The following is a 141961-nucleotide window of genomic DNA, read 5'->3' on the forward strand; positions in this document are numbered from 1 at the left end:
TAGCTGTCTTCTCTTCCTGGTTTCAGACACTATCTTGTGAGGATGTGATTCTTGGAGCTGCAGCAGCCACTTTGTCACCATGAGGGGAGTCGTAGCCTACACACCACGGAAGGCAGGCCAAAAAGATAGTATTAACAAATACTTATGCCTTTGGTGACATCAAACCATTCTAGAACTACCTTCCAGAACTACTTTCCACCAGGTGTTTTGGTAAATAAATGTCTTTAAGATTTAAGATACTGTTAGTGTTTGTTTGTTTGTTTGTTTTTTCCTGCCACTAGCCATAGGACTCTTGGTTGCAAATAACAGAAACCCTTTCAATCTAGTTGATTTGGAAAAGGGAGGTTGGTCATAAGGATACTTAGAGAACCCAAGGGTAAGATGTGACTGAGCTGTAGGATCATCTCTGAAATGCTCTCTCAGTTGGCATCGTTCTACTCCCTCGCTGCAGACACTCTCCTCAGCCCCCAAGGCCGCACCATGGTGCAATGCCACCCATTCCAGATTCTCACTGCTCCATTTCAGACATCAGCAGGACCGAGGCTGGAAGCGCTTGGTCACCATTCCAAGTCTCTAATAATAGGACTGATGGACTCAGAGTGGGTGGGGTGCTCATGCTGAACTTAATCAACTGTAACCAGGAGTGGGTCGTGGTGCCCAAGCATGGCCTCTAGGAGCGTGCCAGGGAGGCATGGATGGGGAGATGGCCAGTTCCTAACATGGGGAAGCATTGCTCAGTAGACAAAATGTATCCACTGCAAATTCTGGAAGGATTATACATCAAAATTTAACAGTGTTCACTATGTATGGTTGGCCTAGAGTACTTTTTCTTTATGCTCATCTGTGTTCTCTGGCTTCCCTGCAATAAGCATGTCAAAGGAATCAGCAAGACCCGGCCATGCCACTTGCTAGCCATGTGACTTCACCTTTCCAAACCTGTGTTTCCTCATCTCTAAAAATGATCAACCTCCTCTCTATTTCATCAAGTCACGGGAAGGACTCAAGAGGATAAAACAGGTCCACAGCTTGACACCCGGTACTGACAGGTTCTCAAGGGATGAATGTGCTTTTCTTATCTCCCCTGTTCAGCTGTTAGCCTGCAGTGGGTGGGCACCCATCTGTGTGCCCCCATAACACCTGATTGGGTTGAACGGTGTCCCCTTCACCAACATGCATGTCCACCCAGAACCTGTGACTATGACCTTATTTGGAAATAGGGTCTTTGCAAGTGTCACCATGGTAAGATGAGGTCGCACTGGATTAGAGTAAGGCTTAAACCGGTGACGGGTGTCCTCGTAAGGACAGGGGGATTAGAGACACAGACGCACAGGGAAAATGGCCATGTGTATCTGGCGGAGACAGAAATCAGTTTTGCTGCGACAAGACAAGGAATGCCCCCGGGGTCCACCAGAAGCCAGGACGAGTCCCAAAGTGGGACTCGTCCTTGAGGGGTGTGTCTGTCAACACCTTGAGTTTGTTCCTCCAGCCTCCAGAACTGTGAGAAAATAAATCTCTGTTGTTTTAAGCCATGTAGTTTGTGGCAATTTGTTCGGACAACCCTAGGAAACTACTGCAGTGCTTAACACAGTACCTTGTACATGGTCCCTTCTCAATAACTGTTTGGTGGGTGAGTGAGTGAGTGGATGTATGAATAAAATTGGAAATAGAGTCTGACCGGGCTTAGCTAAATAGTTGTGCCAACCCCTCTTGGTTGGCACAATGTTCAATCATCTCTCCTAATTATTCGTTACCGTAATTCACTAATTCATTCATTCATCATTTCTCGTTTATATTTATTGAGCTCCTGCTTTGGGCCAGATCCTAAACGCTGGGTGGTAATCCCATTTTAACTACAGCGAGAACGTGGGGACTGATCTCTTTTGCCTGTCCCCACCGCCCCACGCACCTGTGTTTTGATCGATGGCTCCCCGGAAGCCACCCGACCGTGCTCACACAATAAAAGGAGAGGAGAAAATGTAATAAGATTCCAAATTGCCTTCCCTTGCATTCAAATTGCTTCATATATTATGTTCACGATAACTACAGTAGTTCCTATTTTTTCTCAAGCCCACCGCTCCCTTCCTTTCTAATACAAGTTCTTGCGTTAATGAATTCTAGATTTTCATTTAATAAACGTTGCGTGGGAGGCTTCATTATTTGCGACTTCATCCATCTAAAGCAGACACACGAAGGCCCCTTTCCTAAGTACCTAGGATCAATAGAGCATGATTCGCACGTACGGGGGCCCCACACGCCGCCACTAAGAATTCAGTAATTGAAAAGACCTTATAAATCAATACAGCCAAATTGAAAACTCCAAGAGAACTCCACATCATTCACTGAGGTGCTTGTTAAGATTTCTCTTTACTTTTAGAGGGGGGAAAAAAAATAACACCGGGAGAAAGGTTGAAGAGGGGAAGAAAGGAAACAGATATTTCTATTTAATCCTAATCACTCAGCAGAGACGGCGGAACGCCTACTTAGCATGTGGATTCAATTTAGCTTTGATTACTTGGCCTGATTAAATTTTTTTGTTTGTTTTTGCCTCTGTTCAAACATAAGATTGCTCCACCCCAGACCACCCAGCAACGGTGTCTGAGTCTTTTTCCAGGAAGACATCGCAAGAAAGACAGAATTCCAGTGTTCGCCATGAAGCCTGCCATAGAGCAGGTGCGCAATAAATGTTGTGGATTCCAACTGAGTTGCATTGAACTGAGTGATCACTATTCTAGAATCTTTGGAGAATGAGAATACAGGACAGAACCCCTTCTTCCCTGTTCCCCTCTGCTCATTTTCCTTGCCTGACAATTCTCTACCGTGGCTACAAAAGTTGAATGTAATTTTTGTTGGGTTTCCAGAATGTAGTCTGAGTTGGTTCCGCTACCACCATCCTCTCATTTGCTTCCTGGTTGCAGTGATCAAATCAGCCTTAGAAACAGCCCACCCGACGGGGAGAAGAATAATCTATCAGTTGACGGCAGCATATAGATGCCTGGATGTTTCAAACATGCCTCAAACTCAACCAGTGCAAAACTCGACGGAGCATCTGCACCCCACTGCCAACCTCGTGCAATGTGCTTCCCTTCCTGCGTGCTTCGCTTGGCAGACGGCACCTCCGTCCCTCCATCAGGCTGAACGACACCTCTGCCGCCTCCTCCCTCTGCCCCTTCACGCACATCCAAGCCCTGTCTCCACTCTTCTTAAATATCTCTGGATTCCACCCACCTCTCTCCATGTCCATCGCCACGGTTCTACTCTGTGCCATCTCTTGTGTCACCACAGTTACCTCCTAATTGATCTCCCCACCTTGCTCTTGCCTCCCCCACCCCAAGGGACCTTCCTAAGCTGCTTATCTGACTGCGTTCCATGCCTGTTCTAAAATCCTTCAATGGGCTTTCCATTGATTTTGGATTAAAGACAAATTCTTTATCCTTTATAAAGTAGAAAGAGGTCTGGCCCCTGCCCATCTTTCCTTCCTCATGTTGTAGCCTACGGACAGCTCCTTCCTCCCTCTGAGCCTTTGCATGGGCTGTTCCCCCTGCCTGGAATGCTCTTCCTCCTGCCCTTCTACTTACTAGGTCCAGAGACCATCCTTTGGGTCTCTGCCTCATTGTCTTCTCCTTGGAGAGCCCTTCACTGACTCCACAGAGCTAAGTTCAGTGAGTTTATTACGTATTCTCAAAGATCCATGTGTTATGGTTGTTTTTTTTTTTTTTTTTTTTTTGGCTTTGTAGCACTTATCACAAGTATAATTAAGGAATTTTGGTGTAATTGTTTGTTTAAATAGTTTTTGTCTAACTAGACTGTAAGCACAATGAGGCAGGGTCCTGACAGCCCTAATCCTGATTTACACGTCTTTCTTTGGGTTTTAATTGCAAAAGCACTGTCAATTCAGGATGCCCTCGGGGTCTCAGGAAGCCCTTCCTGGCCCTCAGGACTCTTGCCCCAGTCTCTCTCCCAAGCCCATAGGCAGCCAATCCCCAGGGAAATCTCAAAAGTGAAAGGCCCAGAACACCACCACCTCCTAAAAGTGATCAAAGGTATCTACCTAATTTCCTTAAATACAGAGCTGAAAGCAACACAGCTACTGGCTTAAAGCCATGGATTAGGTTATGCTAATTACACCCTTGGAGAGCCCAGCCTGAGGCCTCATAGCACGAAAGGAATTCAGGCAGCCGAAAGGAATTCAGGCAGCTGGGGGCTCCCAGGGAGAAGAAACGAAGTGTGGTAGCTCAGAGTGGGAGGAAGTGAGATGGTGGGTGGATTCGAGAAAAAGGAAGTTGTTTGGGAGTTGAAAAAATAAAGGAAATTCAAATTAAAACAACAAAAGGGTATCTTTTTGCCAATCAGATTAGCAAAACCAAACCGCTGGGAAATGCCCTCCTCCCAAGACAAGGCCAATGACAAGGCACACCAGGCCGCCTGTTCCAAGGGCAAGGCTCCCTCTAACGTCAAAGCTCGCATGAACTTCTACCCTCCTGATGGCACTTCTAGGATCCATCTTCTCTACAGAAATACATGTGCACATGGCCTGGTTAGTACTTGGATGGGAGAAATATATGTGCACGAATATATACATGGAAATGAGTGTGCATGAAACAAACACACAAAAAACACAGAAACAATTAAATGTCCACCAACAGCAGAATGGATAATATTCTGTTGGAATATTAAATCTCTTTTTAAAAATGAAGTTCTCCTTGTGTGCTCAAGATCTATTTATAATATAAGTATTATTAAAAGGAAAAGAAATGCAAACTGACACATCGGCACATGTAAGTCTATGTGTGCAAATGCATAGGAAAAAACTGCAAAAGTGCACTGTTAAAAGCAGACACCTCTAGAGAGAGGAGAAGTAGGACTTGTACTTTGTATTCTGTACAAAAAAAAAAACCTAAGAAAAAAATGAATTCATAAGCAATATGGTTCATCAATTTAAAAACCTCCCTTTCCAATACTATCTTCCACCCCTGCCATACTTTTTGTTGTTGTCTCTATTTTAGCCTACAGCACCTCCTATTCCCAGGCAGTCTCCCATCCAAGTACTAACCTGCTTAGCTTGCAAGGATCAAATGAGATCAGGTACATTTAGGGTGGTATGGTCATAGATCCTGCCATTCTTAATAAGAAAGCAGATGTTGATCCTAATTTTAACTATTCAGAAGGCTTTCAGACATGTGCCTTGCTTGGTCTTCTCTGACTATTCCCCAAGCCTACATCAGCCGAGCATCCAATCCATGGCTGTGCTCCCTGCCACAGGCTGCCCTAAACACAGAGGAGCTGTAGGCAAAATTTGCACATGTTGTAGTTATAGTCTTGCATGATCTTTCACTTTTGTCTTTTTCTAAATCTTGATTTAAATATTGTTTCTTTCACTGTTGTCTTTTTGTAAATCTTGATTGAAGTTTTGTTTCCCTTGGCACATTTTCTCCTCTTCCAGATAATTTTGCCATGGATATTGTACTCTCTAAGACTTTCTTGGTTGCAAGTGAGAGAAACCAAATTAGCAAAAGGTGGAATTCATTATAAGCATTCAATAAATTTTGCTGTTACTGCTGTCCCTGTAGTTGCTATTAAAGGCAGGACTTGGCTAGGTTTCAGGACCAGCTGGATCCAGGCATTTATACATCATCAGAAATTTCTTAATCTCCCACTGTTGTTCATCTCTGCTTTTGTTTCAGTGGAGTTTCTTTGTAAGTTTCACTTGCAAGTGAAACCCAAGTCAAACCAGTTTTAGCAAAAAAAGTAGGGCGGGGGATGTTTACTGGCTCACATAACCGAAAACTCCAGGGCTGACTTCAGGAACTCCTTCATACAGGTGCTAAAACTATGTAAACTACATACTCACCCTGGCAGCTAGGGTATGGAGTCAGTTCTATTCAACTGACATAAATTCAGAGTGGGAAAAGGGTCATTGCTGCAAAGATAAATCAGGGTGTTATCACCAAAAAAAGGTAGAAGAGTAGGTAGTAACAACACCAGAGACCCTCCCTCTCCTTCTCTCTCTCTTTCTCTGAAAAAATGGCTTCTTCAGGCTCTCTGATCTTTATGGTGGGAAATAAGGCTGCCAACAAATTCCAAATCCTCTTAGCCTTCCTCTCTCAATTCCAAGCCCAAAACTCTCAGTGAGGGTCTTGTGCTGGTTATCTACTGCTGCGTAACAAATTATCCCAAAACTGAATGGCTTAAAACAACAACATGTATTATCTCACATAGTGTCTGTGGCTCAGGAATGCAGGGGCAGCTCAGCTGGGTGGTGACAGCTCAGGGCCTCTCATGCCAGAAATCATTTGCAGGCTTGACTGGGGCTGCAGAATCCATTTCCAAAATAAGTCACTTAGGCGGCTGGCAAGTTAGTGCCGGTGACCACAGAGCCTCACCATGGGGGTCTCTCCATAGGCTACCAGGGTGTCCTCACAACATGGCAGCTGGCTTCTTCTAAAGTGAGTGATCCAAGATAGAGCGCATCTGGCAGAAACTATCCTTTTTGTGAGCAGCCTCAGAAATCACATACTATCATTCTATTCATTGAAAGCAAGTCCCTAAATCCATCCCACATTCAACGGGAGGGAGAGCTTTACTTTTTGAAGGAGGGAGTATCAAAGAACTTGTGGATATATTTTTAAACCACAACAAAACTGATTAGTCTTTCTTGGGTCAAGTTTTCATGCTTAAACCAATCGACTGTGAGCAAAGGCAGAGTTACATTGTAACATGGCTGCTCCCACTACAATCTTGTGGATATGCGTAGAAAGAAATTTCCAGAAAGGGGGATGCACAACCAGAGAAGAAATAACTCTTTTCTTCCAGCTCTAGAAAGATAAATCCCAGGGAAGAATTCTGATTGGCTCAGTTTGTATCACATGCCCCTCTCAGGAGCCATCAATCACTGTGGTCAGGGGCAGGATTTGCTGCTGAAATATAGAAGTGGAGGAAGGGTCTCAGATGATCACACAAGATAGTCCCTACTGTGTGACTTTAGACACAACACTTAATCTCTTTATGTCTTAGTTTCAACATCTGCTAAATAGAGATGAGAGGCATAGAGTTTTCATAACTATTAAATTAGATAATATCTATAATATACAATGTTTAGCTACATAAACATCTATGAAGATCCTGGCTGGGCATAGTGGTTCATGCCTGTAATCCTAGCACTTTGGGAGGCCAAGGAGAGAAGATCGCTTGAGGCCAGGAGTTTGAGACCAGCCTGAGCAAGAGCAAGACCTCATCTCTACAAAAATAGAGAAATTAGCTGGGCATGGCGGTGTGGGCCTATAGTCCCAGCTATTCAGGAGGCTGAGGCAGGAGGATCACTCAAGCCCAGGAGTCTGAGGTTGCAGCAAGCTATGATGATGCCACTGCACTGTGTAGTCCAGGTGACAGAATAACACCCTGTCTCAAAAAAAAAAAAAAAAAGAAGAAGAAGAAAAAAGAAAAAAAGAAAAGATCCTTACTGTTACAACTACATAGAACCCATGTCAAACTGGCATTTTAAAAAAGTAATTTACAAATGGAAAGTCTCACAGCTCAGTCTTCATTTCTAATTCTCTTAATCCTTACTTCCTCATTGCTGTTGACTTCATCCACAAGCAGGCTTTCCTCATGAGAGCAAAATGGCTGCAGCAGTTCCAGCCTCATGTCTGAAACCCACATGATCTACAAACAAGAATGTCCTCTTCTCAGCTTCAAAAGGAAGAGTCCTGACATTCACTCGGATTGGCTAACTTAGGTCACATGCCCAGCCCTGAATCAATCATTGTGTCCAAGGAAAAGGAATACACTGGATTAGCTTGAGCCAATGAAAATTGGCTAGGGATGGAGTCAGTCTCCCAGGAGCACAAGGGAAATATGGAAGGGACAGAAAGAAAATCAGATACTGTAAGGAAAGAGGGTAAGAGAGAATGGGCACTATAGGCCAGGGTCGGCAGCAGACGTTTTATTGGAACACAATCACACTCATTGGTCTATATATTGTCTATGGCTGCTCTTGTGCCATGACAGCAGGGTTGAACAGTAACAAAAGAGACCCTATAGCTTGCAAAGCCGAAAATATTTACTACTGGGACCTTTATAGAAAACGTTTGCAGACCACTGTGTGTAGGCAAACGGAGAATTTCCACTGTACTCAGAAAATATTTTTCCCTCTGCCCTAGTCCTTCTCTGTGGAGCGACATCGTGACAAGCCAGCAGAGCAGGCATCTGCTCCCAGGCTCCATCAACTCCTGCCCCATCGCCAGCGAGTAAACACGAAGGCTGAATTCACATCAGGCAGAGGACTGGTTTGAAGGGAGCTTTCACGGCTGCTGGAGCGTGCGGGCTCTGACTCCATTACCCATCACGGAACTTCACCATTCAAAGTTCAATGACGTGCAGCCTAGATGATGCTGGCAAGCCCGGGACCGTGGATCCCGGCGTTTTCCTCCATGATAAATGGGGAGCAATCTCCAGGAGCTCTAGCCTGGAAGACAGCCCTAGTTAAATTACTTTATCGCCCAGCGGAGAGACGGCCGGCATGGAGGAGATGTACTCAGGCAGCATGCTAACTAGACTGGGCACGGGCACACAGGCCCGTCCTCAGAGCAAAACACGCTCCCTCTCTCTTCCCACCAAAGAGCGGGAGAATTGCACCCTGGCCTTGGCCTCTGGAAGCTTCCCTCCCTGCCACTCCCATGGCAAAGATCACTGGTCAGGTGCACATGTCCAGTGAGATCACTGTTTTCAAGCTTGTCCAGTGGCAGAGAACTTGCACATCATGGTGTCCTTGCAGTCACTCGAAATGCTCACATATCAAACTTAAAAGTGCAGTGGCTAAGTAGACAGGCATTGGAGGTAAGCAGAACGGGTTTGAATCCCAGCTCTGCAACTTACCCCTTACCATGGGCAAGTGTCTTAGTTCAGGACCCCTCAGAAACTCACCCTGAGATGAGGTTCAAGTGTACGTAGTTGATTTAGAAGGTGACCTCAGGAAGCAGCAGCAGGGGAGCTGGGAAGGAAAGGAGCCCCTATGCATCAAGGCGGCTATCGCTGTGGGCAGCTGAGCTGAATTCTGCAGGTCACTCACCCAAGCAGCAAGGAAACTGGGGTGTTAGTGTCCCAGCTCCCCAATGTCATTATTTGAGTGCAGCTGCCAGGGGCACTGGCTCCCTAGCACCTCTGGCCTGCTGTGCATGGGGGCTCTGGTGGCCAGAGAGAGCCCTTGACGCTGGAAGGTTGAAGTCCAGCCCGTGGGTTCTGAAATGGTAAAACCGAAGCAGGTAAGGGTGGCTGCTTGGAGGGCCACCAACAGCATGTGCTACGGCAAGCAACCTAGTCTCTCTGGGTCTCAGTCTCCTCATCTATAAAAATGGAATAATATCCAATATCATGGGGTTGCTTTGAGAGATAAAGTCAACACTGTAAATTGAAATATTCAGCACAGTGCCTAACACTAGTAAATGTTTAATAAATAAATAGCTATATTTAAAGATGCAGTCTGCAAAATGGAATATGTAATACATATCATGCTCATTTTTAATCAACTCTGAGCCCTCACCCTATGGAGTTAGCAAGACATTCAATCTCCCTATTTTGGGGTGGTCCTTTGGCCTCCCTAAGTTCACATTAGAATCCAAGAGGCTTAACACAGAGCTAGGAAACAGAAGATGGGCTCTGGGCTTCGGTGCCCCATGACCTCACTGGTGGGCTCATGGTCCAACTCTGCAGGGCCCTTTAAGCATGGCTACAGGACTATCTTTGTGGAGGCTGGGAGCCCCCAAATCCAGGCTCCAACTTCTTTCAGTGCACCCCAGCCATTCGGCATCTCCCCATCCCTGATCATCAGCGGGAGTCCAGCCATCTCCCCAGGATCCCGTGATGGAATGGATCGAGACAACCACAGAGCTCCCAGCCCCCTGGTGCCGAGGAATCTTTCTCACTGTTTCTGCCTCTTCCCAGTTCCTCAAAATCACTCACTTCCCATCTTCTCTTTTGAGCCATAAGCCAGGGGTTGCAAACTCAAGGGAAAGCAGAATGGTCCAAGCTCCCTGAGACAGCAGAATGTCTTCTCAGAATGGGGCTCTGCAGACCCTGGCCTGCCAGCATCATCTAGGCTGCATGTCACGGATCTTTGAATGGTGACATTCTGTGACGGGCAGTGGAGTCAGAGCCTCAGAGCTCCTGCAGCAGCCCTGAGCGCTCTCCTCAACCCAGTCCTCTGCCTGATGTGAATCCACAGGCTTTGTGCTGAAGTCATTGGCTATGGAACCGGTTTTGATGGACCCTGGGAGAATTCTTCTGCCTGCCGACAACAGCTCTTCTAGTTTATCACAATATCCTAACATGACAGAAAAGGAAAGAGTAAAGGAAACCAAACATTTATTGAGCACCAATTGTAGCAGACATTGCATGTCCGCCTACCCAGCCTCCCTTCTCTTTCCCTGTGCTAGCAGCGTGCAGTACAGAGGATTTGCAAATAACTCCCATCTATTCTGATTCTCTTCCTGTAGCAAAACAAAACACAAATTAATTGTGTTGCAATGAATTATTCTGTCACATAAAATTTTGTGCTAAATCAACTATCATCTCATACCAAATTCTAATATAAGCTAGTAGCAAGAGCCAACGATCTAATGGGAAAAGCATGGAAGAAAAAGCCAAAACTGTAAGTTCTATTCATTCAGGGTTTAGCTGAGTTTTTTCTATGAATTAGAAGCAAGTTAGTGTCTGTGGAGAACAGTGTTTGCTATACAGTAAGTGCTCAATATACGCACAGCCCAGCAGAGCAGATATTTTATTCTAAAGACACATCCATGCTTTGAGAAACAGAGTTTGTGTTATTAAGTATGAAATGTCTGATTTCCTTAAGTACTAAGTTTGACAGTTGATATCTCTGACATTTCACTTTGACACTTCTTGTTTTATTTTTATTGTGAAGATACATCTTGGGTCTTTCAAATGCCTGTTTTGGCTTGTGATTATCTTTCAATTTTTTTTTTGGAGCAATTTTTGTGAAATCATGCATAAGTCAAAAATTCATGCTATTTTTTAATATGAGTTCCATCGTGGAAGCAATGCAACGTAGACAGCTCAAAATATCAACAGAGTGTTTGGGAAGGATATGGCTAATGAACACACAGTACGTTAATGGTTTGAGAAGTTCTGGTGATTTTAATCTTGAAAATGAGCCACGTGGGTGACCTGGAACCAAGGTGGATAATGGTGAGCTGAAAGCTGTCACAGAAGTGAATCCATCTCAACCTATGTATGTATTAGCAGCAAAGTTTGATATTATTTTCCAATAATATTGGACCATTTGAAACAGATCAGCAGGGTAAAGAAGCTGGATAAATAGGTTCTGCGTGAATTAGACAAGCGTCAGAAGAGAAATCATCTAGAAGCTTGCCTTTCTTTGCTGTCAGCATATAAAGGTGAAGCATTTCTACACCATATTGTTATATAGGATGAAAAATGAATTCTTTTTGACAATTGCAAGTGTTCAGCACAATGGTTGGATAAAGCTAATGGTGTCCGTTTGGTGGTCCAGTGCTGGGATTATCCACTACAGCTTCATGAAACCTGGTCAATCTATTACAGCAGATGTCTACTGCAACCAATTGGACAAAATGATGAGGATGGTTGCAATTAAGCAGCCAACACTGATCAATAGAGACCAGGCCGATCCTCTTGCAAGACAATGCTCGACCCCATGTCACACCAACAACGCTGCTTGAACTACAGAGGCTGGACTTGGAAACTCTGTCATCTACCGTATTCACCAGACCTTGCACCAACTGACGACCACTTCTTCCAGGCTTTGGACCACTTCTTGCAAGGAAAAAGTTCAATTCTCAACAAGCTGTGGAAAACGCCTTTCACACTGCTGGCATAAATGAGCTACCGCTAAGATGGGAAAACTGTGTTGATAGTTTAGGCTCATACCCTGATTAATTGTACTGCTTCTTGTTTGAGATATAATAAACTACACTTTTGATTCAAAATCGGACATTTCATATTTAATGACCTAATGTTTCCCTGGGAGTGAACAGATGTCTGGTTTTTTGTTTGTTTTGTTTGTTTGTTTGTTTGTTTGGTTTTTGTTGTTGTTGTTGTTTTGTTTTTGGTTTTTTTTTTTTTTTTTTTTTTGCAGAGAGCTATTATTTAAGTAGAAAGATGTGTCCGGCTTCTTAACACAAATAAAATAATTTATTTTCCCAAGGGGATAGGAGAGTAATCTAGGAAAATATAACCTTGCCTTGTCCCCATCAAACATATCAAATGCATAAAAATTTGGCACAGATCATTTGCAGCTATTTGGGGCTTTCCCGTCTCAAAGTGATTTTACCCCAGTTGTGATATACTATGCAGGACTTTGCCAGTGCCAGAAGCCCAACTCAAACTGACTTCAGTGCCTACAAGGGAATTTACTGGCCGGGATAACTTGAAAGTTCAGGTGTGGCTTGATCCAGGTGCTCACAAGACAGAACGTCACCATTCAAATATTTTTCTGTGAGGGGTAATGGAGTCAGAGCCTGTGCATCAAGATGAGTCCTGCCTCCCACTGTATCCCCAATATTCACACCCACCTGGTACAGTCCCCTCTCACCTTGACCAGGCTGACCTGTGTAACCAATTCAATGGATATTGCACAAGTGACAGTGACTTCCGAGGCTGGGTCACAACAGATATCGCAGCTTCCATCTCACTCTCTCTCGGATCACTCATTCTGGGGGAGGTTGGCCTTCACGTCGTAAGGACACTCAAGCAACCTCATGGAGCACTCCTTATGCCCAGGAATGAATTCTGCCTCAACCAGCACAGACCTGTCGGGCGTGTGAGAAAGTCCCCTTGGAAAGGGATCCACCAGCCCCAGTCATATCTGACCCACATCTTAACTACAGCCTCGTAAGACACCCCAAGCCAAAACCAACCAGCTTAGGACACCCCCTAATTCCTGACTCTCAAAAGCTATGTGAGGCAGTGGACAAGCACTGCTGCTTTAAGCTGCTAGGTTTTGGGGTCATTTATTCTCGGGCAGTAACAGGATCTACATATTTGGAAGCTCCCTGGGAAAGTTAGATACACACTCAAGTCTGAAAACCACTCCAGCCAAGGCTGTGCCTGCAGCTTCCTTTAGACAGTGACATTGATGCCCCCTAGGGGATTCGATTGCAAATTATAGTCCACGCACAGGGTGGCCCACAATGCAGAGAGCAGACAGCCAGGAGCCGCCTTATCTTTTCCCAAAGACAGCCAAGCATTTCATGACATATTGAATGCAATATCAGTTAGCAGATGCAATGCATAGGATAATCCTATTTTTGTTTTATAAATAGCATTATTATATAATGTAATGCCCCAGGCCTTAGCCTAGGCTTTGTGTGAATATATTCTTTACTCTTTTTTTTGAGACAGAGTCTCACTCTGTTGCCCGGGCTAGAGTGGCATGGCGTCAGCCTGGTTAACAGCAACCTCAAACTCCTGGGCTCAAGCCATCCTCCTGCCTCAGCCTCCCAAGTAGCTGGGATTACAGGCCTGTGCCACCATGCCCGGCTAATTTTTTCTATATATTTTTTTAGTTGGCCAGCTAACTTTCTTTCCATTTTTAGTAGAGATGGGGGGTCTCACTCTTGCTCAGGCTGGTCTCAAACTCCTGACCTCGAGCAATCCTCTCACCTTGGCCTCCCAGAGTGCTAGGATTACAGGCATGAGCCACCGCACCCGGCCTATTCTTTCCTCTTTAAATAAGTTCTTTTCACTCCCAAACTGTTAAGGTACAATTGCTTGGAATTAGCCCCAGCTGTTTCTTAGGGATCCCCAGGAATCCATTCACCTGAGCTCAGGAACGAGCCCACAGGCCTTTTGGCCACAGCAGCTGCCGTCCCACCACCGCAGTCTGCAGGGACGGCTCCCAAACCCTGCCCAAATCCACCCCACACAGGGACACAGGCCCTCGCAAACAATGCCAGGGCCACCATGCCCATTGCATTCCTTGGATATAGCACCCCCTGGAGTTGTGCCTGTTTCTTTTCTCATCTGTAAAATGCGGGTTATAATCATAACTCACAGGGTGATTGCTAGGATTGAGCAAGTGAATTCAAGTACAGCCCTTCCACAGTGCCCAGCCCAGAATGAGGATTCAACAAGTGTCACCTATTATTTTAATTACCATCGTCATTCGTCCCATAAACTCCACACACATAATCTCACTCACGGCCTTCCTTAGAAGTGGGCACAATTACAGAGGTTTTCAGTGCATTGGCATACGGATAGAAACATGTTTTTGCACTGATTTTTTTTCTTGCATGAATAAGATCATTCTCTGTGCATTGCTTCCACGTCAGTATGTATAGCTCTGCCTCACGCTAGCGCAGATGTGCCAAGGTTTCTCTAACAGTCCCCACTTGTTGGACACCAAGCTTATTTTCAGTTTTACGCTGTTACAAACAATGCTGCAGAGGACATCGCTACATCCCTCTTTCGGCATCACACTGGTGTTTCTTTAGATGAGATCCCTAGAAGTGGTATTTCTGAGCCAAAGGGTACTTGCATTTTTTTTTTTTAAATTTGGAAAAGAGAGCTTTGTTTCTCATAAAGGTTTGCAGCCTGTGGGTGGCTATTCTGACAAGCTGGGAAGCAGAGCCTCCAGTCAGAAGCTGAAAACACACACTTACTGCATTTGCATTTAAAATGTTGACAGGTCCTAAGCCCATGAGGTGCTACTACAGATAACGGGATAAGATGAGAGATGTTTAATACCATGGAGATTAATGTATTAATAAATTGGTTGCTAAGACCCAACATCCAAGCTCTTTACTCAGAACCTCCTAAGTACCCCTGTTATGACACTGCTTCCTGCGTAAACACCCACTCTGCACTGAGGATGCTTGGGGGGCGGGGGGGGGTGTCTCCACTTCTCCAAGACCCCCCGTGGCCCCTCTGGACCAAGAGAGACAGGGAATAAGACCCCCTGGAGAACCCTGGAAACATCCACCCTCCAGGGGACAGCTCATCACCACCCACAACGAGCCCCGTGGCCCAAACAAGACCTTTCCGAGCCTGCTGATTGGGTCTAGCCCACCGGGAGGCAGGCAGTGCTGGAGACCAGCGTACTCCTTGCCGAACGTGCCACTCCTCCTCCAGCCTCAGGTCAAGGTCAAGCCTGCATATCCCTCCTCCACCAGCTGGTCCTCAGTCCGCAACTCCAGTGAGCAAACTCGGGGATGAGAACACACACCCCATCACCAAGAGCAAACAGGCACAGTTAGGCCTGCGGCCTCCTAACTGCAAGTGTGGAAACGGATTTTTCTCCAACCCTGCAGGGGCACGTTCTGCTAACACACGCGGTTTGCTTTAGGTTCTCTTTAAAACACTCAACAGCTCCAGCTGTAGCTTCAACGTTTGAGCGTTCAGGGCCGCCCCAAGAACCGTGGGGAGATACCCTGCTTATTTCCGGCTCACCAAGTGCTCGCACCCAGAGTCGAGGCATGGTCCTGCTCAAAGGGAAAGCCCCGTCTCCTTGGAAAGCAGCAAACACATGCAATGTATTAAATGAGTTTTCCAAAGCTGTGGGGGAAAAAAACTGGAAAGTGGACTCTACTCTAAGAATCCCATTAAATATGCATTTATATTTTTTCATTCATTCAGTATTTACTGAGCACCTGCTAGATGCCAGATATTCTAGGTGCTGAGGTCACAGGGGTGGAAGAGCAAGCCGGGATGCTACAGACGGTCCCGACTTATGATGGCTCGACTCACAATTGCTCGACTTTACAGTGGTGAGAAAGCCATAGGCATTCGCTATGCTCCTCGACATACGATGGGGTCGCATCCAGATGGGCCCGTCACCCTACAATATTTTCGACTTACAACGGATTTGTCGTGACCTCATCGTAAATCAAGGAGCATCTGCATAGACAGTACATTTTAGAATGCATATGCGTAGAAGAAAAGCCTAGAGAATATTTTTTAAAGTGACAGTGGTTACCCCTGAGGATTGGGATAATAGAGACTTTTATTGTTTTTTATGTTTTGTGTTGTTTGAAATTTTTCCACTTGGAAAAAGATCATTGCATACATGAATCCTTATAGTTATGGGAGTACGTTTACAATATATTTGTACATGAAAAGAATGGGCTACAGAAGAATATGCAAAGCATACTATTTTTTGTAAATATATATTTACACTGTGTGTGTGTGTGTTGCTAGTGGTAATTTTGACTAGAGTGATAGCAGAATTTGTTATTCCATTTTCTTTGTGCCTGTCTGTGTTTTCCAAGTGTGAGCACACGCCGCTTTTATAAAAAGAGGAAAAAACTGTTTTAACAACAGGAACTGCAATCTAGCTCTAAATTACTGCATCCTTTGGTCTATTGGAATACCTGAAAATTCTCCATTAGAGTCACGCGTTTGGTTAAACGTTGAGCGTTCATGGAGGCTCCTGCTATAACATGGAAGAGGAATAACTCGCTGGTCTCTTGTCACCTGTGAAATAGAAATGCAAACAAGGGAATCTGAAAATGAACTGTCACTGGGAGAGCGGGGAGTCTGCCTGGCTCAGCAAGACACAGACAGGGAAGAGGACTGGGGAAGTCGAGAGCAACGTGGAGTCCAGGGAGGACTCTCCGCTCTGCAGGTGGGAAGGAGGAATCGAGAGAGAGTTGGCAAGAGGAGGGAGGAGGGAAGACCCCATCCAGGCCCCCCCTACATCTTCCCAACACCCAGCACCCACTCTGGAGGTGAGGGCAGACCTGCCGAAGACTAAGGAACAACCTGTTTACTAACAAGAGAGCAAAAGCTATGGCTAAGAGATTTTATCCATAGTGAACTGCTCTGCCCAAGTCCTCAAGAAGCTCCATCAAGGGTGACATCACTCTCCCCTGTCACAGCCGTCAAAACTGAACATCATGGCAACACCCAAAGGACTCGCGCACCAATCCCTCCCTCGTTGCCGCTGTGGAACTGTCGGCCAAGCGCACAGAGGATGGCCATGTGAGGAAACGCGACGATCACTCATCTCCAAGCCGTCATCAAGGACATGCGCCCCACCTAGACCGGCTGGGACACGGGCCGTGTTTAGTGAGGGGCATGGCTGGGTGGTGGGAGTGTTTTATCTTCAATCCAGACCTCCGATGATGAGCTATTCATTAATGGCCAGCTGCCTCAAGGCTCCTGCTTTAGTAAGGTTTTACAAACCACCCAAGAAACGAGACATTGAGCTAAACATTTCACCCTTCCTCTTTCAATCATTCATCCAACATTTTAAAAAATAGTAACTAAGGGCCAGGGACTGGGGTTAGACACAAGATTCTTTTGGGCCCGAACATATCTGAGGCATTGAATTTTCTTTTTCTTTTTTTTTTTTTTGAGACAGAGTCTCACTCTGTTGCCCAGGCTAGAGTGAGTGCCATGGCGTCAGCCTAGCTCACAGCAACCTCAAACTCCTGGGCTCAAGCGATCCTCCTGTCTCAGCCTCCCGAGTAGCTGGGACTACAGGCATGCACCACCATGCCTGGCTAATTTTTTTTTTCCTATATATATTTTTAGCTGTCCATATAATTTCTTTCTATTTTTTTTTTAGTAGAGATGGGGTCTCGCTCTTGCTCAGGCTGGTCTCGAACTCCTGAGCTCAAACAATCCGCCCACCTCGGCCTCCCAGAGAGCTAGGATTACAGGCGTAAGCCACCGCGCCAGGCCCTTGAATTTTCTTAATTACCAAAGTAACACATGCATTATAATATACCAAACAAAAAATTATAAAGAAAAAGTCAATAATCTCCCCACTCCATTCTTTAACTCCACCCCCCCCCCCCAACTTACTAGTGTTAAGAGATTATCGTAGAATTCCCTTCTCTGTGTCTTTCTGTCCTTAAAAAGCTGGGGGGGGAGGGGCAGGGATTGTCCTACGCATATGATTCTACAGCTCATCTTTTTCACTCCATCATGTATTAAAGATCTCTCATCAGGGTGACACGGAGATTGAGTTTGTTTTTCTTCGTAGCTGCGTGACATCCCATGGTGTGGATGTGCTATAATTTAGTCAACAAGCCCCAGACTGATGGGCAGTTAGGATGTCTCCAACTGTGAGACAGACTCGTTAAACATCCTTGGACACAGTTGTACTTTCATGGATTATCTAAAGAAAAGACTCCCCAGGTGGGACCACTGGGTCCCAAGCTGTAGACTTCTAACAGTGACAGAGGGTCCAAGCCCCCTGTCCCCTCTTCATGGAATTGGAGAGTTGCCGGGGTGGTTGGGTGGTGGGTTATTCACAAATGACAGGTCAGAAGGTAAGTGCCCTCCTGGGCAGCTCTACTCAGAATGCACCTGTGTGTTCAGCCACGGCTCTGATTTGGTACCACGGGATGGAGGAGAAAAGGATGCTGAAAACCACAATGAGGGAACTGAGGGGAGGGAAGGGGAGGGAAATGCCTCCAGAGAGATGCACACTTTCTGCTACAACCCTGGCACGCACACCCTCGGTTCCTACTTCCCACACTCTGAACATTTATGATGCCTTAACTCTGGCGACACTCAGAGCCTCCCTCTGCCAGGACGCTATGATCATGCACATTTCACAGGGAAGACGCTGGGGCCCGGTGCGGGGGATGTGACCTAGCTGATATCACTTAATAAGTGGGTAGCAGGGAAAGGGCCCAGGTCTCCGACATCGCTTCGTCGCGGTCGGGGAAGGCGTGAGTCTCCGTTGCAGCTCATTCCACCCGCCCTCCCAGGAACCTGGGGAACAATCACATTAATCATCGAAGGAAGGTTAATATTAAAATAGACTTGGACCTAAATTGAGACAGACAAGTTCAAATCTGTCGCCCTCACCCGAATCCAATCCAATCTGTCAGCTAGTCCTGTTGGCTCTTCCTGCAGGATACACTGGGAATCCAGCTCTCCTCGCCACGTTGGCCACCCCCTCCGCCAAGGTGCCAGGACTCCTGCAGCCACCTCCTCTCTGCTTTCCCAGCTCCCACCTCTGCCCCCCCATGGGCCTTTGCACATAGCAGCTGGAGTCCTCTTTGTAAAATGTAAAATGCACCGTGTATCTCGCCCCAGCTTAGACCCTGCAGCGAATGACTTTTGACCACACCTGACATAAAACCTCCCTTTCTTACCCTGTCCCTGTAAAACTTAAAACTCCCAGTCCTGCCTGCCTTCCGCCCTGCCCTGAGGCCTTCGCACTTGCTCTCCCCTCTCCCTGGAATTCTCAGCCTCCAGTCTCAACTCAGATGTCACCTCCTTAGAGAGGCCTTCCCTGAACTCGGCTAAAATACAACCCATCACACCCTGTCACTCCCATCTCATCAGCCTGCATTACTTTGAGAGAACTGAACGTCATCGGAAATTACCTTGTTCACCTGTTTGTTGATTGACTGTCTTCCTAGACTGAGCCCCTAGAAGTAAACTTGTCCTGAGCGAACGGCCCTTTAATTCACTGTTGCCCTCTAGCGAAGACTGGCTTCTCAGGGGTGCCATTGTTACTAGGGGCGGGAGGTAAGGGGACAGAGGACGGGTTGGTTTTGATGAGGAGGTAGGAGCCATTGCTTAGCACTGCTGGAGAAGTCCCAGTCAGGCAGTGAGAAGCCCCAGGCACTCTGGGATGAAAGTAAGGGATGAATCACTTCTCCACTTAAGGGCTCAGTTTCTTCCTATGCAAAATTCGCAGGTTATATCGAGGGTCTGACACAGCTGCCTCAAATTTTTAAGTGTGGCAGCCCGGTGAGGTGCTGTCCTCATTATTTCCATCATCATTATTATGTGCCCTTTTCCCCCGTGAAAAGCCTTTATAGAACCTCCCCCATCACCCCCACACCTTCCCTTCCTGGAGCCTCATGCTACGTGGATGGATAAATCAAAAACCAATGCTCTCCAACTCCAGAACCCTCCTGCAATCATTATTTGTTCTCCAAGAGGGTGGCTTTTAATTCTGCCGTAGATGAGAGCCTGGCCTTTATTCTCCCTCCGCTGTCATGGAAACCAGCGTGCTGGCAACTTGGCGTGGAAACAAGAACACGGTTTTCTTATTCCACCAAGCAGAGGAAAGGCTGGAAGAACTTTGGGGCAGGAGGAGGAGCCTTCACAGTCTATTTGATCTCCCTTTGAAGGAGTAGCCAACCACCTGGAAGACGCCAGTAAGGAAACTTTTGCAGAACCCGAGAACTCACTTCAGGACCACGGAAAGCTCCCTTAAAAGTTAAAGGTTGAGCCAAGAGGGGAAGGAAACATCCAGTTAGTGGCTACACCATATTCTCGACATCTATAGAAGGCAGAATATAAAAGTAGAGACGAGGCTGTGTTTAAGAATCTCAGCAGCAAAAAGTAGAAGTTTTCATTGTCATTTAGTTTACAGTTCCTCAAAGTACGTTCCAAGAGCCAGCATCAGAATCGCCCAGAGAATCATTCCTCCTGACACCTACCTAAGCACTCCCTGCAAGGCAGAGAGTCCTGGGCTGTGCATTTTAACGCATCCCCCCACATCGTTCTGATGCACGTTAAGGCTTGAGGCCAACTGATCTAGTGCCACACTCACATTTTTCAGGTGGAAAAATAGGCCAATAGAAGGGAACTATATTCCCCAAGTTCAAACAATGCCTCCCAGCTCCAAGACTTCTCTGGGTCCTACCTCAAAACCCTATCCTGAGGACCTGTACTGGTGGCCATGGAGAGCCCATGAGATCATCTTTCTGAGAGTTATTTTCTAAAAGCCAAATTCTCCAGGGAACGGAAAATTGTCTTACCACCCAATTCACACACGGCGAACAAAAGTTCGCTGGAGACTCAAGCCATTTTGTTGTGACTGTGAAACCTAAAACACACAAATACTCAATACACATTGGCTGAATTAACAAATCAATTCATGAGCAAATGAATGAATGAACCAACGGCTGCTCAGCAACAGAGGGTGATCTCTCTTAATGGGGCTATTAATACAATAAAAACTTAGATTCATTGAGCAAGTACCATATGCCTGATTACAGGGCTAAGAAATTGATGTTCATTGGCTTATCGAGTTTGCACAGCAACACGAAGTGATATTAATAGAAACTATTATTATCCTCGATGCAAAGAAGAAGAAATGCAGTAGGGAGAGGTTTGGTAATTTACCTAAAGGGCACACAGCTAGTGTGGCACAGCTGAGATTCAAACTCAGGGGTATTGAATCCAAAAACTGAGTTCTAAGCCACATTCTCCAGACACACCCAGGAAAGGAAAGGCCTGTGTCCAGGTGAATGGCCTCTGGGAACCAAGAAGGGGGTTAAACAAAAGGGCACTTAGGCTCTTGTGAGAGCCCCAGAGCCTCTCCTTGGGGCTTACCGAAGAAAGGTTAAATTCATTCATTCATTCACACATTCTACAAATTTTCGTTGGCCACCTAGTGTGTGCTTGGCCCTGTTCTAGATACTGGGTACAGTAGTGAACGAGACCGAGGTACTTGCTCTAGTTGAAGGAGGCAATCGATCAGAAAACAATAAACTAATAAACACATATAATATTAGGTAGCGATGAATGCTTTGAAGAAGAACACAACAGCGTAAGGACGGAGAGTGAGAGGGGCGTGTCAGAAAGCAGCAGAGAGGGCCACTGCCACACAGCAGCGGTGTCTGCAGGAGCCCCAAACATGTCAGGCAACCCACAGTTTGGCATCAAAACTTCCAAAACTTCTGAGAGATTTTTCTCCATTGGACTGATCTTTTATATTGTCTTGCTTTGTCTTTTTTTAACAGACTTTTTTGTGGACAGGTAGGAGTAGGACCTGGGGGGCTGGAGGCTGTGACTGATGCTTCCTTCCACGGCCCAGTCTGGGCCTTTCTCCTGGGAAGACAGTGCTTCTGCCAACAGAGAGGACGGAAAGGAATCCCCTCTCGGGTCCCAGGAGTAAAAACAGAGGCCTGTCCTTGGACAGCTGTGCTGCTTGGGACTCTCTGGATGCAGGTAACAGAAACCTTGCAAAATGAACATTAGAAATAAAAACGTACTTTATTGTAAGGAAAGAGGTGTTTCCAGGAACCCAGGGTGGGTTTCATGCCAAGGCTCGGGAGAGACCTGAAGAAGCAGACAGAAGGCCCTCAGGACCCCTGCTTCCTCTGTACGTCTGTCCCCTCAGCCGGTTTCTCTCTGCACACGGGCTGCCCAGGTGATGTGACAGAGGATAACATAGCTACCCACAGCTCCCAAGTCTTACATGTTTGTTTAAAAGCATCCCTCTGGCATTGGTCCTTCTTAATCCCAGTCCCAAATTCCTGGGGAAGAAGCTCAAATTGGGGAGGCATTTCCTGCTTAGCCAATTCGCTGTAGATGAGAAAGCAGAACTTCACCGAACAAATGTGGCCAGTGAGTCCACATCCCAAGGACCCTGTGGATCAGAGGGCTGGGGGAGCCGTCTTCAGGAAACAGGGGATTGATGTGAGCCATGCAGAATCCCATAAACCCTCCATGACAATGATATATCCTGGGCCCCAAAGATAGAAAGAAAAAGCGCATACTCCAAGTGCTGAGAAATTTGGTCAGGGAAGGACTTGGGGTCCCTCCTCCATGGAAGCCAGTGATGGGAGTGGGAGAGTGAAGCCAAACCCATGAACTTTAAAAGGCGTCCAGGGCCACTCAGGAGTCACTGAAATGGCCTCCATAAAGCTCTGAGGCAAAATTATAGATCATCATTTTAATTGAGTGAAATTGGCTATACATTAATATTCATGATTATTAGAGCAGCTAATTTTCCTCTTTATAGAAAGCGAGTGGGGGATCGTTTCAGCTGCTACTTGCTCCTCCTCCCATCAGTTTCTGTGGGGGAGGTGACACAGAATAAAAGACATGGCACTTGGAATCAGCCACCAAGTTCTGAATGTTGGTAATTATCAAGGATTTTTTAATTGCTTTGACCCCTTAGAGGGTCTGGCGAGAAGTATCCTATGAATATTAAAAAACACATGCACCCACGAGCCTTTAGGACTGGGTCCTTTGGTGAGATAAGGGCAGGTGACCTAAATGAGAGAAGGCCCCCCACCCACCCCACTGCCCCACCCTCCACCAAGCATGATAATGACAATGACAATGACACAGTGGCCAGCAGAGCCCAGGCTGGAGGAGCAGGGCATCCACGTGATGGGATGTGAGTGCACACGAGCAGGGTGGCCAGGGTGGCCATGGAAGGCAGGAATGGCAGCTGGAGCAGGAGAATTGTTACATTGACAAAACAATTAAATGCATTGAGTATAAATGGGTTTCTCATCATCAGAGAAAGGAATCACAAGTACTGAAATGGAAAAAACCAGAATGAACTCTACGATGATGAACTGGAATCAGAGCTGTGAATATGACTTTATGGTTTTCAATACAGATTAAAACTCTAGACATAAATATAGACATAAACATGTATATGAGTGTAAACACACACACACACACCTTCCCTAGATGTGTCCCCAGAGGGAGCCGAAAAGCAGTAATAACCCAATAGCAATAAACATACCTAACACCGAGATCTTCGTTTCTAGATATTCTCCACTAAATTAAGTCAGAGCACTGTTGAGAAATGGTAGATTCCAGGGCTGACGAGGGTAAAATAGAAGATGAGCCTGGAATATCTTGTGCCTGAAAGCAAGGAAACGCTCAAAGTTAGGTTTATATCAAGGGACACAGAAGCCAGCTTGAAGGGGTTCTCATTGGGCAAAAATGAGGCAATGCGAGCATTCAAATAAATGACAATAGTAGATTATTACCCACTCACTAAATAGCAAAGCATAAATTGATATAAATAAATTGATATAAATAAATGAATGAATAAAGTGAATGTTTGATGATGAATGGGATATTTACATAGTTTCAAATAAACTGCCCACAAAAATACTAACTACAAAGATGAAAAGAGTAACTTCACAGTGGAGAGAAGCCCCCTGTAGGCAGGCTCTCCCCACAATCAAGTGACCAAAGTGAGTATTTCCAGCAATGGGACAAATAAAAATCACATGCCACCTGCCAGGATTCAACGAGAAGGACACAGCATCATTCGTGTGCTATTCCTGCCAAGGATGCATGACCCGAATCTAGCCATGGGGAGATATCAGACACACCCACACGGAGGAACATTCTACAAAATGATGGCCTGTCCCCTTCAAAAGTGTCCAGGTCATGAGAGTCAAAGAAAGATTGAGGAATATTCCAGACTCAAGGAGATGCAAGAGACAGGACAAATGAACACAACAGTAGATCCTGAACTGAATCCTTTTACTACAAAGGACACTATTGGAACAAATGGTGAACCTTGAATGGGGCATGATGATTAGACAGGAGTGATGTTTCAGAGTTAACGTTCTGACCCTAAATAATTTTTATTGTGATTGCCAAGAGTATGTCCTTGTTTTAAAGAAATAGACTCTGCTCTACTCCGGGGTGATGGGGCATCAGTTTGGCAACTTACTTTCAAAAAGCTCAGGAAAAAAGAAACCTGTGTTGAACTTGTAGCTCTTCAATAACAATGACAATAGTAACAGCTGCCAATTTGAGTGTCTACTATGGGCTATGCACTTTCCCTAACTCCATTTCTACAATAACCTTACAAAATCATCCTAATTTATTCCCATTTTATAGATGAGAAAACTGAGGTTCCAAGAGGTTAGGCAGTATGTACAAGGTCATTACTTCTTCTTTTATTCTGCAAGTATTTATTGCATGTCTGAGGACTGTGCCAGGCACTGGGTATATACATAGCAAGGAATAAAAAAAATAAGCATGTCCTTTCTTCATGAAGTTCATGGTCCAGGAGGGCCGACAGGCAAAAACTAGGAAAACAAACAAGGAAGTAGATCGTTCCAGGCAGTGGTGAGGGCCAGGAAGCTACAAACAAGAGGGTGTTCAGGAAGGTAATGAGGGTGAGCAGGTCACATGAACCCTTATAGGCCTTAGTAGAATTTGCATTTTATTCTAATTCAACAGGAAGTCATGGGCATGATATATATGCAGGGGAGTGCATAATCTCATTTATATTTTAAAGGAACTCCCTAACTACAGACAGGGGCTGGAGGGGCAAGCAGAGAAAACATGGGGTCCGCCAAGCTAGTAAGTGGCAGAGTGAGTGTCCCCCACCCCTGGGTCTGTCTGGCCTCACTCTCTTGCCACTTGCAGCAGGTTCCCTGGGCGCCCTCCCCATACCCCCACACTTACCCCGGCTGCTCAGCCAGGGCCGGTCAGCAGTGCCTGGGGTCAATGCTGCCTGTGCCACTGGGAGGGCGTCCCTCAGTTCATGACTTGAAAGAGTTACTGGATAAATAGCACAGCTTCTCATTCAGGAAATGTTTAGCAAAACGAGGCCTTTCACAGTAGCCTCAGGGATTCCATGTTGCAGAGAGATTAAGGGAGGTGAGGGGTGGCTCTGAGATTACATGAGATTTAGATTCTAAGCTCAGTGCTGCTGCTTAGTAGAAGACAGAAGTGAGAAGTATACAGGCACTTTAAACTAGCGCCAATAAGGATTCCCCCCCTTTTCTCATTTGAATATCTTCTCTTTTAAGTCACCCCAATAGTCTACACCAGCCTGTCCAACAGAACTCACTGTGATGATGGAGGTATTCCATGTCTGTGCTGTCCAATATGGTAGCCACTAGCCACGTAGCCACATGGGGCTGTCGAGGACTTAAGATGTGGCTGGTGCAACTGAGAGAGTGCATGTTTCATTTAATTTTAATTTAATTTTATTTATTTATTTTTTTTTTTTTTTGAGACAGGGTCTCACTCTGTTGCCCAGGCTGGAGTGCAGTGGCGTGATTATAGCTCACTACAGCCTCAAATTCATTGCTCAAGCAATCCTCCCGCCTCAGGCTCCCAAAGTGCTGGGATTTCAGGCATGAGCTACAGTGCCTGGCCTTAATTTTAGTTAATTTGAATGTGAATAGCTCCACGTAGCTAGTGGCTACCACACTGGACAGTGTCAGTCTACAAAATGGGAAGAAAATGCTAGAACACCAGAATGGACCCCTTCATCCAACTTCTGAGCTCGCCAGAGAAAGGCAGCTGGGAGAGCAGCAAACCACACACCCCAAGCTGACCCGACCTTTGCCATACAAGCTTTGTCACCTGGTCCCCAGGATCATTCTCAGGGCTTGTCTCCCCTTGGTCCTGTCTAAACAGTGCTGTTCCCTTGCAAAGAAGCCCGATGATGTTAATGAGAACATACACTGCTAAAGTGCATTTCTCTCTTTCTTCCCTCCTGACACAATTCTCTCTCTCTCTCCCCTAAGATTTTTCCCGGCTAACCCATTTTCTCAGCAGCTGTTCTAAAAAGCCATCTTCTGATGGAGCCATGACTTACGCAAGGCAGGGGAGAGAGCTCGAAGCACAAAACCCGAGGGATTTAGGTCTACTTTCTCGCCGCCACGGGGAGGGCCAGGTAATATAATCAAGCCAAAGTCTATTTCCCTAACACCCGCTGTGAGGCTGGCAGACCAGCATTTGCCACCTTGGGTTATGACAGATGATGTTGCCAGTAGAAAGCGCCTTGGCAATGGCAGAGGCAGGCCTGGGCCCCTCACTTCTCTTGTAGGAACTTTCTTTGGCCTTCAAAAGTGAAAGCAGAGGCCCATTTCTTGAGCAAAGACCGGGGGAACTGATACTTTAATATCAGACTGTGCGAGAAACTTTCAGCCCACTTTGTGGTCTGAAAGTTCTTTAAGTGGCGAGCGACAGGTACCTTTAGCAGGGGTTTTTCTTACACTTTTCCCTGTGCCCATTACCATTTTGGCCTCTTAAGCTCCAAAATGTAACCGAATCCATTCCGTTCTTGCCACCCCCACCCCCACTACCCTGGCCCAAGCACCCTCCTCTCTCACCTGGAGTCATGCCATAGCCTTCTGGAAGGTCTCCTGGCTCCCATTCTTGCCCGCAGCACCTCCCCCTCACGCACCACCCAGAGGAAGGAACCGCATCGGGCCCGACAGGCCACATTGCAGTAACAATCCCAGAAAGGTGGTGACTTAGGACAGCCAGGCTCTATTTCTTGCTCGGGCTGCATTCAGCTGGGACATCTGCTCCACGCCCTCACTTGCGGGATTCAGCCACCACCTCCACCACTGGCGGTTGCCGTGGCCCGGCGGCAGCAGCAAAGAGTTCTGCAGATTCCTGCATCGGCGTCGCAACTGCAGCCCGCAAGTGGAGGCCGCCATTTCTACTCGCAGTTCATTGGACAGAACCAGTCACGTGACCCCGCCCGGCACCAGGAAGGCCGGAAGTGAAGCCCTCTGGGGTGCCCTGAATACAGAGAGAATGTTGCCCTGGAAGGAATCTTAGACATAATCAAGTTCGACCTGCTTGTTCCATAAGCAGGGAAATTGAGGCCCAGAGAGGAGAGGTGATTTATCCACAGTCACACAGCGGGTAAAGCAAACACAGAGCTTCTGCTCCAAACCCAGGGCTTCTTTCATCCATCCATCCAGTATTTATAAAGAACCTACTATGTGCCGAGCATGGCTGAGAAAACAGAAATGAGCAAGATCCACCTTGTCCCTGCTCACCAAGCTCACAGCCTGGCCAGGGAGGCAGATAACTAAACAGGAGATTCCAGCGCTCTGTGATAAACGCCGGGTGTACATGGCGCCATGACACTGCGCAGAACCTTCTCTGAGTGGTTCTCCAGTGAATTTGGTTTACAATAATCATGTCATCATTTTTGTCAATAAGGTGCCACATGGCCAACTCATGGACATTCCCCAAAAGACACACAGCTCAAGGCAACGAGAAACTCCACAGTCCAAAAGGCTTATTTTGAGGACACTCGTGAGCTCTCTGGTCTCTTAATAACCTAGAGAAGGAGATGGCCCCTAGAAACACCTCACCAGCCAGGCATGGCAGGGCTGAGCCAGGTTTCCCTTGATTTATAAAAATGAAGAAATGAGATGTCTTGTACACCCTAGTGTCATGGGGCAGATTCCAAGTCATTTCCCAGGTTTGGGTGAGTCCCTCTTTCTTCGGAGGCAGAGTTGGGATGGAGAGGCAGTCACAGTGCATCCATCAGCATCCTTTGGCTGCTGGAATGGATTGGCAGGGAACATAGTAGGTGCTCATTAAGTACATATTGAATGAATAAGAACAGAACTAAAGGAAAAGCTGAAACTCATCTTGCTCTGATGTGCCAGGACTCTAAGAATGAAAGTCATCAATACCTTTTGAGCTACTTTGCAAGATCCCAGCCTGGCCCTGGAGGTAGACACCCTGTGCTTTCAGGTCAACCTCGAGGAAAGCAGAAATGAGAGACAAAGAGACTGAGCCACAATGCTATCTGATGGACACCTGGATTCAGCCATGCCTGAAGCCAGTGTCCTGGATTTTTCAGTTCCTTGAGCCACAAAATTACCTTACTGCAGCCAGTTTGAACTGAATTTCTAGGGTTTTCAATCAAAAGAATTCTGATTCACACATTCTGGACTCTATCCCCAAAATAATGATGGGAATTGGAGAAAAATCCCCTGTTGTTCTCACACATATAGACAAGAACATCAGTGGCTTCAATAAATTCTGGAATGTCAAAGCTGAAAGAGCCACCTCATTGTACAGAGAAAGAAACTGAGGCCAAGAGAGTAACTGTCCCATGACTACACAACACAGTGGCCAAACCAGGACTTATAACCCACGACATAGATTCTTCCCTTACACGCAGGCAACAAAAACATCCATGTGTGTAACCTCACTTGAGGAACATCCAGCCGCAGTCCCCAAACACATGCCAGACCAAAATGACCACACCACTCCCCATCACACCGCCTGGAATGCCACCATTAGAGACCCATTCCTTGCTGTCTTCTGTCTTCAAGATGTATTTAACAAATGCATAACCCCAGGAAAAGAATTTACAGTCTAAGCTTATTTGTAGAATGATATCGTGAGAGTGGATATGAATTATCATTGGGCAACTTTACAGATGGGGAAACTGAGGCTAGAAAAGAGAACATTACTGGTCTTTCCACTTTCACAGGGAGATTTGTCTCCAGTGGCCTCAAAGCAAAGCTCACATGCTGCTGTGGTCTGCATGGTCATGTCCCACCAAATTCATCCATTGAAATCCTCACCCTTAAGGCGATGGCATTAAGAGGTAGATGTTTGGTGGTGATTAGGTCATGGAGGAGGAGCCCTTAGGAATGTGATGAGTGCCCTTATATAAGAGGACTGAGAAAGGCCCATTGACCCTTCCACCATGTGAGGACACCCCTAGAAGGAAAGGAGCCAGGAATCAGACCCTCACCAAACACCAAAGCTGCCAGCACCTTGATCTTGGACTTCCCAAACTCGAGAACTGTGAGAAATAACTTTCTGTTGTTTATAAGCCACCCAGTTTATGGTATTTTGTTATAGCAGCCTGCCTAAGACATGTGCCTTTGGGAAGAGGGAAGTAGGAAGAGGGAGGTGGGAAGAGCCCAGCATCAAATGATGTTCACTTCACTAATTCACCTGAACTCCAGTGGGGCAGCTGGGAGCACAAGAACCACAAATCTGACCAGAACAAAAGCGCTAGACCAAGCTCAGCTTCCTGTAAGAGTCAGAGGCTGGGTCCAGTGGTTCACGCCTGTTATCTCAGCACTTTGGGAGGCCAAGGAGGGAGGATTGCTTGAGGCCAGGAGTTCAAGACCGGCCTGGGCAACAGAGTGAGACCCCCATCTTTAAAAAAATGAAAAAAAAAAATTTAGCCAGATGTAGTGGTCTGGGCCTGTAGTCCCAGCTACTCAGGAGGGTGAAGCAGGAGGATTGCTCGAGCCCAAGAGTTTGAAGCCTGCTGTGAGCTATGATCACACCACTGCACTCCAGCCTGAGCGACAGAGGGAGACCCTGCCTGAAAGAAAGAAAGAGAAAAAAAAAAGAAAGAAAAAAGAGTATAGGAAACCCAGAGAGCTCTGTCCACTCCTTCCCTGTGGTGAGCAGGGAAGAGAACCTCATATTTTGCCCTTAAGATATGGGTGTTGACATCTCTTTACATTATTAAAGAAAATGCCCAGCCGAGAAATAAACCACCAGTTTTATTTACTGTGTATTTCCCAGAACTCAGAGAAACATTGTGCTTTCTTGCGTAGGCCTGAGACCAAAGCGTAATTTATAACAATATATCAAACTTTACAGTACATAAAACTCTCTCTACCTTATAAAAACATACAAAGAATTGCTCACTCTTTACATAAATTACTTAAGAACATCCTGAGTTTATACATCATTTTGAAAGATTTCCATTGTTGGGAAGAGCTGTTTCTACCAGTGGCAATCTTTGCAGTGGCTTAGGGGACATTTAAAATGGGAAACAGGAAAATTGCAACCAAGCAGTCTGTGGGAAAGAAACCCAGCCCAGATCTGCCTAGAGCGGAGGGTGCTGTTCTAACCATGAACTTAGTCATGTCTTTATTGAACTTCGGTCTTTCAAGGTATGTGATGGAACTAAGAGCAATATTGTGAACAGCCTAAGGGCAAGAATCATATCTAGTTTTACTCGACATTGTATCCTTGGCAAATTGAATGTTTTGCAGGTATTCAGCAAATACAGGTTGAAGAGAGAGGGAGAGAGGGAGGAGAGGAGAGGGAGGGAGTTTGTACAGAGTATGAATGTATCAGTTAGCTACAGCCATAATGATGCTGTGTAACAAACTACCCCCCAACTCACCTCCAGCTACTCTTTTTATTACCACTCACAAGGCTACAGGCTGCCTGGCATCCTTCCCACCCCAGCTGAGCTCACCCCTACGTATGGTGGCCAGCTGGCTGCGGGCTGTTGGCCCCCACTGGGTCATCTGGGATCTTCCCAACCTACCTCTTTCACATGTGTGTGTCTTTCCTACTGCCCCAGCAGGCTGATCTGGACAGGTTTTCTGGCATGTTCTCACACTGATTACAGAGATCCAAGAGAACAAGTGGAAATACACAAACACTTTCTCCAGCCTCTGCTTGCATTATGTCTGCTAAATGCCATTGGCCAGAGCAAGTCACGTGGTCAAACCCAAAGCTACAATTGGTGGGGAGCAGGGGGGTGGGAACTAAGTTATAAGATAAAGGGTATAGATACAGGGAGTAATTAACTGGGGCTATTTATGCAACGAGCCACTGTAATAATGCCCAAGTCCCACCAGCCCCATCACCCCAAACCCCATTCCACACTCAATTATCTAAAGCCCATGGAAAAAGACTAGAAAACAAGAGTCTATGACCCTGCTCTCCATTTGGGAAAAGCGAGAGCCCAAAGTCAGACTCTTCAATTAGAATCATGTTTATTTAAACCGACAACTGCAAATCTTAATCCCTACAGGGGATAGGCAGGTAATATTAATAAAGTACTGAATCAGAGCAGGTGAGGAATGAAGGGCACCGGGAAACACTCCCTCCTCCCGCTCCCCGTCACTCAGGGGTGGCAGCTGTGCGGCTCGGGGCAACAGGCGGCTCCCAGGCATGCAGGCCCGGGGCTGCCGGCTCATCTAATTATTTCCAGAGATGCTGGAAATAGGCATTTTTAAGTGAAATCCTATTTGAAAGTTAGCCACTAAATATTAAAGGAAATAATAATTAAGCACAGTCGTAGTCTAAAAAAACCGCATCCACGAGGCAGACCCAGTTTTTAGGGCTGAGTATACCAGCTCTGATTTTGCCCACTGCACTTGGGGATCCTGGGCCCTATCCTGAGTTTATTGATTTTGCTTCACTATGGGCGAGAGGAAATAAAGGCAGGAACTGTGAGTCTGTCTTGTCTACTACTCTGTTCTCAGCCCAGAACAGTGCCTGGCATATAATATTGGCTGGAAGGAAAGAAAAGAAGAGAGGGGTGAGGGGAAGGAGAGAAACTAACATTTATGGAGCATTTATTTATGCATTGCACAGGCATATTATGTACACGTTCTGGACGAAGTTGTGTCCCCCACAAAATTTGTATGTTGAAATCATCCAGAAGAAAATTCCAAAAAATATTTTTTAAATCATGGGGTGAGAAGTTTTAAGCATAACATGAAGTCCAGAATTACAAAGGACAAATTTAAACTTCCATGTAACAAATTTAAATTACAAATTTAAACTTCCATGTAACAAAAATAAATAAATAAATGAAACATAATGCAAAATTAAAAGCCAAGAAGAAAATCTTCAACATACATGACAGAGATTACTTTTTTTAAGGGAACCCTTCTAATCCATAAAGAAAATTGCAGAAACCTAACAGAAAAAAAACATTGAGGAAAAAACATAAACAGGCAATATCAGAAGTATAAAAATGGCCTCTAATAATCAAAGATCTATAAATTAAAAGTGTGAAGAGCTGTTTTTCCCCCATTCACTTGTCAAAAATTTTTTTTAAAGGTTAATAACATTCAACGTCAGGGAAGCCACGGAATGCAAATTCCTGCAGCCGCTTTGGAGAACAATTTGGCAACAGCTATCAAACCAGTAAACGGGCAAACCCTTCAATCCAGCAATGACACTTCAGGGAATTTATTCCCCAGAATTATTTGCACAACCTAAAAAGTTTTAGGTACAAAAATGTCCATTGCAGCACTGTTCATGACAGTGAAAATCAGTCCTTTATTTAATAGCTCAGCTGGTAGAGCAGAGAACTGTAGCATAATAGAGAAAATTGGAAACTCTTTGACTGAAAACAGTGTCTTTCCTTCCCTGTGTGTCATGGATTTAGGAACGTGTCTCAGGGAGCAGGAATGAGGGAATGAAGGGAGAGGAAGGAAGAGTCAATATCCAGTTGGCTACTGTCACCTGTAAGGGACTGTTCGATCTATGGGATCGTTAAAGGAGCTTGTGAAATGCATCTCAGAACCGGCCATCTGGAGGGAGAAGGGGAGATGTATGATCCCTCAGGTCCTGTCTCCCACTGGTCAAGACCACCCAAGAGGCATTGGCTGCCTCGAACTTCAAGGTCGCGAGTGCAGAGGTTTGGAGCAGGTTCCTAGTGGAGTCCCCCATTGCAGCATCAGTGACGCCCCACACAGGGGGGACCTGCGTAGGGTTGACTGAAGCCTGCTGAGAACCGACGAGCACCACCGTGGCTGGAATAAGAACGATGACCCAGTCACAGGCCGGAGCGACCTGGCCTTCCATGCAGATTGACTCTGAGGCAGGGACTGGCTGTGCAATTCGTGGTTGGCCTTACCTCTCTCTGACGGTTTGTCAGTGAAGAAGCCACCTCCGATGGGCAAGGCCACGGTCATGGAGGGCTTGGATCATGCCCGCTGGTGGCTTCTTTCTGTAGAAGGGTAGGACCTCTCTCTCCTGTGCTGAGGTCCAGGGTGCCCCGCTGCCGTGAGTGACTAGCAGTACAGCTGTGCAGCTGTGTCACTCCTCCTTTTCTTCTCTCCTGAATGGGCTTCCTGAATACCGTCACCTCTTCCACCCAGTTTTCTCTCATTTCCTGGGAGTACTGCAGAAGGAGATGTAGTCTTAGGTTTTTCCCCTTCAGCTCCCCCTAAAACAAGCATGAAAGCCTCCTGAGCTCTCTTAAGGCCTGTGTGCTTGTTAATGCCCCTGCAGGGTGGGGGGACTGCAGTGGACACAGTGGCCTTGGTCTTCCCAGTAGGCTCGCTCTTTGGGAACTACCCTCCTCTATTCTATGGGCTTCCAGTGGAGCTGTCAATCACAGCTTCCATAGCAACAGTCATGGTCTGTTAGAAAACCCCGCCCCCAGGCCAGGCTGGTTTAGGGATAGTCATGTGACTCGAGTAGGCCCAATCAGAATCCTTCCCTGGTAATCTTCTGCTGGAGCCATGGTGGGGACTGTATTTGACTCTGGGGCCACACTGCTGGAACCTGAGTCTGCCAGCCACGTTTCTGCCACTCAAGAGAAACCTGGAAGAATAAAATCAACACATAAAGAGAAGGAGAGCCAAGAAGTGGAGAAAGAGTCCCAAGTACATTGCTTGATCTGTGGCTTCGGTTGTACCTGTCAGCGCCTTCATTCCAATCCTCAGATACACAAACCAGTGAAACATTTCAGGAGCTTTAGCTAGTCTGTCAAAAATCTGCAACCAAAAGAGTTAAACAGAAATAATAGATTAGGGATGTAGGCAATGGAAAGGAGAGAAACAAGATTTCAGGACCTCTTCAGAGACCCAGACAATATCTTTCTCCGATCTTCACGGACACACACATGCAGCTGGGTCTGAAATCCTGCTTCCTTCAGCTCAGCCCTTTGATTCAGTCTTGAGGAGAAACTCCCTCTGTGAAAATGAAATTTATGGTCTCACTTTTTGTACTCCCTTACAAGAGGGAGAAACAAATATGAATACAATATCACAGTGGATTCCCTAAGTATGCAGGTGAAATGACATCTCGGATGAAACTCCTTTTCTTCTGGCTTCATACTCTAATGCCATCTTAGGGGGTTCCCTGGCGTGTATCTGTTGATTTTATGAGTATCGTACTAGCTTGAAGGATGGCTTTGATCAGATTTCAACAAAAATGGTAATTATGATAGCAACTAATATTTACTGAGTGTTTACTATGTATCAAGAACTATGCTGAGCATCATGATATTTGTCACAGCCACACTTGTGGCAAGTACCATTATTATCCCAGCCGTGGCATTCTATGGGATTGTCTGCCCAGTGCCCCCTTCTTCTAGGAATTACCTCTCCCCCCAATCCTCGTGTCTACAACAGGAGCAGACATGTTGCAGTGTGAGCCTGCCCCTTGGCCATAGCTGATTGGTTCAGGGATGATCACCTGATCTCAAGCAAGCCAATGATACCCTTCCCTGAGAATTTTGAATGTGGCACCAAGTCAAACCAGACTGTCTCTGGATGGCTGATGGTACTTTCATATAAAAACCTAGAGCCACACAGCTGTGTTTTCTATCATATGCACTAGAGAGCAGAGAAAGCTTAGACTGCAGAGAAAAGGAAGCACGAAATCAATGCCCAGAAGGAAGCAGTGGTGAGCAGTGAAGAGATGTTCGACAGGGCTCCTGTCTAGTCTCTGGTCAGTGGGATCTGGCTGTTTTCTTGCCCTTCCCCTAGCTTGACTTTTCAATTCTTCTTTGGAGTCATAAGCTGTCTAATACATTACCTCTGGTGATTTACTCTCAGAAACTTGAGTTTCTGTCATTTAGAATAAAAAGAAAAAAAAAATCCTAACAAATACAATTCCATTTTCCAAAAGAAGAAACTGAAGCTCATAGAAATTGTATAAATTTCCCAAGGCTACACAGCCGGAATTGGATTTAAACCTGGATTTGTTTGACTCTGGGGCACCTGCCCATCACAATTTACTATTAGGAAAGTGGAGAAGTGACTTGAATTACATGTGTTCATTCAGAATCGATGCTGTGAATCCCAGAATCTGCTCTGAGCATTATAAACTTAAGAATTCTTCATCCTGAAGAGCTGATCATGACCCTAGAGGATGTTGAGAGTGGGAACCATGTCAACAAGGATTTAGCCTCTACGGTGAGGCACTCATCAAAGAAGAGGCTCTGAGGCCCTTAAGTATTTCACTGGATGGGTTACGGAGCAGGGCAGCTTCTGAGAGAACCCTTGTGGGCGGACCCTCAAGCCCTACATGTTGATTTCACCTGAAAACCACCCCATCTAATACTTGCTCAAGGGAAAAACACTCCAGAATTACCTGTTATGCCTCCCTCTCCTTTACCACCACTCCCAAGCCCTGTTGGTTCTAGCTCCAACATGGACCTCACTCTCTCAACATTTCTCCATCTTTACCGTTGTGACTCGGGCCACCGTCATCTCTCACCCACATTCTTCCAGAAGCTTTCATGGGCCCCTGTGCTGGCCATTTGCTTGTTGGTGCTCAGATCCGCCTCCTACCCATCCCAGTCTTGCTCCACATCACAGATGACTGCATTTCCCAGGCTCCTTTGCCCTCTGACTTCTGAATAAATTCAACCAGTGGGAGGCACCAGTGGGGGACTAGAGGGAGAGATGAAGGGAGAAACCAGGGTATTTCTGACCTGCTTGAGGTGGAATCCCTGGGCAGCATCCACGCCTCCCTGATGGTTCCACCTCCACGATCCCAGCTCCAGCAGGGCAGCCCCAACCACAGTTCTCCCTCCTGCCAGAAGGCTCTAGCTCCTGGGTTCCACTAATACCCCCTCCTCCCTTTGTCCATCTGGCCATAAGTAAAATGAAGTCTCTTGTTAATAATCATTTCTGGGTCACCTCATTGTCCCCTGTCTCAGCAGTCCACAACCTTTTTGCTAAACATTGTACAATCTCTTGCCTGGTCCCCCATACAATAAAAAATTTGTCCCACCTCAAATGTCAAAAGCACCTCCATAGATGAATACATATCTGCTTCCTTTGTTTGACAGATGAGGAAATTGAAGCCCAGAGAGGGAAAGTGATTTGCCTGAGGCAACACAGCAGGAAACTCACAAAGCTGGAGCTAGAAGCTGGTCTCTTCACAGCAGCCCTTGAGTCTTAATTCCTCTTGAAAGCTAAAACAGAGAATTCTAAGCCCCAAGGGCAAAGTCCCTTCTGGAACTCTAGAGGCGGCAGCCAAGCCCCGCTCTTCCCTGGGTGAAGCGGGGAGAAATCAAACTTTGAAACATTAGCGGCTCGTGCCAAAAGCAGATGTGCAAACAAAGATAAGGGAGACAGAGTTTTCACCAGACAAATTTGCGCCCTGCTCAGTTTAGACATTAAAATGAACTAACTTAATTTCGTGCCATATGCAAATCCTTACCAGCTGTCGGCTCTGTAATCACAGGAGACTTAATGTAATAACTAAACAAGAACGAAAACGCAGCCAATACGGGCTCTGGGCAAGTCCGTTGACGGCGGGTTTTATGTTCCTGGGAGCTCAGCAAGTGTGCGGCGTTTATGGCGGACATCTGGAAGAAGCTATGTGCCCAAACGCCTGCCATCTCCTTCGCAGGAATGCCTGCAGTGACAATAAATAATGGCTAAGGACTGATCCGGCCGTTGCGTGGCCTGATCCTTCACGTACCGTGAACATCTCCCTCTAGGCCCTGTGGCTTTTCTGCGGTTGTCGGGAGTCAAACCCGTCCAGCCATCTGGAGTGAGAGCTCAGAAGTGGCCAAAAGATGTCCCAGGTTCTCTGGGTTCAGGTCCCCCTACCTGGCACCAAAGGGGCGGGAGATGGCCGCTGCCTGGGCGGTTGGGGGCTTCTTCCCTCCAGAAGACCCCACATTCCTCTGATCACCCGAGCTAATAATTATAATAGCAAACATTTATCAAACGCTTACCACGGGCCAGAAGCCAAGCGCACCGCTTTCTGTACATCACGTCAATGTTTCCCAAATTAAGGTCCTTCGTTCGTTCATTCCTCTAACAAGCATTTATTAATCACCTAGTACGTGCCAGGTACTGTTCCAGGCATACAACAGCAAACAAAAATCTCTGGCCTCGCAAAGCTTCATTTCCAGTGGGACAAAAGATTTTTATGGATGTTAGGTAAAAAAAAAAACAAAAAACAAAAAACACTTTGCACCTAGGTTGTCACAAATATTAGCGCCTTAGGATAATGTTTAAAAGTTGAGTTAAAGAAAAATGTGAAGTAAATGATAACACAGGTGATTCACAGGTGGGCTACAAGGATGATGGGGTTTCTTTGCCCACACAACCCTGACATAGGTATAGTTAGTCCCATTTTACAGCTAGGAAAACTGAGGCTCAGAGAGGTGAAGTCAGTTTCCCGAAGTCACACAGTTTGGACATGGTAGAGTCCAGATTTGAACCCAGAGTTGTTCAGAGCCAGTGTTTAACCATTAGGCTGAGCCTGACAACACACCAGGTGGCCCATTCCACCCTAACACTTTACTCTCTGCCACCAGCTACCCACAGTCACCCTGCACGTGGCATGCCAGGAATGGCCTTCGGGTCACAGAGCCCCTGGATCATGGCGAGCCCAAGTGGTCTCCAGGCCAAGGTCCCAGTGAGGCTTATATCTTCTCTGCAGAAATTGCGCCAAGAGGCTCTGCAGTTTCCCCTCGCTCGTGTTTCAGGGTTGAGGAGGATTTAGAGCAGCCTATTTTACATCCTCCCTTAAATTTGGGGGCCAAGACCCACCATCCAGGGGACTTTTTGGCACAACTGACTCGGAGACCTGTGGAAATGACCAAGTTCCCGCTGCAGGAAACACTCCATGATAAAGCTCCTGCTGCTCCTCCAGCCCGAGCGAGGCCCATCTCCAGTGCGACGTCTGTGACCAGCATGCCAGCCTGCCAGGCCCCCGGCCAGGAGTGCGAGTCAGAACATTTTCATTCCCAACCCCAGGCCCGCCAGCTGCCCGGAACAGCAGTGACGTCTTCCGCGTACTGCACACCAGAAGCTCCCTCGCTGTTCCCGTAACCCACGTGGTGACCACCACGGTCGTTCCCACGGCTGCGGAAACTGAGGCAAGGAGCACTAAGTAACTTGCCAAAGGTCACACAACTGCTCAGCGGCAGAGCTGGGATTCCAGTCCCAGGTAATCTGGCTCCAGAGCCCAAGCTCTAAAGCAGGGGTTGGCAAACTTGCTCTGTAGACGGCCTGATAATAAATATTTTATGCTTTGCACAACCAGTCAATTCTGCCATTGCAAGCAAAAGCAGCTATAGACAATACGTAAACAAATGAGCGTGACTGGGTGCCAATAAAACTTTATTTATAAAAAAAAAAACAGCTGGGTTTGGCTGGTTTTACCAACCCCTTCTTTAAACTTTATAATTTCAAAAGCACATGCCTTCTACAGTCTTCCTGAGTCACACCTGGGGCCTGCACCCTAGGAAAAAAAATGAACAATGAATATGAATACATTGGACTTGAAGTCAGGAGGCAAAGCTTACAGAACCCTAAAGACACCGTGAGACTTTTCATTCTCAGTTTCCCCTGCTGTAAAATGGGAGCAGTACCTGCGTGGTTCTCACAGACAGGAAACGCAGCGTGTGCCCACGGACCGTGCAGGGTTATGATGCGAATCCAGCGACAGAATGCAAGCAAAAGGGATTTACAAAATAATCCCCGTGCAAATGCAGTTATTGCTGTTATTACTGTGATTAGGGCTTCCAGCTACTCCTCCGGGAGCCACGTAAAACACTAGGTATTACGTGGTATTTTACGTTAAGAGGCTCTCTCTGCAATTTCTGAGGCTGCCTCTGTTCCCTTCGCATCGCACCTGCAAACTGCCATGTACCCTCCCTCCAGGTTCCAACCGAGCCCTTAGCTCCCTTCCCGGTGAAAGTCACAAGGGCCAACACTCAAGATTTAACACTCTCTCCCTGCATAACCAAATCCTGCCACATAAAGGGAAATTCTGAGCAACGAACTTTTCTGCAGTACCTCGAGGTGCCACAGGAGCGAAGACATGATTCCATGTGTAGGAAACATCCCAAATAGAGAAATCTGTACATACAGAAAGTCGATTGCCAGGGACTGAGGGGGTGGTTGAGGAGAAGCAGGAAATGACCACTGAAGGGTTTTGGGTTCTAAAATTGTGGTGATGGTTACAAAACCCTATGAACATACTTAAAACCCCTGAATTGTATGCTTTAGGTGGGTGAATTGTATGGCATCTGAATTATATCTCAATAAAGCTGTCATTAAAAACAAAAGTTGCTTTAGTTCTAAACATGTTTTTCCAGGTCCTCTAAGAATTCCAAAGCGCCACCATCTCTCTGATTAGGGCTGCTCTCATTTCACAGTCATTTTTAAAAGAGCATTTTCTCAACACCTGAAATAGACCCTTTGATGTCTGTCCAAAGCCCTCCTAGGAATTCTTATCTATTTAAAAGAGGGAACGAGCATTAAAAGCTTGGCTTTCTTGGCATGCGAAGCACCCACATGTTAATTTCCACATCTCCACGTTACTATGGCAACAGAGAGCTTCCACCAAGAGCTTTTGGGGGTGCATGAAAATGGACTGCAATCTGGACCCCAGGAGGTCCACAGCTCCTCTCCGCCCAGCAGCCCCCAGGCCCCAGCTGCCTCGAGTCAGTCTAGTGAAGCAGAGAAATCCGAGAAGGGGCAAGATGTGGGATCCTCTGGGTCCCCACCCCATCCTGGCCCAGTGGGCAACCCCAGTCGCTGTCCTCATGCAGGAGGAGGAGAGGGTTAGTCACATCTTTCAGAAGCTGTGATCTAAAACAGGGTATTGAGCACCTGAATCGGTCTCCATGTCAACAGGACCATATTTTTAGGCAGGAGTGGGCGGCTTCCCGGGTTTATTAGAGTAGCAGGGCTAGAAAGCAGTCAGCAAACAGCTGGGGGAAAGGCTGGCGGCAGCTGGGAGTCCACCGTCCTCCCAGATGAGTCTCACACCTGCAGAAGCTCCTTGCCTGGAGGCCCCGGAAGAGTCAAGCACAGGGGACCCAGGAGGCCTGAGGTCCACGCTGCTGAGCTGTCAGGTAGAATTCTTGGGACTGAGGAGGGAATGGGCAGTGGGTGTGGGACAGGCAGCCTCTAAGGTGGTCAACGACGATCCTCATCTCCCGATGAGCCTTATGTAGCCCTTCGCACACTGCACCAAGGTCGATCTGTGGCATGGCCCACAGAATGTGGCAAAGGTGGTGACAGTGTGCCTTGTGAAGCTAGACTGTAAAAGACATCACACTCTTGGATCATTCACACTGGGAGACACCAGCTACCGTGTGGTACGGACACCCAAGCAGCTCTGGGGAGCGACCCACACGGAGAGGAACTGAAGCCCCTGGCCATCAGCCATGGGAGTGTGTCACCTCGGAAACGCATCCATCAGCCCCAGTCGAGCCTTCAGATGAATGCAGCCCCACACAACACCTTGACTCCGGGCTGCAATCTCAAGAGAGACCACCAGCTAGAACCATCCAGATAAGCTGCTCCCGGATTCCTGACCCACGCAAAATATGCAAAGTAAAAAACGTTTATTGTCATTTTAAGCTGCTGAGTGTTGGGCTCATTTGTTACACGGCAATGGATAGCAGACACAGGGTACATATAGATGTTCCTGGAACAGCCAGAAATTCTTGAGAAGAAAAGATGACTTTATTAAGATTTTTCTCTCCTTGCTCCTTCTCTTCCCCGCAAAGAATTTTTACATAAAAAGGGATGTGTTAGACTTAGATTTATATCCTGGCTCTTCCTTACCTTCTATCAATCTTAGTTTCCCCTCTAAAATTGAGGAGTTAAAATGCAATCTGCTACCTTTGAAATCCCAGGGTCTCATAGAGGTTAAAACCATAAGTTTTGAGTCAGGGGGCTAATTGTGAACCCTAGCTCTGCCACTTGCTTGTTGTGCGACCTCAGGCTAATTACCTAATTTCTCTGAGCCTCAGTTTCACCTTCCATAAAGTGGGTTTAATAATATCTACTTCACATTGTTACAAAAATTCACTAAAATAATACCTATAAATCACGGAGCACACAGTAAGTGCTCAATAAATGCTAGTTAACACTACCAATAATGAGATAGCATGGCGGGTATGATTATTTTAACTTATGACTAAGATACAGGCCGATCAGAAAGGTTGGAGGACTTCACTGGTCTAGAGCAAGGTCCAGGCACGGGGGATTTTGTAAAAGCTCCCCAAGCAATTCTAAAAGAAACTCTGTTCTAGAGAAACTTCCCCACATGTGCCCAAAAATCATACAAGAATTTCGAAGCAGTGCTGTTTGTAATGGGGAAAGACTGGAAATAATCCAAATGCCCATCAACAGGTGAGAGATAAACTGTAAATGGAATACTACACAGCAATGTAAAATTAATGAACCAGAACTATGGGTACTAACATGAACATAAATCTCTAAAATCTAATTCTGAACCAGAGAAAATGTAGAAGGATACATAGAGTATATACTATGTGTAAAAACATGCAGAACATCATTCTATGTTATTTAGGGATATATCCACAAGGATAAAAGCAAAAAACATGCATGGGGACCAGAGCATCAAATTCAAGATGGTGGTGACCTCTAGGGAGGGAAGGACATGTGACAGGGGGAAGTGGTCCATGGGCATCATTCGGTGCTTTGGTAATAGGTATTTCTTAAAGTGGGTGGCAGGCACACAGGTGCCCATTGTATTAATATTATCTATGCTTTTTGGATGTCTGCAATATTGCATCATTTGAAAATAAATGTGTATAGAAAAATATCTAGTAGAATTGTGGATGGGTATTTTTTCTTCTTTATGTGTGTGTGTGTGTGCATCTTCTATTAGATCCGTAATGATCTAATCTTGCTTTTAAAAAATAAAGTAGTTGGTTATTTAACAAGAAAAAGGCAGTTATACTTAATTTCTTGAAAATAAGAAGTATCACTTCCTCAAATGATTTGCTCTGAAAACAACACTTATTTGCATGTCTGAGTTCTCAAATACATGTGAAAATCAATTTGACAGCCCTATGACATAAGAAATATCCTGAGGCTAGAGCACGAGCCTTCAGCCCAGGGACACTCACATGGGGTCCCCAAAACCCTGTCTCTTGAGGCTGCCTTGGAAACTGGGCCTGCCCCTACTGGGGTAGATGAATCCTTTAATAAGCAGGATTAATCAGTAGTCGGGGTGGTGGGATGCTCTGTGCTTCCTGGTGCAGCAGCATGAAGTTAGAAGGAGAAAAAAAATCCAGGCAGGTGGGTGGTGGGGGAGGAGGGGCTAAAGGAAGCTGGGAGTGAGGGAAGCAAGAACGGGTATGGTGTATTTTCTTTATAATGAAGTCAAGTCATTCTGTAGACAACCCCGATGCAATATAGCCTCAAGTTGGGGAGTTTTGTTTTTCCTAAGCAATAGAATCCGACTCTGCCAGCAAGAAGCGCTTGACTGCTGTTCCTTAAAGATGCAAAAGGTTTGTTTTGTTTTGTTTTGTTTTGTTTTGCATAATGGACACATTTCCCATGCAACACTTCCCAAGTTCTTTGTCTTGTGTCAAGGTAAGCTTTTAGAAAACTCCTCCGTGGGCCACGGGGAGGCAATTTCCACCTAATACAGAATGCTTACGATGGAGAAAGCCAGCTTTTCAAAATCGCTTCAGGGACCATATTTTGTGCATTCAACACAGCTGAATGCAGACAAAGTCAAGAAAGAAAATTGACTGTAATCTCCTGACAAGGAGATCGAATGAGGGAAGCCATGCCAGGTGAGTTACTGCCCCCTGGTGGCCACAAACAGTGGTGGGCGCATTTGCTGAGAGTCATTTGCATTGTTTCTTCCTGTGTTCCTTGTCACCTTTCCCTGCCCATCTAAAAAGCCTAAAACGGGGATTACAATCTGGCAGCCCTCTATAGCCAGCAGACAGTCATGCCAACTGTTTAAAAATCTGGAGATACTGTTTAAAAATCTAGGCCTCACATTTCTTTTGAAAAACTGGAAAATCTGTCAGTTTCAGGACTGCATCTCAGTACAATAAATGTGGGTTACAGCTGAGAAGCTGCTGCCCACTTTGGACAAGGCATGTGCTTTTAAATTCACCACACTCCTCACCACTCCCTATTGTCTCATGCCTAGGCAGTTTTACTCATTATTCCTGCTTCTGGATTTGCTACCCATGGCCTAAGCCCATTAAAGTTATACTTGTGTCCCAGAAGGAAGTGGAGCGAGGAAGATGCCTTTAAAAAGCAGGTGATTACATCACTTTATGCCTGGGTGTGGACAGAGGTCCATGAGCCCCGTGGCATCCAGCTCTGTGGGAATAATTGACTTGCTCAAGGTCGCTCAGCTAGTAAGTGGGGGGCTTTGTATTTCAATGCACATCTGTTAGACCCCAAAGCCTTACTGTTTCCTACCACACCAGCTGTCTCCCATAAGCATTCTCTCCTCTGGAGGAGGTTTTTATAATAACATTACTACTTGGACCATCAGAAGCGCAATGCAGAGGACTCCAAGAGAACAATGTTCAAGACCTTTGTTTAAAAGATTAAAAACAAGAAGCCACCAAAAGAGCCACCACACTGATTGTGTTTCTTAAAAATTCTATGGTTCGTCTGGGTTCAGGTGTTTCATATTCAATTCAATATATTCTTTTTTTCCTTTAAAGACAGAGTCTCCCTCTGTCGCCCAGAGTGGAGTGCAGTGGTGCAATCCTTGTTCACTGCAGCCTCCAACTCCTGGGCTCAAGTGATCCTCTTGCTGCAGTCCCCCAAGTAGCTGGGACTACTGGCATGTGCCACCACGCCTGGCTAAATTTTAATTTTTTTGTAGAGATGGGGTTTTGCTATGTTGCCCAGGCTGGTCTTGAATTCTGGCCTCAAAGGATCCTCCTGCCTCAGCCTCCCAAACTGCTGGGATGACAGGCATGAGCCACCACACCCAACCCAACAAAATTTCTTGAGCATCTATTCAGTGCCACACTCCATGCTGAGTGCTGGGAGCTCTACATGGGGGGCCAGTTACAAGATATAAACAGGGAGCCCAGCAGACAAAGGCCAAAGCTGCTTGGTCCCCCACCTTGCAATGTCCCCCACGGGGTCCTTCATGACAGAATGCCTCTGGACATCAGTCCCAACTCTGGCCCGGGCCTGGACAATTCGTTTTGTGCAATAGGTCAGAGGCTTCCCTAAATTGCAATCAAAATGAGACCTACACAAGGTGCAAGGGGATTTCTCCCCAGTGGTTGGAACAGCCTGCAGCTCTGACACGTTCTTGTATGGATAACAAATAAAGCAGCAATGACTTGGTGTCTTCTAGAAATAATTGCAACAGCTGATATTTACCAAGCATTTGCTCTGTGCCAGACACGAAGGATCTCACTTCACCCTCATACAAAACCCTAGGAAGAGGCACCGTCATCACATTATCCCCAGTTTACAGAAAAGCAAATAGGGGATCAGTGACATCAGTTCCTTTGCTGAATGTAATTCAGTTTGCAAGCAGCAGAGCTGGGATTTGAACCCAGGGCTGCGTGGCTCCAACGGTGACACCCACAACCACTGCCTAGTACTGCCTCTGAGGGGAGTAGGTGTCACGGAGAAGGTCAGATCTTGAAGCATCAAGCCTTCTGAAAATTCCCAACTTGAGGGCAAAAGCAAGGTAGGCTGTTTATCCCCATTTCACAGATGGGCAAACTGAGGCTCAGAGGAACTTGCCCAACGTCACCCAGAGAGTAAATGGCAAAGCCTGGCTTGGAGCCTGGGGTCTCTCGGAGTCCAGAATCCGAGCTGCTAACACCCTCCTGCTTAGGCTTTCTGGGGGTGGATTAAGATGGAGGTTTCAGAGCCCTGCTTCAAGGAAAACAACTGTATCTCTCTGGGAAGCCAAAGGAGCCAGCCAGGCCCTTCTCCGGAGGATGCAATTTAGAAAGTCAGGGAGGAAAGGAGGCAGAGAGGGAGAGTAGGGGAGAAGGCGGCAAGCTCCGTGGCACGGGGCGGAGGCTAAGACGCGGCAGTGAAGACGAGGAGACCAGCAGGGTGGAAGCCATCAACATCCTCATTTCACACCGGAGGAAACTGAGGCACACGAGAGCAGCTCCGAGATGAGGGCACCAGGGGAAGGACAGCGCTCCTGGGCGGCCAGAACTGCGAGCTTCCGGACCGGCGCCCAGCGCGCCCCAAGTCCGCACCCGCTCCTCCCGCCGGCGGCCCAGGCCCCGCCCCCCTCGTTGCTCATTGGTTGCTGCCGGGGAGAGCAACACAAGAGACGACCAATGGGAGTGGCCCACGGCGTGTCTTTCCCGGGGAAGCAGACGCAGACGCGGGAACCCGGAAATGCGAGAGGCGGACAAGTGACGAAAGCCAATCCGCCGCGACGAGGGAGGCGGGACGTCCAATGGCGAGTCGCCGGGGGCGGGGCCAGAAGGCCGGCGGTCGTGGAGGTCCCGGGAGCCGGCGGCCTTGGAGTCCTGAGAGCGCGGGGAAGGCGGCGGGAGGGCCTGGCGGCCTCGCGCGGTGAGGAGGGCGCAAGCCGGAGGGGCTCGGAAGGAGCGAGCCGGGGAGGTGCTGCGGAGCAGCGATCTCTGGGCGGGGCTCGGAAGGGGGCGGCTCCGCGGAGTGACCTGAGACCAGTCCCTTCGCCTCTTGGGCCTCAGTTTCCCTCTTTAGAGAACCGAAAGGTGAGAGATTTGAGCCTCCCGGAACGCACTCCTTCCCCGCCCACACCCCTAGCACCGACGAACTCCTCCTTACCGTAACAGCCCTGTCGAGGAGCCCGTCCCCCGGGAAGCCCGCCCAGAACACCTGGATCCGCACAGCACGCCAGGTGCAGCCCCATTCGAGCGCACGCCAAGCCGTTTCGGATGTGCTGCGGAAACGGGCCGGGCTCCCCCATAAGACTCTGAACCCTGTGATCAGTCACTTCTGGGTCAGGAGCAGCTAGAGCAGGTGCACAGGCCCTGCTCAGTGGGACGCCGGGCTCAAATGCACTGGGGTTTCATTCTTAACGGCCTCTGTTTAGCCTCCTGTGGGCCTTCTGGAATTTAACTTACCCTCTCTTTGCCTCGGTTTCCCCTCTGTAAAAATGGAGCTAGGGGTAGCTCTTCCTTCATAGGGTGGCATGAGAGTTAAATGAGATAATGTGTGGCTGGCGCTCAGCTCAGCTCCCAGCACACCATAGTTGCCCAATAAATGCTTACTGTCAGCATAATGGTGCTTGCATACCTGGCTCCTCCACTCCCACCGCCACCCCAAGCACATGCCTGTTGTCACTAAGGCTGAGTGGTCACCACCAGTCTGGCCCACAGCCTGAGTTCCTTTCAGCATGCTTGGACTGTCCAACCTCTTGGGGTCCCTTCTGGACATGCCAGGAAAGGAAGGCCAGAGAGGGTAATAGCATCATGGGCGTGTGGCTGAATATAAGGGGGAGGGTAAGAAGAAGTGGCCACCCACGTGCCAATAAGGCCACCCAACAGATGTGCTTATCTAAAAATGGGCATCAGAACTGGCTGATCTGAGTGTGTGTGTGTTAGTCATTTGTGCCCCAAACACCCAGTGTTTGGGGTCAGAGGCCACAGAGATGCATGGTGAAGCAGGGACACTCTAGAGCTGTGGGGTTCCTGAGTTCAAGTCCTAAGGCCGTCACTTGCTCACTGGGTCACTTTGGGCAAAGGACTTCACCTTTCTGAGCCTCAGTTTCCTCATCTGGAGAGTGAGGTGATGATAATCAGCTCCTCAAGTTGCCGTTGGAGACTGCAGGAGGTAGTATGTGTGAGGTGCTTAGTGCTTCGCACAGGACCTGGCACGTAGTAAGTGCTCAATTAATATTAGGCAGCGATTGCATGACTTTTCAGTCACACTGCGCTGCAGGTGGCACCAATCCTTCCAGGCTGGCCCCACCTCCAGTTAGATCCACTTCTTGCCTTGCCCCCACCTCATGCCACTCCCACCCCAGTCTCTCTATTGAATCAAAGGTGTGGCTCACTAGCGCCACCTACCCGGCTGAAGTCCCACTGTGTCCTGAACGTGTTCATTTCGCTGCCTCATCTCTGTGCACTCGGTTCCTCGCAGATCCTGCTCTCAGCACACTGGGGACATGCGCAAGGGGCTCACCCCTGAGTCCAGATGACGCTCATGCCGATGGCTTCAGTGATGGCGGTGACTGAACCGAAATGGGTCTCGGTGGGGGGCCGCTTCCTGTGGGTGACGCTGCTGAGCATGGCGCTGGGGTCCCTGCTGGCCCTGCTGCTGCCCCTGGGCGCCGTGGAGGAGCAGTGTTTGGCCGTGCTCAAGGGCTTCTACCTGCTCCGGAGCAAACTGGACAGGGCGCAGCACGCCGTCACCAAGTGCACCAGCCCGTCCACGGAGGTCAGTGTCACCTCCAGGGATGCGGCGCTGCTGCTGGTCAAGACCAAGGCCTCTCCAGGTGAGACACGCTCTCTCCTCAACACTCGTTTGACAGGTATTTGTAGAGTGGCTGCCTCCCTGACGGTGCCTCTCTGGCTCTCTTCCAGCAGGTAAGTTGGAAGCCAGAGCAGCTCTGAACCAAGCCCTGGAGATGAAGCGCCAGGGGAAGCGGGGGAAAGCCCAGAAGCTCTTCCTGCACGCCCTCAAGATGGACCCGGACTTCGTCGACGCGCTCAACGAGTTCGGCATCTTCTCGGAAGAGGACAAGGACATCATCCAGGCGGATTACTTGTACACCAGAGCGCTGACCATCTCGCCCTACCACGAGAAAGCGCTGGTCAACCGGGATCGGACGCTGCCGCTGGTGGAGGAGATCGACCAGAGGTATTTCAGCATCATCGACAGCAAAGTGAAGAAGGTCATGTCCATCCCCAAGGGGAACTCGGCGCTGCGCAGGGTCATGGAGGAGACCTACTACCATCACATCTACCACACGGTCGCCATCGAGGGCAACACCCTCACCCTCTCGGAAATCAGGCACATCCTGGAGACCCGCTACGCCGTGCCCGGGAAGAGCCTGGAGGAGCAGAACGAGGTCATCGGCATGCACGCGGCGATGAAGTACATCAACACCACCCTGGTGTCCCGCATCGGGTCCGTCACCATCAGCGACGTGCTGGAGATCCACAGGCGGGTGCTGGGCTACGTGGACCCGGTGGAAGCCGGCAGGTTCCGGACGACCCAGGTCCTGGTCGGGCACCACATCCCTCCCCACCCTCAGGACGTGGAAAAGCAGATGCAGGAGTTCGTGCAGTGGCTCAACTCCGAGGACGCCATGAACCTGCACCCGGTGGAGTTTGCGGCCTTAGCCCATTACAAACTGGTCTACATCCACCCTTTCATCGACGGCAACGGGAGGACGTCCCGCCTGCTGATGAACCTGATCTTGATGCAGGCCGGCTACCCGCCCATCACCATCCGCAAGGAGCAGAGATCCGAGTACTACCACGTGCTGGAAGTTGCCAACGAAGGCGATGTGAGGCCTTTCATTCGCTTCATTGCCAAGTGTACCGAGACCACCCTGGACACCCTGCTTTTTGCCACAACTGAGTACCCGGTAGCGCTGCCAGAAGCCAAACCAAACCACTCTGGGTTCAAGGAGACGCTTCCTGTGAAGCCCTGACCCTATACATGCTCCCTTGGTGACAAGGGCTGTCCTGGGGGGAGGGGTGGGAGGAGAGTCAAAGAAACTTAGCATTTCTAGAAACGTTTCCCAAAGCAAAAGGAAACCTTAAACATTCTTTACCTCCCAATGTTTTTTTGTTGTATTTAAAAGAGAAAAAAACTAAATTATTAAGCCTTATCTCAGATAATTTATAACTCAGCCAAGTTATTTATTCTCTTCTTTTGGGCAGGCTAGGAAATGTCGTGCGGCACTCGCTGCATCTGCCGGTGGCCACTGTTCAGGTGGTGGTCCCAGCACGCTTGGGGGCCGGCAGCGCTCCCGTGTGACTAGGACACAGGCTTCAGAGCAGAATTTGCACAAAGGTGGGGCAGAGAGGCCAGGCACTGTGGGACAGGGCCCAGAGCCATAGGCATGACTCCTCCAAGTCTTTCTCTGAGTGGTTCTGTCACTTTAACTGGGAAGTCAGCACTCCTGCGGAGAACCCCATCCCGGCCTTGAGAAAGGATCCAAAGCTTGCATTCTCAGGTTTTTGCTCCTGTACAAAGAGATTAGTGTGGTGACTGACTTATGCGGAGAGAGCAAACTTCTGAGATGGGATAAGTGAATGTTGACATTTCTAGTTGGATACCTTGCTTACTTCCAGAAGACTCTTTGAGCCATAGTTAGTTTGCAAACTGTAGTGCCAGAGGCTATTTTTCCATATCGAGGCTATTTTTCTAATTAACAGTACAGGGTGACCAGCTTGGTTTTCTTTGTGTATTCACGTATCTCTTGCACTTTATTTGCAGCAACTCAGACACGTTTCAGTCTAAAGGTCCTCTGGGTTTGTCACCCAGCAACTGCATCGTGCTGCAAGCGGGGTACCAGGCAGATGGGCAAGCCTGCCCGCACCCCCACCGAGTTTTCTGTAGGTAAATGTTAACAGAACACATTTGGGACAACAAATGCCGTGTCAGCACCAAATAAACATTTTTTTTTTTTTTTTTCCAAATAAACATTTTTGATGATGAATCAGAGTAAAAACATCTGATCCCAACCAGGATGCGTCCCTTTTGTCGTGCAGTCTCATCCACTTACTGCCCGGACCCCCACCTCCCACAGCCATTGTACTGTCCAGCGTCCCCTTGGGGAGGCAGATTGCCTCAGAGTGGCCTTACTTTTCTAGCAACCTGGAAAATGATACACTATGTAATATGGCCAAGCTGTCATCTTAACCAAAGTAGAATCTTCCCTTTCAATCATAAGTGGCACGTGTGCCAATACGACTGCTGCTATTTAGTCAGAATGGCCCACGGTCACTGGGTCCCCTACCCAGTGACAGAGCCCGTGATGTCTAACACTGTACTGTACTTTGTCACCGTTTGAATGATGGTGACTACACACAGTGTTGTCGCTGAGGATTCAGTTCCTGAGTCACAAGGTCACTACTCTGATGTAGTTAAGTATTTATACAGTTATTCAGTGTGTAAATAGCACAGAGTGTTTTCTGAAAGGTTAGGAAAAATAAGTGAAATGATGTGTAAAATGGCTCCAAGTGTAATTCAAACCTTTGTAAAAAAAAAAAAAAAAAAATTTTTTTTTTCATACTTTCATGCTACCAGAAGGTATTTCTTACACCTTAACTCCTCTCATCCTGGTTTTATAAGCACACCCAGGAAGTCTGACAGAAGTACTGGCTTTGTACTATAGAGCGAGAGAATTTGCACTTTAGCTATATGTGAAGGGTATTATTTTAACAAATTAATGATTCTAATAAAGTATTTTATTACAGAAACATCTGAGATGTTGCTTGTCTTATTTGAAAGATGTTCCTGTTTGTCACAGGATGACAGGAGATTCTGAACTCATGTTCCTGTAAATCCATTTCTAGAATAGTCAACACCAGGAAGCTAAACTGGTTCAGACTGCTCAGGTCTGAAAAGGTTCCCGCCTGTGACAAGCCTGTGCTGACATCTGAGAGTGTGACCTCAGGTCAGAGTGTTGGCCAAAGGCAAGAGAACCAGCAGCAGAAACTAAAGCCACATCATTGCCTGAAGCGAGGAAACTGTGGCTCTTCAAGTGTCGGGTCCCTGACCACCAGGGCTCCCTGTGACCTCCCCAAACCTCACCAACCGAACAGGCATCAGGGCGGCATCAGAGAACACCGCAGGGGGAACTCAAGTGTCATAGCTAAGGTTCTTCCTGCTGCTGATGGCCGCTGCTTGAATTTCACAAGTAATGCCTACTAAAAAGTTGGGTTTTTTGTGTTTAAAAAAAAAAAAAAGAAAACAGGATGGAGGAAAAGCTACATTTTAAAAGACTTTAAGAGGCTTACCAGCCAATGATAATTTACAAGGAGGAAAAGTGACATTTACTGAACAATAGGAAACTGGAGACTTGACTGGATGGTTAATGCTAACGTTTCCAGGGATGATGAGCAAACTATGGCCTTTAAGTCCTTTCCGAGACACACGCCACGTTCCCGGTTGAGCGCGGTGCTGTCTGGGAGATGCCTCGGTGTCCCAGCAGAGGGAGGAAGAGACAGAAGAGGAAGGGCTGTGGGTTGAGGAACGCTGACTGCTCAGTGGTAGGCACAGAGGAGTTTATTTTACTCTTTTCTACTCTACTTTTTTATCGGTTTAAATTTTTCCGTTAAAAAAATGTTAAGTTAAAAAAAATGCAGAAAAGCCTGATACACAAAAACTCAAACTTACAAAACAGATAAATGAGGAGTTGATCCTCGTGACATATAAAAGGATTCCTTTACGTCTTTCTCCAGTGTTTTTATAAAGTAAGCTTCCCCTGCTGAACTGGCGACGCTGTGTTCAAAACAATAAATATTTGATAAAAGAGGAGAGGTAAAAAAGCTTAAAAGCTAGTGTCGAACTGCTGTAAACTGAAGTTTAAAACTGAAGACACATCACAGCTGAAATAATTTAAATCAAATGACAATGGGATTTGACTTACAAAAGTTCTATTTACACAGCTATTAGGTAAAGCAAGGTACAACCACTTCAAGATCCACCCATGTGTGAATGCACATCTAAGTACCATTTGTCAAGAAGTTTCTCAGAGAACTTCAGGTTAACAAACAAAGCTAACTGCGGAGAACTGAAGTTTGCACTTGACGTGGTATTGAAACAAAACCAAAGGGCTGGAACTCAATGTCTAGACAAAGAACACAGTTCACTAGTCACTAGGCAAAGAAAATGGTCCACAGCGCGGGGGGCACACAGAATTCCTATATAAAACAAATGTCACAAACATTTTGCTTTTAGGAAACAAAACAACAGCCTGACGTGTCATTTACAAATACGTAATATAAAAAATGCACAGCCCCTCTGAACGAAAACCCATCAAATGTTTTTTAGGAGATCCCCCCTCCCCCACCCCGTCCCCATAGGCCATTCTGGTGAGTTACTGGCATCTGCCTTTCATCTTTTAAAATTAAAACAGTGGCGGGCACCTGTGCTGTGTGGGGTGTGAGAGGTGTCTCAGAAAAGGGGCCAGAGCTGGCAAACACGTCAGGACAAGTGGGTCTCGAACACTGCGTGTTCCGGTTTCACTTCTGCTCCTCCTCTAAGACACAAAAGTATCTTCGGGACACTATGCCCTGGGCCCAACCTGTAGCGATCGTGTCCCCCTGTCGCCCTCAATATGAGGGAGCACCGAAAGCCTCTGTACTGGGAACACCCAGAGGGAAGGCGGCGGGAGCCAGTGGGCGCCGCACTGGGCCGTCTGTCCCCAGCGCTTCGCTGTGTGGCGCTGTCTGCCGGGCCAGCATGAAGTAAGGCATTTCCTGTCTCTCCCAGAGTCCTCTTCACTTTCTCAGAAGCAGCTTGGCAAAATCAGCATTGGACATCTTGGGCGCCTCGGTGGCTGCTGCGGTGGTGACTGCTGGACTCGGGGCAGGGCCGTTCTCGGCCTGAGTGGCACTCGGGCGCTGCAGGGCGCGAGGCAGCAGGGACAGCTGGGTCCTCCCCTTCCCCCGCCTGGAAGACAAACACTGAGTGCACCCTTCCAGGCAGCGACTCACGGCCCTGACTCACGTGTGAAAATTAGCCAGGAGAGTTTCAAATTACCCAAGGTTAAAAGATGAAAACTAAAAAGAAGGATGAGACACGCCCGGTCCCCCTCATCCTGGCTATTAAGTAAAACCACTTCAATAAACTTTGCCTAGTTTAGGACTTTGGCAAGGACCGTGTGCGACAGTCACACTCAGGGTGGACAAAAATGCTGTCATCTCTCAGACCTCATCTAATGACCATACGACTTTGCGGTGTCACCCCTGCCAAGCGAAAAGCACAGCTTGTACATGCATCACAGCTGAGGCTGGAAATCCCCAAGCATATGGTCACCAGGTTTTGTTTTAAACACACAGATTCAACCGGCAAGGGGAACTTTCAAATAGTCACTGCCTTGAAAGAGTTTTACCTTTGATAAACGACAAGTGTAAACCGGCAAACACCAGGCAGGGTCTCACCTCCTGGGCTTGTCCCCTGGGAACAGCAGGCCCTGGCTTTTCTGACCGAACTCACTGTCCTAACAGGAAACTGGTTCACCCCGGTTTAGCCCTCCAGGGGATGAACTGGCCGGAACTACGCCCGCACTGGGCTAACGCGCGACACTTACGCTCCATAGATCTGCCGAGGCACCATGGGGCCGCCTGGGGCTTTCCTCGCCTCTGGCTTCTCTGGAACTTTCCTCTGAGGGGGATTGCTGATGGCCACTTTGATGACATTCTCTCTGATAGTCATGCCGTCCATCTTCATCACAGCCTGCGACGCCTGGGATTCGTTCTCGTACTCCACGTAGGCCAGGCCCTGAAAGCACGAGACCCAGAGCCGGGTCAGACGCCGCAGCCCCAGGACGCAGCTTCCTCGCGGAGACAGCAGCGCAGCCCAGGCAGGCAGCCAGCTGCGGTCCCCTGTCCCACTGCGGCCATCTGTCTGCGGGCTGCCGCCCCCCCCACCCTCTTTCCCTCCTGCTGCTACCGATTTAACTGCACCCTTTCCAGACTCAGCAAACCCTATGCTTGCTCCAGAACAAAAAAATAAACAGACCAGTATAAATGGAGCAAACAATGGACTGGCCAAGGGCAAGCAGCCCAGGGGGCCCTGCTGCCCCTGTGCCTTCAGCTCCACCCTCATTTCACTCTTCAGCTCCCCAGCAACTTGGCTAAGGGGAGGGAGAGTGGGCAGAGAGTGATCCAAACGTCACACCTGAACAGCACTACTTAAAATGTGGTGCCAAAGAACTCAACAGGGAGACTGAGGAGGGGCACGGAGGGAGGACGTGAAAAGAGGGGGGGCTGGAGGCCCCAGGGAAGGAGGGGTCTGGGACGGAGGGAGGCGGCCGTAGAAGGGCACCCCACCACGGCCCACCTGCCGCTGGCCACAAGGCTGCCCCCAGGCCCCACAGCCCGGGGCCATATCGTGGCTCCTATGAATTTGTATTTATTCGTTTTCCAAACACCAATCAGCTGCAAACAGTTAATATGGCTCCAAACGTAAGTACAGCCAACTATGCTCATCGTTCCGTTGACTTATCATGTGCTTCCGAGCAGATGACAGAGGAACCCGCTCCAGAGCCAAATGATCTCTGAACAGATGGAGAAACTAGGTTTGCTGGAGCCTCGAAGACCAGACACCCTCTGCTCCCACACTGACCTTGGGTTTGCCGGCCCGGTTGGTGACCAGCCTGAGGTCCTTCACGGTGCCATGAGCCTTGCAGATGTCCTCTAGTTCCTCTTTCGTGCAGGAGAAAGGCAGGCCTGAGACGAACAGCTTGTGCTTCTCCAGGGCGGTGCTATATCTGAACACCTACAGGACGGAGGAGGGGAGCAAACCCGAGATTCAAGGCACCGCCCAGTGCCCGGCCTCATCCACAGCATGCCCCAGCCAGGTCTGAGACCTGTTAACGGGGACACTCGGGGCAAGTCGCTTGGCCTCTCTAGGCCTGCACTCCCCCCTGTACGACATGGCAAGCGTAAGAGCAGCCCCCTGCAGAGTGTGGCGAGCATTCAGTGATACAATACATCACATGTTAGCACGGTCCCTGCCCAATACTAAGCATTCAACTGGAAACAGCCATTAGGACAATTCCTGATTTTATGATCGTTACTAAGTCCACTAACTGACCTCACAGTGACCAAGCCATGAGTCAGATCTCAGTCAACCAGCACAGGACAGACCTTGACTCAAGTAGAAGTTTAGGTCCTAACAGAGTATAAAAATTCGGCGTGTACTGTAAATATTAGTGCTGTAGGAACGGAGTGTTTAGTCTGTCTAAAGCAATGCTTTGAAAGGCATTCTTTTTTTCCATAAACATACCTTGAAATCGGGGTTTTTGCTCTTATCCACACAGGGGGACACAAACATTGGCCTCCCCTCTACAGTCTTCCGGTCCAACTCCAGGGCCTGAAGGGCCGATTTCTCGTCTTTAAACTCCACGTAGCAGTAGCCCCGGAAGTCCCCGCGGTTGCTGAAGATGGGGCGGATCTCGGCCACCTCCCCGCAGGCCTCAAAGAGCGGCCGGAGCTTGGCATCGGGCTCTGCCATGCTGTAGGGCAGGTTGCTGACAAAGACGGTGATGCTGTCCTTACTGCTGTCGTGGGGCACCTTGGGCACGTCCCTCTTGAGGGCGGCCGCCTTCTCCTTCTGCTTCCAAGGGGGGTCGACATCTACGGATGCGTGTCGCTCAGCAGGCCCTATCTCCACCTCTGCGTCTCGTGTTTCTCCAGAGAGAGGGACACTGTTCTCAACCCTTCTGCGTTTGGAAGACGGCTCTACAGGTTTTCAGAAGAAAAACAGCAACAGTTAACTGTTTCTTCTCTTCCGTGAGCTTTAAACAGAGGCCTGAAGGGAAAGTGCTCTTCCCACACAACGGCTCATCCACGCCGGCTGCATGCAACACACACTCACTCACTCCTCTCGCCTGAAACTGAGGTGCGGGCGCCACAACCCCGGGAAGTCTTGATGACCCTCCTGACCTGTCCCACGACTTTCTGGGCCCCAACTACATTCAAGTGAGTGGGCTCGACCAAGTGGAAGTAGCAACATAAATCCCCATTGTCCACCCTTACTTAGACAAAAGGTCAGGCGGTCTCAAAGGTCAGATGGCACATTCCAGGGCCCCCTCCTACAAAGCCCAGGTCAGCATGGGTGGGATGGGACCTGGGAGTCTGCGTTCAAACCACCACTCTAGGTGACTGATGCATGCACGCCATGGGCCACACTCTGGAGAGCCCGACAAGCAGTCTGTTTTCTAAAGCACTGCCAATATTGTCTGTGTCCTTCAAGAGAGCGTAGCAACACTCTGCTCCAGCCCGTTCACACCACGGCCCCCAGGGCGCCAGTACTGCAGCTCAGCTGACGTCAGCCTCCTGCGCACACTCGCTCCGTCGGCTGCCCACTGCCTTCCCAAGGAGCCCAAGCCTATAAGCTGCTCCACTGGGTTCAAGAGCGTCCCTGGGCTGGGCCTGGCCGGCCCACCTGCCCCTCCAGCCTCCCTGACCCTCTGCCAGGCATCTGAGCTCAAACTCAATGATCTGCTGCTCACAGAAATGCCAGGCCGCCTGTGCCTCACGCTTTGCCAACACTGGCCCTGCATCCAGCTTGCCCTCCCCTTTCCACTCCCCCCAGATGCCACTTCACGTCCCCCAGCAAGTCCTTCTGGCAGGGAGCTGAGCCACTAGTGAGTGCCCCTTCTCTGGCCTCCACCACAACTCACAGCTCCATCTCCCATGGTCCAGACTGACTACACGCCATTGTGGTCACACAGCTGCCTCATCCTGCTAAACTGGGAGCTCTGAGGGGCAGTGAGCCACCCTCAGTCATTCGGCAAGGCCCAAACAAGCTGTGCAAGGAAGGTCCACTGAATGACAACTCCATCACTAGTTCCTGTGGCTCACACATCTGTACTCGGTAAACACAGCATCCTTTTATGTCTACAGACAATTCTCTCTCTTTTTTTTAAAGGCTGGTTAAGTGAAACGGTCGGAGTAGAGAAGGAACAAAGGAATCTGTAACTGGTTGTGATCACAGAGACAATTCGTTACCTTGACAGACTTTGCTGAGATAAATCTGACCAATTCCTGCCTGTCCCTGAAACTACACAGGCAACGGAAACACTGGCTGGAAAATTCTGCCTAGTGAAAACCATTAAACGGGGCCAAGCTAGGCAGGACTGTGCAGGCTGTACTAGAAAGTAAGGAAGTGATCAGAGGATTGGGGACAGGTCAAAGGGACACAAAAGCCTGTCTGACGGAACTCTTGCTAGCCAAACGTGGAAAGCAGAGCATCAACTTAGTCATAGTAACAGATCGTGACTGTGGAAGAAAATGGGAAACTATGAATCCATGAGGCATAAATAAAAAGACAAGCAATTTGGAAGTTTCTTAAATAGGCTATTTAGTCTCAAAGTACTAGATAAATACCCACCAAAATACTTTGTAATTTCAAAGGGGAAAAGAGTAAGTTCACAGTGAAGAAGGCAGACAGGCACCGCACCTTAGTCATGTGACCAAAGTGACCAGGCAGAGAACAACGCCGCCCAGTGGGACTCAACGAGAAGGACACGGCATCACTTGTGTGCCATTCCTACAAAGACGACTGACCTGAATCCAATCACAAAAAAGCATCAGACACACCCACGCCGAGGGACACTCTACAAAGTAACAGGCCTGTCCTCTTCAAAAGTGTCCAGGTCATCAGAGAAAAAAAAAAAAGACTGAGGAATGTTCCAGATTGAAGGAGATTCGAGAGACAGGACAACTAAACACAACACTGGAAGCCGAATTGGATCCTTCCAGCATAAAGGACAGCACTGGGACAGATGGCCAACCACGAAAGGGGTCTGCGGGTTCGATGGGAGTGATGGGTCATGGTGACTCGGACTGTGACGGGTGGCCTGCAGTTGCAGAGAAGGCACACGCCTTGTGGTAATCCCAGGGTGACAGCAACTCACTCTCAGGCAGTTCGGGGGAAAAAGGCTGGGCAACTCCTCTGAAGGTCTGAGACGGTTCAAACTACCATTTCTAAACGGCCCTTTACCTTCCTCCTCGTCACCCCACTCCTTCTCCTCGTCCTCATCCGCCCTGTGCTTATCCGCGCCTCTGGTCTTTCTCTTCTTCTTCAGCGCCTTCTTCTCGGCCCGGCTCCGCTTGCGCTGCTCGGCCTTTTCTTCTTCTTGCTGCACGAGGACAGCTTCCTTCTCTGCAGCCTACGCAAAGTAGGAACACGAGGCATCGTGACGTTCCCGGACTGACTTGTGCAGAGAGGGGAGAGGGAGTGGCAAGCCACCGCCCAGGGAAAAGAAGGGACCAGGGGGACGGGAGGGCAGGCTCCCAACTTTCCACCACCGGGGCTTGGGCCAGCGCCTCAGGACCCTGGCTCTCAAGTCGACGGTATGTTAGCAATATCCCCGCCTCAATCATTCATTGCCAAAAACATCTATAAAACTGGGGCCCTGATTAAGTTGGGGACGTTCATGTTCCACTCACTAGGCTAAGTGAGGCTCCTTTTCATTCTTTTCCATCTATTCCAATAAATTTTAGAGCCAAAATTCCCTCACTATGTTAAAAAGGTATATTGGGGCTAAAGTTTTAGACCAGTCTTTTTAGATAATACAAGACAGATTTAAATATTGAATCAAATATTTTACAATTAATATTCTGAGTAAAAGATGCTCCTTAAGAAAACCTAGACGTTACTGACAAGAAGTAGCCATACCCAACAGAGCCAAGACAGGTACCAGAAGTTTCAAAGGCTTCAGGTAAGCGTCATCATTACCTTCATTCTCTGCTCATTGACACGGGCTAATCGAGTTTCAGTTTTCTGAACGGCTATATCCCAATCTTCTAAAGTACCTTGATAGAAAGAGAAGCAAAACTTTCATTCTTTAGGTTTTTGAAAGATGGAACATAAAACTTTCTTAATTGCTGTGCACCCCCCGAAGAGAGCCCTCCCACCAGACAAGAACTGGAGAGTCGGCTCTTCATCTTCAGAAAATTTAATTGGTGTAGGCTTTAAGTTTAGAACTCAAATAGTCCTCCTAAGTGTGTTTAAAATGTCCCTTCTCTTTCAGAAAAGACACTTGAAAACCAATGAGATCTATTAAGGGCTCTCAATGGCAAACATTATGAAAATATTCTACTGCAAAGGTATGAGACATTTCTATTAAGACTGAAGAACTTTAAGAGCTACTCAAATGTTGAGATGGGTTTTTTTTTTCCTTTTTTCTTTTATGTTGTTGTTTGAGTTTTTGATTCCCAGTTCTGGGGGATTCAAAGCCAAAATCCAGACCCATGCCCATGGATAAATTCACACTATTTTCCTATTGGTTCCAGTTCTACAACTTAATATTGAAGGCTCTGAAATGTGACAAGGGATGCATGCGTGACCAAAGAACACACTGAGCCGTGTGCCTCTCTGAGCTCCTTTGCTGAGCAGACACTGCACCAGAGCAGTTGCTCTCAACTAGGAGGAATCTTGCCTGCCAAGGGACATTTGGTAATGTCTGCAGACATTTTTGGTTGTCACGTTTAGCTGGGGCAGGGAGGGCTGCTACTGGCATTTAGTGGGTAGAGACCAGGGATGCCACTGAACATTCTACAGAGCACAGCCCACAAAGCATTATGAGCACCCCTGTGCTAGAGCGACATCGGGGTCCTCCGTAGTGGCTGGAAACTCTGAGAAGAGCTGTGGTTGTGTGTTGTGATTACACAGAGCACCACCTGAGGGGTGGCAGCCGTAAACGCAGTCTGTCCTCACAGACTATAACCAGAAGCTGCTACTTCAGACCCCAAGCCAGGAGAGAGCTGAGGGTCCCACCTTCTGTCCTCTCCATGGTGAGCAACACTTCGCAGACGTGCTCCGGGTAGTCACTGGTGCACTGGACGGCCCGGTGCAGAGCCTTCCGGCAGTGCTGGGTGTCGCCGTGTGCCCTAAGCAGAAAACAAACAGTTGTGGCACGAGGACACAAAGCGGAAGGCGCGCGAAGGGAGAGGCTGTCTTCTCACAGGCAGAAGCTCACTCTCTGATGACTCCAGCTTCTGAGGAGACCCCAGCTTTCAGAGCCATCCACAATGTTTTCTCCTGCTTCCACTAGAGCCCCTACAGTCACACACAAAGGAAGGCTTTCCCTTTCCCCCAGCCAGGTAGGTGCTTCTGGAAAATGCACCTAGGACCGTGGTGTGCAACCAGGTGTTTTGCCTTTACAGCATTCACGTGTGCAACAGTGGCAGGGGGGTGTCCAGCTACTCTGTGTAACTTGATAAAGTCCCTAGAGAAATTCCACTACACAGTCCTACCCGAGGGGAGAATCAGTAATCCAAGGGACTGCCCAATTTCACGCCTACAGTCAGATCTGTGTGTACCCACATGGAAAGATACACTGCTAACTACAACAGCTATAAAACAATTCTATTAGTCCTAACAGTTATGAAACAGTATGTCCTCATTTCTATTTTTAAAACATTGTAATATATATAAATATTGTAAATATGTATTAGGATACTCAGAAAAAATTCAGAGCAGCAGTTCTCAAAGTATGATCCACATACCCCTGAGGGTCTCCAAGACCCTATCCAGGGGTCTTACAGAGTCAAAAGTCCTTTTATAATAATACAAAATATCATTATGTTCACTATGTTGACATTTGCACAATGGTGCAAAACCAATGCTGGCCCTTAGCACAAATGAAGGCAGCACACATCTTTTTAATGTTCTGTGTGACGAAACAGGAAGTACACATAAAGCACCACTTCTGCATACTGAAGTACAATGGTTACTGCAAAGAAAAGCATGTATTATTTTTTGAGTTGCAAGCTGACCTAGTCACTTTTCTCACAGACACCATTTTACTTAAAAGAACAGCTGAGTGACAAACTATGGTTACTCAGACGTGAGTGTCTGGCAGACATTTTTAAAAATTAAAGGAGTCTGTCACTTCAAGGAAAGCCACTGACATTATTTGTTGCAAGTGACAAAATTCAAGCTTTCAAGTGAAAATCAGAATTTTGCAAAACTGGAATTTGCCACTATGAATTTGACAGCTTCCTATTTAAAAGACTTTTCTAGAAAGATAAGTGTGGATATGAACAAATACAGTATTTTTATACTGTAGAATAAACTACGTCAACATTTGGAAGAGCTACATGATTTAGTGAATCAGCATTTTCCAAATGAATAACTCATGATGCCACAGAATTATGGCAACGTGTAAAAGATAAAAGGTCCATTCAAAGTACAAAATAGACAAATGGATATTAATGTAACAGAATTGGAGAAATTCATTAATATGGTTTCAGATTCCACATTGCAATTAACCTTTAACAAACTATCATTTGTTGAGTTTTGCTAAAGTGTGAAAGAATATCCACAATCCATTGAAAAGGCTACTAAAATAACCCCTTTCTTCTCTACCCTGTGTAAAACCAAATTATCTTTACACCCTTCAATAAAAAAAAGACATCACAATGGGCTGACTGCAGAAACAGACATGAGAATTCAGCTGTCCTCTACTAAGCCAGACTAAAGATATTTGCAAAAGTATAAAACCATGCCATTTTTCTAAATTATTTTGAGATTTGCAAAAATGAGTCATTTTTCAAAAAAATAAGTTATGTTAAATGTAATAGATTTATTATTTTTAAGTGAATTAAAAAATACTTTTAAAATTCCTCAGTTGTATTTTCTAACATGGTAAATAAATATCAACAGATATAACTCACATAAACAAAAGCTCTTGGGGGTCCTCAAATTTTAAGAGTGCAAAGGGGTCCTGAGACCAAAAAATTTGAGAACTTCTGATCTAGTAGAATATTCAGCCAGCCTGCATAGTGGTCATCTCTAGAGGTGGGACTAAAAGAAAATGTCTATCACATATTTTTGTAAAAATTGTGACTTTAATTTGAACACACATTTAATAGGGGAAAAATAAAATATTCAAAAAAGAAAAAAGGCCATGTAGAAATATATTATTCAATTTATAATGTTCAAGATATGTTGAACAGAAAAGCTGGTCAGTCATATGATTTATATTTTCCCCATGTTGAAAATATTACTTGGGAATATCTTATTTTAATTCAAATAGTTTCAAAAGTTTATAACATATATGTTATACTTCTATTTTTATTTAAAAAAGCTTTAAGCATAGGAGAACCTCGAAAAATATACCCCAAACCATAAACTAACAGTGGTTATGTCTGGGTCAGTGACTGCAAATAATATGAGGTTTTTTCCTTTGCTTTTTAGTATTTTCTATTTCTCTGTTAATAGAAAAGCAAATGTAACAAAAAATAAATAGCTCCCCCCAAAAATCAAACATTCATGTCCAAAAATCGAAACAAACATAAAGAAATAAAAAGAAATACATGGCCATAAGAGCCCCAGGCACCAAATACGACCTCTGGTCCTCTAGCCCTGCTCAATAAAAATGCACCCACGAACGAAAGAGCCAGGATGAAGAAGACAGCCTCGTTCTAAGGAGCAAGCCCAAGCTCACAGGAGACAGCTAGGACTGCAGACAGGTGCACATCTGATAAACACCACCTCTCTCCCCTGCCCCCAAGTAAGTTACCTTTCCAGGTTGTAATACTCAAGCCACATGTTGGCGTACTTGGCATTGCCTTTGGTCATGATGCTGTCCCAGAGTTCCCGAGCTTTCTGCATGTTATTGCACAGTCGAGCCTAAAATGCATTGGCAGACTCAGTTAGGAAAAGACCCAGACCACATGACATCGACACCTGTATCAAAATGTACTCCGAACAGCATAACCAGTAGTGTCACATAAATCCCCAGGCCTCCCTCCAGTGGTAACAGGCCCAGTCCAACCACTCCAGCCTTCCTGCAGTATAAGCCTTGAACTGCCTGCCTTTCCCTTTGGAGAAGAGAGCGCAGGAACCCCTGGCACTCAAGTACTGGTTAGTCATTAGGGACTTTTTCCCCTGGCTCTCTCTTACCAAGTTGTAATTTGATATTTTTTATTTTTATCAAACTTAACTAAAAATGTTTCATTTGAGAAGCGATATAGAAAAAGAAAGATTGGTCTAGTATTCAATGCCAGCTCTGGCACTTATAAACTTGGGCAAATTACAGAAAACTTCTCTGAGTCTCAGTTTCCTTGTCTTTAAAATGGTTACTACAACACAAACATCCCATATAGAAACTATGTGACAAATGTTAGTTTCTTTAACCTCACTTCCCCTCAGAGGACAAAACATGATTAGAATTTTATAATTCTACCAGCTGACCAAGGGCAGGTTCCATGTCTCACTCACCCTGGTGTCCCTGGTGATTTGTCAAAATCGCTGTCTTCTACACTAGCTGAGAGTACAGGGACTGGGTCTATCTTATGCCCCCAGCACCTAGCACAGTGCTGGCAAACAGTGCACACCCCTTACACTCTCACAAATGCGGCGATGAGGAAGGGATGCAGGGAAATGAGTGAATAGCTGCATTTGGACATTTGCTGCACAACTTCAAGCTGGGAGCTAACAGTTTCACCAAGATATAAACGAACACACCTCAAGCTAGGCAAATAACATGAATCCCTGCAGAGTCTAGACCATTACCTGGGATTCTGATTCAACTGTAATTAATGTTTGATAGGACACTATTAAACAAAGGTCCTTCAAAGGTGGATGAAACTGACAGATTTGGCCAAAACATTTACCTCAATCCTAGCCCAGTTCTGCATGATCATGCAGCTTGGATCGCCACTCTCATTGAAACCTGCAAAAATGGAATGAGTCAAAATTAGAAAGCAATTGAGAGACAAATAGCCTTTGACTAAAAAGGTACATCAACCAAGAACAAGAACTACAACTGGGCAGAACAGCAGGTTGGAGCCATACTTACGCTCTTCCACCTCCTGTTTTAGATACTCCAAAGCACGAGTGAACATGGCCCTCAACTCTTCCAGCTCTTTACTGGAGTCTGTTGGAAAGTGAAAAAAAAAAAAACCCTTTATGAAACCATGGAGAATGCCTTTATTTTAAATCCTATACTGAAACTGCCGGGAGGCCCATGATGTACCTGCCATCATGCAGGGGACACAGAAACAGTACTGCCAGTTCCTGCCCTCATCACGTAGTGGGGGAAGAAAGAAACTGGAACAGAGTACAGTATGGCCAGCACAATGACAAAGGTGAACACGGGGTGCTGTGGGTGGGATCGCAGCAGACGGGGGTCCCCCCAGCCGGGGTGACACGGGCAGCCAGTAAGGAGAACGGCTGAAGGCTAGCTGCATGAGCTAACGGCCGGCTTGAGTGTGCAAGCACAAGTGAGGAGTGTTCCGGGTGCTTTGTGAGGAGGAGGGCAGAGGATCCTGCAGAGTTCAAAGATTTAAAATAACGCAGGGGTCTTATTCCAAGAACAATTTTGGATACATACAAAGGCCAGAAGGGAGAAACGAGAAATAAAGTAAAGATGCTGGCAGGAGCCAGTATAAAAACCATAGGACCATTCTTCTCTTCCTTTACAGTCCACAGCAGGAACTGTGAAAGACGTAAACTGCTAAAATTTCTGGGGGGAAATGTCACCAATGGCTGATCTGTGACATTTGCCCAATCACAGTTATTTGAGAAACCGGGACATCTCACTAAAGGATGTGTTAAGAAAAAGCTCAGTTCTGAGGTGAAACGCACGCACTTAAATACCTTGTTTGAAATCCACCCTTCTCCTCAGGTAATCAAGGTATGCCTGCCAAATCTCCACGTAGTCAGTGGCCTGGATGAAGCCGGCATTCAAAGCTTTCTCAAACGTTACTGGAGTTGGGAGAGAAAGTCAGGATCTGTTGCCAATTCAAAAATAAGCTAAGAAAAGGTATCAAACTCCACTGGCTATAAAACATTACATGACTTTTAAAAATAATAATAGGATGCAACAAAGTGAAATAAGCTAGACAGGCATGTTCGAAAGAGAAGCTACTACAGCACTGCAAAGACTGTGTTCTAGAAAGGACTCGTTCCACAAGACACCCTGCAACAAGAGTTCCAAGTCAAGTAAGCTCAGAGAAAAGACCACAGCTTCTTAGAAAATCACAATGAATATTAGCATGTTAAAGAGCTCTAAGAAGCCAAAAATGTAACCAGATTATCTCCCATTTAGAGCCCTTTTTGTCACTAATACTCAATATCCCAAAGAAGACCCTGGGGAATGCTGATTTAATGACTTCACCATAGCTCTTTGTTCCTCCCTTGGGACAAAAAGCTTAGAAGTAGTCTTCCCACAGAAACGCCCGCACCAGAAATCGCTCGATGATCGACTCCATGTCTCTCCATGGCCAAGAGGTACCGACTCCACAGGGCGACTGTCCAGGGGCAGTTTCTAACGGCACGGTTATGAACAGATAAAACCAAATCCTTTACTTTCAGTTGCCGATCCTGTGGTAAAGAATGCCAGAGTTAGGAGATGAAATTTTATTGTTAAGACTTTATCATCAACAAGATATTGCCAGCACAACCGACACAAAGAAATTTCCTTAAAAATGTCTCTTGTGACATGGTTTCTTCAACAAAGCAATCGCCAGGGGTATCGAAGGAGAGAGGGGGGGAGCAGGAACTTAGAGATTAGAACAGCCTTAAGAGACAGCAGCCAATCCTAACGGATGGACCTCATTTGAATCCTTTTATACATAAATAGTGAAATATTTTATACATACACACTGAAATATTTACCAATGAAATATGATTTCTGGATTTGCTTCAAAATCACACAGAAGGGGGAAGCAGGTAAAAATAAAGATAAAAGCAGACTAGAGCCATAATTGTTAATTGTTGAAGCTGGGTGATGGGTACATGAGGTTTCATTTTACTGTTATAATCTGTCTTTTACATGTTCATACTTTTCCACAATAAAAATTAAAAGAAAAAAATCAATCTGGTATGAAGTCCACAATACAGTTAAGACAATAAGCAGTGTTTTCCAGTTAGCAACCATTTTAAAATAACTTCAGACACTAAGAAACTTCCTAAACAAGCCGGCAAAGAAGAAAAAAGGAAGAGGGGGGAAAAGCGAGAAAAAGCGAGAAAAAGCAGAGAGGGGCAGCATGCAGCCAACTCCTGGCACTCTCACTGATTTCCTTCCAACAGATTATACGCTGGTACAAATAAAATAAAATCAGAACAGTTATCTTACTAGGTACTGACTGTAACGGATCCACAAGTCTGGGACCAAGCAGTTCTCGACCAGGGCACGCTCAAAGATCAGCTGAACGCGAGCGGGATCACCCATTTTCATCTCAAAATCGATATACGCTTGGTATTCCGCCAGCCTCGGCGCCTCTGCTTGCAGCTGGAGCACAGGAAAAGCGCATTGAAGTTGAATTTCATTACTTCATACCATGTCAGGAAGCACAACACATCTTCAAATAAAACAAGTTTTGGCAAGACTGGCTACAGCAAAGTAAGAATCACCAAATCCTCACTCTCACAGCTACTCCACAACAGAATCTGTAATTTCCACAACGGGATCTGTCATTTGAGGACAGAACGAGACAGTCTTTCCCGTCTGGCCCAAAGTGCCGCTTCATGGCAATAGTTACGAAGGCGCCATGAACCCTTCCTAAATCCTTTCCCAGACCACAGGGAATTTAAATTGCCCGTCCATCAGGAACTGAGTGAAAAAGCAACACCTCTGCCAATGACCACTGCCAACCATCCTTCCAAAACAGAAGCCACTTTCTCGGCCTACTGCATGGAGTGAATGCAACCAGACTGGAAAACCTGCAGGTTTCTCATTCCAAACAGCAGTTCCTGTAAGAATACAGGTACATGCAGAAGATGGAGGAGGCTGTGCTGAATGTTTACTGATCCAAAGACACACTAATTCTTTTTAGACAAAAACCTCTTATTCAACTTCTTTTCTCTTTAGCCATGCTCTGCTTGAGATAACCAGGACCAAAGTGAGCTGGGTGAGGCTTTGTGAAACACAAGCACACAGTACAAAACATTTACATGTGAAACAGAAAGGGAGCGGGAGCGTGTACAGGTGAGCAAGAGATCGCACACACTCACTGTGTAGAAAGACAATGTTTTAGAGCCTCAGTCTCTAGTAACAATGGTGAATTAGGTACCCAGACACATCGTGACATTGAAAACAACTAAAATGGCTAGATTAAATATAAAAAGCAACTTCTTAAAAAATCATCAACTCCATCCTGAGCAAGAGCGAGACCCCATCTCTACAAAAAAACAGAAAAATTAGCCAGGCGTGGTGACATGCACCTACATATTTCCAGCTACTCAGGAGGCTGAGGCAGGAGGATCACTTGAGCCTGGGAGTTTGAGGTTACAATGAGCTATGATGATGCCACTGCACTCCAGCCTGGGTAAGAGAATGAGACCCTGTCTCAAAAAAAAAAAAAAGAAAGAAAGTAAAAAGAAAAAAAAATATCAACAAACTGGCAAAAAACCCACAAGAAATACTAAGTACTAAGCAAAAAAAATCTAAGTGAAGGTGGGAAGCTAAGTAAAAGCTAAGCTTTTGCTGGCTTAATATACAGTAAGAATTTGATCTTCAGAACAGTTCTATGAGGCAGATCTCAGCACTATCCCTGCCTTACATTTAAGGAAACTGAGGCACGGGGAGGTGAAGTAGTGGCCCCCAGTCAGAGAGCTGGCAAGGGACAGAGCTGGGACGCAAACTTGAAGCAGCCTGACTCTCAAGAGTCTGTGCTCTTACCATGTCAAGAAAGATTCCAGAAACAGAGTCAAGAAGCCCAAAAAACCTCAAGCAGATTAACATCTGGACCTACTATAATGAAGTTGCAGGACATCAAACCAAACCAATGAGATCTTAAAAGCAGAGAAAAATAATCACTTTGAAGCTGATTACCCTCAAAGAAGCAAGACTGAAACACCTGACTTCTCAACAGCAACAAGAGAAGCCAGAAGACAGAAATATTCAATTGCTGAAAGAACATAACTGTTAGTCTAGAATTCTAAAGCCTAAGAAAATAACTTTCAAGAAGGAGAGCAAAGACCATTTCAGACAGAAAAAATCTGTTACCAGCAAATCTCTTACACTGGAGATTCTAAAGGGTGTACTTCGAGCAAAAGAAAAGTGATTCCTAATGAAAGATCTAGGATACAAGAAGGAATGAAGAACAAAGAAAGCAGGAAATGCATGTAGCAAATTTAAACAAACTGTGACTGCTTAATGCTCTGTTAAAAATGATGCCCGGTGGGTCAAACAAAAATACAAGATAAATAACGAGAAAACAAAAGCAGCCGGGCATGGTAGCATGCACCTGTAGTCCCAGCTACTCGGGAGGCTGAAGCGGGAGGATCACTTGAGCCCAGGAGTTCAAGGTTGCAGTGAGCTATAAGGAGGCCACTGCACTTCAGCCTTGGCTGAGTGACAGAGTGAGACCCTGTCTCCAAAAAAAAAAAAAACCACTTAGAATTTCATCTAAAAAATGTGTTGAAGACACTGGATAAATTTATAAAACTTATTATAAAGCTTTACAGAAGAACAAGATCTAAACAGCAGACACCTATACTATAATATGTTCACAGACTGGAAAACAGAAGATGTAAATTCTTCCCCAAATTGGTCTACAGATTCAATGTAATCCCAATAAAAAAAAACTCAATAGTTTAATAAAATAGAACTGAAAAGCTGATTTTAAATCTGATGGAAGCATTAAGGGCTAACAAAAGCCAAGACTCTCCCTGAAGAGGAACAAGGTGGATGGGATTCCTCCCATCCAAGATTAAAACACCTCGTCATTACGGTAGTGTAATATAAACCAGTGGGACAGAAGAGAGAACCCAGGAAGGAAGACCCACACGTAAACGGACATCCGATCTATGACAGAGGTGGCACTGCGCAGAGGTGGCACTGCACAGAGGTGGCACTGCGCAGAGGTGGCACTGCACAGAGGTGGCACTGCACAGAGGTGGCACTGCGCAGAGGTGGCACTGCGCAGCAGTGAGGGGAGGATGGAACTGTCAATCTCAGTGCGAGAGCAACTGGTTCTCCGTACAGAAAAATGAAGCTGGACCCAGCCTCATGCCATACACGAAAATCAACTCTAGGTGGGTGAAAATCTAAACATGAAATAAAAAAACTATACAACTTTCAGAAAATAGAGCTAAATATACTAAAGACCTCAGAGTAGGGGAGATTCTTACATAAGCACAATAAAAGCACAAACAATAAGTAAAAAAATTTCAGACGAAATTGGATTTATCATTAAGAAGTATTCACCAAAAGACAACATTTAAAAAAGCAAAAAGACAAGCAACAAACTGGGGGTGAAATCTGCCATACATACGACCAAAAATGATTAAGGCCAAGGACTCCCATAAATCGATTAGAAAAAAGACAAATCAAAAGAAAAATGGGTCAAAGACTTTAACAGTCATTTCAAAAAAAGAAAATCCTAACGGCCAACACACATGAAAAGAAGCTCAACTCCATTAGCAATCAGGGAAATACAAATTAAAACTACAATTTCAAACTCATCAGATTGGCTAAAGTATGTCAATAGCCAAGAGTGGCATGAGCAATGAGAACGCTCAGATACTGCTGGCACCAGGAAAACACCGTAGCATTACCCCATGCTCCAGCACTTTCATCCCTAATACATATTCGAGATAAACTCTTTTCCATGTGTACCAGGAGATATTTACAAGAATGTTCAGGGCAACACTGCTCCTCCTAGCAGAAAAGGGAAGTGACCCAACTATCCATGTAACTATTTCCATGGATAAATACATTATGGTAATCACAGACAACTTTACAGCAGTGAAAACAAATACACTGTAACTGTACTTAGCAACATGAGGAAAACCCAAAAACATGTTGAATGAAAAGAAAACATACAGCATGATTTCATTATATAAAAGGTCGAAAACAAGCAAAATCAAACAATATATTAATTAAGGATATGTTCATAGGTTGTAAAACTATAAAGAAAAGCAAGGGAATGATTATCACAAAAGTCAGGAAAGTGATTACCTCTCGGGAGAGGGAGGAGGAGGCAATCGGAGAGGGGCACATAGGAGACTTCTAAGGTACTGGCAATGTTCTATTTCTTAACCTGGGTGGTGGGTACATGGACGTTCACTTTATTATTAGTATGTAAACTGTATGTATACATTTATACACTCTATATATTTCACAATAAAACAAATTTTAAAGATACTGTTTAATTTGCAACTATCAATCAGGGAAATGTTTGTAGAGAGAAGCTGAGGATAAAAGAAGCCAACACTCACCAGCGCTTCTTCATAGGGTTTGTATTTCTCCAACTGCTGCAGTGCTTTGTTGTAATTCTGAATTACAGACTCTGGTATTGGGTCTTCTGACCATTCTTCATACTCTGCAAACGTGGCCTCCATATCTATTGAAAGATGGATTCAGCCCCGTGGGTCTTACCAACCCAAACATACACTGAACTGCGCAACTCAGGTTCCACGAGCCCCTCCCACCTCTGTGCCATGGCAGCCCTCACTGATCACATTCTGCGTTCTTCTGAGCCCAGACCTGGCCTTAGAATCTCGCAAAACAATGTCCCAGGCAAACCTACCAGCTAATTAATCAGAGTCGACAACACCATTAGCAACACTTACCTACTGCTTCCTATGTTCTAAAACTTCACATCCACTAACTCATCCGATCCTCGCAACTCAGCAAGGGAGGCTCTACTGGCATCCTCATATTACAGTTGAGGAAACTGAAGCAGAGGGTTAAGTCACTTGTCTACAGTTAACAGCAGAGCAAGGCTTTGAACCCAGGCAACCTAGTTCAAGTTCACACTCTAATCACTAGGCTAAGCTGTCTCATGTTCGTATGCGAGATGAAATCTACAACCAGCTCAGTTCTAGCCTTTTCTGCATGTCACCCAAGGATTCAGTTGGACAGCCACTTTATAATTTGTTGAATCCAAGTAAACCACGAAAAGAACACGAAGGCTCCAGTAAGGTCGCCCAGAGGATCTGAGTGTGTACAATGCACGACCTGCCGCAGGAACGAACAGGACAGCAGCGCCGACCTCCTCCCCTACCCAGAAAGCTCCCCCCAGTGCCGCACAGGCACAGCTCCAGAGCCGGAAAGGCTTGGCCTGCCAAAATAAATTCACCAAAAAGGAGACCTACCAAACTCTAAGAAATTCAAACAGGAATACTTACAATCAACTGTACTTCTGAACCAAACCACCCCCACAGCCCACGTAAAATTTCCCCTCTGTTATGGAAAAGGTTATTCCCGAAGAAAAAATGCTTATAATGGAACTCTTACTCAATAAAGTTTCCCCAGAAAACACAGGGAGTCAGTTTCCCTAGTTCTTTCGCAGACCCTGATCTCGCCTTTCCAACAATGTCTGATGATTGGAAAGAGATCTCAACTGGGAGGCGCGGAGTCTGGCTTCTAGTCCTGCCTCTGAATTGTTGAGCATCAACAATCCAAGATGTATTTTCACCAAGGACGTCATCCAGAGGGACAGCGCCCAATGACGATGAGAACACCAGCCCTACCTGCCACACGCAGTGCTGGGAAAGATCTAGCCACACAACATACCCTAAAGCACTTTAAAAACCCACAAAGGGCAGGCTGCTGACATGTCGGTTTCTCTTACCATAAAGTGGGATCGCCAACTGTCGCCGGAAGAGACTGTGGACTTTCTCAAGCTGTGAATCAAAGGTTTGTTCCCGGTCAAAAGGGGAAAGGAAGCCAGCTATGGGCTAAAGAAGCAAATCAGTAGTAAATGACAAACTTTGGTTCTTTCTACTTCAAAAAAATATCTCAACAAATTTTCAGTTCAAACTAAAAAAACTTCTATGACCTCATGTATGAGGTATCATGCCAAATGCTGAAAGGGGTACAAAAATAAATGGCATCTCTGCCTCTGAATGTTTATGACAGGGAGAGAAAAACAGAATATTCTTAAATTCTTATATAAGAAATGTATCCAAATTACTATAATGAGGCAGAATGTAAATATCATAAAAATAAAATCTCATAAGGATCAAAGTGTTGCATGGCTTGCTTTATGCTGGTTTCTAGGGGCGAGTTACTATTATGGAAGGAGGAAATCAGGAAACACTCTTGGCGGAGCTGGCATAGGGCTGCATCTGCAGGGTGGGTCCCAGAGGTAGTGAGACAAGGAAACTGACTCCTAACTGAAGGAATATGACCAGAAAAAGTATAGTGACAAGAAAGTGCAAGAGTGTTCAGGGACAGTGGGAGCTGAGTCCGCGCAGAGATAATGCCTTATACTAGAGAAAGCCACCAATGTCAGGCAAAGGTATTAATCCTGTTGCTTTATTCAGGGTAAGTTGAAGGCACCACTGCAGATTTTTGAACAGGGAGGTAACCATAATGACTGGGCCATTTTATTAACAATGCTCTACCTATTAAAGGGCTCTCCTATGTATCAGTAGTAACTATGCACACGTACACAAACATAATGAAGAGGGAGCACAGCTGTAAAATTCTATAAATCATAGCCTAAAAAATGCAGTTATGATGACATCAAATCTCCCCTCATACTTACAATTAGACATGTTTCTTTTTTGAGTGACATGGTTATTCAGGTACATTCACTTGGAACCACGTAACTAAAATAGTAGTGTTTTTAAGTATCAGAAAAAAAGTCATAGAGTCATCTGTGTTTAATTAAAAGAAATCATTCTGGCTATCTTCCACAAAGACTACTAATTTTATTCATTTTACTCACCATCCACTGGGGGATTGGCAAAGACCATTTTGTCAACCATGTTAACTATAAGTCTTAGCTTAGACATCTGTTTCAAAATAATAGTTCCAAGGCAACTTATAATGACAGACCCCGCCCATTCAGAGGCAAACAGGGGTCACTCACCCGAGTAGCTTCCACAATCGCGCTTTCAAACTCTCGGTAAGCCTCCCAGATGGCGAGCCCTTTGGTCATATGGAGACCGACGGATGAGAGAGCCCTTTCAAACACAGAGCGAACCTTCTCGAGGCCGCCTTTCTGACCAATCCCACCAACTGAGTACTGGCCATACTCTAGCCAAATGTTAGGACCTACAAATGAGAAGCGTTCAATTAGTTTGGGATATAAAATACCCAAATATCAAAACTGATGCATAACAAAAGAAATGCGCCCACCAAAAAAGTATTCATTCATGTGAAAAGGTTAAAGCATTGACAAGCATCCCAATTTAGGTATACATTATACTAATACTGCAGCCTGAAAAGAAACTGTATATTAAACAATATTCCTACGAAGAATAATCAATGAGACTCTGCTGCATAAACAGTATATGCCACAGGGTAATACGTAATAAGATCATGATTATAAAGTTCACTAACCCTGAAGGACCCAGTAATGGATTTCAATGAAAATAGTTAAGAATCTCAGTCAACCTTCAGAAAGAGTTCAAAGTCTAGAATTTTTTAACTTTTTGATCTTGATTCATTTTTAAGCCTTCCAGCCAAAGTGAAGGAATAAAATTAAAAGCACCAATCCTAGAAATCTATATTGTAAATCTCTTGTTTTTAATGATATTTAAACAAAAAAGACCTGGTTATTTATTGCGCTTTCTTTTTAACCTTTTTTACATACTCACTCCCATGTAAGACCAGATTAATGAATTAAACTCTTTATGACTGCATCGATTCTTACTGTATACATTTTGTCTACGAAGTCACTTTTCAGGGATCTGGAAATAATATCAGAGGCCTATACACTAACCTTTTAGTACAAAAATACTAAAAAAAAAAAAAAAAAGCAGCAGCCAATTTGAGAATTACTATTTATGTTTCCCTGAGGCTTTGCCTTTTCATTGGGAAAGCTATTTCAAAGAACTCAGGCAAAGTTTGTTAGCTACTCTGTTTTCACTTACCAACGCAGAGCTGCCATATGGGCAGTGAAATAAAAATGGAAATGAGCTAACTGCTGGATCTGAGGCCCTTGCTGAGGGTAAGGGCAACTTTACAGATGGGGGATGACACAGCTCCTCCTCCAAAGAGAAGGAAATTTTCCAACAGATTATCTCATGTCTCCTCCCAAATACTTAAATAATCTACAGGGGGACAAATATCATGAATAGTATTTTTCCAGTTAACAGATTTTATTTCTTAGAGCCATTTTAGGCTCACAGCAAAACTGAGCAGAAGGTACAGAGCTGTCCCATGTACCCTCTGCCCCCACACAGGCACAGCCTTCCCATTGTCAACATCCCCCACCAGAGCAGGACGTTTGTTACAAGTGATGGGCCTACACTGACACACCGTCACCACCCAGAGTCTATACAGTGTACATCAGTGCTGTAGTGCCCATAGCACCGTCTGTGGTGGTCCTCAATACACACAGAAAAAATACTCAAAACAATTACTCTATAAGCAGGGAAGAGTAAAGTGTCTTAAAATGCCAATACCAGCAGGTGAGGGAAACCTCAGTGAAGACAGAGCAGTTCTGGATCTGGACTGCAGCAGTGGCTACGCAAATCTACACATGTGACAAGTTGTCACAGAACTATACACGCACATTTTACCAAAGCTGACTTTCTGCTTTTGATTTTGTACTGCCGTTATAAGACATTGGAGGAAACTGGGTGAAGTGAGCACACAGGACTCCTCTGTACTATTTCTGCAACTTCCTGCAAATCTATAATTATTTCAAAATAACAAGTCTTTCTTTTAATGTTTTAAATTTTTTTAAAAAAGCATTCTGTCTCACACCTGTAATCCTAGCACTCTGGGAGGCCGAGGCAGGAGGATCACTTGAGCTCAGGAGTTCGAGACCAGCCTGAGCAAGAGCAAGACCCTGTCTCTACTAAAAATAGAAAAATTAGCCAGGTGTGGTGGTGTGCATCTGTAGTCCCAACTACTTGGGAAGCTGAGGCAGGAGGATTGCTTGAGCCCAGGAGTTTGAGGTTGCAGGGAGCTGCAATGATACCACTGCACTCTACCCAGGGCAACACAGCAAGACTGCCTCAGAAAAAAAATAAAAGTACGTTGTCCAAAACCTCTAAAAATCTATTCAAGGTGTAAAAGGTAACCTTTAATTGCCTGGAAATACCAAGTAAGTTCTCCCTCCCAGATAAACGCTGGGTGTGATCATTCCCTTCCTATAAGCATCTCTTCCACTTTTATTTTGAAACCAAGTATCTTCAATTAAAGACCAAAGACAAGAATAAAGATTACTAAACTTAAATCTTTCCAATTGCAAGACTGACAGTCTCTTTTCTGGGAGCAACATCTCATAATACAATCCACAACAGCAGAGACAGATCTAGATGGCGGTGTCGGAGGAACTTACAAATGTAATCCTTCACAGCTTTCTCAAAGAGGTCATACACGTGCTCCCTGTCCAGGCCGTCCTGGGCCATGCTGATCTCGTCATGCAGCCACTCCAGCCAGAGCTCTGCAAGACAACAGCACTTCCCCATCAACACCTCCCTCACACCAAAGGGCAGGCTGAAAGCAGGGACTTTATGAGAGACACCAACATGCAAACATTTTATCCGCCTTATACGAGGTGGCCCAGTTCCCAGAAATTCAATTCTTAATACTTGAACCAGGCACACAGGTGGTTTTATGCTTCCAGATAAGATCAAGTCACTGAAATCATATCCTACACCTGTTGGGCATTTTACATTTTTGCAAAGTACTTACATATGTATTTTCTCATTCAGTCTTTATCACACAGCCTATAAGGTAGGTGATAGTATCATTAACAATAATGACATCTATCTAAGGACTTACAACATGCCACACATGTGTTAAATGTTGTAAGCAGAATAGCTCATCCTTTTTTGCCATGCACTGCAAGACAGAAACTACTGTTATCTTCATTTTATCACTAGGAAAACCGAGTCTTAGAATGTTTACTTGATTTGCTTAGGATCACACAGCTAGTAAGAGGTCCAGCCAGGAATGAAACTGGGCAATCTGATTTCAGCACCTACAACCAGCAGTTATGCTTTGCGGGAGGGAGAAGAGGGCAGAGCTTGATCTAGGACAAGATCTCTTATGAATATTCATGAAGATATAACTAGAAAGTTGCTGAGTGCAGTTATGTTTCTAATAAGCAAGTAAGTAGAAACAACCTAAATCCAATAAACAATAGTCTCCACTAAACAATAGTTTTGTCAAATAATTAACATATGAACCATTTACACACATAAAAGTTTAATTATAATATATTTACAACTTTCTGGTTATGAGAGAATGGGTTAAAGGTATAAATACTGGAATGGGAAACAGAGAATGGGAGTAAAGTTGAATCACCTAGGAAATTTTTGTCATAATCTTAGGATAAAGAAATCAGGATTCAAAATGTGAATCAGTGTTACATAACCACAACTACATTTTGCAAAAAACTACAAATAGCTGACTTGGAATGATGGGCTTTGTTCTTTCCACTACGTCATAAACTCCAAATTTTCTATAAGGAGCACATCCCACTTTCAGCATTAAAAAAAAAATGTACATACACTTAATGGCTAGGAATAAAATTTTAAAAATTAATTAATTTTAAAAATTTTTAAAAGAGAAAAAATATACACTCCTCAATTCTGTGTTTCCAAAAGCAGCCGGGCTGCTGAACCTTACCTTCAGTCAAGGGAAAGATCTCGCTCATCTTCTGGCGGGCCATCCTCACCTTGGTGAGCTCCCCTTCCAGCCGCAGCAGCCGGATCAGGTCCACGTGGCAGTTGTAGTCATAGACATTGATAGACAGCTAAAAGGAAAAGAAACTCACGTTGAAATTTAAAATGCCATCATCTAAGTAACTTCGTTTGTCACTACTGGTGACACCACACGTATCAGCCTCAAAGAAAACAAATGTGCTATCTGGGAGAACCTCTGAAAAGGCAAATGTTAACATTTAGCCTCAAGACGGGGAACACAAAACAATGAAAGAGGCTTTTATAATACACATAAAGCTATCTCAAATCTGTTACAATTCCTCTCAGAAGACACTATTTCTTGCTGAAATAAAGGAGACATTCTAGTGAAACAAAGAAAAAATGTGTGACCACAGCAAGTTATTAACTTTCCTAAGCTTCCATTTCCTCCTCTGTAAAATGGGGACACTACTAATTTCTAGCTCACAAGGGTCTTGTGAGGACTTAAAAAGGGTAACTTCAAAATATTCTTTAGCATGTGAGGTGCATTGTAAAGGTCTTTTATTTTACTAAAGAAAGAAATGAAAATCCTTATTGGAGAAACAAGAATGGCAGCAGTTTGGTGTCTGTTGTAAATAAGTGACAGGTACATAAAGACTTATTTTTACATTTGAAGGCTTTCAAACTAAAAGTTAAAACCAATTAAAATATTTTTTTAAAAAAGCTATCATACACGTGAGACAAAGGAAAACTAAACAGAACGTCACTAGCAGACCTACCCTTGACGAACAGCTAAAGGAAGTTCTTTCTTCAAACAGAAAGGAAAAGATAAAGAAGGAAGCTGGAGCATCAGAAAGCAAGAGGAGGAGGAGCAGAAACACAGGGAAGTATAGCAGACAACGCTTCTCTCCCCATGAGTTTTCTAAATCACGTGAGATGATGGAACAAACATTTTAAGAACACCTGGCACCCAAGACAATGATCTTTGAAAGTGGAGATGGAAGTGGGACTGAAATGGAAGATTTCACACTTCACTCAAATGGTAAAATACTGATACCGCTTCAGTCAAATCTGTATATTCAAATAATACACAGGAGAGCAAGGAAAGACAAACAGGAGAAACAGAGGAAACAAACAGCAAATAATAAAATGGGAGGTTTTAGAGCTAACATATCAGTAATTACCTTAAATGTAAATGGCCTATACACACTAGTTAAAAGGCAGAAAATGGTATAGAGTGGATAAAAACATAGCCCAACTATATGCTGATTATAAGAAGCTCGCTTCAAATTCGAAGACATAAGTAGGTGGGCTGAAAGTCAAAGGACAGAAAAAGATATACCATGCAAACATTAATTTAAAAGAAGACAAAGCGGATATACTAGTATCATGTAAAGTAGACTTCAGAGCAGAGAAAATTGCCAGAGGCAAAAAGGATTATATTATATAATGACACATAATGATAAAAGAATCCATCTACCTAGAAGGCATAACAATCCTAAATGTGTATGAACCAAACAACACCTCAAATACATGCAGCAAAAACTAATAGAGCTGAAAGAAGAAAGAGACACCTCCACCTCCACAATTATAAATGGAGACTTTAACACCTCTCTTTTCAGTAACTGACAGAACTACTAGACAGAACACCATCAAGCAACACGATCTAATTTATATACATAGAACACCCCACCTCATCCAACAATACAGAATACATATTTTTCTCAGGTGCCCATGAAACATTCACTGAAACCATACCCTGGGTCATACAACAAACCTCAACAAATTTAAAAGAAATGAAATCATAAAAAGCATGTTTTCTAACCACAATGAAATCAAATTAGAAACCTTCAACAGTAGGAAAATCTCTAAACACCTGGAGATTAGGCAATACACTTCAAAATAATCTATGGGTCAAAGAAGTCTTAAAGAAAAATTTTTCAAAACATAAAACTGAATGAAAATGAAAATACAGTAAATTAAAGTAAGTAGGATGCAGCTAAAACAGTGCAGAGGGAAACTTAAAGAACCAAATCCAATGCATAGAAAGAATTATACACCATAACCAAGTGGCATTTATTCCAGCCATGCAAGGTTAATTCAATATCTGAAAATTAGTAACTGTAAGCTACAAAAGGATGAAGAAGAAAAATCATGGTATCGATGCAGAAAATGCATTTGACAAAATCCAACAACCATTCATGGTAAAAACGCTCACCAAGTTAGGAATAGAAGGGAAATACCTGAACCTGATGAAGAGCATCCATAAACAACCTACAGCTAACATCGTTCTTAATGGTAAAAGATTAAATGCTTTTCTCCTAAAATCAGGAGCAAAGCAAGGAGGCCCACTTTCACCACTCTTTTCAACAAAGTCCTGAAAGTTCTAGCCTGTTCAGCAAGACAAAGGAAATAAAAGGTACACAGATTGAAAAGTAAGAGAGAAAACTGGCCTCATCTGTAGACAACATGACTGTCGAAGCAGACAATCCCAAGAAATCAATTAAAAAAAAAAATCCAAGAACACTGAATTGAGCAAGGTCAAAGAATACAATATAAACCTATAAAAAACAACGAACACGTGGAAAACAAATTTAAAAACGCAATACCCTTACAATCACTCCAAAAAAATGAAATACTTCGGTATAAACTTAAAACATGTAGAGCATCTGTATGCTCAAAATTACAAAATGCTGAGAAAAGAAATCAAAGGCCCAAAAAATGGAGAGACATTCTGTGTTCACGGAATGAAAGACTCAGCATAGCAAAGAAGTAAATTCTCCCCAAGTTGACTCACAGGTTTAACGAAACTCCTATCAAAATCCCAAGGAAGTTTTGTAGACATAGACAAGCTTACTCTAAACGATATATGGGATGGCACGGGCCCTAGAATAGCTAAAAATGGTCTTGAAAAAGAATAAGATGCTAAGACCTACTATGTAGCTACAACGATGAAGACAGTGTGAATTTGACAGAAAGACACATGTATCAAGGAAAGAGACTAGAACCCAGTAACAGACCCACACAGATATGCCCAAATAATTTTTGACAAAGATGCAAAAACAGCTGTGCATGGTGGCTCATGCCTATAATCCTAGCACTCTGGGAAGCCGAGGTGGGACAACTGCTTGAGCTCAGGAGTTCAAGATCAGCCTGAACAAGAGTGAGACCCCCATCTCTACTAAAAACAGAAAAATTAGCCGGCCATTGTGGCAAATGCCTGTAGTCCCAGTTACTCAGAAGGCTGAGGGAAGGAGTTTGAGGTTGAGCCCAGGAGGTTGCAGTGAGCTATGATGACGCCACTGCACTCTACCCAGGATGACAGAGCAAGACTTTGTCTCCAAAAATAAATAAATAAATAAAATAAGATGCAAAAGCAATGCAGTGGAGGAAAGGGGGGCCTCTTCCTCAACAAATGATGCTGCAGCAATTGGATAGCCATAGGGAAAAACACAAATAAACCTCAACCGAAATCTCACACCTTATACAGAAATTAACTCAAAGTAGATCACAGACAAATATAAAATGTGAATCTAAAACTGTAAAATGTTAAAAAAAACACACAGGAGAAAATTTTCATGGTAACAGAAAGGATCCTTAGGACCACAGAACTGACCTGAACCTTGACTGTATCAATGTCAATATCCAAGTTGTGATATCATACTATAATTTTGCAAAATGTTACCACTGAAGGAAACTGGGTAAAAGGTACACAGGATGAATCTGCATTATTTCTTACAAGTGCATGGAAATCTACAATTATCTCAAAATAAAAAGGTAAACTTTTTAAAAACGTTTTCCTCCAAGTTGGGATACAGACTTACCTTGTCTGTACACCAAGACTTCATTAGTACCTACCCTTCCAGCATGTCACAACATTTGAGCAATAAACATTTCCCTCTCCAGAGATAACAGATTACCTGTACTTCATTCAAATTACACTCTGCCATCTGACAATGTACTCTACCAATCCAGGTACTAGTTATTACATTAAAATACAGAAAGACAGCTAATGAATTTGACTACTTGAACTTCAGGATAAAAATTTAACAATTATCTAGCCGTGAACCTTTAAATGCAGGATGGGAGGAGCAACAATTTGCAGAACACAAATATAAAGGATTACAGGGTGTTGTTCAAGTCATTAGATTTTAAACAAGAACCCATTATCTTTCTCTATTAATCATGACAGTAAAAGCCCGCCATGGCTTCCCACTGTCCCTGGAACAAGGTACCAATCCCTGCCTCTTGTGAAGCCCCGGCAGGCTCCAGCTTATCTCTCCAACTACATCTCAAACCACTGGTCCCTCCACCACATCCAGCTTCTGTAACTCCAACATCCCAAGGCCTCTCCAACCTAAAGGGCTGGGCACCTGCTGCTCCTTTAGCCCAGAAGGCTCGATTCTTGGGTCTCTGCCTGGCCACTCCTTCAGTATCTGATTAAACTTCACCTCCTCAGAGGGGCCTCCCCTGGCCATGCTTTCTTGCTTTCTTAAGTAGCCCCTACCTGCTGCAAGCTGTTTTCCATCTCACCATCCTGTTTATTTCCATCATCATCTAAAGGCTCCACGGGATAAACACCGTGTATGCCTTATATTTTGCTCATAGCTAGAGTCTCTTTACCTACCTGGCACACAAAATACAATAAATTACAGGTCGACCTCACTCAGGAGCACTGATACAAAAATACTAAATACAATCTTAAAAAAACAGAAATGTAGAAAGAGAATAATACATAATGACCACATTGGGTCTATCCCAGGAATGCAAGGGTGGTTTCACATTAGGAAATCAATTAGTAAAATTGTCCACACTCGCAGATTCAAGGGGAAAAAAATATGACCACCTCAATGAAGAAAAACCATTTGATAAAAATGCCCATGCATGATTAAAAATTAAAAATTAGCTAAGTAAGAATAGAAAGGCACTTCCTTAACCTGATGAAAGTACCTACAAAATTGTATAATAAATACAATTGCTAATGATAAAACATTAGAAGAAGTGCTTTCAAAAAACACCACAAAGATTCCCAGTGTCACCTCCTATTTAACTCTGAGGTCTGAGGCTGAAATTTCTTTTCAGACAGGGAAAAGAAATTAATGACATAAAGACAGAAAAGGATGAAAATTTTAACTATGCTCAGATGCTATGACTGTATAGTAAACCAAAACTCAAACCAAACCACAAACAAGTCATTGGAAATAATAAACAAGACTGGCACAGTGGCAAGCAATAAGAGCAATGTATAAAAATCAGCTGCATACAAAAAGACAAATACTCTATGATTCCACTTACATGAGGTATCTAAAATAGTCAAATTCACATAGACAGAAGGCTATTATAGAATGGTGGTTTACCAGCGGCTGAAGCAGGAGGAAAGGGGGAGTTTTGTTCAATGGGCAGAGTTGCAAGATGAAAAAGTTCTGGAGATCTGTTTCACAATATGAATATACTTAACACTACTGAACTGTATACTTAAGAATGGTTACAATGGCAAATTCTGTTATGTGTTTATTAGAATAAAAAAAAAGTACATTTCTACAAACGAGCAAGCTTAAAAAAATGTCATTTTAACAGGATAGCATAAACAACAAACACTATAAAGTACCTAGGAACCCATCTAACAAAAGATGTGTGAGACCTATATGGAGAAATGTTTTTAAACTTTATTGAAAAATAGTAAAGACCTAGATAAATGGAGTTATACATGTTCCAGGACAGAAGATTCATATGGCAAAGATGTCAATTCTCTCCTAAATAATCCATAAGTTCAATGCAAATCCAATCAAAAACCCAATAGGATTTTTCACAGACCTTGACAAAAGAACTCTAAAATTTATATGAAAGAGCCAGAACACATCTGCAGGGGGAAAAAAATCGATAGGACAATTTGTCTTACCAGAAAGCAAGCCTCAGCAGAAAGTTAGACTGTGGAATTGGCACAGGACAAACTGACCACAAGAGAGAGCCCAGAAACAGACCCAGGCAGACGGAAAATACATGACAAAGGTGGCACTGGGTATATCAGCTAAAATGAATTTACGACCTAGGACTACGACCACCCCACCCCCTAGTTTGAAAAATAGTGACTTAGAGAAAAACTCTTGTACATAATGTGAACTGCTTTATATTTATCAAGTCACATGCAAAAAGATAATAAATTACGGAGAGGAACATGACCTATAATTTTTTTTTTTTTAAATCTTAAGACTCGTAGCAATGTTCTCCTGTTCATGATTTATAAAAGTTGACAAGCTGAACCCATTCTATGATCACATGATAGGTTGAAAAATCACCAGACCAGGCCAGGAAACAAGTGTTTCCCCATTTGTACCATGAAAGAGTTGGGGTAAAGCTCTGGTTTTTAAATGGGCTATCATGATACACTGATGTTTCAAAATCAACGGTCAAGAGTAGCACACAAAGTAGCAGCAGCTGAAGAAGTTTGAGAAAAATGTACTTTCTTCATTAAAGAACATTCTACACACAAAGTAGCAGCAGCTGAAAAAGTTTGAGAAAAATGTACTCTTCATTAAAGAATATTCTAGATTCTCTCCCAGGAGTGGGAGAGCCCTTGCTAGTTAGCGTCAGGAATGTCCATGCAAGTGCCCCTCACATGAATACCATGTGTACGTCAGCAGAAGAAAAAGGTTTAAAAGTCGATAAAGCAGAAAAACTGACTCTAAGGTAGCCTTTGATCTAAACTTCTGATTTTTAGGCCAAAATAATGAAGATACTATATATGGAGAAGTGCTCTGAAAGTACGTATATTAAGTGCATACTAAAATGCATTCAAGAGACACTTCCACATAATTCAATCAATATTGACATGAGTATGTGTGCTGGTCTATTCTGGTCTCAGAACGTCATTAATGACATAAGATGCTTTAAAGTAACAGGTTTAGCCAATCACAAAATGATCTGTTAACTGATTTCCTAACTCCCTAGCAGTAAAAAGGCACCACACCTACCTGTACTTAGAATAGGAGAGAGAAATAACAGAGAGGCTGGTATAGAAAGAAAACAGCTGGTGCAATCAGGGGAAAGCAGGGAAGGAAGAGAGCAGGCCTTTACATAGCACCAACTGTATGCCAAACTGTGCTAGGAGCTCTACGCACAATGCGTCACTTAAGTCTCCCAAGATCCCTAAGAAGCAGGCACTATCACAGTTTTCATGTTACCAATGGGACACTCCAGGCTCTGAGAGCTGATATAACTTGTACAAGGTCTTTCCATTACTGAGCAGAAGGCTTGGCTTCTCACGTGGTTACAAAGCCATAGCCTTTGCACTGCACCATGCTGCACTGACAAATCTGCCTAAAGCACCGTGAGGTGTCACTTTCAGCACACAAATTATGGAAAAATCTTTGCTTTTCTTATATAGACAGACACCACAGCGAATTGCCAGCTTTCACAAAATACACTCGGGGACAAGGACAGGACTCACAAATATGGCAAGGGTGAGTTTCTCACAGCCCTGTTTGGAAGTTACTCATCGTTTTGCTCCACCATAAGAGCAAGTTATAGCAAGAACGAGAGGCTGTGGGATTAGGATGAGGTGGGAGGAAGCTTTGGAAAAATTGGAAAAGTCCACTTCTAGATCCCAGGACAAAGAGGATAAGACCAAAGGCTCTTCAATTCACCATCACATGCCAGGTCCCATCCGCTGTGGTCACCTTCTGATCTCGATCCTGCCCTCCCTGGCCTGTGGTGGGACAGGCAACTGCACAGCACTAGGAGCCAGGAGACCGCTACCCATCCTCCTCCCTAACACGTATACCTTCATCAAGACTTAACCTCTCTGGTCCCAAGCCTTCCCTTCCCCCACCTCACAGAACAATAAGCTCCTCTTAAGGCCAAGGGCTAGCAGTCTGAAGAAATGTTATCAACAAGGGCAGGGACACAGCCTGGTACTCCATGTCACACTGTATTTGCTGAATTAGCTTCAGCACACTTATTTATAAAAAGTAGAAATGGTAACCACTTGCCTCTCCCAACTGGTTCCTCTGACAATCAGATGTTATGACAAGTGGGACACACTATATACCGATGGATGATGTCACTATTATGCAACTTAACAAAAACATCACGGCCAGAGGGAGCACTATAAGGAAACTGACATCCAGCAAGGTTAAGTGAGTAACCCAGGTTAGCAATTTCACATCACTGAGTGATTTCATATCCAGTGTGACATTTGGTCCACAAGCAACATTTAAGAGTTCAAATCCTACCGAGAATGACTTTAAGTAAATCGTTTCATCATTTGTTCTGAGTTTCTGTTTCTTCATCTGTAAAGTGAGACTGCTTAATCTCTTCTGTTTGCTCCTTGAAATCCACTCCACTCCCTGTGCTCTGTCCTGTGTCCCCCAGTGTAGACCACATTTATGAGTTTCCTGGCTCTTGGGCTACCAGGCGGGTTTCCCCAGCAGGAGGCACCAGCAGAAGTTGGGAGGAAGCTTCGGAGAGAGGGAGGTCAGGGTATTTCTTCCCCTCCCCCAACCCAACAGGACACTGGGGCTGGAAGCCCTTGAACACACTTCTACAGCTCTCAGGTGCCCTCTCCACACAACTACTCAGGTAACCAACCAGTCACTCCCTTCACCCCTGTAGGCCAAAAGATGGACAGAGGTTCTGCTGTTACTAACTGTAAGATACTAAACCTTCACTCCTGATTTCCCTGCCCACACCTTTATGAACACGGTTGTCCTTTCACTGACCTTTTCTCAAATTGTCCTCATTTGAACGGGCCACCTATTTCCTGCTGGGACTCTAGATTAAACGGGACACACCACCACCTCATAAAGTTACAGATTACAGCTCACGTTACATCTCAGTGCCAGGCACTAGGTATAATTACCGTTATGACCACTGCATGATGCAGAAATTGTTGCTCCCACTCTACAGATGAGGAAGCCGAGACTCAGAGAAGTAAAGAAATTCGCCCAAGCACACACAGGGGTGGAACAGCTAGAACTGAGGCTTTAACCTCCGGATGCGGAAACCTCTACCTTTCCATTTGTATTATCACCGTCACGGTAAATATATTTCCTACCACACCAAATTTCATCACTGTTGTCACTCCTACAAGAAAGTAACACTGTTACCAATAAGACTTTATTTCTACTGTCAGACATAGTTCGTGTGGTTAAGAGTGGGATACTGGAGTCGGCCCAAAGTACTAGGCCTGACTCTCCACTTGCAGAACTGTTATCTTGAACAAGAGACTTTCCTCCACGAGCCTCAGTTTCCTCCCGTAAAACAAGGGTAACACAACCTCCTTCACAGGGTCGTGGCAAGGACTCAATTAAGATAACGTTTGCAAAGCACCGCGCAAGCTGAAAGCGCTCAAATGAAAAGAGCTACAGTGATTAACAGCGGGTTTGCGGCCTTGACGGCTTTATTGCCGCTGAGAACCAGGGAGGCGGGCCGGGACCTGGGGACCCGAAGGAAGGAGCCCGCTGCCCCCCGCCCCTGGCCCACCTGCTCCTCCAGCCTCTCGATCTCTAGCTGGTTCTTCTCCTCCTCTTCGTCGTACTCCCACTCGTACTCCCCGGGGGAGCTCTCCGCTGAGGAAGCCATGGCGAACTCCTCATCATCCCCATCGCTCTCGCTCACACCTTCCTCCTGAGGATCCCACTGTGGCCCTATGGTCTTGTACGTCGCAGCAGTCACAGCCCGCGACAGCACCTTCCTCCTCGTCCTAGCCGCCTTAACCTCTTTCTCCTCTCCCTCAGCCTTGGGCCCAGCCTTGGACTCAGCCTCGGGTTCTGAAGCCGAGGTTGCGGCCGCCGTCGCCATCTTGCGCTTCCAGGGACTCTCGGGTCTTCCCGCGGCCGCCGAAGACCCGGCTGAAGTAGAAGCTGCCCGCGGCGCGCGCCTGATCAAAACCCTGATTTCTTGCCACCAAAAGGGAAACTGGAAGCCTCGGATGACGGGAAAATCTTGGAATACACACAATTAATATTACTTTTACATCATTCTAGAAGCTCCCGTCAGAGAAAAAACTAATTTACATGGCAAGTGTACCGTCACAACTTCGGACAGATGTTGGGTCTTTGGACAGGAAATGGAGGCCATAGAGGAAGTCATGGAGTCAACGTGGTGTCTATGGTCAAAGGTTTGGCGCCATCTTGAGAAGGTAAAGTGAGTTAGAACAAACGTCTTACTTAACGCCCAGTGTGACCTGGTGCGTCGTTCAGTCTCCCCAGCAACAGCGCCCCAAACGCAGAGAGAAACTCCACGTCCTCGGGGAAGGATATACTGCACCATTCATGTGAAAAATCCATTTCTCTGAGAGATTTCTCTCCTTTATTTAACGCCTGGTACCTAGTAAGCCTTAAATACACATGTGAATTTTCTGGTTTTGTAAGCCATCTTGTAAACCAATAGTAAAAAATTACATTAATAAGCATTTCTTTGGAAACTCTTAATTGCAAGGCATTGTAACATAAATTTAGAGTTTGCTGCTTTATAGAGAAATAGATACGTACATTATTTTTAAATCAAGGCATGGTGTTTCCTTCTTAAGCTTCCCATTTTTGAGGTAGAAAAGTCTTGGTGTGTTTCTCCTACCGCCTTTCTCCCTCACTGGCAGGCTTAATGGGGCAGGAATTATGTGTTTTGCTGTCCGTTGGATCCCCAGAGTCTAGTATAGCACCTTGACACACAGTAGGTACTCAGCACATACTTGTTCCATGGATGAAAGAATAGTCCTTGGATTAGTACAAAAGGGGAGATCCAGGCTTGGCGTGCCCAGGGTCACACAACCAGGAAGGAGCAGAACCAGGATTCTAACCCCGCATTATTCAAGTTCGAACCCCAACTGAACCTAACTCTCTGAGCAACCTTGGGCAAGTTAACCAAACCGCTCTGAACCTCAGCCTCCTTAAGCTGCAAAACAGGGTTGGAACTGGCGGTTCTCAGCACCACATTCCAGCGGTGGGCTTTGTGAACGCCAGCCTGGCCCCGCACTCCAGGAGCCTGAGGTCCTCCCCATCCAGGATCCAGCACTCCAGACCAGCCCTCCAGCGACTTCAGACCCTCCCGCTCTCCGCCCCGCCCGCCCGCTCCTGAGAGGCGGGGCCAAGGCGCGGGCACGTGCACGGTGCAGGAGAGCGCAGGCGCGAAGTCGCAGTGACGTCAGAGGCGCGCCGTATCTCTGCGCTCTGGGACGGCGCAGCCGCAAGCCGGCAAGATGGCTGCAGCTGGAGCGGGCCGTCTCAGGCGGGCGGCTTCGGCCCTATTGCTCCGGAGCCCGCGCCTGCCGGTCCGGGAGCTGTCAGCTCCGGCTCGGCTCTACCACAAGAAGGTAGGGTTGGACGAGGGGGTGCGCAGACCGCCTAGAGGACTCAGGCGTCCTGGCGGAGGCCCAAACTGGGAGGGACGGCCGCGGGGTTCCGGGCGGCCCCGGACGGAGGTGCCGCCCCCTCCTACGTCTCGGTCTCGACTCACTTTCCCTTGCTGCTCAGTGACCCTAACCGCAGCTGATATAAAATTAACAGCTACCGCCGATCGGGCGGCGACTTCCAGTGGGCCCCGCCGTTCGCCGCGACTTTGTGCGTCTCATCTTTAAACTTGCCAACAGCTCAGGAGGAAGGTCCTGCTATGTATGACTTGCCATTCTGAGTCCAGGGCCACACACACGCTCTGGCGCGGGCTCCGGCTTCGGCCACGCTACTGCCCTGGCTGAGCGATCTTGAGCGAGTCACTGCCCGTCGCTAAACCTGTTTCTCCAGGTGTAACACGTGTGTGGGGGAGGGGGTCGTCAGGAGTCTTCTGCAGGATCTAAGGTGTGGCGTCCCCGACATGGTTCCCGGCACATAGGCCCTACATGTGGCCACCATTTATGGTGCTGTTATTATTTTAGGAGTGCATAGCCTCCGAGGGAAGTCAGGCATATAACCAACAAGCATAATGTTTTTGTTTTGGTTTTTGGCGGGGCAGAGGAGAGAGAGAGATGCGTAGTTTGCAGCCTCTTGCCTTCCAGGGGGTTAAAATCCCCTAGTCTTGAGACTCTCTCTCGGGAAACTACTAAAGAATGGCGTAAATCAACGTGGCGCAGGAACTCCAGATGAGGTGGTGGTATCTGGTGGGTCCTTGGATTTAGAGTCAAAATCCATACTCGGATGTGCGTGTGGGGAGGACTGGAAGATTTGGGTACTTACTGGTAAGCACACCGCAAAGTTACTAGAGCCTTGCGTGTACCAGTTTGAGTTGATGTTTATTCTGCTGTGGCTTCTGCACTTTTGCCGAGGACTTCACTCCTCCCCCACCCGGGCGTGTGTTTTGTTGACGGTGTGCGCAGAAGGAACTTGGGCCTTTCAGTCACCAGGGTGCGCTGCTGCACCAGGGTGATGTCAAGGCCATGAGATACAGTCATGGCACTGCTTTTATCTTAAAATACGTACGCCTTCCATACCATTATTCTTTCTGTAGCAGTCACCTTGAAGCTTCTCAGAAAGCCTTCCACTCCTGGGCCGTAGTATTTTTAGATGTGGGGGGTTTTTTTGTTGTTGTTTTTTGCTATTATCACAAATTTGTGGAGGTAGTTGGAGGGGATACAAAGTGTTTGGGCTACAAATGGTTGTAATTGGCATGAGTACTCGGAGGCCTTTCTACCCAGATGAGATCTGGTATTTAGTGATTGCCTGTTAGGTTCAGATTGCTGACTTCTAAGAGCTAACCGTTACGTCAGGAAGAGCAATACCAACAAAGTGATCATTATTTCTCTTAACCCTCTCATTTCAGGTGGTTGATCATTATGAAAATCCTAGAAATGTGGGGTCCCTTGACAAGACATCTAAAAATGTTGGAACTGGATTGGTGGGGGCTCCGGCATGCGGTGATGTAATGAAATTACAGGTACCAGCTGGTTTTCAACTTTAACGGTAATAGTAATCCCTTTGCTTACACAGTGCTTTATAGTTTACAAAGCGTTTGCACATATGGCATTTCATTTGGTCTCTATCTTTATTCCTGTGAGATGGGATGCCTTAATATTATAAATGATTACAGGTCCTCAGTCTTGGTTCTCTTACTGGTGTACTAGGCTGACCTTTTCTGAAATAGGAAACGAATCTCATTTTTCTACTCACTGTATCAGCTTAAATCCCAACTTCAGTCAAGTAAAAGTTTTTGTGACTTTTACTGATCAAAGGAAAACCCCAAAGGGCTAGCAATCTCCAGTGAGACAAATGCAATAAATCAGACCTGTCCCCACATTGGAAGCAACATGAAGGTAGTATCCTGCGCTCTGGGTAATCCATAGCTGTGTCCACAATCTGTTTCTTCATAGTGGTGGGCAGTTTGCCAGAGGTCTTCATACCTATCCCGAAAAACAGAAACAAGCAGGAGGGAACCATTAAGTGCAGTTTGGTGCCCGAGAAAAAAGTACTAGCCAGAGGCCTTTATTGCAGACTTTCCCAGTGTTTAAAAAGGCACATTGCCTCAGCAGCTAGCTGTGAGCAGACTTCCTCAAATAGGACTTCATAGTTAATATGCAGGCTGAAGTTACAAAACAAAACTGGGGCGGAGGGGCATATTTTCCATCTGATCTTTACCATCTAGGCCTGTAGAGTTGTTCCACGTTTCACTTTTCATCACCAAGCTCTTTGAAACGAAGCAAAGTCCGTAATTAATGCCATAACTTACAGCAGGGAAAGCAAGCTCAAAGCTCCTGGGGAAGGCCCCAATAGCCTTCCATCAATGCCAGGTTCCAGAGGTGGCCCCAGGAATCACTGCTTACCTCTTGTCTCTTTTCTAGATTCAAGTGGACGAAAAGGGGAAGATTGTGGATGCCAGGTTTAAAACATTCGGCTGCGGCTCCGCGATTGCCTCCAGCTCGTTAGCCACTGAATGGGTGAAAGGGAAAACGGTAAGGATGCTTGGAAATCTGACTGAATGAAATTGCATTCTTCAAACCTTGCTCCCGAAGGGTCTAGTGAGTAAAAAAAAACCACAAGTGACGGTAATTTTTTTTTTTTTTAACATTCTAAATTTTTAAAATTTCTCATACCCAAATGTTGATTAGATTCTTCTCCAAATTGGGAATTATGGATCATTCTGCTAGGTGGCGTTTGAGTTTTTTTGTTGATCGTTTTTATTTGTTAGGTTGGGTAGTGTTGTTGTTGTTAATGACATAGAAGAAGGGTCCTCACCTGTCCCTCTAACAAAATGGAATCGAAAAGAAACCTTTGGCCTTCTCTATGGCTGATGATCTTGTAATTTCTCAGGGCAGATGGTGTTTTGTAGAGCGGTTGTTTTCTTGCTTATTTCCTCCCATCATGTTTCAGGAAGAACTCCAGGTAGCTTACAAAGATTGGTGACATAAACTAGCCTGTGTTAACAGAGGGATTAAAGAATCAGAAACACAGCAAGGGTGGGGGCAAAGTCAACAGACAAATCAGAGCAGTGATCTGGGCGGCTGGTTAGCAGGCCTTCTGGGGGTGCAGATGAGAAAGGGCTGAAACATCTTTTCTATCCTTTTCTCTACCAAAGCCTCTTTCCCCAGCAGCCACAGAGGTAGAAGTTCCCAAACTCAGGAGCTGGAGTTTTTAAGATCCAGTTGCCATTAAAACCTCTCAGAAAAGCTGGCCAGGCGTGGTGGCTCACGCCTGTAATCCTAGCACTCTGGGAGGCCGAGGCGGGAGGATCGTTTGAGCTCAGGAGTTCGAGACCAGCCAGAGCAAGAGTGAGACCCCATCTCTACTAAAAAAATAGAAATTAGCTGGACAACTAAAAATATATAGAAAAAAAAATTAGCCGGGCATGGTGGCGCATGCCTGTAGTCCCAGCTACTCGGGAGGCTGAAGCAGGAGGATTGCTTGAACCCAGGAGTGTGGGGTTGCTGTGAGCTAGGCTGATGCCACGGCACTCTAGCCCAGATGACAGAGTGAGACTCTGTCTCAAAAAAAAAAAAATAATAATAAACCTCTCAGAAAAGCCAGCCTGCACGGCACTCATCTTTGTAGCCCTAAGGGACCAGTTCAGGATGCTGAGTCATGGAGGAGCATGCCGGGAAGCCGGCCAGCTCTACAGTAAAGCCGTTTGCCAGGCCACATGCCACCTGTCTCCTGTGGCTCAGGGCCTTCTGGCTGGCAAGCTCCTGTGGGCCAAGGAAGTACAGACCTAACCTGTTCTGGCAGGAGGTGGCTCCAATATGATTTGTCAGGAACTGTCCCCAGTGAAAGGGGGAAATGAGACAAGGCACCTAGTTCCCAGGACCTGGATTTTAGGGACTGTGAGTTGTGATCAGAAAATGGGGAAAAGGGCCTTTCTTTACCCTTGAGGTCTCCCATCTCAGTTTGCAGGAGCAGAGCTTGAATCATGATGGGTGGAGGTTAGTGGGGTTAGTGGGGTTAGTGGAGTGGGGAGGTTGGAGGACAGTCAGATGGAGCCAGGGAGGCTGGCTGTTGGGGAAACCTGGCTTTCCTTAAGGCAGTGGCGCTCTGTTCCACGTAGGCGAGGACCTGCCTGCCCCCCGTTACCCCTGTGGCTCTCAGCCAGATGCCAGGCCTCCTCCTTGCTCAGTCTGGAGGAGACTGTCCTTTACGCAGAGGATGACTCTAAGAGAGCCGTCAGCCTGACACCTGCCTGTGCCACCGACCTCCCTGTTGCCATTCAGCACTTCTAGTCGAAAGGATTTATTCCAGACATATGGTAGAAGGACATGAGAGAAGCCGATAGTCACAAAACCAGCACAGGAAATCACGGCCTTTTAAACAAAAGACTCCAGTTGTTGGCCTCAAGCAGATCCCTAAGAGACTTCTGTCAGGTTCTGCTCCTGGCTTATAGAAGTGTCTCAGCTGTCCTTGCCCCAGCCACGCAAGGCAGGTGTGTGTGCTTCACACTGGAGAATCCCAGCTGGGAGTCCCGCGAAGACCCCAGCCCTGTATTTTGAGTTATTAAATAGAAATCATCCCCCATCACCTCTGAGGGCCTCTTCGGCCTTCCTTTTATGTAATCGTCCGGCCCTTGCAAGCTAAGGCTTTGCTAAAATTGCTCGTCTTTCCCTAATGCCTCTCAGGTGGAGGAAGCCTTGACCATCAAAAACACAGACATCGCCAAGGAACTCTGCCTCCCCCCCGTGAAACTGCACTGCTCCAGTAAGTCTCTGCTCTCCAAGGTGCCAGCCAGGGCGCTCGGCAGTAATCTCAACTTGGTATTTCTGACAGAGTCCTTTTAGGTCGGGGACTCCATCTTTATGACTCTCAGAGAATTAGGCCTCGTGGGTCTGTCTGATAACCTTCAGGGTTTGGAGCCCCGTGGTCTCACATGCGTCTCTAGCAGAGTCTTGCCAGGAGGTGGTGTGTGCCAGGCGTCACACTGAGCACTTGATGGGCAAACTTCAGAAGCATCCTGAGTCCACAAGTGTCGTTACTCCCTTCTTACAGGTTAGGGAGCTGGGGCCCAGGGTTACGGCACCCAAGCCACGTGGCTAACAAGTGGAAGAGCCAGAATTGAAACCCCAATCTTTGATTCCAGAATCCATGCTGTTTCCAGCAGAGGAGAAAACTCAGCTTTCTCCATAATCCTGTTTGCTGTGTATTTCATCACTTCTGTCTGCATGCCGTTACCAACGGGGTCTGCATCTGTCTGTATGGAATGACTAAGCCCTGTTGTGCAATATCCCCCTCGACACTGTCCTAAGAGAAAGCCTGGATGCCTTAAGACTTACACTTGGCTTTCCAGTTTGGTGTCTGTATTAAATCTAATGTTTTTTTCATGCTCACTTAACTTTGTCAGGGAAAGAGAGAATGGGAAACAGTAGCCTTAACATATTGATGGAAGTTTACTGACCAAATTAGTTAAAAATGAGCAGAGAGCCGGGCCTCTTGCCAGGGTAAGACGCACAGGAGAAGAGCCGGGTGCTGGGTTGGGGACACACTAAGGCAGTCTTCAGGAAGCCCAGTAAGACCTGAGTTCTTTCCAACTGAGCTGGAATTTTAAGTACCCATGAAGAAAGGTCATAGCTTGTAAACATTTTCACGGGGTTTCAGAAAAACCCCAGCCTTTTTATGAGGCCTTTTTAGGTGCTGAAACCTTCAGCTGATGCTTTCTGCTGACATTCTAGCTCTCTCCATTTTTATTTTTCCCCGTAGCCTCAGTTTTAATATTGACTCCTAAACAGAAGTTTTCAAACTTGGAACCTCTAGAGGGTGATGTGGCAGATGCCATCCCATAAACAGACTGACATGACCCAAGTTACGCCGGCTGCATAGCCGGCATCTCCACCTCGTTTATCCCAGACTCTCATGGCAGCAGACGAGAACTAACATTTGTTGTGTCCCTACTATGTGTCAGACGTTTCCTGTAAGTCCCCACACTATCCCAACAAGACAAGCACAATCATTATCCTGTTCTACAGAACAGAAAGTGGATTCCAGAAGGCTAAGGAACTAGCTTAGAATCACAGATATTTAAACCCTAGTCTGTCTCCAGACTGACCCTTGGGAGGAGCCCGGCTTGCTCCTCTCCCCAACTCCCCAGCTCGGCTACTCTGCGAAGCCCCTCCCAGCGCTTAACAATTAGAGTCCGAAGACCATTTCTGTAGTGTCTAGAAACTCAGGCTCTCTTTCCTTCCACCACCCCTAGTGCTGGCTGAAGATGCAATCAAGGCCGCCCTGGCTGACTACAAACTGAAACAGGAACCCAAGAAAGGAGAGGCAGAGAAGTGAGCCCTCGCAAAGCCTTCACGTCACGTCCGCTGCTCGTCCACCCGCCTGCAGTCACCTTAGACGTTCAGAAGCCCCTGGCACTACATAAAAGAGCTATAGATACGCACAAGTTCTGCTGTTCACATTGTGACTCCACTGAAAGCAAAATACACAGTTTAATTGTTCTGAATCCTGCGATTTCTTTCAGCCCATGGTCATCGCCTTAACCCAGTTACTGTATATTTTGAATTGTGTATGTGGCCTCAGAACTGAAATCAGTAATGAAGTCTCAAGCTTTGATAGCCTGTGAACTACATAAATATCTTAATTTTACCTGAATTGATTTTGGGGAAATTACCAGTAGGATGCCTTGGTGTGATTATTTGATAGAACCAGTTATTGTACATAAAACAGATCTGCTTATATATATATTATAATAAATAAAAGAATGTAAGATGGTGGTTTTCTCTAGTAAGCCTTGTCTCTCGGCTGCCTCATTCCAAAGTGCCCAGAGCCCTGTGGGTTCCCGAAGGCCAGACTGTGATGACACACACAGTTTTCCCGAGCAAACTGGATGACAAAGGTCACGTACAGAGATTTTTTTTACAAAGCCACATATACACAATGTTTTATGAAAAGATGAAAAGAGATGGTCATCATTTTCTCTTGCTCTTTGCAAGATAACAGATTGACAACTCAAAGTGAGCCTTGAACATTCTTTTTGTAATTTCACTGGTTTGTGAAATCCTGAAATCTGGGAAACGTTGGCTTAGGTGACACCCTAAAGCTATGGCACAAATACGTAAAGAGCACCCAGGGAATAAATTTAAAATCCAGATTTCCAGGCCGAGGCTTCTTCGGTCTGGGCAGGTGGTTCCAATGCCCCTGACTTGAGAACCTTGTAGGTTTTGTGTGGTGGCAAATGAGCCAAGCCATAGGGAAGAAACTTGTCAATTCTGTTCCACACGAGTATACTTAAGTGGTTCATCCATACACGTTCAGTGCACTAAAGTTTAAAAATCCCTCATTCAGACATGAATAGCATTCTAATTGCTGTCCCTCCTACCCGGATCTCTCCCCATTCTAAACTACCTACAGTCACACAAATCTCGGAGGCCCAATTTTCTAGTAAAAACAATACTGAGCCAAGCATGGTGGCTCACACCTGTAATCCCGGCAACTCGGGAGGCTGAGGCAGGAGGATGACTTGAACCCAGGAGTCCCAGGCTGCAGCGAGCTATGATAGCACCACTGTATTCCAGCCCAGATGACAGAGCTAGACTGTGTCTCTTAAAAAAAAGAAAAAGAAAAACACATACTGAAATGCCATCTACCATAGTCTCCAATCTCCTTCAGCTTCAAAAGTAAGATGTGTTTGTTTTTCTGATTGTTGTTCAGGCATAGGCTGGCTGCCTCGCCTCTTAAATATACCTCCTTTGTTTAAAAAAAAAATGCTCTGGGTTCTGGTGGAGGGCACAGAACTTCAAAGGCCGTTCCCTCCATAGTCTGTGGAGGCAGCCACAGACCAGGGCTTTTATAAGAATCTCAAATTAGAACCCTGGTGGAACCATGTAAAATTGTTCCGTGTGGCATGTTCTGCTATTTAATTCGGTTTCTCTGGGCTGAGCTGGTCTCTCCCTTTAGTACATGTGGCAACACCACGATTCCCCACTAATTTTGTGATTTTTTTTTTTTAAATGAAACATTTCTGTCCCAGTTAATTTTCTGAGAATTGAAAGTGAATTCTGCACATGAGAAGCAGTTCATAAACAGCCCGAGCAATATTGCCAGAACAGCCCAACCCTCAAGACATGCTTGTGCTGCTGCTATAAAAAGAAATGAATATTTTTTAAATTCTCATGAAAGACATGCCTTTTCCCAGACAAATCTAGTTTTAGCCACACGAGGGCGTCGTGTACCCTTCCACGAGCTGAAGTCGAGATTTGTGCCTCTAGGTGGGTCTTACCATCTCTTAACAAACTCTTGCATGGGAAATACTGACAGCTAGTTAAATCGGTCTGTCGAGCCCCCTGTGTTCCATGCTGGGCCCTTAATTAATCCTGTTAATTCTCATGACAACCCTCCAAGGTGGGAATTATTTCAAACAAGGACACTGGCTCAAGAGGGCTTGGGCCAAATGACCAAAGCCCTGGGGGCTCAGGTTCTGATCCCAGCTCTGCCATGATCTCTCCTCGTGACCTTAGGCAAGTATTAATCTCTCTGAGCCTTGGTTTCCCTTTCTGGAAAATCAGAATACCAGCGCCTAAGTCATAGGATTGTTGTGAGGATTAAGTGAATAATCCCAGGTACAGTGAAAAAAGCTCAGCACCAGGCATGTAGTAAGTGCTCAATAAATGTTAGCTATCATCCCCTTCATCACCATGACCACCGTCACCATCGCGGTCATCATCGTAATCGTCATCACCACCGTCTTCATCACCATCATCATCACTATCACCATCATCATCACCACCATTATCATCACTGTCATTGTCATCACTATGACCATCACCATCATCATCATCACCACCACCATCTTCGTTACAGAGTGGATTCGAAGCTGCCCCGGAGCTAGAGATTAGCATGCCAGGCGGGTGTTTATTTGGGGGTATTCCTGGGATCAGCACCTGGAGAAGAGGGTTAAGAAAGGATCGGGCAGAGGGAAGAGACAGCAGTGTGGCCCCAACAAAGGTCTCTCGGTCAACCCCATGGGAAGCTCTAAATCGGGGGGCCCCTCTGTGCTGTCCTGCCCCGGGGCCTCTATCGCTTACAGTCTACAAAGTTTATCACACTGTTGGGTTCAGGATTTCATCGTCTCACGTTTTCTCCAAATGAGATTTTCATTTTCCAAGAAGAGAGAAGCTAAGGGCGATGTTTATCACCGAGGACTAAATGGCTGGAATTCCAGGCATCCATTGGGCTCACTGGGGGCAAAGGAGTTTGTGGGAGTGTCTCACATTGTCCCATTGGCCCTGCAGCACCAGAATCTTGCTCACTTTCCCACCACAGCCGGGCCCCTGGGGACCATCTCCCATCACGGGGGCGCTCATCTACTCCAAACCCCAAAGGCTCGGGACAAGGCGAGCTTGTCCCCTGCCAAGCCCGCTTGGGCAGCCACCAGGATCTGCGTCCCCTCTTGGCCCTTCCCACCCTTTCTTCTTGCGAGCTGACACAGAGGCCGGTCCCTTCTGGCTGAGCTAAGTAGCCCTCGGCCAGCCAGCGCAGGGCCTCTCTCATTTGTCCTCCTCATTTGGACAACCTGAGAGGGCTTGTTTGCAGGACTCAATGAGATTGCATGGACAAAGTGCCCAGCCCAGGTGGGTACACAGGAGGTGCTTACTAAATGCTCATGTGTCCATGGGACAGGACAAGGAGTCATGGGGGTGGCCAGCCCCTGCCTGACACTGAGCAACAGCTCCCCAAGGAACCTCTCTCTCTGGCCCCCAAGGCCTGGCCTGACCCGGACTCTGCCCACCTCCGGCCTCACTCAGTCCCCTCCTGTCCCACCAGCCTCCCTGCTGTCCCCAGCGCAATCCTACCTCAGGGCCTTTGCACTTGCTGGTCCCACTGCCTGGAGCCATCTTTCCCTGAGCTTTGCAGAGCTGCCTCCTCCCTTCAGGCCTCACCTAAATGTCATCTCCCCAGACAGGATGCCCCAACCCCCCTGGCCACATAGAGACGCACGCCTGGTCACCATGTCACCACACTGCGAATTTGCTTTGCAGCACACATCACTCTGGGTATATCTTGCTCAAGGGGAGGCCGTGTCTGAGGAGTCACCGTGAAATCTCTGGTGCCTGGATACCCCAACAATGCAGGAGGCGCTCCTGAAAGTTCCTACCTTGCTACGAGTCCTCACTCTCAGTCAGGGGCCTGGAGAAAGCTCCAAGACAAAAAAATCCATTCCTAACTCCCTGGGCAAATCTTTCTCCCTGTCCACATTTGCAGCTTCTCTGCAAAAACGAGGGGATTGGATATGATGAACCCATACTCCCTTCCAGCGCAAACAAAAAGATTCCGCAGACTTGGAGAACTTCTCAGTTCAGCCAATAAACCAGCTCACGCCAGAACATGATTCATCTCTGCCGATTCTGCCTAGCAACGGGGCCTTCTCCCCGCACCCCAAACCAGCTCCCTCCTCAAGAAGAATTCCTGCCCCACCGCACTCCCGCCCAGCCCCCGGCGTCCTGCGGAGGAATGCAAGGCTTCGAGAGCCCCTCCTCGCCTGTCCTGTCTGCCAGCAGCGTTTTAACCCAACCTCAGAACGTCTCCGGCGCTGTCTGGACAACTGTGCCCCTCCTGGGATTAGCACAGGAAGCAGCAGCAGAAGTCGGGCGGGCGAAAGCGCTGACCCAGCACGGGGAGATCATTTCTACCCTGATGCCTCGCCCTCCTCCCCGCCGGCTCCTCCACGGAGCACAGGGTCTGCATTTTAGGCAGGGAGCAAGAAAAGAAGAGGCAGGGAGCGTGCAAGGAAGGAAAGGGGAGTCCACACTAGAGACAAAACCAGCTTGTTCAGATAGTTTGGGGGTATTTCCAGTTTCCCACGGGGCAGGGTTGGGGGGGCAGTGTTGGCGGGGGGAGAAAAAAAACACTCTACCATCATTTTAGTAGAGACTGGAAAGCATTTGATAAACTTCGATGTCCACGTGCGACTCAAAGCTTGGCAATCCAGGCAGAGAAAGAAATGTCCTTAACTTGGGAAAGGACATCTACCAGCACATGACAGCAAACATCTCGCCCACTGGCCAAACTCTGGATGCATCCCCATTAAGATCGGGGACAAGGCAAGGACGCTAACAACTACTGCCTTGATGACCACCGTGACCACCACCTCCACCTCTACCACCACCATCGCCACCACCGCTAGCACGCCATATTGAATAGACATTCTAGCGATTGCAGTAAGACACACGTACACACAAAACAAGTGAAGAGCATAGAAAGGAGGTGATGAAATGGTCCTTTCTGGAGGCTTCTATCATCTACCTGGAGACCATTCTTGAATGAGCACTGGACAGAGTCAGGTGACCTGGGCCAGACATTGGCCCTGGCCATGACCTTTCTGGGCAACTTGGGGTCTCAGTTTCTCCATCTGGAGCCTGAATGGTGGGAGGAGACCAATCGTTTGCAAACTGTGCTCCGCTAAGCCTTAGAGGCCCCCACGGGAAAAGGGGGTTGCAAACACCTTTGTGCAAACAGGTGGCCCCAGGTGTCCCGTCCGCTTTGAGGATACAACGCCACTTGCATTGGACTTATACGTTAGGATTCCTAGTAAGAGTTTCTTTGAACAAGAGATTCTGTGCCCCAAAAATGTTGAAAATCACTGGATACACAACCAACGCAAGTAGAGACAACAGACAGAAGCAGGTGCCTCACGGAGGAGGAACTCCAGAAGGAGTTCTCACCCATTGACCTGGCAAAAAGACTGAGGACTGGCAGTGTTGGCAAGGGTATAGGGAAACCGGCACACTCTTCTACCAGGATGGGAATGGAAATCGGATTATGAAGAGTCATTCGGTAGCCCCTCTGAAAGCATTATGCACGTACTCTTTGACCCGGCAAACCTGCCAGTAGAACTTAGCTGGCAGGAGCGCTCCACATGTCTGCAAAGACATGCCCGTGCAGGATGTCCCCAGATGTGTGGGATGACACGAGACCCTCTAACTCTGCCATCTGTGATCTCCCTCCATGAGCACGCCCAGAGCCTGTTCCAGCTGCCACACCTGACCCGGAGGAACCCTGAGCTGGCTCCATTCTAGCAGCAGCCAAAGCCCAAGTGAGTGGAAGTCTGAGCTCACACCTCAAACGGGTGACTTCCACGTGTGAGTCTAGACCCTCCTGTCCATGCAGCGGGGCTGACCTCCGGAGCTCCGAGCTCTTTTCCCTCATGTAAGACAGGCCACAAACCACAAGGAGCCTGAGCTCCCAGGGCAGAACTGAGGTCTGAGCCTTAACACACTGATAGGCACGTGGGTGGTTTCCTTTTGGTCATTTATGCTAAACAACACTGGCACGCGCATCCTCGTAAGTCATCGTAGCAGCCACACACAGGTATTTCTGTAGACAGGTTCCAGAAAAGAAATTCTGGATCAAAGGACAAACACATTTACAACATTGGTAGATGCTGCCCATATGACCCTCCAATAAAAACATTTATCTCCCACCCCATCTGCTCAAAGCCAGACAATGCAAAGAATCAAATCTGAGCTGGGCATAGTGGCTCACGCCTGTAATCCCGGCACTTTGGGAGGCCGAGACGGGAGGATCGCTCGAGCCCAGGAGTCCGAGGCTGCAGTGACTTTATGCTCAAGACGCTGCACTCCAGCCTGGGCAACAGAACCAGACCCTGTCTCAAAAAAATAAAAAATTAGAATCAGATCTGGACAAAGACAAGATGTTCTTATCTTAAGAGAGGTCGTGGGAAGAATTCAAGCGTGTTTCTAATGGGCTCCCTGACGGCCAGCCCAGTCTGTCCAGCCAGAACTCTGCTGTAGGCCAAGCTGTAGGGAAATTAGCCTTTGGGCTCAGTCTGCTTGACTTAAGTTAGACAGCAGAAAGAACTTATTGAGAATGAGGGGTTGTTGGATCATGGAGAGAGGACCAAACAAGCTAGGAGATTTCTCCTATGGGTCTCTTAAAACGGGGAGTGGTCTCTCTGGGTTGGATTAAAGGGGAAAAAACATCCTGTGGCCCTTTCCCCCAGGCGCTAACGATAATGCTGCCCATGGGAACACGGGGTGTGGGACCCACTAGCTCCAACGCAAGCCTCGTCCCTCCCTTTGGAGATGCAGCTAAGGCCCGGGACAGCCAGCAACGTGCCCAGCTGGCACAGCCAGGGAGGGGGCAGAGCCGGCCCCCCACCTTGGGGCTCCCAACCCAGGGCCAGGGCCTGCTCCGGGACCCCCCCACCTCCGCATTCACCTCTCTGAAGAGCCTCTGAGCTGCGCACCTGGACTCCGGCCCCGGGGCCATGCAGCATCTGGGGCACTGGAGTCCCACAGACCTGGCTTGGTCATTCACCCGCCACGTGCCCTGGCGCAGGCCACTGCGGCGTGCTCCTGGCTTCCGCCTCTACAGGATGCGGAGAAACAGCAGCCTACCCGGGTGGCGCGCGGGGTGCCAGGCTGGGGCGCGCTCCACCCGCGTGGACGCCTCTCCGGGCTGGGTGCGCGCATGCGCTGACTGTGAACAGCCCCGGGCGGCTGCGCTCAAAGCCTTTGTTGCTGCCTTTCCTCTCTGCAGTCCACGAGGGACGCAGCACCGGCACCTGTGAACACACCTGTAGCCTCCAGCTGAGCCGGGGGACCACGCGGAAGTTTGGACATATTGACCTTGAGCCCCCTCCCCCAATGCATTCATTCCTGCACGCATGCGATTGCGGCCAGGATGAGCAGTGGTTAGAGCACTCGCTATAGGTTCTAACAGCCCCAGGAGGTTCAAAGCTCGGCTCACTTTCTAGCTGTGTGACCTTGGGCAAGTCGCTTCACCTCTCTGAGCTTCTGCATCACTCTCTGTGGAAGATGGATAATAGCAATGGCTCCCTCCGCTTGCGGAGGACCCCGTGTGTAGAAAGTGCTCAGCCCCATGCCTGATACACGGTGGTGCTCAAGAAGTGATGGGAATCTTAACGGTGGGATTTGAACACTGAGGAAGGACAGAGGTGGGAGATTCGGGGGCCAAGGGGGTTTCCTGGAGCCCCTCACTTCACAGCCCCCCAGGGCGGGTGCACAGGAGGTGACCAACTCGCCCCCCCATGTCATGCTTCCCCTCCGCTCCGCTCCTCCTTCAAGGGCCCAGCCTTGAGGGGGGCTTAGCACTCCCTTCTCAGTATATATTGAGCACCTACTGGGTGCCCAGCTCCACTCTGGGCTCTGACAAGCAGGGCTCTGAGGAGGGGCCACCCAAGCCCAGAGCTCAGAGCCGCCTGCAGCTCCTTGGAGCTTCCCCAGGGCAGGCACAGCAAGGATAATCAGAAGAACTGACAGAAATGGGGCCTCTACTCCATCCCGGGCCCTGGACGTGGAATCTGAACCCTGAGATTGGAACCCAAGTCTCTTGGGACATGAGTCACACACCTCGTGATCTTCCTTCCCCCGCTGTGCCTGGAGGACGTTCCCACCCAGAGTGGGTGCTGACGGTTTATATAGATGGGAACACGACAGAGAGGAGGGAGGTGTTCCCGGTCCCCTGGTAACTAACCCAGCTGGGTCCCCCCGCTTTTGCCTCCCCCCAGAAATAGCCCTGGCACCTGCCCCAGATGGGCCCAAGGCCTGGCACCCCCACCCATGTCTCCAGCCACAGTGGCCCAGACAACGTCTAAGCCCTGGTTGTGGTCACCGCACCCCAGAGGGAAACAAGAAACAGCTGAGGCATGACCCTTGACCCCCACTGGGTACAAGGATGGAATGGCCCTTGCGCCATCCAGGGGTGACATGAGCCTGTCTCTCTTCTCTAGCCACGCCACCCGCCCCCCCGTGGGTCACATGTCTGCCTGGCTGCTGGCCCCACTCTGGTCTCACCACCACTTCCAGTGCCCTGCCCCCCCCCCCAGGAAGAGATGTTGAGACTGCAAAGTTCCAAGAGTCTAAGCATCACTGACCTCAGGATCCTGAAGATTCTAAGCTAGACTGGAAGAACAGGTGACTCTAGAACAGCCAGACATTTGGAGACAGACGTCGTCCCCTTTTCTCTCACTCGAGCACTGAACTTCCCAGCTTAGAGCCAACAGCAGCTGTGAACGTTCATTCAGCACCCATGGGGGGCCTGTTCTAAGCACTTTCAGTAAATGAACTCAACTCCCACCAACTCTAATAAGCACAACAATAATGGTAGGGACCACCGTGATTCCCATTTCACAGATGAGGAAACTCAGGCCCAGAGAGGTTGAGTGACTTGCCCAAGGTCACACAGCTGGGAGGCGCTAGAGCTGGGATTCCAACCCAGGTCATCCGAAGCCTGTGCCCCTGACCATCATGCTACACTGTCCTGCACATAAAGGGCATTCGCATTTCTTAGCCTCGCGTTATTCTGGGGTGGGGGGAAGGCTGGGCAAGGGCTGTGGCCCCAGTGTCCCCAGCCCTGCCCCTTGCTCTCTCCTGTCCTCCACCCCTGTGCAATCCCCGTCCCTCCTCTTCCCCTTCCAGCCCCACCAGTGGAGTCTGGTACCCCAAACCCTAAGGGAGAAGCCACAGGTGGCCACCCACGGGCCTGGACCCTCCAGCCTCCCAGGGCACCCCCAAGTGTCGCTGCAGGGCCCCAGTGGGAGGTGGACACCGCAGGGGCCTCTGGCATCAGCGTCCCTGGCAAGAGCAGATTTACAAGCAGGGCTATTTTTGACTTTGCAGCTGCCATCATAAACCTCGGACCCTCCTGGGGACGGGGAAGCAGCTGCGGGGAAGCCTCCCAGCCCTGGAGCCAGCGTCAATCCTTCCTGCTATTTCAGAGCAGCCGGAGGAATCCTGAAATTAAAACCTCCTGAAAAAATGGCAAACCCCTGTCCCACTCTAGACAGGCGGGATCTTTCCCCCAAACCAGATGACGAGCAGAGCTGGACACGGATCAAGACTGCCCATCGGAGACCCGATGTCCACCCCGCTCAGCACAGCCCAGCCGCTGTCTGGTCCTCACGTGGCCGAGTGTAAAATGAAGGGCTGGGCTAAATCCGGAATCCTCGCACTTTGATGTACGGGAGAAGCACCTGCAGAGCTATTAATAAAACAGCACACGCTGACTCTGATCCCTCTGCTCTTCGAAGCTTCCCTAAAGTCACTTTCTGCTCAAACATTCCCGCTGTTTAAGGCTCAACGCTCCAACTGCTGGCTGTGTGACTTCGCACAGGTGGCTTGACCTCTCTGAGTCTCCATTATTCTCCTCTGTATAATGGGGAGAAACCATGACCGTCTCATTGCGAAGGTGGTGAAGAAGAAATCGCATAACATCAGTAGTTCCTTAGCAGCTTTATCGCTAACAGCGCTAAACTGGAAACAGCCCAAATGTCCACCATTTGGGTAAGTGATAAACAAATTGTGGTTTGTTTATCACTGCAATGGAATCCATGCAATGGAATGCCACTTGGCAATAAAAAGGAGTGAAATGTGTATACCTATAGTAACGTGAATAAATCTCAGAATATTCACGAAAGAAGCCAGACCAAAAAAAGAGTACACACTGTATGATTCCATTTATAGAAAATTCCAGAAAAATAAAAATGAATCATAGTGACAGAAAGCAAATCATCGTTTGCCTGGGGGTTGGGGAAGGGAGGGAGGATGGAGAGGAGGCTTAAGAAGAGGGTACAAAGGGATACGAGGAAACTTCTGGAGACGACGGATATGTTCATTATCTTGATTGTGGTGATGGTTTTAGGAGTAAATACGTATGTCAAAAATCAGCAAATTGCACAATTTAAATATGTGCATTTGATTGGGCATCAGTTAAATCTAAGTAAAGCTATAAAAAATAATATTGGTAAAGCCCTGGACACGTGCATAATAGTCAATTTATTAATAGTTGCATCTGGGTGATTCTTTGATTAATTTTCCTCCCCTAGAATCCAGACTCAAGTCTGTTTTGCTAATGGTGTGTCCTCAATACCCGGCACATAGTAGGTGCTCATTAAATGGTGGTGGTTGGAAAACAGTGAGGCTATAAACCTGCTACTTTCTCCTGGGCCACCTCAGAACCCAGAGGGTTAATTTGTCCCCCCTGGGGCCTCTGTGAATGAGAACCAGGACAGACCTGACCCACAGACAGCACCCCTACCAGGGAAGAGGGACAGGGCAGGGTGGAAACACAGAAGTGGGACCCGTGATGAAATGCAGTGGGTGGGAGACACATGTCCTCACTCTGCCCACTGTCAGTAGGGGCCTTGGCCTTTGTGACAGATATGTTTTAAAATGAGCCAGGAGGTCAGCCCTGAGTAGTCCTGTCTGAGGGGCTGGACAGACCTGGGTTCAAACCCCAGCTATGCTGGGCTGTGTGACCTCAGGCAAGTCACTGCACCCCTCTGAGCCTCAGTTTCCTCATCTGTAAAATGAGAGTGGTGACATTGCTCGTTGTGTGGTCAGGGTTAAATGGGGTCATGGATGTGCCGGCACATATACCTTCCTTCAGCGTTACACATTGCATGTGCACACACATGACACCTACTGTATACTAGGCACCAGGAGAGGGTTGACGACAATGTGCCCAGCATAGGACACGCCCCCAAGCCAGCCCCAACCCCGCGCTGATCAGAGCAGGCCAGGGCATGGGGAAGGAGCCCCGCTTCCCTCAGTGGCTCCTTCGCACCCGCCACCCCCACACAGGTGACCAGAATCCCCCATTTCCACCCTGAGCTGGGGTTGCCCTCCCCTCCCCCCTTCGCAGCGACAGCAGGCCTGGCCCCGGGACAGCCCGCAGCCTGGGGGCAGCTGTGCAGTTTTACAAGCCCTGGGACAGTGGGGGCCTGTTCAGGCCCTGGCAGGCTCCTGGGCCCCTGGGAACAGTGGAACCCTCTCCCCAGGCCTCAAACCCGGTTCTCCCCGAGCCCAGCCCACCCCCACCAGCCCTTGTCCCCCTTTGTGGCTCACTGCTGGCGCCCGGCCAGATGCCTGCCCATAAAATGTCCCTGCACTATGGAAGGAGGCTGGGTGGGGGCAATCGGGGAGGCTCCCGGGAGAAGGGGACACCTAAGGATGAGGGGGGTTAGCAAGGCAGCAGGTAGTGAAGGGTTGGGAGGGGTGGAAGGGTGTCTCTGGCAGAGGGAACAGCAGCTGTAAAAGCTCAGAGGTGAGGTTGACTCCTGCACCGGTGCTCGGGCCACCTCTTAATCCACCCCCCCACCAGTTTTGGGAGACACAGGCTATGGCTAGAGCCACATACCACGTCCTCCAGAGGACCCTGTTGAGCACAGTGAGGGGGCTGCTGCCCAGGAAGCTGCAGATTGGGAAACTCAGCCCTGCCTGCTCCCCCAGGGGTCTCCAACGCCTGCTTCTGTCTTATCGGGTTTTTGTGTGTCACGGGGAAGCCTAATGCACGTCCTAGCCACACCGCAGTACCTACGACCCCGCAGGAGCTCAGCAAGAAGACAGCCCCGCCTGGGACACCCAGAAAGGCTGAGCGACGTGGGCAGAGCCACGCAGCACTCGGGCCTTCATATTTGACTGTCCCGATGTTCTTGGCAGGCCTTGCCAAGGAAGGGAGGGCCCTTCCCCACTGAGCAAGACAGAGGCCATTGTGTGTCGTGAAACCCAAACCCCCGGCCCCCTCCGGATGGGGGTGGGGTCGGCCTCCCTGCCCACCCACCCGGGGATCCCAAACACCTCCCAGCCCAGCCACATCTGGATTCCAGCTGGCAGCTCCCCGCCTGGAGCGGAGGGGGAGAAGTGGCCGCAGGAACTTGCCATCAGAGGCGAGGAGGAGCCTGGCGGGCGAGGACACGAAGGCAGAGGGCTCCAAACCCAGATCCGGGGCCAGGGTGCGGCGAGCCTGGCGCTGACCGTGAGACCCAGCCCAGCCTTGCAGGGGGTGGGCAGCCGGGAGCCACGCCACTGCCATGTCTCCCCGGGAAGCAGAGCGGCGGGTGCCTCCCCCCCGGCCTCCGTCAGTGGCAGAGCCCGGCGTGTCACCTCCGTCTGTGTGGCCTCAAGTCCAGAGCCCGCGCCCAGCCTCTGGGAGCACCAGCACCACCCCCCCATTCCGAGGGAGCACCGTTCACCCCTCTCCTCCCCGCACCGACCTGCCCCTTCAGCCTCTAGGGCCTGGCCCATGTGTCCCCCCTCCCCAGAGAGTTGTCCCCACCCCCGTGGAACAGCCTCCCAGAAAACCAGTGAGACTCAGGCCAGAATAAAGGTTTATTGTGCCGGTGTGCCGCATCTCAGCACCCGGAGAGCTGTGCAGAGCCGGGGGGGGCCCCCAGATGGAGGGACGGAGGAGAGACCCCCCAGCCAGAGCCTCCCCAAAGCAGGACGGAGCCCGGGCCCCCTGTCAGAAACTGAGTACCGCGGACACAGGCTGCCAGACGACGTGCGTGGGCGTCGCAAACCCTCCCCTGTCCCCTGGGACTCCCCCAGCGTGGAGGTCCCCTCAAACACAGCCCCCCAGCTTCTAGGCTGCCTCGGAGTCCTGACAGCAGGGGTTCGAGCCGTTCACCCCCAGCCCGGCAGCAGTGGCGACGAGAAATTCACCCCGAGGCTGGGGTGCTTGGACGGCACCTGAACGGGGGCTGAGCCCCCAACCCCCACACCCCACACCCAACCAGAAACCTGGGGGCCCCTGCGGGAAAATTCAGTATTTTCTAGAGTGTGTGCTACAGGATTTTACTCTGTAGCTGCAAAAAAAGAAGAAAAAAAAGGACTTCTTGGGTAAAAGACGTTTGGGACGAGCTAAGCAAAACCAAATTCAATAGGAGCCTCTCCTGCAGGACTTGTCAGAGCCCTGCAGTGCTCTGAAAAGAGGTGGCGGGGGTGGAGGGGAGGTGGTTAGAGAACCAGCGTTTCCTCAACAAATTTGACCTCAAAATCTTGCTTCTTCAGGGCGCCGCAGGGAACCCACTTCGGGAAACGCTCGTTTAGGACCCTGTCACGGTGTGTGTAGGGGACCCTCACAGAAGCTTCCAGATTAGTCAGGCTCACTTCTGCCGGGGAGGCTCTGAGCAGAGACAGGGTGACACTAAAGTATTCAGGGTTGGGAGGACACAAAGGATGGCATCGTTTGCAGTTCCAAAATACTGCTTCCGGCCGGGCGCCTTGGGCCACCAGCCCCGGGGGCATCTCAGCGGCTGTCACCCAAACTCTTCCAGACACCTACTCATCTGTTTCTCTGCTACCTCGACAGAAAAGCAGCCGCGTCTGCTCTCTCACAAGGGACCTGTGAGGTGTGTCACCCGATCAATGTGGGTGATTTCATGGGCCATTTTGTCATGGTTCTAACAAGGACATGTCCCCCCCCCCCTCCTCTTCCCCTCCTGCCCCTCCTCCTCCTCCTCCTCCTCCTCAGGGCTGTGCTGTGGGATGTGTCCCCTTGGGGCCTCAGAGGCAGATGTCCCCGAGCTCGGTGAGACCCCTGGGGCAGGCCTGGGACCAGCGTCTCTGCTCGCGGTAGACAGAGACTCGGGACACACTGGGACTGGCACCGGGTGGCCAAGGAGGGGTGTCAGGAAGCAGGCGGGACTGAGGCCTTTTCACGCGCGGGGAGGCGACCGCCTGGGGTCTGACAGTCAGGGCCGGCAGCCTGAGAGGCCCGTTAGACGCTGGGGGGGACGCTGCTGCAAGCACAAGGGCTTTCGGGGGGACCCGCCGGTCCCTGGGCTTCCTGGGCTACCGAGAGAGACCCTTCCGGCCCCCCCTGGCCCTCGCCGGCTGCCTGAGCCTCCTCGGCCACCCCTGAGCACGGCTCCTCCAGCACCTCTGGCTCCTGCGCCGGGACCCCATGTCCCCCCTGGGCACCCTGCTCCACCCCCTGGCTGCCCTCCGCCACCCTCGCTCCGTCCCCACTGCCCGGGGCGGCCCTGGCAGGAGACTTGAGGTTCTGGGTGGCGGCCAGGATGTCAGCCTGGAGCTGCCGGGAGGAGTCCAGGGCCTCCTCGGGCCGGCCGTCGGGGGCCCTGTCCGGGACCTCGCTGAAGGCCCGGGGGCCCCCGGCCCGGTCACTCTGGTCCACGTACTTCTTCTTGGGGAAGGACGACGGGTAATAGGCCGAGGCCTTGTGCTTCTGGCGGGTGACGAGCGCGGCGCAGACGATGAACATCAGCAGGAAGGCCAGCGAGCCCACCACGGCGATGAGCATGACGTACTGGCGGAAGAAGTCCACGATCCCGTCCAGGAAGTTGGTGGGGGGCGAGGGGCCCGCCAGGAGCGTGGGCTGGGGTCCCAGCGTCGTGGGGCTGAGGGCCGGGGTCCAAGGGGGCGGGAGGCTCGGGGAGGAGGCCGACGAGCCCTCGGCCTCCCCGCTGCCCGCCACGTCCTCCAGGAAGGCGGCCTGGAGGGGCACAGAGTGGGCCGCCGCGGGCACAGGCCGCAGGAGCAGCAGCAGGGAGAGGACGACGCTGGGGGCCGCCGCAGAGACCATGTCGCTCCCGGGACCTGTGGGGACACGAAACGGGAGGGGAGTCAGGGTGGCACTCCAGGGACTCAGGATTCGGAAACAGGGCTCACCAGGCCCTGAGGAGGAGCGGGGAACATGAAACATATTCCAGCACGTCCCTTCCCTATGGAAGCCTGAGCCCTTGTCCCCACCGTACAAGGGACCCCATTCAGATGTGGGATGCACACCTGTCCCCCCCCACACTACCCTCTGAGGTCCTGGAGGGCAGGGGCTGAGTCTTATGTATCTCAGCATCCTCGAAGTTTTGCGCCATATCTGGTATACAATAAGTGCTCAATAAATGTATCTTGACTGGCTTGGCTGAATTAATAACTCACACTTTCCCTGCTCACCAGGTGCCAGCTCCTAGCTAAGTTTCTCACAGGCAATTTCTCGCTGCATCCAGATGTCTACCCCGGGGGTTGGGGGGAGGCGCTAGGATTAGCCCCATTCTCCGGGTGAGAACACTGAGGCCGGGAGGGGCTAGGTGACACGCCAAGGAAGAGCCGGGCTTTGGATCCAGGGAGGGATGATGGCGGGGGCTGAGTAAGTGAGTAACCGAGTGCATGACCAGGGAGCCGAGGGACAGTCCCCCCTCCACCCAGGGACTCTCTCCAGCAGCCCCCAGCCCCTCTGCGGTCCTGTCCCCCAGGGCCTTGTCCCCATGCGCTGGGCGACCGCAGAGGCTCCACATCCCAGCGGCTCAGTCAGAGGCTTTTTCAAACCTCCCCCAGCCCCGGCTCTACCTCCTTCTCCAGAAGATTCCTAGGTGTGGAGGCCTCCAGGTGTCTGAGCCGGGCAGGGGTCCCCGATGGCAGGGGCGTGCCGAGTGCATCCCACCCTGCCGCCCTCACCTCCGGGCACCAGCAGGAGGACAGGCCTGTGCCCGAGACAAAGCTGGAGCTGCCGCCCGCCCCACCCCCACTAGATGGGAACCAGATGAGCCCCGCACCTCCCCCGTCCCACCCGCTGGAAGGCGCTCCCGGCGTGAACCCCCAGACCCCATCTGGCCCAGACAGCCCGGCTGATTCATAGATTCCTCATGGCCCGAGTCTACAGAGGGGCTCAGTTTCTAAAACACTCGCTCTCCCAGCCGGGGTGAGTGGGGGCCTGGCGCAAGGACAAACCCAGGGACAGCTTGCAGTGTCCCCTGAGAACCCCTCCCCGGCCCAGCGAGGGACCTGGGTCCCTGAAGTGGGCTGGGGCTAGAAGCGTCAAGACAGGAAAGCCTTAGGAGCCCCTGTCCTGAAGCCTGAGGGGACTGAGATGGGAAGACAAAAGCCCAGAGAGGGCAAGGGGCAGGCCTAAGGCCACACAGCAATTTCATGGGGTGGAGGAGGAAGTCAAGGTTCCCAGCGCCTTGAATGCAGGTCACGCCTCAGGCCCTGCAGACGACACTATCTACTTGACAGGATTCAGGGGATGAGGTGGGGACCAGGCGGGGGCCATTCAGTGGCCTGTCACAGGCGGCCTGAGGCTTCCAGTGGCCGTGCTGTTAATTGGAATTAATTGTAGTGGCACAAATCTGGACAGACTGGCTCAGATGGCAAAAACTAAAAAAATAATTCTAGGACATAAAAAGAGGCAAAGCTACTCAAGGGTCCGTTTCAAATGAGCTGGTCATTCCGTGCTTTTCGCCTACACCCGCTGGGTGCATCCAATCCTGCAGAAGCCCTGGGCAGCGGGCGCTAGAGTTACAGAAGCGGAAAGGGGAGGTTCAGAGACAGACGGTGACTTTCCTGAGGACACACAGATGCGAAGATAACAGAGCTGGGATCTGAACCTTCCCCTGATTCCAGGAGTCCGTGTACACGCTCGCACATGCGCCGTGCACACACACCACACACGTGCACACACACCACACACACTCTGGCCTCGGATGGGCTTACAGCCCGGGGGTGGCGTGCGTCCCTTGTCAGCTGGAACAGGATCTGAGACGCCAGATGAAGCACAGGACTCTCCCCTCTCTGGCACTCGTTAGCAAAGTTTCCGACAGCGCTGGGCTGTGGGGTCTTTGTCCTGCCAGTCACAACCCCAGCCGGGAGAGACCTGTAATGGTGCCAACCGAAATGTGTCACTGCAGAGGGCAGCTATGACCGTGGGTGGCTGAAGACCTGCTCAAGTCCTGAGTCGCCGGTTAGGCTGGAGTTCGAATCCTGGCTCCACTGGGTCTAGCTCTGAGGTCTGACGACTCTGGGCTTCACTGTCCCCATCTGTAAATTGGGAGCAGGGGAGAGGAGTGGCCACAGGTTGTACCCCAGAGCTGTTAGGGTCGCCTGGGCTGACGTTTACTCAGTGCCTGGCACGGAGTAGCCACACACCCGGGCAAGGTGGGATTCAAGAGTGGCCGACCTCCTCCCCCGCAGAGGTCCAGGATGAACCAGAACTTTCCCACCCTCAGCCGACAGATGCTTGTCCTCTCCTGGTGGGCACATCTGCTCATGGTCTGCCCACGCCCCACCCAGGAAAAGATCGACTTTCTTACCCCGTTGAGTGAACCCTCCCCAGCTCTGGGCACTGAGGAATGCAGGACCAAACACGCACAGAGACACACAGACACACAGACACACATGCACACACACCCATGCATGGAGTCAGGGGTGGAGGACAAGGCCGCGGCACACAGACTGTCACTGACTCCTAAAGGCTGAGACCCTGACCCTCAGAGTCCCCTGCGCCCCACCACACCCCCCTGGCCTTCTGAGAAAGGTGGATGCAAAGTGTGGGGACACCGCCCCACCTGGGGCCAGCAGGGCCTTGCAAGAGATGGCTGTGTGACCCTGGACCAGTCCCCTGCCCTCTCTGGGCCTCAGTTTCCCAACTGTAGAGCAGAACTGTCCTTCTATAAGAAATGATCGTTCTGCCTGCCAGCGGGCCCGGCCTCCTGGGTCCGAACTTTTTTAGGGACTCGAAATGTCACAAGCCCTTAGGAGCTGCGGTCCCCTCTCGTTTCACCCAAGAAGGAACTCAGGCCCAGCAAGTCGGGGCTGAGCCCCCGCCTCTCTTGGACTCCCCAGAAGGGGGTGACTTCCCAGCTCTGTGTCCTGGGGCGGGGCATGTCACCTCTCTGGGCTTCGGTGGCCACGTCTGCACAACAGGGAGAAGGGCCGCCTCCCCTGGACCATTGTTAGGACAAGGTGCAGCAGTGCCTGGCACATGGGAGGTATCGATCAGCCGGCGCCGTGTGACTGCCCAGGACTCCCTGCCTGGAGACCATCGCACTCAGGGTTTGCTGTCTTCAAATGTGGCGAAGGCCCTACTGTGTGCATGAACGCAAACCACCCCTGAGGCCCGGGTACCCCAAGACCTCAGGCTGAGGGGCCAGAGTGGCTGCCCCACCCCCACCCAGAGACTGGTGGTTGGGGGGGAGGGGCGGCCCACAGAAACCTGGCTCCAATTAGTGGCCTTGGGCTGGGGGAGGGGGGACTCTGGCTGGAGCACTGCACCCCCCACCCCGGGGCCAGCCGAGGACAGGGACCCGGGGCCCTGGAGGTCTGGATGGGGCAGGGGGTCTGGAAGGCACAAAGTCTACACACACACACACACACACACACACACGCACACAGACACACACAGCAGCGGCACGGACACACAATACCCAGACACACAACACGGGCACACGGACTCACACAACACCTAGACACCCAGGAGGGCTCACACAGCACACAGCACGGACACACAGAGACACACGGACACACAACACAGGCACGTATGCAACTCCGGGACACACAGTGGATACCCACACACGGGCCGGCGCCGTGCACACCACCCTCACCCTCACACAGAGCCTGGAAGCGACACCCTGGCGCCCACTTCCAGAGGACAACACACCCCCCTCCACCAAGGCCCCAGCCCCGCACACCCAGCACAGCACCCGGCTGACCCCCGCGCCGCACACGCATTCCGCCACACACACGCACACGACATCAGACACGCTCAGAGCTCACACACACTTAGAGACACCCTGCAAAGTGTGTCTCCGACAGTCCCCTGCCCCTAAAGCCCCAGGCGTCCCCAGGTGCTCAGGACAGAGGAGGAGGGGACAGAGGAGGAGGGGACCCCGGACTCACCAGATCCTCCCCGCACAGGCCTGGGTGCTCCCGCCAGGTGGAGCGAGCGCTGGGGCCGCCTGGCCCGGGAGAGCGTCCGCGCGGTGCCCAGGGCTGCTCTGGGCTGGCGCCTGCCCCCTCCCTCCTCCCGGCCCTCCTCCTTCCTCCTCCGGCTGGGCTGCGGGGCCAGCTTGATTTCATTAAGAGGGTTTGGGGTGGGGACAGGGGGAGGGGAGGGGCTGCCCGGGCCACACGCAGTCCCACCCTTGCTCCCACTCCTGCCCTGGGGAAGACCAGCTGCAGCACTTCCTCCCTGACCTCGGGCCCCTGGGCCGGCCGAGACAGACAGACAGACAGACAGGGCTGTCCTGCAGCCCTCCCCCAAACGGCGGGCTGGGGTCCGGCCCGCGCCCCCACTCCCCAAAAGGGATGAGCTCCGGGAGGTCCGGAGGCCTCTGGAAGCAAGAAGGAAAATTCCCCGTCCTCGTGTGACTCAGGTTTTCCAGGCCCAGCGTGCGGCGTGGGAGCCGGGACGTGTTCTAGGGAGGCCTGTGGAGGTCCCAGCCCCAGACGGGAAGCCCAGTTCTGGCCCTGGCCAGACCCTTCCCGTCCGTCTCCAGGCCTCAGTTTCCCCATCTGTAGGGCTGGGCAGGAAGCTTTCTGAGCTTTCTCTGGCTCTGACGTTCTGGGACCTGAGCCCCCTCAGTGCCCCAGATGGAGTAACTTGAGCAGGAGTTGAACCCATTCCACAGAGGGGAAGAGTGAGGCAGGGTGAGTCCCAGTGGTTCAGGCCCTGGAACCGGGACGCCTGGCTGACCTGAGGAATCCAGTGGGTCAGCAGCCCCCTGCATCCATTCATTCGTGCCCTCATTCACTGGTTCAGCAAATGCCCCACCAGCACCCACGGTGCACCAGGCGCTGTGCCAAGAAGGTTCCGGAAGTGATTTCCAGGCAGAAGGGCACGTGGGTGAATTACTCTTTTACAAAACAGAAAGGGGTCTGTGGCAGGAGAGAGGCCAGAGCAAGGGCTTGGGGAACCCAGGACAGAGACGGACCCAGTGACAGAGAGAGCAGGGACGTTGCCGGACTGGGACACGCCTGCCATGCGCAGTCTGGGCAAGAGGAGACCCTGGAAAGGTGCTCCAGGCGGAAGGACCAGCGCGGGTGAAGGCGTGGTGGCTGGGAACACGCACGCAGCAGGGCTGGAGCGTGGAGGGAAGGCAGGAGCAGGTGATGAGAGCTGGGGAAGTCGGCAGGAGCCGGGCTAACGTCTCCGGACCCAGAACGTTCCTTACCCATCCAGGCGGCAGTAGGGAGCCAGTGAGGGTCTGGGACAGGGGAGCGAGTGAAGGAACAGCCCGTAGCCTCCCCATAGCAGCCGGGACTCTAGATTATCGTCATTCCTTGCAATGGCCCCAGAAGCGCCCCCTCACCTCCCCAAAGGGGGACAGTCATTTGTTTGGAGAATAAAAGCAGAGGCTTCCTCATCTTCTCTTGAGATCGCCCAAACCCTGCGTCCTGGAGGGAACAGGGGACCGTCCTCCCACGGGCACCCACAGTCATGCGCACGCAGGCCCCCAGGTGCAAGTGGCCACCGCAGACATGTCCTGCAGCCGCACCCACTTGAAGATGGCCTGGGGGTGTCCCAGCCCTGCCTGACCTGCCCTAGACCAGCCGCGGGTGGTCTGGTCACCGCCAGGGGGCAGGGCCACCGCCAGCCCGAGGCTGCAGTCTGGGGACGCTGGGATGCCAATGGCCATGGCATCGCCACCTCAAACAGGGCCTGCTCCCAGCACAGGTGGGCCCAGAGGCCCCAGCCCAAGGGCCCCTCTGAGTCCCCTTCCCCCGGCCCTCCCTCATCGGCAGAGCAGCCCCCGCCTGGAGCCCTGGGCCCAGGGGCAGGCAGCCCCGGGTTCAAATCCTGTCTCCACCATGGCCTGCCCCACATGGAGCCTCAGCTGTCAAATGGGTACCCAGAGTCCCTGCTGCTCACAGCTTGCTGGGGAAACCAGGGGACCAGCGAGCGTGACAGTGCCCGGCAGTGCAAAAGCCACTGGCCAAAGCCCGAGGGGACTGGTTTCGAGTTGCTGCTGTAACGCATGACCTTGAACTCAGGGGCGGAAAACACACGCATTTATGATCTTGCTGTAAGTTCCTGCGGTCAGGAGTCTGACAGGAGCCTCCCTGGGCTGATCAAGGTGCCGGCGGGACTCGTGTTCGCTCTGGAGTGTTCAGGGGACGAGTCCAGTTTCTTTGCCTTTTCAAGCTTCCAGAAGCTGCCGACATTCCTTGGCTTATAGGCACCCTCCTCCATGCTCATAGCCAGCAGCAGTGGGCTGACTCTTTTTATTTATTTACTCTTTTCTTTTTTTCTTTTTTTTTTTAGAGACAGAGTCTCGCTCTGTTGCCCAGGCTGGAGTGCCGTGGCATCAGTCTAGCTCACAGCAACCTCAAACTCCTGGGCTCAGGTGATCCTCCTGCCTCAGCCTCCCGAGTAGTTGGGACTACAGGTGTGCGTCTCCACCCCTGTCTAATTTTTTCTTTATTTTTGTAGAGACGGGGTCTCACTCTGTTGCTCAGGCTGGTCTCGAACTCCTGACCTCAAGCGATCCTCCTGCCTCGGCCTCCCACAGCGCTGGGATTCCAGGCGTGAGCCACCGAGCCCGGCCGGGTCCTTCTATGCTGCCATCTCTCTGGGTCTCTCTCCCAATTCCCTTTTCCACTTTTAAGGACGCTTGTGATGACATCGGGCCCACCCAGATAATCTGGGATAATCTCCCCATCTAAGATCCTCACTTTAACCACATCTGCAAGTCCCTTTTGCCACGTATGGTGACATATTCACAGGTTCTGGAGACCAAGCTGTGGACACCTTGAGGAGAGGGGCGTTATTCTGCTTCCTGTGCCAACGTTGCATATTATTATTATTTGCTCGCGGTGGAGCCGGAATCCTCCACCCGTGGCCCTGGGTTTTCCTCCCCCCACGAGCCGGCACTGTGCCTCAGACGCAGCAGACGCCACACGTGCTTGCAGAGAGCGGGGTGAGCCAGTGAAGCCCACTCGGCAGACACGGACACGAGGGACGTGGAGGTGTGGCCCGCCCAGGATCCACCAGCACGTCGGGGAGCAGAGCTCTTTTGTCCTGCACCCGCCCCTGTGTCAAACATCTGGAAAGGGGCCAGGCACGGTGGCTCGCACCTGTAATCCCAGCTCTTTGGGAGGCTGAGGCGGGAGGATCGCTTGAGGCCAGGAGTTCGAGACCAGCCTGAGCAAGAGTGAGACCCGCCCCCCTGTCTCTACAAAAGATAAAAAAAATTAGCCAGGCGTGGTGGCGCATGCCTGTAGTCCCAGGTTGCAGTGAACCATGATGACGCCATTGCACTCTACCCAGGGTGACAGTGTGAGACTGTGTCTCAATTAAAAAAATATAATCTGGCAATGCAACAGCCAGTCGTGTGACCCCCTGTCTTAAGGGGCCCATTCCCCACAGCAGGTCCCACTGTCCCCATCTGTCCTGTCGAAGGGCTGTCAGACCCTGTCAACACGCGCGCGCACACACACACACACACACACGCACAAAGACACACACGCTCTCCTTAAACAGAACATCCCAACCCACAATCCGAGGACACAGCACAACAATATCAGTCACCAATCAGAGCGAATAAAGAAGCCCAGAGCCCCAGCCCTGGCTCAAGCACAGCTGGGGGGGGGGGGCGCGAATTGCTGCCCCTCTCTGGCCACAGCTAGACGCGGGTTTGGACTAAACTTAAGACGACGACGCTCTAATGTTCGAAATGTCCTTCATGCTACAAGTAGTTCTCTTTTTTATGTCAACAGATTTTTTTCTAATTTTTATGGACCCATAAGAGTTGGACATATTTATACAAATATTTCTTGAGGCCTTACTTTGCACACTACCCAGGCTCAAGTGCTGGGAGACAGCAATGAACAAACAGACACGCAGAGTTTACAGAGTGGCAGGAACACCTGCAGTAAGCAAGTAAACAAAGAAATGAATATCTAACTACAAACTGGGCTAAGAGTTGGGAGGGGGTAGTTCAGGGGCCACAGGCCTCATAATCTGGTCCCAGGCCTCACAGGGTCCTCTGAGAGGAGGTGACAGTAGAGCTGCTCTTGGAGAGGAGGAGGAGGTGTTTGGAAAGACAAGGATGCAAAAGGGTTCCCAGCAACGAGAACAGCACGTGCAAAGGCCCTGAGGTAGATGGGAACACAGCACCTTCAGGGCAGCTCCTGAAGATTATTGTCACGCACGAGTCAAGGAGCCAGTTCTGCAGGGACAAGGAACTTGGTCTGTTTTGCAGTATCTGGGCCAGTGTCTGGAACACAGTAGATGCTTAATCAATGCTGTTGACCGTGTGAATGGCCACTCTGAGCTCCAGTCTTGCGTTTTCAGGTTTTGACCAGCTGACCCCCCGAGGGTGCACTCCAGCTGCTCCTCTCCCATCCCAAGAAACTCACACTCCACGTTCTCCCGTTCTGGGACCTGCCGTGGGCCCAGCCAGGGTGCTCCTTGGGGCCTGCACCATGGTGGTTCCAAGGGACGCGGGCGGGCCTGTGGCCCGACTTGGAACCTGTAATTTCAGAGGCACAGAGCGGTGGCCGGGCCCTCTGCCCAGCCTAGAAACGGTTCGGAGACCTCACCCTGCACCCACCGTGCAATTAGCAGCCGTGGCCCCACCCCCACCTCGGGTCTCCGCCAGGGCCCTCCGCATCTGAACCCGGGCAGCCGCCCTGCCCACCACAGCCCCCAGCTCCAACCCCTCCTGGGCCCAGGGCCACTTCTAATGACATGGCCCCTGAGGCCACTGGGGCCTGCCCTCGGGGCAAAAATAGTCCAGGACTTTGATGTGGCAGGAGAGGCCCGGGCTGCGGCCACATTACAGAATAGGCCTGGCCTTCAGAGGGACACCCGTGGAGCGGCCTCCTGCCTGGCAGCTCCAAGGAGGCAGAGTGGCCTTGCCCCGGCAGGCCCGAGCTCCGGGTGTGCTGTGAAACCTCCCTGGGCCTCAGTTTCTCCGTCTGTAAACCGGACACGTTCACTTATTCCCCAGCTGTTCACCGGGCACCTACCTGTGGCAGGAACTGTGCCAGGAACCGTGCCAGGCACAGAGAGACGGCAGTGAGGGAGACAGACGCTGCCACGCCTCTGCTCTGACTACCTCCCCTGCCCGGGCCGCCGTCCTCCACACTCCCTTTGCCTGACGACCCCCTACATATCGTGGCTCAGTTATCACCACCTCCAGGAAGCCCTCCAGGGAGGGAGTTCAGCAACCTCCTTTATGTCCCTGCACCCCGTGGCTCCGGCTTGGAGTCCTGAGCAGGCGGGGCAGTAATGTCCTGTTCACACATGTCTCAGACTGCGACCTTCTCGCAGGAACCAGGGCCTTGTCCCTCACCGTATCGCCGGCACCCAGGCCCGAAACACAGTAGATGCTCAATAAATGCTCCCCCACTGGCCAAATGACTCCAGGGCAACCTGCCCATGTTATAGATGGGGAAACTGAGGCTCCGGGAGGGGACAAGTCCATTTAAGCAATATTTACTGGGTCCCTGCTCTGCTCCCACTCCTGCAGGGAACCAGAAAGACCCAGCTCCTGCAGGGCAGACAGACGAGAAGCAAGTCAGCCAGCAAATAGGGACAATGACCCAACTCTGCAAAATGCTGTCAAAGACACAAAAGCAGGAGGAGACGGGGTAGCTCGGCAGGGGGTGGGGCGGAGGCCTGGGCAGCTGTTTTGCGATTTTGACCAGGGACGGCCTCTCGGGAGGGGCGTCCGAGCTGACACCTGTGGGCTCAGAGGAACCAGGCGAGAGAGCAGGAGGAAGAGCCTCAGACCAAGGGGACAGCAAGCAGGAAGTCCCCGAGGCAGCAAAGCGCTTGGCATAAAGCCCCCTCGAGGGACATAAGACCAGGTGCCGCCGACTCGTTCTCACCAGGGAGCACCGAGGGCTCGGAGACCGGGAGACCGGTGAGCTCCTGGCTCTGTCCCCTGCACACTGCGCGACCTGAGCCTCGGTGTCCCTTCCTAGACCTGGGAGGCTCGGAGGAGGCTTCTCGAAGCTCTGCCGTTGTGCGATTCTCGGTAAATGTTGCACTTGTTTCAAGCGCCACCTCGCCTCCCGCCCGGCGCACGGCCGGCGGGAGAGGAACCCGAGCGGCCACTTTGGAAAACGGTTTGACGGTTTTTAGCAAGTTAACCGCGCACTTCCCGTGTGACACAGCGATCTCGTGTGACACAGCGATCTCCGTGCTGGGTGTTCACCCAGGAGAAGCGCAAGCGCACGGCGTCCACACAAGGACAAACGTGTCCAAAGCAGCTTTTATTCGTAACGGCAGAAGCCAGGGACAGCCAAGTGCGCATGGGCAGGGGGATAGATGCACGGACAGGGGGACAGGGGCACGTCCCCGCCAGGGAGGGGACACTGCTCACCCACGGACAGGAACAGGTGCGGCGAGTCCCGCCGGTACCCGGGGAACACTGGACGATCCCGTTCACGTGGAGTTCTAGAACAAAGGCAAAGCCACGCTATGGGGTCGGAAGCCAGAAGAGCGGTCCCCTCCGGCAGGTGCCGACTGAAAATGCACAGGGGTCTTCTGGGGCCGGAACGGTGTCACGTCCACACCTGGGCGGCGGCTACGTGGGTGACACCTGTGCACCAGTCAAGCCGCCCCCGCCAGAGATTTGCGCTTTACGTAGGTTATGACTCGGTTAAAAGTTTTTCTTAAAAAAATACAGAAAGAACCCTGCCTCCGTCTCTTTTGGGGGGGGCACCCCACGAGCTGAGGGCTGGGGGTCGTGGAGGTTCCTGTGGCCGTGGTGTCCCGGCCAGCTGCGCACTCCCGAGTAAACATTTACATTCCCCAGGGACCAGGGACGGCGCAAGGAGCAGCTTCGCTACCCCCGGGGAAGCCATCTGAGCCGGGCTGCCGACCTGGCCCCGGTGCTCTGCTCTGCCAACGACCTGCCCCCCACCAGGTGCCTTTGGGCCCATCCTCCCCCCAAGGTGACCAGGTGCTCACCTGCTTCTGGTGGGGAGAGAAAAACGGCCAGTGACCTGGGTCACTGTCCCAGCCCGTGAGTGCCCCACCGCCACCAAGAAGAGAAGGATGCCGTGCAAAGGTCCTGAGGTAGGGGGGCCTGGCACTTTCCAGGAGTGGGAAAGAGCCTAGCGTGTCTGGAACAGAGTGAGCGAGGGGGAGAGCGGGAGGAAGCGAGGTCAGAGGGCAGCAGGGCTGGGTCGCGGAGGGCCTCTGCGGCAATTGCAGGGGTTTTGGCTTTACCGTGAGTGAGGAGGGCTGACCCTGGTTCCCCGCGTGGGCGAACCCTTCTCTGCTTCCTTCCTCGCCTTGCATCAAGCCCTCCTCATCCTCACCGCGCCCCCCCCCCATATATACACATACAGATGCCCTTTCTTTCGAGGACCCCAAGAGACAGCCCAGGGTCCCACCCCTGCGGAGGGGAGGGCTGCATGAGACCCTCTGTAGGCCACACTGGTCCCCGGGCCTCTCCTTCCCTCCCTGACCGCCCGCTTCCGACCCAGCTGGGGCCAGAAATGTGCACCCAGGGGGCTCCTGACAAGGACGAGCCACCTTGTCCAGGCAGCTAAGTCGGCCTGCTGCCCCTGAGCCCAGAGGTGTCCTGGGGACAGCTTCACAGACAGGCTCTTCCACGACACCCAGACCCACCCACCAGGTGGGAAGGGCCGTGTGGGGCAGGAGCAAGGAGGTGACCCCATCCAGGGTGAGCCAAGGCCACCTGCCCTTTGGGGACCTCCAGATTCTGCTGCTTCCGAGCTGGGCGACCTTGGGCTGAGTTACTCAACCACTCTGAGCCTCAGTTTCCTCATCTGTAAAGTGGGGGTACTAGCAACTCTGGGTTCTTGGGACTGCAACAAGCCCTTGGCACCTGGAGCTTAGTAACTACGCTAATCTTCACAACAGCCACAGCGGTGACACCTGGGACTGGGTGTCTTTCTGATACCAGCTGGGCAGCGGCTCTCCACGAGGCTGCGGGCTGGGAGGGGGCCGCCTGGGGCCACAGGCCTCGGCGAGGGCGGTCCCGTCCCTGGGGGGCCGTGGTACCGGCAGACCCAGGGCTTGTCTCCCCCTGGAACCCGCCACCCAGCAGGGGCCAGTTGACCCCTCAGGGCTGGGTCCGACCTTCGTGAGCCGGACGCACGCAGGCGCTGGCCGGGGGTGGGGAACGGGGAATGGGCCCCAACAGCTGGAAACATCTGGTTCGAATTGTCGGTTGGAATCACCCGCCAGGCAGCCAAGGAATTTGTGAGCTAATTTTAGGCCAAAAGACAGAGAGCGCAGTAGGGCGGGGTCGTGTTCCCCAAACCACGGGGGTGGGAGCTGCGGGGACGTGGAGGCCTCCGCGGTACCCTGGGATGAGCACTAACTGGCGCCTACTGTGTGCCAGGCAGTCCATGCTTGGCCCACCCTCCCACCGCCCCCGGAGTAGGGAGGACTCTTCCCCCCACCTCGTAGGCGGGAGAGTGGGGCTCCCGGCCCCAGTCCTCACTCCAAGTCCCGAGCGGCAGGACCGGGGCGCGAACCAGGTTTGCCTGACTCCAAGCCTTAAACTAAAGCTGCCTGCTCTCTGTTCCAGAAGCTTCTCTTACATTGTACCCGTCCCGCTGCCTGGCCTCCGTCCTCAACCCCTTTGCAAAGCCTCCCTTGCCAGTTCCTTTATTCAGTAGATGTTTCCCGAATTCCCAGCGCGTGCCAGGCACCATGCAGTGACGGGGAGAGAGTGAACTCGAGGGACAGAGGCCCCACCTTCATGCAGCACAAATCAATATTTCAGCATCACTCCCACAGTCCTTGAAGGGGAAAAGGGGGGGTGTCCTAGTGAATTCCTGGTGCAGGGCTGTAAAGCAGGGCTCCTTGGGAAGGTGACATTTGAGCTGAGACCTAAAGGATGGGAAGATGCCAGCCACACAGTATGTGGCAAAGGGAACAGCAAGTGCAAAGGGCCTGGGGCAGGAGCATTTGATGAAGAGCAAGAAGGCTCACGGGGCCAGCACAGAGTGGGAGGTGACAGGAGCTTCCTTCACATGTCCAGCCAAGATGTTTGCTGGCAGATGAGATGGGGGTCTGAGCAGGGCAGGAGTTGGGGCCCATAAGCTTAGCGGATTCCACTGTCCCACGGAGTCGCTGGTATCCAGCGATTTGTTGAGGGGCTGCTGAACCTCTGGGGAAGTCACTTGAAGCTGGGAGGCTGGACACAAGGCCAGACGACAGGGTCTCCAGAAAGAACTACCCCAAGGCTGAGGTTGGCCACAGTTACGAGAGCTCATCTGTCCTTGGCCACTTTGGCGGGGTTCCTGTGCCTGGGAAGGGGGACCATGTTTCTGCCACTTTTGTGCTCAGGTCTCCTTGCCACGGGGCACATCTTTTGTCATTTTTCTTGGCAAGAGCAGTAATGAGGCCATGCCCCAATAAGGGCATCCCTGCCACCGCCCACTAGGTGCCAGGAGCACCCCTCCCCCAAGCTGTGACAACCAAAAATCTCTCCAGACATTACCAAATGTCCCCTGGGGGGCAAAATCGCCCCAGGCGAGAACTGGCACTGGCTCAGCTTCCTGTCTGGGCGTTAATACCTACAGGATTGTGGTTTTGCTCACCGGCTGGGGAAGCCTGGGGTCCCCAGACTTCCCAACACTTGTGGTTTTGTTCTGTCTGTTGCGGAATATTAGGAAAATGCAGAGAAGTTGAAAGAAACTAATCAAGCTCACCCATAACCCTACACTCAATAGCTGACCTCTCTTACTAACTCGTGTATTTCCTTCCAGTCTTTTTTCTCCACTTGCTAATCCTAATAGCTGTGATTTATCGAGCACTTGCCCTCTCCCTGGCATCATGCTGAGTGCTTTCCATGCCTGTCTCATTAATCCCCACGACATCCCTATGAGGTGAAATAATAATAATAATAATTATTATCATCATCCTATTTCACAGATGAGAAAACTAAGACTCAGAATTCATTTAACATTACATCATGGGTATTTTTCCATGTTATCCTTCAAAAACATCATTTTCAATTGCTGAATAATGTCCTATTGATCATACAGCTGAGGCTGTCTTATTTTCTGCAGCTATTCCCGGTTGTTGGAATATCCCACCAACATTTCTGAGTCACCTACTCTGTGCCAGGATCACACTTAGAGGCTAAGGGCAAAGGTGAGTCACGACTCCTTCCCACAAGCACACACCATCTCATGCCCACGGACTGTGTGGGGGAGAGTGCGGTGCATGAGTGAGAGGCAGAGAGCTGTGCCCCTAAAAGCTCAGCAATCAGGTCTCTGCCCACCTCTGCTCCCTGGGGGACAGTGCAGCCTGAGTACACAAGTCCTCAAAGCCAACTGTGTTTGGACTCCAATTTATATGACACTTCAGACACAGAGGTTTGATCCTTTGTTAACTGACTCTAAATGTAGCTGGACGACATAGGGTGAAATACGTTGGAGTTGTTCATACAGGAGCTATTTGTCACGTTTTCTCCCACAATGGATGTGAAAATGGCCCGCCATGTAAGGTCTGAGAGCATCTTTGCCATTACAAAGGGGCACCATATTGGAAACAGTTCACACCCCCTCCTGGGGAGTCCCACCCCTCCCCATGGCTGCAGGTCCCACCTCTGGGCAGATGTTCACAGAGCCCTACCTTCAGGCTTTCCTCTCTCCCAAGCCGCATTCTCTTTCTGGCCGGTGGACACCCTCTCTAGGGTCACTGTCCATCATGTCAACCCAGTTCACTCCTTGCAGATCTTCTTCCAGGCCCTTGGAGTTGTCTTTCCAGCGGGGAGCTAATAGAGATACTCTCATTTTTGCAGAAGGGGAAATTGAGGCCTGAGAGGGTTGTGACATGACCAAGGCCTCACAGAGTTGAGTTCAGGCCTGGTGACATTAAGTGGCCTCTCTGCTCTCACAGCACAGTGTGGGCACCAGGATGGGCAGTGCCCAGTGACTGCCTCCCAGCTCCTCCCACCCCCCAGCTGGGGACAGTGTGATCACACAGTGGCCTCCAGGAAAGAGTTCTGCAGCTGATGTCAGCCCAGGACCTCGTTCAGAGCCTTGGAGATTTAGGGAGTTCCCAAGACATCCTCAAGGAGCCTCTGGTGGCTGGTGGCCCCACAAAGTCTTGAGAGTTTATTCTGAGATCTGTGGTGCTCAAGCTGTGGGACCTCAGGCAGAGTCACTGAACCTCTCTAAGCCTCAGAGGGCTCGTCTGCAAAATGAGGTTAAAAACAGGGCCTTCGTTGTGAGGATTCAATGAGAAAATGCAAGCAAAGACTTTAGCCCCTGATGAGCACACGGGTGAGCTGCCACTCTGACTACTACTGCTATGGCCAAGGTCAACCATCTACAGCAAATACATCATGGGTATTTTTCCATGTTATCCTTCTACAACGCCTCCCTGCAGCGGCTCCAGCCACGCCCACTTTGTCCATTCCCCCAGTGCCTATTCCCAATGCCTGGAACATGCTTCCCTTTCTCCCACCCTCCCAAGTCAAAACTTTGCATCCTTCAAGTCTCAATCACCATGTTCCTGGCCCACCTCCCACCCCCAGGTCTGGTCCCCCCCAACCCCCAGCACCTCTCCTCTGAGTTCTGGGCCCAGTTGTAATCTCCTGGGGGGTCATTTGATTAATCTGTCCCCTGTCTAGACTGTGAACCCCAAAGGCCATTGCAAGGCCTGTCCCGCTCACGTGGCATCCCAGGTCCTGGAGTGGTGCCTGGCACATTCTATGACAATCTGTGGCTTGGAGGAGTGGCAGATGGGGGCGGGGGCTGGGGGAAGAATCTGGGGAGCCCCTGCCCAGTTCAGCTGCTGCATGATGGCAGGCTCAGCCTGTAAGAGACAGGGGACCTGGCGCAGACTTGGCCCGGTGTCCCCGGGCCCCCCATTTCCTGTCTGCTCTCCTTCCTCCCCTGCGGCAGAGCTGAAGTCAGCAGTGTGCAGTTTCCCAGCAGTGCAACCTGCTGGGGCAAGTGCTTCCGCTTTCTGAGGCTCAGTTTCCCCAGCAGGAAAATGGAACAGTCATTTCACCCGTGTCACGTGGTCGTTGTGAGGCCTCAATGAGATAAAGCAGATAAAGTGTGTGGCAAGGCATGCAGTAAGTGCTCAATAAATGCCAGCTCCTTGCTCCTGGCCATCTCTCTTTGACCTAGGCCCTAGCTCTGCTGTGTCCTGCTCTCCGTAAAGAACAGTGCCTTCCCTCAGCAGCCAGGAGCCACCAAGGGTGACCAACGGGGGACTTCCAGGCACCGGGGCGGGTCAGCAAGGGTGAGACTTTGGGGCCTGGGATTCCCCCAGAACCCCACCGTGATCTCAAGGACAGTGTGACATAGCGGTGAGAACATGGCTTGCAGTCCTGGCTTCCAATCTCGGGTCCCCACGCACGATCTGGGGCTGGTGACTTTGCCTCTCTGAACCTCGGTTTCCTCTTCTATAAAATGGAGAGAATGCTAGTACCCCCTCGGGAGGCCGTTGGAGGGGATTCGCAGAGACACCGCAGACGCGTGTGCTCGGACGTGCTTGCTGGACGGACGAGTGAGGCCATTCAGGCTGGCGACGTTCGAGGGCATGGGAGGTCAGGCAGGAGGAAGGGCACAGTGGTACCCGCTCGTGAGAGCTAATCAGCAAATTTTCATAATTCTGTGAATCAGTTGTTTAATAAATGAAATTATCTGATATTACAACCCAAGGTCATCAGTGCTCAAACCCACCACCTCCTAGTGATTTTACCACCAGCTGCGCCCTTGCGGTTATTTCCGTCGGCCGCAGCCTCTACCATACCGCGGGTGGGAGCCCAGGATCGGCCTCGGGAGTATTTACCCGGAGGAAATTGACAAACGCTATGAATCAGGGATGCTTTCGATCGGGAGCCGGTTGGTAATACTCACCAGCTCTGCACGGGGGTTGGAGCTCCTTCCTGGCTGAAGGATTCCTCCCTGGATGAAGCCGGAACCCAAGTCGGGACAGAGGGTGGCTGAACGATTCCTGCTTCGTCCTCAGGGTCGGGTCAGAGGGAAGCGCCGGCGCCCACCGGCCCCACGAGCTGGCGGCGGGCGCCCCCTGGTGGCTGCTTGCTGCACCCAGCGTGACCGACGCCGAACTGAATGTCACGCTCGGACAGAGCGGGCTTTGCAGGGAGGACAGTGGAGACGGAAAACCAGGCTCGTGCAGCCACACAGCACCCTTGAACTGAGGCACTCTGGGAGCCCACAGGGCATAGGGGAGAGCCCCTAGAAGGCCAGGGTGACAAGACCCCTGGGGAACCTCTCAGATGTCCCCAAGTCCCTCAGCCTCTGGGGCCACAGCCCTGAGCTGTGGAGCCCTCAGCTCCCCTTCTCTGATTTTCTAGATTCCCCCCAAAGGGGAGGTGACCCATCAGCCTGCCTCCCCCAGGCCTGGCTGCCCCAGCCCACGTGGACACGCCTGCCTTGTGCCACCGGCACCCTGCAAAGCACCTTGAACACACCTCCCTTGTGTGTATCGGTTGTTCTAAAAGTTTGGGGGCAGGAGACACGACACCAGCACTTCCAGACATGTGGGGGCCATGTCCCCACACCTCCCTGCCTCAGTCTCCCCAGGCCCCTGCCACCCGCCAGGGTCTCTCCAGCCTGTCCCGGTCTCCCCGCTCTGCCCCGACCCACTGTCCCAAGCTGCACCGGCCCCTCCCGGGCTCAGCCCTCCCTTTGAACTCTGCCTCCTAGGGCTGCACCCTGGGGTGGGGGCCCTTCACTGCCAAGGAGGCCACCGGAGGCATTTTTCTAGAAGAACAAAACAATTCTCCCCCGAGATACATTTTACTCCTCTCCTAGAAGGTAGAACAGTTATGTTTTAAGCAGCAGTTTTCTTCTCTCTATGGAAAGGACTAGAAGGTATTTGGAGGCCAAAGGTCAAGAGTTTGATCCCGTCTCACCCACTATCCACGGGCCGGTCGCCTCACCTCTCCACGCCTCTGTCTTCTGCTCTGACCCTTCGGGGTCGCTGTGGGTTTTGAATGATGTAACACGAGCACATGGTGAGCGTTGCTTAAATAGTGGGGCGACCATCCGGGTTCGCAGGGGCTGAGTTTCTCGGGATGTGGGACTTCCGGTGCTCATACCAGGAAAGTCCTGGGCAAACTGCGGTGACGGTCACCCTCTGCTTAAATCAGGAGTCAGCAAACTCGAGAGCTGGGTCCCACCTGCCGCCCCGTTGTAAAGAACGTTTTATTAGGACATAGCCACACCCATTCATTTAGAACACACTGCCGATGGCTGCTTTCGTACTGCAAGGACAGAGTTGAGAAGCCACCACAGCGGCTGTGTGGCCCGGGAAGCCTGCAGCATTTACTGTCTGGCCCTTTAAGAAAGGGGCTGCCGTCCTCAAACTTTTCCACCACTGACGGCAAGTTGCACAAAAGCCACGTGGCTGCAGCTGGGCAGGGGTAGCTCCTGGGTGCTAAAGAGAGATAAAGACTATGTGACAAGGGGAGGTCGGGGTGGGCTTCCGGGGGGTGACAGAGATTCTCTGCTTCACCAAACTGTGCTCAGCCTCCCAAATCGTCTCCTAGGCCCCTCTGTGCACGGCCCTGTAAAATCCAGTTTTAACGAGAACTCTGCTAAGTCAGTTTAGCGACAGCCCCACGCCCTGGATATCTGGTCACCGTCAATATTTAATGGGGTTCCTCATCCTCCACCACCCCACCCAGGGGGCGTCTGGTCGCCCTGGCCTGTCTTGAGCAAGAATGCTATTGCCAGGCCCGTTTAGCCAGACTTGCCCTGACCCCTGACGTTTCCCCTTAGTCATTTTCCACCCACTGGCCTCCACCTGCTCCTTGGCCATAAATTCCCACTTGCCGGGCTGTGCTCGGAGTTGAGTCCCGTCTGTCTCCAGTCCCCACCCCCTTGAATAAAGTTCCATACCGAGCTTTAGCCAGTGTCATTGAACCATGTTTCTCTTGAACGGGACCATGCCATTGATGTTTACAGGGGCATTAATCTGAGATTTGGGGGGGAACCAAATTCTGTCGGTCAAACTGGGTCATGGGGGTAGTTGAACAGAGTGGTCACCAGGGGGCCAGCCTTCCCTTTGTCCCCCACAGCCTGAAACTTTTCCAGGCCATCCAAGGATATGCCAAGATGCCTCTGCTGCCCAAGAGGCAGTACAGCCTGTGAAGGGGGCTTCCCGAGGGGCCTGGGGCCGAGGGCAAACAGCCAGGACCAACCCCTACCCTGTGCTGAGGGATGGAGAGTTCCAGGAAGGCTGCCTGGAGGAGGCAGCCTTCCTATCTTGAAGGAGGCAATCATCACGTGTTCATCACACATTTATTGAGTGCCTGCGCTGTGCTCGGCCCTGGGCCAGGCAGGGGGACGATGCAGTGAACCAGCCAGAGCCCACCCTGAAAACTGGCCACAGGGGAAGGTGAGCGAGGACAGTGGGGGCTATTCTGCCACCAGAGGGAAGCTCATTGGTCCACACAGTCCCAAAGAAAGGGCTCCGAACCCACCCCAGCCCTCACAATCTGAGGCCTCACCCTGGGCTTCCGAAAATCTACAGAGCAGCAGGAAATAGCTTCAGGAATCTGTCACTTTTGAGCACCCCTCCCCGACCTTCTGCAAAAGGTCCCCTTCCTGTTTGGTGACCATGGCAACCGGAAGAAAATGGCGAAGAGAGTGGGGTGGAGGAACCCGGTCTTCCTTGAGCCTGTGGGGAAGAGACTCCAGTGGCCGGGAGAAAGGAGGATGGCAGTGGGAGACGTCCGATGGGGACAGGAGGAAGAGGGTCTCTCTGAGCCAAATGGCCTCTGCCAATAGTCTGCAGCCGGAGGCAGCCAGGCTCCCCTGGAGGCAGGAGGGAGGAGGAAGTGGTTCCACTGGCTGGTCCTGCTTGATCACAGGACTGTGGCTGCTCTTCATCATGTCTGGGACGGCTGGGGTCCCTTCCCTATAGGTCCCCATGCCCAGGGGTCTCCAAGGAAGCCCAGACCCCGTGGAATGGAGGTCTGGGTGCTCAGGGGTGGCCCGGGTGGGCCAGGGAGGGAGTGAGGCAGCCGGCCAGGGCCTGGCCCAGGCAAACACCGGCAGGGGGCGCTAAGGGAGGAAGCTGTGCAGGGTGAGGTCGTCCCCCTCGCGGTCCTCCCCGGGCTCTGGCGTCAGGCCCTGGCTCTTGGCCTTGGGCAGGCCCCCGTTGGCTGTGGCAGGGGGCCCCTCGACCCCGTCAGGCAGCAGGGATGAGATGCAGACCATCTCGGTGGGGGAGTAATTCCGCACAGGGTACGTGTGGTTCTTGCGGGAGAGGCGGACGGCCAGCACCACGGTGCACACGAGGAAGACAGTGGCCACCAGGGCCAGGATGAGGATGGCTAGCAGGCACTGCTTCACCGGGATGTGGTCAGGGGGCCCTGCGGGGCTGTGGTCCACGAAGATCCCAGGGGACAAAGTCTGCCCAGTTTTCATGTTGGGCATGGCAGACAGATTGCTGGCTGCCCCAGGCATGCTCTTCATGGTGGCTAGCTCCATGGACAGGGCCACTGAGGGAGGGGTTTCTGTGGTCAGGGCCTCCGTGGCAGGGGGTTCTGTGGTCAGGGCCTCCGTGGCAGGGGGTTCTGTGGTCAGGGCCTCCGTGGCAGGGGGTTCTGTGGACAGGGCCTCCGTGGCAGGGGGTTCTGTGGTCAGGGCCTCCGTGGCAGGGGGTTCTGTGGTCAGGGCCTCCGTGGCAGGGGGTTCTGTGGTCAGGGCCTCCGTGGCAGGGGGTTCTGTGGTCAGGGCCTCCGTGGCAGGGGGTTCTGTGGTCAGGGCCTCCGTGGCAGGGGGTTCTGTGGTCAGGGCCTCCGTGGCAGGGGGTTCTGTGGACAGGGCCTCCGTGGCAGGGGGTTCTGTGGTCAGGGCCTCCGTGGCAGGGGGTTCTGTGGACAGGGCTTCTGTGGCTGCTGGTTGAGTGGTCTGTGCTTCCATGGTAGCTGGTCCCGTAAACAGAGCCCCCTTGTTGGATGGAGCACCCATGGTGGGAATGTTCAGAGTGGCCAGTTCTGTGACCAGAGGGTCCAGTGTGACTGGAATCCACTGTGTGGCCAATTCGGTGCTCAGACTCCCCATGGCTGTCCCTCCTGTGTCCAGGCCAGCAGGGTCCCTTGTAGCAGCCTCCACAGTGGTAGGCTCAGGGCTTCCGGGCTCTGCAGAACCTCTCTGCTCCAACGTTCCGGTCACAGTCAGAAGCGTGAGGTTCTGGGTCACAACACTGGTGTTATCGTCAAGCGTTTCTGGAGGGTCTGTGCCTTCTGAGACATAGTCGGAATCCTCCTCGTCCTCCATGAACAACTGTCTCCTCCCCCAGCCAAGCAGGGGCCCTGGGGCTTTCCTGTCTCCATCTGCCTGGGTGTCCCCCAGCTGGAAGCTGCTGCCGGGGCCCAGTAGCGCCAGCAGCAGGAGGAGTTGCAGAGGCATGGCACCTGGGGAGAGACACAGGCACAGGGGTGTCAGGACAGCTTCACCCCAAGCCCAGTGAGCACCGTCGCCTGCGGCCCTGGGCTGCCACAGCTTGGAGCATGTCTGGCCTGGTGTCCCTGGGACCCAGCACGTGCCCAGCACAGAGCAGACCCTCAGCCAGCAGCGGCCGTGATGATGACTTATCAGCACGAATCGAGCTCAGCCAGGAGGGCCCTTTAACTTCCTCTGTACGTTGCATAGAAACTTTATTTACCTCCTTATCATTTTTGGTTAGAACATTTTATTTCTGGGTAAGACAACCCATCGGGCTGTAGAAAGAAAATATTAGAGCTTGTATTTATAGTAACTCTTTATGTCACACCTCCTTAAATTCTAGTTTTGTATATATTTATATCATGAGAGGACAGTAGTTCCTGTACACAATTCATAAACAGATCAGTTTGGCCACTGCTGGGGCCACGAGCGGAAGAGTTTGGAAACCACAGGCCTACAGGATAAAGCTGCCTGTTGGACCTTTGAGGGCTGCTGGAGTCTGATTCTGACCGCCACCCCCTCCCCCTGCTCCTGCCTCCATCCCTCTGTTTCCCCTCCTGCTATCTTGGCTCTCCTCCTCTATAGCCCTTGCCCATTTTTAGAGTTTCAGTTTGTCTCATTCTTCCTCAGTGTCTGGCTTTGGTCCCACTCCCGTCGGTGGTGTCCTTGCTTGCACAGTGGGAATGACCGTACCTACCTTGTAGGCTATGATGAGGATAAAATGAAGGGATGTATGCAAAGCCCTTAGCACTCTGTTTACATGGCAAACTTTCAGCAAAGCTCAGCTGCTTTAGTTCTTTCAGTCAAACTGCCCCGTAAGTCCACAAGGGCCCAGAGCCATTAACTGCATTTTGGCCAGGAGAAAAGTCAAATCTTTTCAGAACAGCCCTGCCCTCAGGGAGCTTATACTTATTGCATTTGCCTGTGGGCAGGACCACCGCTGTCCTTCCTAAAAGGTAGCCAGAAAGGACAGTGCCCCTCACTTCGGCTGTCTCATTGACCTTTCTCTGTGGCATTGTGAACACCTGTGCTTTGTTTTCTCTCTCTCCTCTTATGCTCCTGCTGGCATTGGCTGGTATTTGTAGGATGAAAAATCCTGTGATAAAGACCCTGTGGTGAGTGGCAGCTGTGATTTGGGGCAGGATTCGGGTACTCCTGGCTTCCCTGGACATAGTACCCTTCAGCAGTGCACAACCCCTACAACAGTGCCTGGTGCAGAGTGGGCATTCACAAACCGCACCTGGACGATTTCCAGTACCTTCCTTTGAACTTCATTCATACGATTTGGAAGAAAGAGCAGTTGCTCCTCATGCCTTGGACGACTATAACTTACTCACAGGCCCCTCTGCTTCCAGCCTCTTTCATACATTAGTTAGAATTATGTTGGTTTCTACAATGCAAATCTGATCACATCTTAAGAGAATTTCTTACACCAAACTTTATGGTATTTGCACCAGACACATCTAGCCCTCACAATTATCCCTATTTTATGGAGGAGGAGACGGAAGGTCAGAGATGTGAAGCGACTTGCCCAAAGACACACAGCTGATAAATGGCCAAGATCGGATTGGAACCCAGTGAGGGTTCAGGAAGGCTTTATGGAGAGACCTCACCTAGTTGAGGGGACAAAAGCCTGGGGTTGGGGACTCAGGTGGGAGAGGGAGGGCAGAGTAAGAAAAAGGAGGAGCTCTGGGCTATGTCCCCCAGAAAAGTCAGCCCTTCTGTACCAGGTGCCATGCAGAGCACAGGATTGAAAGCACAGACTATGGGGATGTTCGAATCCCAGCTCTGTGTCTCACAAGCTATATGACCTTGAGACAGATCCTGTCTCCCTGTGCTTCAGTTTTCCCATCTGTAAAGTGGGGATAAAAATCAGTACATGCCCCATAGGGCTGTCGAGAGAATGCAATGAGATGACGGATTCAAAGTTCCAGGCTCACAGTAGCTGCTCAATAAATGTGGTGCATGCGTGTGTGTGTGTGTGTGTGTGTGTGTGCATGCGTGTGCGCCTACACACACACACACACACACACACACACCCCTTTGCCTCCCAATCTGCCTTCATGATGGCAGAGTTTCTTTGCATACACGGTACAGTTCCTACTTGGGGGAAGAATATATGGGCCAACTTTGTTCCCCTTTACCTGGGGGTGGAGGACTTCAGGAGGAAGCCACCAGCTCAGAGACAGATTTCATAATTATGAAAACACTGGCACCGCCCCGCCCCCAACACGCACCTTGGGCAGTTCTTGGTTCCTGGAAGGCAGAGCCCTCAGCCACTTCCTGGAAGCAGAGAGGGAGGGGGCAAGGCCTGGCCCTCCAGTTCCTGGGCCTGGGGGAGGCAGCTCAGCAAGTCAGGGCCTGACTTTCTGCAGCCCGGAGGCTGGGAGAATAACATGGAGGGGGGCTGGGGTCATGTTCTTAAGGTGGGCTCTCACCGTCGGCTGCCCCCTCCCCGAAACCCATTCCCCAAGTCCCCTGCACGCAGAGACAGCCGGGGGTGGAGGAGAGAGCACACCTGAATCCCACGGTCACCTCCACTTAGCAGGTGTCTGACCTTGAGCAGGTTACTTCACCCTCTCCAAGCCTCAGTTTCCTCGTCTGTAAAATGGGCGCTATAGCTTCAAAGAATGGTCACGAGAATTGAATGAGATGCTGAGTGGAAGGTCCCAGACCCTGGCTTCCTGCAGGGGGTATTTTATCTGGGAGACCCTCTCTGGGGCTGTGGACAGGGGAGCAGAGGAAAGGGAGGCCTCGGACTCAGGGAGGGTGTGGAGGTGGCGACCTCCCTACCTCCCCCGTGGGCCGCTGCAAAAGCAGAGAGCTGCTCTCAGTTGACATATGACATGGTGCACCGGGAAAGGCCAACTCTCCCTTCCCGGGCCTGTTACAAAGCGACCGGCTTGTCCCAGTTGTTCCCGGTGTTAGTACTGAAAGTCCCTCGTCCCCAGAAACTCCTCAGTCCCAGGCAAACGAGGGCAGGGGGCTGGTCACCCCAGCCTGGTCCCTGCCATCCCATGGGCTTCCAGAGGGAGGGGCCGTGGAGCCAGGCCACAGCCGCGCAGGCATCAGCCCATTTCACAGGAGGAAAACCTGAGGCTCTGAGAGACGCTGTGACTCAGCCGAGGCCACGCAGGGAGAAAGTGGAGGAGCACAGTTTACGCTCTGCGCACGGCAGGTGGAATAAAACCCTTTGATATTGGATCAAATAAATGTATTGTTCTACAGTGCAAATGATTCATTAGAAAGCCCCCACTGTGAACGGGTCAATTCACTGTCACCATGTGGGTGGCCTCCGTGGTCTTCACCCCTGTGAAGCTCTGGCTGTTAGGACTCCCATTACACAGATGAGGGAAGCAAGGCTCAGAGCAGCGGGGTCACCAGGCTCCCGCCTTCCGCCTGTCCTCTCCCTGGAAGGCAGAAAAACAATCACACACCACAGGAGCAGGGCCAGGGCAGGGCTCTGAGGGAGGGGAACAAAGTGGCCACATCCTATTTGTCTTGACACTTGCCTACCAGTAGATCAGAGACTGCCCGTTTCCTGCCTTTCACCTGTCTAAACCCAGGTTGCCTCTGCCCCGGGCCCCACCCAGGCATGTGGAGGAACAGGCTGCCGGGGACCCCGCCCCAGCCCCGGAGGCTGCACCCTGTGGCCTCCTTGAGCTGCTGAGGAGAGATACCCTTGGAACTCCAAGGGGCTCGGGACCTTCCATTTGGAATCCGGAAACCCGGGAGTCCCAGCATGCAAGATCTTGGAATCTCAGAATCCAAAAGACTGAGCATCTCAGGGTTTGGGTTAAGCGGCCGCCAAGAGAAGGAACGGTTCCAAATCAACAAGTAGGTCCAACCGAGGCACAAGTGTCCCCCGCCCAGATCCCACTGCAGATCTATGTCCCGGTAGACAGGACAGTCCCTGTCCTCCCTCGGGAGTCACGTCAACCAGGATGAATCCCGGCTCTGTCTCTTACAAGCTGTGTGCCCTTAGGCAACTCAAATCACCTCTCTGAGTCATGGGTTCCTCATCTGGAATACAAGGACAGTAGTGGCACCTGCACCTCATGGGGTTGTGGGTTGAAGTAAGATGGTCCAGGTAGAATGCTGAGCACATAGTAAGTGCTCAATAAATGCAAGCTGTTGTCAGTATTCTGCCTTTAGGGCAGGGGACTCTCTGTGAACCATTGCCACGTCCTGGAATAATCCCTGACCCCGAGACGGGCTTTGACACACCTCTGATCTCTTAGAGAGGGCAGAGGGCAGGGAGCCCTAGAAACCGGTCTCCACAGCCTCGGCCTCCTCCGCTTTGTAAATCACACCTCCTGAGCGCAGACAATGCGCCAGGCGCTGTTCTACCAGCCACATAGGAATTATTGGCTCACTTCGGTCCCGTCCCGCAGGCCCCTCAAAAGGATGGGTACCATTATTAACCCCGTGGTGCCTGGCACCAGTCAGCTAGGAGGACGGGAGCAGGAACTTGAACCCGGGTAATCTCCCTCCAGAGCCCGCCTCAGTCACGGCTCCACATCGCTTGTGAACAAGGCTGTGTCCATTCTCAGGATACAGAGAAATGCCGCCTCTTCCCAGAAGCCATCCCTTATTGCTCCAAGCACAACTAATTGACTCCCACTCTTTAAACCCTTCCTTTCACTCTCTCTCTCTTTCTCTCTCTTTCTTTCTTTCTTTCTTTCTTTCTCCTTTCTTCCTTCCTTCCTTTCTTCTTTCTTTCTTTTCTTTCTCTCTCTCTCTCTGAGAAACAGGGTCTCACTATGTTGCCCAGTTGCCCAGGCTGGTCTTAAACTCCTGGCCTTAAATGATCCCCCCACCTCAGCCTCCCAAGTAGCTGGGGCTATAGCTGTACGCCACCCGTGCCCAGCTGTTTAAACCTGTTCTAATGTTTATTTACTTTCCAAAAATGTATTCACATCGGCCCATCAACTTCCAGAGGACAGGAGCCACAGCGGTCTTGCTGATCATGCCACCTGCCCAGGACGGGCACACGGGGGTCCTTGTACAGACACCTCTCAAGGCGCTGGTCCCCTTGGCTTGCGGGCAGTGCCAGCCCTCGAGCCTTTGGAGGGCAGGGTCTCCTAGCATCCCCAGGGCTCATTAGGTGCCTGCTGCAGGACGGGACTCACGACTGAGGGCGATGGGCACAGAGCTGCCCGGGACACACCGTCGTCAGACACTTTGAACCGTGCTCATCAGCTGTCCCAACCGTTTTCCATCCTCCCGCCTCGCCCCTATCAAGGAGCCTCTTTAGACAGTTTTTTCCTAGTTAGCCCGCCTCGTGAAACGATAACACCACAGAGACGCTGTGACCTGCTCGATGTCCTGTGGCCTTTTGCAGAGCCACAAACCATAGTGTCAGCTGAGATTTTTTTGGACCCCCTGCCAAGAACCAAGTTTCACCTGTTGGAACCCAGATTTGCTGGCCTGATACAGAGGAGATGAGGCACTTTGCACAAATGAATTCAGTGACACCCACACCTGGTTTTTTTTTTTTTTTTTTTTTTGAGACAGAGTCTCACTCTGTTGCCCAGGCTAGAGTGAGTACCGTGGCGTTAGCCTAGCTCACAGCAACCTCAAACTCCTGAGCTCAAGCGATCCTCCTGTCTCAGCCTCCCGAGTAGCTGGGACTACAGGCATGCACCACCATGCCCGGCTCATTTTTTCTATATATATTTTTAGCTGTCCATATAATTTCTTTCTATTTTTAGTAGAGATGGGGTCTCGCTCTTGCTCAGGCTGGTCTCGAACTCCTGAGCTCAAATGATCCGCCCACCTCGGCCTCCCAGAGTGCTAGGATTACAGGCGTGAGCCACCGCTCCCGGCCCCCACACCTGGTTTTAACTACACGGTTTTGCGAAGCCCCCAGTGTAGACGGATGGACACATGCACGCACACACACCAGCCAGCCATCTCCTTCCAGCCCGCTGGCCCCGCTGCCATTTTGCTGTTCAAGTTCAGCAAAGGAGACTGGGAGACCCAGGCCTGGGGTTACCACAGGCTCCTGCAGCCAGAGAGGGCCTGTCACGTCAGAGCGCTGCCACACCTGGCCACACCACCACAGGCGGCGGCTTCTCCCCTGCGAGCTCGGTTTTCTCACCTGCAAAAGGGGCACTGCCCACCCTCTAGGGCTCTCGGACGACTCCCCAGCCCCTCTGAGAGCCCAGCCCCCCCCTTCTGCTCTGCGGGTTCAGCTCCCTGGCTGCCGGCCAGGCCTGCCGTGGCGGCATCACTGCCCAGGGCGCGGCCGCCCGGGCGACACCCAGAGGAAGCCACTCGGGGGCCCACCTGCCGTCTGAGGGCCACCTCCCGAGCCCCTGCCCACCGAGAGGCTCGCCCGGAGGGCTCGAAGTCAGAGATGGGAAAGGGAAGAAAACAGAGGCCAGGAAAGAGGAAGAGAATTCCAGGCAACAGAAGCCTGGATCTACAGGCTGTGTGTGTGTGTGTGTGTGTGTGTGTGTGTTTGCGGGTCGGGGACAGTGACTTTAGCCACGAGCCCCTGCCAGCCATTCCCCTAAAGGGGTATAAATGCCCCGAAAATACCCCACATGCAAATTAATAAGATTCTCATTTTTGAGAATTTTCTTTTTTGCTAACAATAGTATCCTAATCCTAATATTTTAATCATTTGCCACGAAGTGTCATTTTCTCGAGCTTATAAAAAGTGGAAAGAACACATCTTCGAAAACAGTATTTCCACCTATGTGGCTTCAAGACAAATCCTGCACTCTTCCTTTTTGGAATCTTCCAGACCGAATCTCACCTCTGCCCCTCAGCAAATCCCTTCACCTCGCTGGCCCTGTTTCCCACCCATGAGAGGGGAGGGGAGGATAATCTCTAGGGAAGCGCCCATGATTTCTCTGATTTTCGAATAAAGAATGTTCCCCCGCCAGCAGCTGCAGGCAACGGAGCAGGATCCGGAAGAGACGCCAGCATAACGCCGCGGACTCCAGGAAGACCTCGGTCCTGAACCCGCAGAGCCTTGCTGTGCCCACCCCCCACCCCAGGGGGGGCAGCTCAGGGAGGGCCAGGCGGTCCTGCCCCAGGTCCTGCCCCAGGCCTACTGGTGGCTGTAAGGCCCGCTGGTCCCTGGGGACCTCCAGCCACTCCCCAGGGCTTTGCAAGCCAGCACTTACCGTGCTCAGCAGAGCATGGGACAGCTGCCTTGTGGGCCCAGAAGAAGTGGCTTCTCTGCTTAAGTGACAAGGCCCCAGCCTACGCTGCCTGCCAGGCACTGCCGTGGCACCCCCTGCTGTGGTCCCGGACCCCACCCACCCCCAACGGCCGTGTGTGGAAGAAGGAAGCGAGAGTGTGGTTACTCAGGCAGGGCCACGTGACAGCCCACACCCCCTTGTTTGTGACAGCTTTGGTAACAACGTTGATCAAGATGGGGTGAGTAGCAAGACAGGGACCTCCTGGGCCTGACACCGCTCTTGGATTTCCGTAACTGTGAACACCAAGGACAAGCGGAAACTTTCTGGGGAGGAGCCGTTGGGTTGGGGGTAGGGCCCGAGCTGAGAAAGGCCACAGCGGTACTCCAGGGGCAACGGAGAGCGGGGGTGAGAGAGGACCCCACCCTGGAAGGAAGGGAACGACCAGAGAAAAAAAGAGAATGGTTCTTGCTTCTTGCTCAAGATGGGTGCTGGGGGCGGGGGAGGAGAAAACGCAAAGCACAGACCTTCACGGATGTGCAAATGTGATGTGTTTCTTCTTTCCAGGTTCCGACGTGATCTCTAGATGCACAGCAGGTCCTTTCAGCTGCAGTCGAGAACTCTCCGGGGAGCCAGGTTACAGATTCCACAGGGGCAGGACCCCCTCATTGCTCCATCCTAATTTGTCCATCTAGCCCCCTCTGGCACCCCAGGCTGGGTGCCCTGAGAGCCACAGGTAAGCAGTTCCAGCAGTCCAGCTGACGGGAGGCCCGCAAGTAAACAAGGCCACAGACCATTGCGACACAGCGCGGTAAGTGTCACCCCGAGGTGAGCAAGGGAGGGGCCCCTAAACCTGCCCCGGGTGGGGGCGGGGGATGGTTGAGAGGATCTTCCAAGAGAAGTGGCACTGGAGATGACAAGGAGAGGTGAGCCAGTGGGCATCCCAGGCAGAGAGCACAGCACGGGAGGAGGCTGGGGGGGGGTCTGAGAACACCCAGAATGCTTTGGGAAGGCTAAGACTGTCTCCCAGGGTCTGCCCTGTGGCTTTACATAAGGCAGAGCCTCAGGACATACACAGAGGTTCATACCCTGCCTTGCACACAGGTTGGGTTGTTTTGTTTTGTTTGAGACAGAGTCTCACTCTGTTGCCCAGGCTGGAGTGCAGTGCAGTGATCATAGCTCACCGTAACCTCACACTCCTGGGCTCAAGCGATCCTCCTGCCTCAGCCTCCCAGGTAGCTGAAATGACAGGTATGCACCACTGCACCCGGCTAATTTTTCTATTTTTTAAGAGATGGGGTCTTGCTCTTGCTCAGGCTGGTCTCGAACTCCTGACCTCAAGTGATTCTCCTGATCCTACTGCCTTGCCTCCCAGGGCGCTAGGATTACAAGCATGAGCCACCGGGTGGGCCCAAACACATAGGTTGCTTTAAAATGAAAACCAGGGCCGGGTGTGGTGGCTCACACCTGTAGTCCCAGCTACTTGGGAGGCTGAGGCAGGAGGATCGCTTGAGCCCAGGAGTTTGAGGCTGCAGTGAACTATGATCACAGCACTGCACTGTAGCCGGGGCAACAGAGCAAGCCCTGTCATTCATCCAGTCATTCACAAATAAATACGTACATACACACATACCAGAGACCCAGCGGGTATTCGTCATGACAGAATCTCAATCACCTTAGGAAGCCACAACTGGACAGGGGCAAACACTCACCTGACCTGTACAGACAGGGAAACTTGAGGCCCCCAAAAGGGAAGTGAGGCCAGGCGCAGTGGCTCACGCCTGTAATCCTAGCACTCTGGGAGGCCGAGGCAGGTGGATTGTTTGAGCTCAGGAGTTCGAGACCAGCCTGAGCAAGAGCGAGACCCCGTCTCTACTAAAAAAATAGAAAGAAATTAACTGGACAACTAAAAATATATATATAGAAAACATTAGCCAGGCATAGTGGTGCTTGCCTGTAGTCCCAGAGACTCGGGAGGCTGAGGCAGGAGGATCGCTTGAGCCCAGGAGTCTGAGGTTGCTGTGAGCTAGGCTGACGCCACGGCGCTCACTCTAGCCAGGGCAACAGAGCGAGACTCTGTCTCAAAAAAAAAAAAAAAAAAGGAAGTGAGACCCGTATAGCCCAGGTTTCCCCTCTTCCCCAGCAAGTTTGGGAATAGCCAGCCCTCCGCAACAGGGGCTGAGAAACTCTCAACAGACCCAAGCCAGGGCTGGAGGTCACTCTCTGAGTAGCAGAGGTCAAGAGGTTGGCAAGGTGCCGCCTGGTTTTGTGCAGCTTACAAGCTAAGGATCTTTATGTTTTTAAATGGTTGAAAAATGTTTCGTGACACATGAAAGTTATGTGAAATTCAAGGTTCATTTTTTTATAAATAAAGTTTTATCGAGAAACAGCCACATGCACCGGTCTATACATGTTGTCTATAGTACTTTCACTGGACGACAGTGGCGCTGAATAGCCGTCTTGCCTGCAAAACTTTGTAATAGAAACACTTAACATTACTGAGTCTCAACTCTGTGCTAGAAATGGTGCTTAACTGCTTTGCGTTTATCACTTTGAATAATCCTCAGAGCAGTCTTTAGAGATGAGGAAACTGAGGCTCAGAGGGAGGATGTGCATTGCTCCAGGTCACATAGAGCAGCCCAGCCAGGACTCAAATCCAGGCAGACAGAACAAAGCTCTTATCTTAACCCCCAGCCTGGGGTGGGGCGCAGGCTGAACAGTGAGCGCCAACACACCAGCAAGCGCTACAGGTAAGGGCTGGCGAACAACTTAGCAGCAGGTGAGCTATTTCAGGGTAAGACTTGAACAGCTAAATTTCCTTTTCAGGGGAGCAAAGATTGCTGACAGAGTTCTGGTTCCTGTCATCTGTGTGAAGACCATCAAGCCACAGCTCACTGCACCTGACACCTGTGCGATTCAAGAATTCAAAACAGATTTCTGTTTCCAGGAACAGAGCCCAGAAAAATACACCAAATTGCCTTCAAAGATTAAAGCAACAGGACCGGGCGCGGTGGCTCACGCCTGTAATCCTAGCACTTCTGGGAGGCCGAGGCGGGAGGATCGCTGGAGGTCAGGAGTTCGAGACCAGCCTGAGCAGAGGTGAAACCATGTCTCCACTAAAAATAGAAAAATTAGCCAGGCATGGTGGCGCATGCCTGTAGACCCAGCTATTGGGGAGGCTGAGGCAGGAGGATCGCTTGAGCCCAGGAGTTTGAGGTTGCAGTGAGCTATGATGACACCACTGCACTCTATCCTGGGCAACAGAGTGAGACCTTGTCTCAAAAAAAAAAAAAAAAAAAAAAAGTAAAGCAATGATATTTAATGTAAGAGAAATACTGGGGACAACATAGAAGTCCCATACTACGGAAACTGGTCCCTGAGGGAATACAATGATGTAGGCATTAAAGTCAAATGTAAGGTGGATGCTTATAAAGCACCCCCAATCTGTTAGGTGGGAAAAGCGGGGTGTAGAACTGTATGAACAACATACTTTCAACTGTGTTCGGGTGCTTAGAGGAGAAAGAGAGAAATGCTCACAGTGCCTATCTCTGGCTAGTGTGATCATGAATGAATATATCCTTTTGGATATATTTTCCTTTTCTATATTTTTATTTAGAAACATGTATATAACGATGTCTACATTAGCTTTATAATCAGGAAACAGATTTCAAACGGGGCAAGGATCTCACGGATACCTCAGATTTCAAGATGGCTGGACTCAGGCGGTTTTTGTCTGTCCCTTTGTCTAGAATCTGTGGGGCACAGCTCCTCTCACGCCCCCACCCTGCGTTTCTCAGGGCTACCAGCCAACGTCCCCAATGCCCCAAGGCCACAGCGATGGGGCCAGTCCTGTCACTTCTCCAAAGTTCCCTCAGCTCCATCTCCATGGAAGATTTTATGGAGGGGCTTAGGAACCCGTTCAGACGTCACAGGCCAAACTCCTAGAGAGCAACTCATGACCTAGAATAGGATCAGGGAGCCTTTTCTGGAAAGGACCAGATAGTATTAATAGATCTTTTCAGCTTTGGGGATCTGTCACAACTATTCAACTCCGTTGTTGTATCAAGAAAGCAGCCACGGTTGGTCTGTCAATGAACAGGGCGGTTCAAGGCTAGGATAGCGGCATTCTCGGTACAGTGCACGTGTGTTGAGCCCTGACGGAAGGCCAG

The 141961-nt window shown here is 49.6% G+C and overlaps 5 protein-coding genes across 9 annotated transcripts; 2 read left to right on the forward strand and 3 right to left on the reverse strand.

The window, feature by feature from the left end:
• The first annotated feature begins 45686 nt into the window (after positions 1 to 45686).
• On the forward strand, positions 45687 to 49763 carry FICD (FIC domain protein adenylyltransferase). Of its 2 annotated transcripts, none has more exons than XM_069496990.1 (3): positions 45687 to 45907; positions 47298 to 47652; positions 47741 to 49763. In XM_069496990.1, exons 2-3 carry the CDS (start codon positions 47352 to 47354, stop codon positions 48814 to 48816), a joined length of 1377 nt encoding a protein of 458 aa, XP_069353091.1. In that variant the 5' UTR covers positions 45687 to 45907; positions 47298 to 47351; the 3' UTR covers positions 48817 to 49763. The 2 variants fall into 2 exon arrangements, with proteins under 2 accessions (XP_069353091.1, XP_069353092.1); XM_069496991.1 differs by having other exon boundaries at positions 45688 to 45743.
• A 1620-nt stretch (positions 49764 to 51383) lies between these two features.
• Positions 51384 to 86181, reverse strand: SART3 (spliceosome associated factor 3, U4/U6 recycling protein). Of its 2 annotated transcripts, none has more exons than XM_069496946.1 (19): positions 85845 to 86181; positions 76351 to 76477; positions 75056 to 75160; positions 72632 to 72816; positions 71387 to 71438; positions 70029 to 70153; positions 65941 to 66096; positions 65048 to 65186; positions 64461 to 64568; positions 63661 to 63738; positions 63476 to 63534; positions 62380 to 62489; positions 59631 to 59743; positions 58590 to 58666; positions 57852 to 58020; positions 55131 to 55585; positions 54468 to 54620; positions 53431 to 53621; positions 51384 to 52790 (listed from the first exon to the last, which is right to left on the reverse strand). In XM_069496946.1, exons 1-19 carry the CDS (start codon positions 86160 to 86162, stop codon positions 52619 to 52621), a joined length of 2892 nt encoding a protein of 963 aa, XP_069353047.1. In that variant the 5' UTR covers positions 86163 to 86181; the 3' UTR covers positions 51384 to 52618. The 2 variants fall into 2 exon arrangements, with proteins under 2 accessions (XP_069353047.1, XP_069353046.1); XM_069496945.1 differs by having other exon boundaries at positions 71387 to 71492.
• Positions 86182 to 87528: 1347 nt separating this feature from the next.
• Positions 87529 to 94476, forward strand: ISCU (iron-sulfur cluster assembly enzyme). Of its 3 annotated transcripts, none has more exons than XM_069496876.1 (5): positions 87529 to 87672; positions 89112 to 89225; positions 90127 to 90237; positions 92389 to 92467; positions 93957 to 94476. In XM_069496876.1, exons 1-5 carry the CDS (start codon positions 87559 to 87561, stop codon positions 94037 to 94039), a joined length of 501 nt encoding a protein of 166 aa, XP_069352977.1. In that variant the 5' UTR covers positions 87529 to 87558; the 3' UTR covers positions 94040 to 94476. The 3 variants fall into 3 exon arrangements, with proteins under 3 accessions (XP_069352977.1, XP_069352978.1, XP_069352979.1); XM_069496877.1 differs by lacking the exon at positions 93957 to 94476 and adding an exon at positions 93108 to 93936; XM_069496878.1 differs by lacking the exon at positions 93957 to 94476 and adding an exon at positions 92847 to 93127.
• A 13522-nt stretch (positions 94477 to 107998) lies between these two features.
• Positions 107999 to 113223, reverse strand: TMEM119 (transmembrane protein 119). The gene is made up of 2 exons (XM_069497323.1): positions 113155 to 113223; positions 107999 to 109083 (listed from the first exon to the last, which is right to left on the reverse strand). Exon 2 carries the CDS (start codon positions 109067 to 109069, stop codon positions 108245 to 108247), a length of 825 nt encoding a protein of 274 aa, XP_069353424.1. The 5' UTR covers positions 109070 to 109083; positions 113155 to 113223; the 3' UTR covers positions 107999 to 108244.
• A 15253-nt stretch (positions 113224 to 128476) lies between these two features.
• SELPLG (selectin P ligand) lies at positions 128477 to 137873 on the reverse strand. The gene is made up of 2 exons (XM_069497169.1): positions 137778 to 137873; positions 128477 to 130607 (listed from the first exon to the last, which is right to left on the reverse strand). Exon 2 carries the CDS (start codon positions 130600 to 130602, stop codon positions 129250 to 129252), a length of 1353 nt encoding a protein of 450 aa, XP_069353270.1. The 5' UTR covers positions 130603 to 130607; positions 137778 to 137873; the 3' UTR covers positions 128477 to 129249.
• Positions 137874 to 141961: the final 4088 nt, after the last annotated feature.

The sequence above is a fragment of the Eulemur rufifrons genome, chromosome 21, assembly GCF_041146395.1.
Source record: "Eulemur rufifrons isolate Redbay chromosome 21, OSU_ERuf_1, whole genome shotgun sequence".
Lineage (NCBI taxonomy): Eukaryota > Metazoa > Chordata > Mammalia > Primates > Lemuridae > Eulemur > Eulemur rufifrons.

Coding starts and splice junctions, on each gene's coding strand:
- FICD (XM_069496990.1), top strand. CDS start 47,352: ATGACGCTCATGCCGATGGCTTCAGTGATGGCGGTGACTGAACCGAAA. Junction 47,653..47,740: donor CAAGACCAAGGCCTCTCCAG/GTGAGACACGCT, acceptor GCTCTCTTCCAG/CAGGTAAGTTGGAAGCCAGA.
- SART3 (XM_069496945.1), bottom strand. CDS start 86,162: ATGGCGACGGCGGCCGCAACCTCGGCTTCAGAACCCGAGGCTGAGTCC. Junction 76,478..85,844: donor TCGAGAGGCTGGAGGAGCAG/GTGGGCCAGGGG, acceptor TTTTCCTTTTAG/CTGTCTATCAATGTCTATGA. Junction 63,535..63,660: donor AAAACAGGAGGTGGAAGAGC/GTAAGTATGGCT, acceptor CCATTTTTGCAG/GTTTCAATGAGAGTGGCGAT.
- ISCU (XM_069496876.1), top strand. CDS start 87,559: ATGGCTGCAGCTGGAGCGGGCCGTCTCAGGCGGGCGGCTTCGGCCCTA. Junction 89,226..90,126: donor GTGATGTAATGAAATTACAG/GTACCAGCTGGT, acceptor TCTCTTTTCTAG/ATTCAAGTGGACGAAAAGGG. Junction 90,238..92,388: donor AATGGGTGAAAGGGAAAACG/GTAAGGATGCTT, acceptor AATGCCTCTCAG/GTGGAGGAAGCCTTGACCAT.
- TMEM119 (XM_069497323.1), bottom strand. CDS start 109,069: ATGGTCTCTGCGGCGGCCCCCAGCGTCGTCCTCTCCCTGCTGCTGCTC.
- SELPLG (XM_069497169.1), bottom strand. CDS start 130,602: ATGCCTCTGCAACTCCTCCTGCTGCTGGCGCTACTGGGCCCCGGCAGC.